Source organism: Mya arenaria, chromosome 6 (assembly GCF_026914265.1).
Source record: "Mya arenaria isolate MELC-2E11 chromosome 6, ASM2691426v1".
NCBI classification, from domain to species: domain Eukaryota; kingdom Metazoa; phylum Mollusca; class Bivalvia; order Myida; family Myidae; genus Mya; species Mya arenaria.
In genome coordinates, this window is record NC_069127.1 from 45,059,566 (window position 1) to 45,191,262 (window position 131,697).

General features: G+C 36.2%; 1 protein-coding gene across 1 annotated transcript; it reads left to right on the forward strand.

Annotated features, from left to right (window-relative positions):
* Nucleotides 1-43,356: 43,356 nt before the first annotated feature.
* Nucleotides 43,357-120,953, forward strand: LOC128238149 (pre-mRNA-splicing regulator WTAP-like). Its single transcript, XM_052953731.1, has 6 exons — nt 43,357-43,534; nt 57,922-57,957; nt 69,187-69,242; nt 84,737-84,798; nt 103,448-103,566; nt 119,753-120,953. Exons 2-6 carry the CDS (start codon nt 57,928-57,930, stop codon nt 119,966-119,968), a joined length of 483 nt encoding a protein of 160 aa, XP_052809691.1. The 5' UTR covers nt 43,357-43,534; nt 57,922-57,927; the 3' UTR covers nt 119,969-120,953.
* The last annotated feature ends 10,744 nt before the right edge of the window (nt 120,954-131,697 follow it).

Genomic DNA, 131,697 nt, shown 5'->3' on the forward strand with positions numbered 1-131,697 from the left:
TTTGGCCTTCGGTCAATGTGTGAGAGTGCAGCTTTAAAGGTTGTAAAACGCTAATATTTTTCGCATTTTCTCCTTCGTTCAGTAACATTTATACTTGTATGGTTTTGAAACCATTCAGGGGCATGGAAACCATATAGCGAAGAGCACCCGCCATGCCCGTCATCATTAAAAATTAGTCCCCCCGTGTTTGGTCTTCGTCCCCTGTTGTTTTGCGTTGCAATTTGTATTCGATCAAACTACGTAGTCCTGAACCATCAGGAACGAAACATTTTCGTCACTCTATACATAAGAAAGATTTATATCCAAAGTATCTCAACAAATTACTCATTTTATGAAAAATAATTTTGGCCTTCGGTCAATGTGTGAGAGTGCAGCTTTTAAGGTTGTAAATCGCTACTATTTTCCGCAATTTCTTGTGCATTTATAAACATTGTTTAAATGTCATTAGATAATTCAAGCCACAACGCGGAGAGCACCGGCCATATCCGTGATCATTGAATATTTGTTCCCTGCGCTTTGGCGTCGTCCCCGTTGTTTGAAGTTGCAATTTGAATGCTATCCAACTACGGTGTCCTGCGCCATCTGGAACGACACATCTTTGTCACTCTATGAGACGGTCATGTTAGACAAGAACGGTTTATGTAGATAGGATCTCATTAAATGGCTTATTTCAAGAAAAATAACTTTTACAATCGTCAATGTGTGATAGTGCAGCTTTAAAGGTTGTAAAACGCTAATATTTTTCGCATTTTCTCCTTCGTTCAGTAACATTTATACTTTTATGGCTTTGTTCGAAGCCATTCATGGGCATGGAAACCATATCGGGAAGAGCACCCGCCATGCCCGTCATCATTGAATATCAGTCCCCCCGTGTTTGGTCTTCGTCCCCTGTTGATTTGCGTTGCAATTTAAATTCGATCAAACTACGTAGTCCTGAACCATCCGGAACGAAACCTTTTCGTCACTCTATACATAAGAAAGATTTATATCCAAAGAATCTCAACAAATTGCCCTTTGATGAAAAATAATTTTGGCCTTCGGTCAATGTGTGAGAGTGCAGCTTTAAAGGTTGTAAAACGCTAATATTTTGCACATTTTGTCCTTCGTTCAGTAACATTTATACTTTTTATGGCTTTGTTCGAAGCCATTCAGGGGCATGGAAAGCATATCGCGGAGAGCACCCGCCATGCCCGCCAGCATTGAATATCAGTCCCCCCGTGTTTGATCTTCGTCCCGTCAAACTACGTAGTCCTGGTTCATAAGAAAGATTTTAATGCAAATTATCTCAACAAATTGCCCATTTGATGAAAAATAATTTTGGCCTTCGGTCAATGTGTGTGAGTGCAGCTTTAAAGGTTGTAAAACGCTTACATTTTTCGCATTTTCTCGTCCATTTAGTAACATTGTTTATGTTTCTTGAGATAATTCAAGCCACATCGCGGAGAGCACCCGATATATCCGTGATCATTGAATATTTGTTCCCAGCATTTTGGCGTCGTCCCCGTTGTTTTAAGTTGTAATTTGAACTCTATTCAACTACGGTGTCCTGCGCCATCCGGAACGACACATCTTTGTCACTCTATGAGACGGTCATGTTAGACAAGAACGGTTTTTGTAGAAAGGATCTCCACAAATGGCTCATTTCAAGAAAAATAATTTTTGCAATCGTCAATGTGTGAGAGTGCAGCTTTAAAAGTTGTGAAACTCTAATATTTTTCGCATTTTCTGCTTCGTTCAGTAACATTTATACTTGTATGGCTTTGTCCGAAACCATTCATGGGCATGGAAACCATATCGCAGAGAGCACCCGCAATGCCCGTCATCATTAAATATTAGTCCCCCCGTGTTTGGTCTTCGTCTCCTGTTGATTTGCGTTGCAATTTAAATTCGATCAAACTACCGGAACGAAACATTTTCGTTACTCTATACATAAGAAAGAATTATATCCAAAGTATCTCAACAAATTACTCATTTCATGAAAAATAATTTTGGCTTTCGGTTAATGTGTGAGAGTGCAGCTTTAAAGGTTGTAAAACGCAAATATTTTTCGCATTTTCTTGTCCATTTAGTTGATAATTCAAGCCATATCGCGGAGCGCACCCGATCTATCCGTCATCACTGAATATCGATCAAACTTTACTTATAAGAAAGAATTATATCCAAAGTATCTCAACAATTACTCATTTCATGAAAAATAATTTTGGCTTTCGGTTAATGTGTGAGAGTGCAGCTTTAAAGGTTGTAAAACGCAAATATTTTTCGCATTTTTTGTCCATTTAGTTGATAATTCAAGCCATATCGCGGAGCGCACCCGATATATCCGTCATCACTGAATATATGTCCCCCCAGTTTGGGCGTCGTGCCCGTTGATTTGCGTTACAATTTGAATTCTAGCCAACTACGTTGTTCTGCGCCACGCGGAACGACACTTCTTCGTCACTCTATAAGACGGTCATGTTAGACAAGAACGGTTTATGTAGAAAGGATCTCCACAAATGGCTTATTTCAAGAAAAATAATTTTTGCAATCGTCAATGTGTGAGAGTGCAGCTTTAAAGGTTGTGAAACTCATATATTTTTCGCATTTTCTCCTTCGTTCAGTAACATTTATCGTCAATGTGTGAGAGTGCAGCTTTAAAGGTTGTAAAACGCTAATATTTTTCGCATTTTGTTTTCCATTTAGATGATAATTTAAGCAACAACGCGGAGAGCACCCGCCATATCCGTGATCATTGAAAAGTTTTCACTGCGTTTTGGCGTCGTCACCGTTGTTTTGAGTTGCAATTTGAATTCTAGCCAACAACGGTGTCCTGCGCCATCCGGAACGACACAACTTTGTCACTATATGAGACGGTCATGTTAGACAAGAACGGTTTTTGTAGAAAGGATCTCCACAAATGGCTCATTTCAAGAAAAATAATTTTTGCAATCTCCAATGGGTGAGAGTGCAGCTTTAAAAGTTGTGAAACTCTAATATTTTTCGCATTTTCTTGTCCATTTAGTTGATAATTCAAGCCATATCGCAGAGCGCACCCGATATATCACTCATTTCATGAAAAATAATTTTGGCTTTCGGTTAATGTGTGAGAGTGCAGCTTTAAAGGTTGTAAAACGCAAATATTTTTCGCATTTTCTTGTCCATTTAGTTGATAATTCAAGCCATATCGCGGAGCGCACCCGATATATCAGTCATCACTGAATATCGATCAAACTTTACTTATAAGAAAGAATTATATCCAAAGTATCTCAACAAATTACTCATTTCATGAAAAATAATTTTGGCTTTCGGTTAATGTGTGAGAGTGCAGCTTTAAAGGTTGTAAAATGCAAATATTTTTCGCATTTTCTTGTCCATTTAGTTGATAATTCAAGCCATATCGCGGAGCGCACCCGATATATCCGACATCACTGAATATCTGTCCCCCGCGTTTGGGCGTCGTGCCCGTTGATTTGCGTTACAATTTGAATTCTAGCCAACTACGTTGTTCTGCGCTACGCGGAACGACACTTCTTCGTCACTCTATGAGACGGTCATGTTAGACAAGAACGGTCATCATTAAATATTAGTCCCCCCGTGTTTGGTCTTCGTCTCCTGTTGATTTGCGTTGCAATTTAAATTCGATCAAACTACCGGAACGAAACATTTTCGTCACTCTATACATAAGAAAGAATTATATCCAAAGTATCTCAACAAATTACTCATTTCATGAAAAATAATTTTGGCTTTCGGTTAATGTGTGAGAGTGCAGCTTTAAAGGTTGTAAAACGCAAATATTTTTCGCATTTTCTTGTCCATTTAGTTGATAATTCAAGCCATATCGCGGAGCGCACCCGATATATCCGTCATCACTGAATATCTGTCCCCCGCGTTTGGGCGTCGTGCCCGTTGATTTGCGTTACAATTTGAATTCTAGCCAACTACGTTGTTCTGCGCCACGCGGAACGACACTTCTTCGTCACTCTATGAGACGGTCATGTTAGACAAGAACGGTTTATGTAGAAAGGATCTCCACAAATGGCTTATTTCAAGAAAAATAATTTTTGCAATCGTCAATGTGTGAGAGTGCAGCTTTAAAGGTTGTGAAACTCATATATTTTTCGCATTTTCTCTTTCGTTCAGTAACATTTATACTTGTATGGTTTTGAAACCATTCAGGGGCATGGAAACCATATCGCGAAGAGCATCCGCTATGCCCGTCGTCATTAATTATTAGTCCACCCGTGTTTGGTCTTCTTCACCTGTTGATTTGCGTTGCAATTTAAATTCGATCAAACTACGTAGTCCTGAACCATCCGGAACGAAACCTTTTCGTCACTCTATACATAAGAAAGATTTATATCCAAAGAATCTCAACAAATTACTCATTTCATGAAAAATAATTTTGGCCTTCGGTCAATGTGTGAGAGTGCAGCTTTAAAGGTTGTAAAACGCTAATATTTTTCGCATTTTCTCCTTCGTTCAGTAACATTTATACTTGTATGGTTTTGAAACCATTCAGGGGCATGGAAACCATATAGCGAAGAGCACCCGCCATGCCCGTCATCATTAAAAATTAGTCCCCCCGTGTTTGGTCTTCGTCCCCTGTTGTTTTGCGTTGCAATTTCTATTCGATCAAACTACGTAGTCCTGAACCATCAGGAACGAAACATTTTCGTCACTCTATACATAAGAAAGATTTATATCCAAAGTATCTCAACAAATTACTCATTTTATGAAAAATAATTTTGGCCTTCGGTCAATGTGTGAGAGTGCAGCTTTTAAGGTTGTAAATCGCTACTATTTTCCGCAATTTCTTGTGCATTTATAAACATTGTTTAAATGTCATTAGATAATTCAAGCCACAACGCGGAGAGCACCGGCCATATCCGTGATCATTGAATATTTGTTCCCTGCGCTTTGGCGTCGTCCCCGTTGTTTGAAGTTGCAATTTGAATGCTATCCAACTACGGTGTCCTGCGCCATCCGGAAAGACACATCTTTGTTACTCTATGAGACGGTCATGTTAGACAAGAACGGTTTATGTAGATAGGATCTCATTAAATGGCTTATTTCAAGAAAAATAATTTTTACAATCGTCAATGTGTGAGAGTGCAGCATTAAAGGTTGTAAAACGGTAATATTTTTCGCATTTTCTCCTTCGTTCAGTAACATTTATACTTGTATGGTTTTGAAACCATTCAGGGGCATGGAAACCATATCGCGAAGAGCATCCGCTATGCCCGTCGTCATTAATTATTAGTCCACCCGTGTTTGGTGTTCGTCCCCTGTTGATTTGCGTTGCAATTTAAATTCGATCAAACTACGTAGTCCTGAACCATCCGGAACGAAACCTTTTCGTCACTCTATACATAAGAAAGATTTATATCCAAAGAATCTCAACAAATTACTCATTTCATGAAAAATAATTTTGGCCTTCGGTCAATGTGTGAGAGTGCAGCTTTAAAGGTTGTAAAACGCTAATATTTTTCGCATTTTCTCCTTCGTTCAGTAACATTTATACTTGTATGGTTTTGAAACCATTCAGGGGCATGGAAACCATATAGCGAAGAGCACCCGCCATGCCCGTCATCATTAAAAATTAGTCCCCCCGTGTTTGGTCTTCGTCCCCTGTTGTTTTGCGTTGCAATTTCTATTCGATCAAACTACGTAGTCCTGAACCATCAGGAACGTAACATTTTCGTCACTCTATACATAAGAAAGATTTATATCCAAAGTATCTCAACAAATTACTCATTTTATGAAAAATAATTTTGGCCTTCGGTCAATGTGTGAGAGTGCAGCTTTTAAGGTTGTAAATCGCTACTATTTTCCGCAATTTCTTGTGCATTTATAAACATTGTTTAAATGTCATTAGATAATTCAAGCCACAACGCGGAGAGCACCGGCCATATCCGTGATCATTGAATATTTGTTCCCTGCGCTTTGGCGTCGTCCCCGTTGTTTGAAGTTGCAATTTGAATGCTATCCAACTACGGTGTCCTGCGCCATCCGGAACGAAACATCTTTGTCAGTCTATGAGACGGTCATGTTAGAAAAGAACGGTTTATGTAGATAGGATCTCCACAAATGGCTCATTTCAAGAAAAATAATTTTTGCAATCGTCAATGTGTGAGAGTGCAGCTTTAAAGGTTGTAAAACGCTAATATTTTTCGCATTTTGTTGTCCATTTAGATGATAATTTAAGCAACAACGCGGAGAGCACCCGCCATATCCGTGATCATTGAAAAGTTTTCACTGCGTTTTGGCGTCGTCACCGTTGTTTTGAGTTGCAATTTGAATTCTAGCCAACTACGTTGTTCTGCGCCACGCGGAACGACACTTCTTCGTCACTCTATGAGACGGTCATGTTAGACAAGAACGGTCATCATTAAATATTAGTCCCCCCGTGTTTGGTCTTCGTCTCCTGTTGATTTGCGTTGCAATTTAAATTCGATCAAACTACCGGAACGAAACATTTTCGTCACTCTATACATAAGAAAGAATTATATCCAAAGTATCTCAACAAATTACTCATTTCATGAAAAATAATTTTGGCTTTCGGTTAATGTGTGAGAGTGCAGCTTTAAAGGTTGTAAAACGCAAATATTTTTCGCATTTTCTTGTCCATTTAGTTGATAATTCAAGCCATATCGCGGAGCGCACCCGATATATCCGTCATCACTGAATATCTGTCCCCCGCGTTTGGGCGTCGTGCCCGTTGATTTGCGTTACAATTTGAATTCTAGCCAACTACGTTGTTCTGCGCCACGCGGAACGACACTTCTTCGTCACTCTATGAGACGGTCATGTTAGACAAGAACGGTTTATGTAGAAAGGATCTCCACAAATGGCTTATTTCAAGAAAAATAATTTTTGCAATCGTCAATGTGTGAGAGTGCAGCTTTAAAGGTTGTGAAACTCATATATTTTTCGCATTTTCTCTTTCGTTCAGTAACATTTATACTTGTATGGTTTTGAAACCATTCAGGGGCATGGAAACCATATCGCGAAGAGCATCCGCTATGCCCGTCGTCATTAATTATTAGTCCACCCGTGTTTGGTCTTCGTCCCCTGTTGATTTGCGTTGCAATTTAAATTCGATCAAACTACGTAGTCCTGAACCATCCGGAACGAAAACTTTTCGTCACTCTATACATAAGAAAGATTTATATCCAAAGAATCTCAACAAATTACTCATTTCATGAAAAATAATTTTGGCCTTCGGTCAATGTGTGAGAGTGCAGCTTTAAAGGTTGTAAAACGCTAATATTTTTCGCATTTTCTCCTTCGTTCAGTAACATTTATACTTGTATGGTTTTGAAACCATTCAGGGGCATGGAAACCATATAGCGAAGAGCACCCGCCATGCCCGTCATCATTAAAAATTAGTCCCCCCGTGTTTGGTCTTCGTCCCCTGTTGTTTTGCGTTGCAATTTCTATTCGATCAAACTACGTAGTCCTGAACCATCAGGAACGAAACATTTTCGTCACTCTATACATAAGAAAGATTTATATCCAAAGTATCTCAACAAATTACTCATTTTATGAAAAATAATTTTGGCCTTCGGTCAATGTGTGAGAGTGCAGCTTTTAAGGTTGTAAATCGCTACTATTTTCCGCAATTTCTTGTGCATTTATAAACATTGTTTAAATGTCATTAGATAATTCAAGCCACAACGCGGAGAGCACCGGCCATATCCGTGATCATTGAATATTTGTTCCCTGCGCTTTGGCGTCGTCCCCGTTGTTTGAAGTTGCAATTTGAATGCTATCCAACTACGGTGTCCTGCGCCATCCGGAAAGACACATCTTTGTCACTCTATGAGACGGTCATGTTAGACAAGAACGGTTTATGTAGATAGGATCTCATTAAATGGCTTATTTCAAGAAAAATAATTTTTACAATCGTCAATGTGTGAGAGTGCAGCATTAAAGGTTGTAAAACGCTAATATTTTTCGCATTTTCTCCTTCGTTCAGTAACATTTATACTTGTATGGTTTTGAAACCATTCAGGAGCATGGAAACCATATCGCGAAGAGCATCCGCTATGCCCGTCGTCATTAATTATTAGTCCACCCGTGTTTGGTCTTCGTCCCCTGTTGATTTGCGTTGCAATTTAAATTCGATCAAACTACGTAGTCCTGAACCATCCGGAACGAAACCTTTTCGTCACTCTATACATAAGAAAGATTTATATCCAAAAAATCTCAACAAATTACTCATTTCATGAAAAATAATTTTGGCCTTCGGTCAATGTGTGAGAGTGCAGCTTTAAAGGTTGTAAAACGCTAATATTTTTCGCATTTTCTCCTTCGTTCAGTAACATTTATACTTGTATGGTTTTGAAACCATTCAGGGGCATGGAAACCATATAGCGAAGAGCACCCGCCATGCCCGTCATCATTAAAAATTAGTCCCCCCGTGTTTGGTCTTCGTCCCCTGTTGTTTTGCGTTGCAATTTCTATTCGATCAAACTACGTAGTCCTGAACCATCAGGAACGAAACATTTTCGTCACTCTATACATAAGAAAGATTTATATCCAAAGTATCTCAACAAATTACTCATTTTATGAAAAATAATTTTGGCCTTCGGTCAATGTGTGAGAGTGCAGCTTTTAAGGTTGTAAATCGCTACTATTTTCCGCAATTTCTTGTGCATTTATAAACATTGTTTAAATGTCATTAGATAATTCAAGCCACAACGCGGAGAGCACCGGCCATATCCGTGATCATTGAATATTTGTTCCCTGCGCTTTGGCGTCGTCCCCGTTGTTTGAAGTTGCAATTTGAATGCTATCCAACTACGGTGTCCTGCGCCATCCGGAAAGACACATCTTTGTTACTCTATGAGACGGTCATGTTAGACAAGAACGGTTTATGTAGATAGGATCTCATTAAATGGCTTATTTCAAGAAAAATAATTTTTACAATCGTCAATGTGTGAGAGTGCAGCATTAAAGGTTGTAAAACGGTAATATTTTTCGCATTTTCTCCTTCGTTCAGTAACATTTATACTTGTATGGTTTTGAAACCATTCAGGGGCATGGAAACCATATCGCGAAGAGCATCCGCTATGCCCGTCGTCATTAATTATTAGTCCACCCGTGTTTGGTGTTCGTCCCCTGTTGATTTGCGTTGCAATTTAAATTCGATCAAACTACGTAGTCCTGAACCATCCGGAACGAAACCTTTTCGTCACTCTATACATAAGAAAGATTTATATCCAAAGAATCTCAACAAATTACTCATTTCATGAAAAATAATTTTGGCCTTCGGTCAATGTGTGAGAGTGCAGCTTTAAAGGTTGTAAAACGCTAATATTTTTCGCATTTTCTCCTTCGTTCAGTAACATTTATACTTGTATGGTTTTGAAACCATTCAGGGGCATGGAAACCATATAGCGAAGAGCACCCGCCATGCCCGTCATCATTAAAAATTAGTCCCCCCGTGTTTGGTCTTCGTCCCCTGTTGTTTTGCGTTGCAATTTCTATTCGATCAAACTACGTAGTCCTGAACCATCAGGAACGTAACATTTTCGTCACTCTATACATAAGAAAGATTTATATCCAAAGTATCTCAACAAATTACTCATTTTATGAAAAATAATTTTGGCCTTCGGTCAATGTGTGAGAGTGCAGCTTTTAAGGTTGTAAATCGCTACTATTTTCCGCAATTTCTTGTGCATTTATAAACATTGTTTAAATGTCATTAGATAATTCAAGCCACAACGCGGAGAGCACCGGCCATATCCGTGATCATTGAATATTTGTTCCCTGCGCTTTGGCGTCGTCCCCGTTGTTTGAAGTTGCAATTTGAATGCTATCCAACTACGGTGTCCTGCGCCATCCGGAACGAAACATCTTTGTCAGTCTATGAGACGGTCATGTTAGAAAAGAACGGTTTATGTAGATAGGATCTCCACAAATGGCTCATTTCAAGAAAAATAATTTTTGCAATCGTCAATGTGTGAGAGTGCAGCTTTAAAGGTTGTAAAACGCTAATATTTTTCGCATTTTGTTGTCCATTTAGATGATAATTTAAGCAACAACGCGGAGAGCACCCGCCATATCCGTGATCATTGAAAAGTTTTCACTGCGTTTTGGCGTCGTCACCGTTGTTTTGAGTTGCAATTTGAATTCTAGCCAACTACGTTGTTCTGCGCCACGCGGAACGACACTTCTTCGTCACTCTATGAGACGGTCATGTTAGACAAGAACGGTCATCATTAAATATTAGTCCCCCCGTGTTTGGTCTTCGTCTCCTGTTGATTTGCGTTGCAATTTAAATTCGATCAAACTACCGGAACGAAACATTTTCGTCACTCTATACATAAGAAAGAATTATATCCAAAGTATCTCAACAAATTACTCATTTCATGAAAAATAATTTTGGCTTTCGGTTAATGTGTGAGAGTGCAGCTTTAAAGGTTGTAAAACGCAAATATTTTTCGCATTTTCTTGTCCATTTAGTTGATAATTCAAGCCATATCGCGGAGCGCACCCGATATATCCGTCATCACTGAATATCTGTCCCCCGCGTTTGGGCGTCGTGCCCGTTGATTTGCGTTACAATTTGAATTCTAGCCAACTACGTTGTTCTGCGCCACGCGGAACGACACTTCTTCGTCACTCTATGAGACGGTCATGTTAGACAAGAACGGTTTATGTAGAAAGGATCTCCACAAATGGCTTATTTCAAGAAAAATAATTTTTGCAATCGTCAATGTGTGAGAGTGCAGCTTTAAAGGTTGTGAAACTCATATATTTTTCGCATTTTCTCTTTCGTTCAGTAACATTTATACTTGTATGGTTTTGAAACCATTCAGGGGCATGGAAACCATATCGCGAAGAGCATCCGCTATGCCCGTCGTCATTAATTATTAGTCCACCCGTGTTTGGTCTTCGTCCCCTGTTGATTTGCGTTGCAATTTAAATTCGATCAAACTACGTAGTCCTGAACCATCCGGAACGAAAACTTTTCGTCACTCTATACATAAGAAAGATTTATATCCAAAGAATCTCAACAAATTACTCATTTCATGAAAAATAATTTTGGCCTTCGGTCAATGTGTGAGAGTGCAGCTTTAAAGGTTGTAAAACGCTAATATTTTTCGCATTTTCTCCTTCGTTCAGTAACATTTATACTTGTATGGTTTTGAAACCATTCAGGGGCATGGAAACCATATAGCGAAGAGCACCCGCCATGCCCGTCATCATTAAAAATTAGTCCCCCCGTGTTTGGTCTTCGTCCCCTGTTGTTTTGCGTTGCAATTTCTATTCGATCAAACTACGTAGTCCTGAACCATCAGGAACGAAACATTTTCGTCACTCTATACATAAGAAAGATTTATATCCAAAGTATCTCAACAAATTACTCATTTTATGAAAAATAATTTTGGCCTTCGGTCAATGTGTGAGAGTGCAGCTTTTAAGGTTGTAAATCGCTACTATTTTCCGCAATTTCTTGTGCATTTATAAACATTGTTTAAATGTCATTAGATAATTCAAGCCACAACGCGGAGAGCACCGGCCATATCCGTGATCATTGAATATTTGTTCCCTGCGCTTTGGCGTCGTCCCCGTTGTTTGAAGTTGCAATTTGAATGCTATCCAACTACGGTGTCCTGCGCCATCCGGAAAGACACATCTTTGTCACTCTATGAGACGGTCATGTTAGACAAGAACGGTTTATGTAGATAGGATCTCATTAAATGGCTTATTTCAAGAAAAATAATTTTTACAATCGTCAATGTGTGAGAGTGCAGCATTAAAGGTTGTAAAACGCTAATATTTTTCGCATTTTCTCCTTCGTTCAGTAACATTTATACTTGTATGGTTTTGAAACCATTCAGGAGCATGGAAACCATATCGCGAAGAGCATCCGCTATGCCCGTCGTCATTAATTATTAGTCCACCCGTGTTTGGTCTTCGTCCCCTGTTGATTTGCGTTGCAATTTAAATTCGATCAAACTACGTAGTCCTGAACCATCCGGAACGAAACCTTTTCGTCACTCTATACATAAGAAAGATTTATATCCAAAAAATCTCAACAAATTACTCATTTCATGAAAAATAATTTTGGCCTTCGGTCAATGTGTGAGAGTGCAGCTTTAAAGGTTGTAAAACGCTAATATTTTTCGCATTTTCTCCTTCGTTCAGTAACATTTATACTTGTATGGTTTTGAAACCATTCAGGGGCATGGAAACCATATAGCGAAGAGCACCCGCCATGCCCGTCATCATTAAAAATTAGTCCCCCCGTGTTTGGTCTTCGTCCCCTGTTGTTTTGCGTTGCAATTTCTATTCGATCAAACTACGTAGTCCTGAACCATCAGGAACGAAACATTTTCGTCACTCTATACATAAGAAAGATTTATATCCAAAGTATCTCAACAAATTACTCATTTTATGAAAAATAATTTTGGCCTTCGGTCAATGTGTGAGAGTGCAGCTTTTAAGGTTGTAAATCGCTACTATTTTCCGCAATTTCTTGTGCATTTATAAACATTGTTTAAATGTCATTAGATAATTCAAGCCACAACGCGGAGAGCACCGGCCATATCCGTGATCATTGAATATTTGTTCCCTGCGCTTTGGCGTCGTCCCCGTTGTTTGAAGTTGCAATTTGAATGCTATCCAACTACGGTGTCCTGCGCCATCCGGAACGACACATCTTTGTCACTCTATGAGACGGTCATGTTAGACAAGAACGGTTTATGTAGATAGGATCTCATTAAATGGCTTATTTCAAGAAAAATAATTTTTACAATCGTCAATGTGTGATAGTGCAGCTTTAAAGGTTGTAAAACGCTAATATTTTTCGCATTTTCTCCTTCGTTCAGTAACATTTATACTTTTATGGCTTTGTTCGAAGCCATTCATGGGCATGGAAACCATATCGGGAAGAGCACCCGCCATGCCCGTCATCATTGAATATCAGTCCCCCCGTGTTTGGTCTTCGTCCCCTGTTGATTTGCGTTGCAATTTAAATTCGATCAAACTACGTAGTCCTGAACCATCCAGAACGAAACCTTTTCGTCACTCTATATATAAGAAAGATTTATATCCAAAGAATCTCAACAAATTGCCCTTTGATGAAAAATAATTTTGGCCTTCGGTCAATGTGTGAGAGTGCAGCTTTAAAGGTTGTAAAACGCTAATATTTTGCGCATTTTCTCCTTCGTTTAGTAACATTTATACTTTTTATGGCTTTGTTCGAAGCCATTCAGGGGCATGGAAAGCATATCGCGGAGAGCACCCGCCATGCCCGCCAGCATTGAATATCAGTCCCCCCGTGTTTGATCTTCGTCCCGTCAAACTACGTAGTCCTGGTTCATAAGAAAGATTTTAATGCAAATTATCTCAACAAATTGCCCATTTGATGAAAAATAATTTTGGCCTTCGGTCAATGTGTGTGAGTGCAGCTTTAAAGGTTGTAAAACGCTTACATTTTTCGCATTTTCTCGTCCATTTAGTAACATTGTTTATGTTTCTTGAGATAATTCAAGCCACATCGCGGAGAGCACCCGATATATCCGTGATCATTGAATATTTGTTCCCAGCATTTTGGCGTCGTCCCCGTTGTTTTAAGTTGCAATTTGAACTCTATTCAACTACGGTGTCCTGCGCCATCCGGAACGACACATCTTTGTCACTCTATGAGACGGTCATGTAAGACAAGAACGGTTTTTGTAGAAAGGATCTCCACAAATGGCTCATTTCAAGAAAAATAATTTTTGCAATCGTCAATGTGTGAGAGTGCAGCTTTAAAAGTTGTGAAACTCTAATATTTTTCGCATTTTCTGCTTCGTTCAGTAACATTTATACTTGTATGGCTTTGTCCGAAACCATTCATGGGCATGGAAACCATATCGCAGAGAGCACCCGCCATGCCCGTCATCATTAAATATTAGTCCCCCCGTGTTTGGTCTTCGTCTCCTGTTGATTTGCGTTGCAATTTAAATTCGATCAAACTACCGGAACGAAACATTTTCGTTACTCGATACATAAGAAAGAATTATATCCAAAGTATCTCAACAAATTACTCATTTCATGAAAAATAATTTTGGCTTTCGGTTAATGTGTGAGAGTGCAGCTTTAAAGGTTGTAAAACGCAAATATTTTTCGCATTTCCTTGTCCATTTAGTTGATAATTCAAGCCATATCGCGGAGCGCACCCGATATATCCGTCATCACTGAATATCGATCAAACTTTACTTATAAGAAAGAATTATATCCAAAGTATCTCAACAATTACTAATTTCATGAAAAATAATTTTGGCTTTCGGTTAATGTGTGAGAGTGCAGCTTTAAAGGTTGTAAAACGCAAATATTTTTCGCATTTTTTGTCCATTTAGTTGATAATTCAAGCCATATCGCGGAGCGCACCCGATATATCCGTCATCACTGAATATATGTCCCCCCCCCCCCGTTGATTTGCGTTACAATTTGAATTCTAGCCAACTACGTTGTTCTGCGCCACGCGGAACGACACTTCTTCGTCACTCTATAAGACGGTCATGTTAGACAAGAACGGTTTATGTAGAAAGGATCTCCACAAATGGCTTATTTCAAGAAAAATAATTTTTGCAATCGTCAATGTGTGAGAGTGCAGCTTTAAAGGTTGTGAAACTCATATATTTTTCGCATTTTCTCCTTCGTTCAGTAACATTTATACTTGTATGGTTTTGAAACCATTCAGGGGCATGGAAACCATATAGCGAAGAGCACCCGCCATGCCCGTCATCATTAAAAATTAGTCCCCCCGTGTTTGGTCTTCGTCCCCTGTTGTTTTGCGTTGCAATTTGTATTCGATCAAACTACGTAGTCCTGAACCATCAGGAACGAAACATTTTCGTCACTCTATACATAAGAAAGATTTATATCCAAAGAATCTCAACAAATTACTCATTTTATGAAAAATAATTTAGGCCTTCGGTCAATGTGTGAGAGTGCAGCTTTTAAGGTTGTAAATCGCTACTATTTTCCGCAATTTCTTGTGCATTTATAAACATTGTTTAAATGTCATTAGATAATTCAAGCCACAACGCGGAGAGCACCGGCCATATCCGTGATCATTGAATATTTGTTCCCTGCGCTTTGGCGTCGTCCCCGTTGTTTGAAGTTGCAATTTGAATGCTATCCAACTACGGTGTCCTGCGCCATCCGGAACGACACATCTTTGTCACTCTATGAGACGGTCATGTTAGACAAGAACGGTTTATGTAGATAGGATCTCATTAAATGGCTTATTTCAAGAAAAATAATTTTTACAATCGTCAATGTGTGAGAGTGCAGCTTTAAAGGTTGTAAAACGCTAATATTTTTCGCATTTTCTCCTTCGTTCAGTAACATTTATACTTGTATGGTTTTGAAACCATTCAGGGGCATGGAAACCATATCGCGAAGAGCATCCGCTATGCCCGTCGTCATTAATTATTAGTCCACCCGTGTTTGGTCTTCGTCCCCTGTTGATTTGCGTTGCAATTTAAATTCGATCAAACTACGTAGTCCTGAACCATCCGGAACGAAACCTTTTCGTCACTCTATACATAAGAAAGATTTATATCCAAAGAATCTCAACAAATTACTCATTTCATGAAAAATAATTTTGGCCTTCGGTCAATGTGTGAGAGTGCAGCTTTAAAGGTTGTAAAACGCTAATATTTTTCGCATTTTCTCCTTCGTTCAGTAACATTTATACTTGTATGGTTTTGAAACCATTCAGGGGCATGGAAACCATATAGCGAAGAGCACCCGCCATGCCCGTCATCATTAAAAATTAGTCCCCCCGTGTTTGGTCTTCGTCCCCTGTTGTTTTGCGTTGCAATTTCTATTCGATCAAACTACGTAGTCCTGAACCATCAGGAACGAAACATTTTCGTCACTCTATACATAAGAAAGATTTATATCCAAAGTATCTCAACAAATTACTCATTTTATGAAAAATAATTTTGGCCTTCGGTCAATGTGTGAGAGTGCAGCTTTTAAGGTTGTAAATCGCTACTATTTTCCGCAATTTCTTGTGCATTTATAAACATTGTTTAAATGTCATTAGATAATTCAAGCCACAACGCGGAGAGCACCGGCCATATCCGTGATCATTGAATATTTGTTCCCTGCGCTTTGGCGTCGTCCCCGTTGTTTGAAGTTGCAATTTGAATGCTATCCAACTACGGTGTCCTGCGCCATCCGGAACGACACATCTTTGTCACTCTATGAGACGGTCATGTTAGACAAGAACGGTTTATGTAGATAGGATCTCATTAAATGGCTTATTTCAAGAAAAATAATTTTTACAATCGTCAATGTGTGATAGTGGAGCTTTAAAGGTTGTAAAACGCTAATATTTTTCGCATTTTCTCCTTCGTTCAGTAACATTTATACTTTTATGGCTTTGTTCGAAGCCATTCATGGGCATGGAAACCATATCGGGAAGAGCACCCGCCATGCCCGTCATCATTGAATATCAGTCCCCCCGTGTTTGGTCTTCGTCCCCTGTTGATTTGCGTTGCAATTTAAATTCGATCAAACTACGTAGTCCTGAACCATCCGGAACGAAACCTTTTCGTCACTCTATACATAAGAAAGATTTATATCCAAAGAATCTCAACAAATTGCCCTTTGATGAAAAATAATTTTGGCCTTCGGTCAATGTGTGAGAGTGCAGCTTTAAAGGTTGTAAAACGCTAATATTTTGCGCATTTTCTCCTTCGTTCAGTAACATTTATACTTTTTATGGCTTTGTTCGAAGCCATTCAGGGGCATGGAAAGCATATCGCGGAGAGCACCCGCCATGCCCGCCAGCATTGAATATCAGTCCCCCCGTGTTTGATCTTCGTCCCGTCAAACTACGTAGTCCTGGTTCATAAGAAAGATTTTAATGCAAATTATCTCAACAAATTGCCCATTTGATGAAAAATAATTTTGGCCTTCGGTCAATGTGTGTGAGTGCAGCTTTAAAGGTTGTAAAACGCTTACATTTTTCGCATTTTCTCGTCCATTTAGTAACATTGTTTATGTTTCTTGAGATAATTCAAGCCACATCGCGGAGAGCACCCGATATATCCGTGATCATTGAATATTTGTTCCCAGCATTTTGGCGTCGTCCCCGTTGTTTTAAGTTGCAATTTGAACTCTATTCAACTACGGTGTCCTGCGCCATCCGGAACGACACATCTTTGTCACTCTATGAGACGGTCATGTTAGACAAGAACGGTTTTTGTAGAAAGGATCTCCACAAATGGCTCATTTCAAGAAAAATAATTTTTGCAATCGTCAATGTGTGAGAGTGCAGCTTTAAAAGTTGTGAAACTCTAATATTTTTCGCATTTTCTGCTTCGTTCAGTAACATTTATACTTGTATGGCTTTGTCCGAAACCATTCATGGGCATGGAAACCATATCGCAGAGAGCACCCGCCATGCCCGTCATCATTAAATATTAGTCCCCCCGTGTTTGGTCTTCGTCTCCTGTTGATTTGCGTTGCAATTTAAATTCGATCAAACTACCGGAACGAAACATTTTCGTTACTCTATACATAAGAAAGAATTATATCCAAAGTATCTCAACAAATTACTCATTTCATGAAAAATAATTTTGGCTTTCGGTTAATGTGTGAGAGTGCAGCTTTAAAGGTTGTAAAACGCAAATATTTTTCGCATTTTCTTGTCCATTTAGTTGATAATTCAAGCCATATCGCGGAGCGCACCCGATATATCCGTCATCACTGAATATCGATCAAACTTTACTTATAAGAAAGAATTATATCCAAAGTATCTCAACAATTACTAATTTCATGAAAAATAATTTTGGCTTTCGGTTAATGTGTGAGAGTGCAGCTTTAAAGGTTGTAAAACGCAAATATTTTTCGCATTTTTTGTCCATTTAGTTGATAATTCAAGCCATATCGCGGAGCGCACCCGATATATCCGTCATCACTGAATATCTGTCCCCCGCGTTTGGGCGTCGTGCCCGTTGATTTGCGTTACAATTTGAATTCTAGCCAACTACGTTGTTCTGCGCCACGCGGAACGACACTTCTTCGTCACTCTATAAGACGGTCATGTTAGACAAGAACGGTTTATGTAGAAAGGATCTCCACAAATGGCTTATTTCAAGAAAAATAATTTTTGCAATCGTCAATGTGTGAGAGTGCAGCTTTAAAGGTTGTGAAACTCATATATTTTTCGCATTTTCTCTTTCGTTCAGTAACATTTATACTTGTATGGTTTTGAAACCATTCAGGGGCATGGAAACCATATCGCGAAGAGCATCCGCTATGCCCGTCGTCATTAAATATTAGTCCACCCGTGTTTGGTCTTCGTCCCCTGTTGATTTGCGTTGCAATTTAAATTCGATCAAACTACGTAGTCCTGAACCATCCGGAACGAAACCTTTTCGTCACTCTATACATAAGAAAGATTTATATCCAAAGAATCTCAACAAATTACTCATTTTATGAAAAATAATTTTGGACTTCGGTCAATGTGTGAGAGTGCAGTTTGAAAGGTTGTAAAACGCTAATATTTTTCGCATTTTCTCCTTCGTTCAGTAACATTTATACTTGTATGGTTTTGAAACCATTCAGGGGCATGGAAACCATATAGCGAAGAGCACCCGCCATGCCCGTCATCATTAAAAATTAGTCCCCCCGTGTTTGGTCTTCGTCCCCTGTTGTTTTGCGTTGCAATTTCTATTCGATCAAACTACGTAGTCCTGAACCATCAGGAACGAAACATTTTCGTCACTCTATACATAAGAAAGATTTATATCCAAAGTATCTCAACAAATTACTCATTTTATGAAAAATAATTTTGGCCTTCGGTCAATGTGTGAGAGTGCAGCTTTTAAGGTTGTAAAACGCTACTATTTTCCGCAATTTCTTGTGCATTTATAAACATTGTTTAAATGTCATTAGATAATTCAAGCCACAACGCGGAGAGCACCGGCCATATCCGTGATCATTGAATATTTGTTCCCTGCGCTTTGGCGTCGTCCCCGTTCTTTGAAGTTGCGATTTGAATTCTATCCATCTACGGTGTCCTGCGCCATCCGGAACGACACATCTTTGTCACTCTATGAGACGGTTGTAAAACGCTAATATTGTTCGCATTTTCTCCTTCGTTCAGTAACATTTATACTTTTTATGGCTTTGTTCGAAGCCATTCAGGGGCATGGAAAGCATATCGCGGAGAGCACCCGCCATGCCCGTCAGTCCCCCGTGTTTGATCTTCGTCCCGTCAAACTACGTATTCCTGGTTCATAAGAAAGATTTTTATGCAAATAATCTCAACAAATTGCTCATTTGATGAAAAATAATATTGGCCTTCGGTCAATGTGTGAGAGTGCAGCTTTAAAGGTTGTAAAACGCTTACATTTTTCGCATTTTCTTGTCCATTTAGTAACATTGTTTATGTTTCTTGAGATAATTCAATCCACATCGCGGAGAGCACCCGATATATCCGTGATCTTTGAATATTTGTTCCCAGCATTTTGGCGTCGTCACCGTTGTTTTAAGTTGCAATTTGAACTCTATTCAACTACGGTGTCCTGCGCCACCCGGAACGACACATCTTTGTCACTCTATGAGACGGTCATGTTAGAAAAGAACGGTTTATGTAGATAGGATCTCCACAAATGGCTCATTTCAAGAAAAATAATTTTTGCAATCGTCAATGTGTGAGAGTGCAGCTTTAAAGGTTGTAAAACGCTAATATTTTTCGCATTTTCTCCTTCGTTCAGTAACATTTATACTTTTATGGCTTTGTTCGAAGCCATTCAGGGGCATGGAAACCATATCGGGAAGAGAACCCGCCATGCCCGTCATCATTGAATATCAGTCCCTCCGTGTTTGGTCTCCTCCCCTGTTGATTTGCGTTGCAATTTAAATTCGATCAAACTACGTTGTCCTGAACCATCCAGAACGAAGTATTTTCGTCACTTATACATAAGAAAGATTTATATGCTAAGTACCTCAACAAATTGCCCATTTGATGAAAAATAATTTTGGCCTTCGGTCAATGTGTGAGAGTGCAGCTTTAAAGGTTGTAAAACGCTAATATTTTTCGCATTTTCTCCTTCGTTCAGTAACATTTATACTTTTTATGGCTTTGTTCGAAGCCAATCAGGGGCATGGAAAGCATATCGCGGAGAGCACCCGCCATGCCCGTCAGCATTGAATATCAGTCCACCCGTGTTTGATCTTCGTCCCGTCAAACTACGTAGTCCTGGTTCATAAGAAAGATTTTTATGCAAATTATCTCAACAAATTGCTCATTTGATGAAAAATAATTTTGGCCTTCGGTCAATGTGTGAGAGTGCAGCTTTTAAGGTTGTAAAACGCTTACATTTTTCGCATTTTTCTTGTCCATTTAGTAACATTGTTTATGTTTCTTGAGATAATTCAAGCCACATCGCGGAGAGCACCCGATATATCCGTGATCATTGAATATTTGTTCCCAGCATTTTGGCGTCGTCCCCGTTGTTTTAAGTTGCAATTTGAACTATTTTCAACTACGGTGTCCTGCGCCATCCGGAACGACACATCTTTGTCACTCTATGAGACGGTCATGTTAGAAAAGAACGGTTTATGTAGATAGGATCTCCACAAATGGCTCATTTCAAGAAAATAATTTTTGCAATCGTCAATGTGTGAGAGTGCAGCTTTAAAGGTTGTAAAACGCTAATATTTTTCGCATTTTGTTGTCCATTTAGATGATAATTTAAGCAACATCGCGGAGAGCACCGGCCATATCCGTGATCATTGAATATTTGTTCACTGCGTTTTGGCGTCGTCACCGTTATTTTGAGTTGCAATTTGAATTCTAGCCAACTACGGTGTCCTGCGCCAGTTGCAATTTGAATTCTATCCAACTACGGTGTCCTGCGCCATCCGGAACGACACATCTTTGTCACTCTATGAGACGGTCATGTTAGAAAAGAACGGTTTATGTAGATAGGATCTCCACAAATGGCTCATTTCAAGAAAAATAATTTTTGCAATCTCCCATGTGTGAGAGTGCAGCTTTAAAAGTTGTGAAACTCTAATATTTTTCGCATTTTCTCCTTCGTTCAGTAACATTTATATTTGTATGGCTTTGTCTGAAACCATTCAGGGGCATGGAAACCATATCGCAGAGAGCACCCGCCATGCCCGTCATCATTAAATATTAGTCCCCCCGTGTTTGGTCTTCGTCTCCTGTTGATTTGCGTTGCAATTTAAATTCGATCAAACTAACGGAACGAAAAATTTTCGTCACTCTATACATAAGAAAGAATTATATCCAAAGTATCTCAACAAATTACTCATTTCATGAAAAATAATTTTGGCTTTCGGTTAATGTGTGAGAGTGCAGCTTTAAAGGTTGTAAAACGCAAATATTTTTCGCATTTTCTTGTCCATTTAGTTGATAATTCAAGCCATATCGCGGAGCGCACCCGATATTTCAGTCATCACTGAATATCGATCAAACTTTACTTATAAGAAAGAATTATATCCAAAGTATCTCAACAATTACTCATTTCATGAAAAATAATTTTGGCTTTCGGTTAATGTGTGAGAGTGCAGCTTTAAAGGTTGTAAAACGCAAATATTTTTCGCATTTTCTTGTCCATTTAGTTGATAATTCAAGCCATATCGCGGAGAGCACCCGATATATCCGTCATCACTGAATATCTGTCCCCCGCGTTTGGGCGTCGTGCCCGTTGATTTGCGTTATAATTTGAATTCTAGACAACTACGTTGTTCTGCGCCACGCGAAACGACACTTCTTCGTCACTCTATGAGACGGTCATGTTAGACAAGAACGGTTTATGTAGAAAGGATCTCCACAAATGGCTTATTTCAAGAAAAATAATTTTTGCAATCGTCAATGTGTGAGAGTGCAGTTTTTAAGGTTGTGAAACTCATATATTTTTCGCATTTTCTCTTTCGTTCAGTAACATTTATACTTGTATGGTTTTGAAACCATTCAGGGGCATGGAAACCATATCGCGAAGAGCATCCGCTATGCCCGTCGTCATTAAATATTAGTCCACCCGTGTTTGGTCTCCGTCCCCTGTTGATTTGCGTTGTAATTTAAATTCGATCAAACTACGTAGTCCTGAACCATCCAGAACGAAACATTTTCGTCACTCTATACATAAGAAAGATTTATATCCAAAGAATCTCAACAAATTACTCATTTCATGAAAAATAATTTTGGCCTTCGGTCTATGTGTGAGAGTGCAGCTTTTAAGGTTGTAAAACGCTAATATTTTTCGCAATTTCTTGTGCATTTATAAACATTGTTTAAATGTCATTAGATAATTCAAGCCACAACGCGGAGAGCACCGGCCAAATCCGTGATCATTGAATATTTGTTCCCTGCGCTTTTGGTGTCGTCCCCGTTGTTTGAAGTTGCAATTTGAATTCTATCCAACTACGGTGTCCTGCGCCATCCGGAACGACACATCTTTGTCACTCTATGAGACGGTCATGTTAGACAAGAACGGTTTATGTAGATAGGATCTCATTAAATGGCTTATTTCAAGAAAAATAATTTTTGCAATCGTCAATGTGTGAGAGTGCAGCTTTAAAGGTTGTAAAACGCTAATATTTTTCGCATTTTCTCCTTCGTTCAGTAACATTTATACTTTTATGGCTTTGTTCGAAGGCATTCAGGGGCATGGAAACCATATCGGGAAGAGCACCCGCCATGCCCGTCATCATTGAGTATCAGTCCCCCCGTGTTTGGTCTTCCTCCCCTGTTGATTTGCGTTGCAATTTAAATTCGATCAAACTACGTTGTCCTGAACCATCCAGAACGAAGTATTTTCGTCACTCTATACATAAGAAAGATTTATATGCTAAGTATCTCAACAAATTGCCCATTTGATGAAAAATAATTTTGGCCGATTTATGTAGATAGGATCTCCACAAATGGCTCATTTCAAGAACAATAATTTTTGCAATCGTCAATGTGTGAGAGTGCAGCTTTAAAGGTTGTAAAACGCAAATTTTTTTCGCATTTTGTTGTCCATTTAGATGATAATTTAAGCAACATCGCGGAGAGCACCGGCCATATCCGTGATCATTGAATATTTGTTCACTGCGTTTTGGCGTCTTCACCGTTGTTTTGAGTTGCAATTTGAATTCTAGCCAACTACGGTGTCCTGCGCCAGTTGAAATTTGAATTCTATCCAACTACGGTGTCCTGCGCCATCCGGAACGACACAACTTTGTCACTATATGAGACGGTCATGTTAGACAAGAACGGTTTTTGTAGAAAGGATCTCCACAAATGGCTCATTTCAAGAAAAATAATATTTGCAATCTCCAATGTGTGAGAGTGCAGCTTTAAAAGTTGTGAAACTCTAATATTTTTCGCATTTTCTCCTTCGTTCAGTAACATTTATACTTGTATGGCTTTGTCCGAAACCATTCAGGGGCATGGAAACCATATCGCAGAGAGCACCCGCCATGCCCGTCATCATTAAATATTAGTCCCCCCGTGTTTGGTCTTCGTCTCCTGTTGATTTGCGTTGCAATTTAAATTCGATCAAACTACGTTGTCCTGAACCATCCAGAACGAAGTATTTTCGTCACTCTATACATAAGAAAGATTTATATGCTAAGTATCTCAACAAATTGCCCATTTGATGAAAAATAATTGTGGCCGGTTTATGTAGATAGGATCTCCACAAATGGCTCATTTCAAGAAAAATAATTTTTGCAATCGTCAATGTGTGAGAGTGCATCTTTAAAGGTTGTAAAACGCTAATATTTTTCGCATTTTCTCCTTCGTTCAGTAACATTTATACTTGTATGGTTTTGAAACCATTCAGGGGCATGGAAACCATATAGCGAAGAGCATCCGCCATGCCCGTCATCATTAAAAATTAGTCCCCCCGTGCTTGGTCTTCGTCCCCTGTTGTTTTGCGTTGCAATTTGTATTTGATCAAACTACGTAGTCCTGAACCATCAGGAACGAAACATTTTCGTCACTCTATACATGAGAAAGATTTATATCCAAAGTATCTCAACAAATTACTCATTTTATGAAAAATAATTTTGGCCTTCGGTCAATGTGTGAGAGTGCATCTTTTAAGGTTGTAAAACGCTAATATTTTCCGCAATTTCTTGTGCATTTATAAACATTGTTTAAATGTCATTAGATAATTCAAGCCACAACGCGGAGAGCACCGGCCATATCCGTGATCATTGAATATTTGTTCCCTGCGCTTTGGCGTCGTCCCCGTTGTTTGAAGTTGCAATTTGAATTCTATCCAACTACGGTGTCCTTTGCCATCCGGAACGACACATCTTTGTCACTCTATGAGACGGTCATGTTAGACAAGAACGGTTTATGTAGATAGGATCTCATTAAATGGCTTATTTCAAGAAAAATAATTTTTGCAATCGTCAATGTGTGAGAGTGCAGCTTTAAAGGTTGTAAAACGCTAATACTTTTCGTATTTTCTCCTTCGTTCAGTAACATTTATACTTTTATGGCTTTGTTCGAAGGCATTCAGGGGCATGGAAACCATATCGGGAAGAGCACCCGCCATGCCCGTCATCATTGAATATCAGTCCCCCCGTGTTTGGTCTTCCTCCCCTGTTGATTTGCGTTTCAATTTAAATTCGATCAAACTACGTTGTCCTGAACCATCCAGAACGAAGTATTTTCGTCACTCTATACATAAGAAAGATTTATATGCTAAGTATCTCAACAAATTGCCCATTTGATGAAAAATAATTTTGGCCTTCGGTCAATGTGTGAGAGTGCAGCTTTAAAGGTTGTAAAACGCTAATATTTTTCGCATTTTCTCCTTCGTTCAGTAACATTTATACTTTTTATGGCTTTGTTCGAAGCCATTCAGGGGCATGGAAAGCATATCGCGGAGAGCACCCGCCATGCCCGTCAGTCCCCCGTGTTTGATCTTCGTCCCGTCAAACTACGTATTCCTAGTTCATAAGAAAGATTTTTATGCAAATAATCTCAACAAATTGCTCATTTGATGAAAAATAATATTGGCCTTCGGTAAATGTGTGAGAGTGCAGCTTTAAAGGTTGTAAAACGCTTACATTTTTCGCATTTTCTTGTCCATTTAGTAACATTGTTTATGTTTCTTGAGATAATTCAAGCCACATCGCGGAGAGCACCCGATATATCCGTGATCATTGAATATTTGTTCCCAGCATTTTGGCGTCGTCCCCGTTGTTTTAAGTTGCAATTTGAACTCTATTCAACTACGGTGTCCTGCGCCACCCGGAACGACACATCTTTGTCACTCTATGAGACGGTCATGTTAGAAAAGAACGGTTTATGTAGATAGGATCTCCACAAATGGCTCATTTCAAGAAAAATAATTTTTGCAATCGTCAATGTGTGAGAGTGCAGCTTTAAAGGTTGTAAAACGCTAATATTTTTCGCATTTTGTTGTCCATTTAGATGATAATTTAAGCAACATCGCGGAGAGCACCGGCCATATCCGTGATCATTGAATATTTGTTCACTGCGTTTTGGCGTCGTCCCCGTTGTTTTGAGTTGCAATTTGAATTCTAGCCAACTACGGTGTCCTGCGCCATCCGGAACGACACAACTTTTTCATTATATGAGACGGTCATATTAGACAAGAACGGTTTTTGTAGAAAGGATCTCCACAAATGGCTCATTTCAAGAAAAATAATTTTTTGCAATCTCCAATGTGTGAGAGTGCAGCTTTAAAAGTTGTGAAACTCTAATATTTTTCGCATTTTCTCCTTCGTTCAGTAACATTTATACTTGTATGGCTTTGTCCGAAACCATTCAGGGGCATGGAAACCATATCGCAGAGAGTACCCGCCATGCCCGTCATCATTAAATATTAGTCCCCCCGTGTTTGGTCTTCGTCTCCTGTTGATTTGCGTTGCAATTTAAATTCGATCAAACTACCGGAACGAAACATTTTCGTCACTCTATACATAAGAAAGAATTATATCCAAAGTATCTCAACAAATTACTCATTTCATGAAAAATAATTTTGGCTTTCGGTTAATGTGTGAGAGTGCAGCTTTAAAGGTTGTAAAACGCTAATATTTTCGCATTTTGTTGTCCATTTAGATGATAATTCAAGCCACAACGCGGAGAGCACCGGCCATATCCGTGATCATTGAATATTTGTTCCCAGCATTTTGGCGTCGTCCCCGTTGTTTGAAGTTGCAATTTGAATTCTATCCAACCACGGTGTCCTGCGCCATCCGGAACGACACATCTTTGTCACTCTATGAGACGGTCATGTTAGACAAGAACTGTTTATGTAGATAGGATCTCATTAAATGGCTTATTTCAAGAAAAAAAAATTTGCAACCGTCAATGTGTGAGAGTGCAGCTTTAAAGGTTGTAAAACGCTAATATTTTTCGCATTTTCTCCTTCGTTCAGTAACATTTATACTGTTATGGCTTTGTTGGAAGCCATTCAGGGGCATGGAAACCATATCGGGAAGAGCACCCGCCATGCCCGTCATCATTGAATATCAGTCCCCCCGTGTTTGGTCTTCCTCCCCTGTTGATTTGCGTTGCAATTTAAATTCGATCAAACTACGTTGTCCTGAACCATCCAGAACGAAGTATTTTCGTCACTCTATACATAAGAAAGATTTATATGCTAAGTATCTCAACAAATTGCCCATTTGATGAAAAATAATTTTGGCCTTCGGTCAATGTGTGAGAGTGCAGATTTAAAGGTTGTAAAACGCTAATATTTTGCGCATTTTCTCCTTCGTTCAGTAACATTTATACTTTTTATGTCTTTGTTCAAAGCCATTCAGGGGCATGGAAAGCATATCGCGGAGAGCACCCGCCATGCCCGTCAGTCCCCCGTGTTTGATCTTCGTCCCGTCAAACTACGTATTCCTAGTTCATAAGAAAGATTTTTATGCAAATAATCTCAACAAATTGCTCATTTGATGAAAAATAATATTGGCCTTCGGTAAATGTGTGAGAGTGCAGCTTTAAAGGTTGTAAAACGCTTACATTTTTCGCATTTTCTTGTCCATTTAGTAACATTGTTTATGTTTCTTGAGATAATTCAAGCCACATCGCGGAGAGCACCCGATATATCCGTGATCATTGAATATTTGTTCCCAGCATTTTGGCGTCGTCCCCGTTGTTTTAAGTTGCAATTTGAACTCTATTCAACTACGGTGTCCTGCGCCACCCGGAACGACACATCTTTGTCACTCTATGAGACGGTCATGTTAGAAAAGAACGGTTTATGTAGATAGGATCTCCACAAATGGCTCATTTCAAGAAAAATAATTTTTGCAATCGTCAATGTGTGAGAGTGCAGCTTTAAAGGTTGTAAAACGCTAATATTTTGCGCATTTTCTCCTTCGTTCAGTAACATTTATACTTTTTATGGCTTTGTTCGAAGCCATTCAGGGGCATGGAAAGCATATCGCGGAGAGCACCCGCCATGCCCGTCAGCATTGAATATCAGTCCACCCGTGTTTGATCTTCGTCCCGTCAAACTACGTAGTCCTGGTTCATAAGAAAGATTTTTATGCAAATTATCTCAACAAATTGCTCATTTGATGAAAAATAATTTTGGCCTTCGGTCAATGTGTGAGAGTGCAGCTTTAAAGGTTGTAAAACGCTTACATTTTTCGCATTTTCTTGTCCATTTAGTAACATTGTTTATGTTTCTTGAGATAATTCAAGCCACATCGCGGAGAGCACCCGATATATCCGTGATCATTGAATATTTGTTCCCAGCATTTTGGCGTCGTCCCCGTTGTTTTAAGTTGCAATTTGAACTCTATTCAACTACGGTGTCCTGCGCCATCCGGAACGACACATCTTTGTCACTCTATGAGACGGTCATGTTAGAAAAGAACGGTCTATGTAGATAGGATCTCCACAAATGGCTCATTTCAAGAAAAATAATTTTTGCAATCGTCAATGTGTGAGAGTGCAGCTTTAAAGGTTGTAAAACGCTAATATTTTTCGCATTTTGTTGTCCATTTAGATGATAATTTAAGCAACATCGCGGAGAGCACCGGCCATATCCGTGATCATTGAATATTTGTTCACTGCGTTTTGGCGTCGTCACAGTTGTTTTGAGTTGCAATTTGAATTCTAGCCAACTACGGTGTCCTGCGCCATCCGGAACGACACAACTTTGTCATTATATGAGACGGTCATGTTAGACAAGAACGGTTTTTTGTAGAAAGGATCTCCACAAATGGCTCATTTCAAGAAAAATATTTTTTGCAATCTCCAATGTGTGAGAGTGCAGCTTTAAAAGTTGTGAAACTCTAATATTTTTCGCATTTTCTCCTTCGTTCAGTAACATTTATAAGTGTATGGCTTTGTCCGAAACCATTCAGGGGCATGGAAGTCATATCGCAGAGAGCACCCGCCATGCCCGTCATATTAAATATTAGTCCCCCCGTGTTTGGTCTTCGTCTCCTGTTGATTTGCGTTGCAATTTAAATTCGATCAAACTACCGGAACGAAACATTTTCGTCACTCTATACATAAGAAAGAATTATATCCAAAGTATCTCAACAAATTACTCATTTCATGAAAAATGATTTTGGCTTTCGGTTAATGTGTGAGAGTGAAGCTTTAAAGGTTGTAAAACGCTAATATTTTCCGCATTTTCTTGTGCATTTATAAACATTGTTTAAATGTCATTAGATAATTCAAGCCACAACGCGGAGAGCACCGGCCATATCCGTGATCATTGAATATTTGTTCCCTGCGCTTTGGCGTCGTCCCCGTTGTTTGAAGTTGCAATTTGAATTCTATCCAACTACGGTGTCCTGCGCCATCCGGAACGACACATCTTTGTCACTCTATGAGACGGTCATGTTAGACAAGAACGGTTTATGTAGATAGGATCTCATTAAATGGCTTATTTCAAGAAAAAATAATTTTTGCAATCGTCAATGTGTGAGAGTGCAGCTTTTAAGGTTGTAAAACGCTAATATTTTCCGCAATTTCTTGTGCATTTATAAACATTGTTTAAATGTCATAAGATAATTCAAGCCACAACGCGGAGAGCACCGGCCATATCCGTGATCATTGAATATTTGTTCCCTGCACTTTGGCGTCGTCCCCGTTGTTTGAAGTTGCAATTTGAATTCTATCCAACTACGGTGTCCTGCGCCATCCGGAACGACACATCTTTGTCACTCTATGAGACGGTCATGTTAGACAAGAACGGTTTATGTAGATAGGATCTCATTAAATGGCTTATTTCAAGAACAATAATTTTTGCAATCGTCAATGTGTGAGAGTGCAGCTTTTAAGGTTGTAAAACGCTAATATTTTTCGCATTTTCTCCTTCGTTCAGTAACATTTATACTTTTATGGCTTTGTTCGAAGCCATTCAGGGGCATGGAAACCATATCGGGAAGAGCACCCGCCATGCCCGTCATCATTGAATATCAGTCCCCCAGTGTTTGGTCTTCCTTCCCTGTTGATTTGCGTTGCAATTTAAATTCGATCAAACTACGTTGTCCTGAACCATCCGGAACGAAACCTTTTCGTCACCCTATACATAAGACGATTTATATCCAAAGAATCTCAACAAATTACCCATTTGATGAAAAATAATTTTGGCCTTCGGTCAATGTGTGAGAGTGCAGCTTTAAAGGTTGTAAAACGCTAATATTTTTCGCATTTTCTCCTTCGTTCAGTAACATTTATACTTGTATGGTTTTGAAACCATTCAGGGGCATGGAAACCATATAGAGAAGAGCACCCGCCATGCACGTCATCATTAAAAATTAGTCCCCCCGTGTTTGGTCTTCGTCCCCTGTTGTTTTGCGTTGCAATTTCTATTCGATCAAACTACGTAGTCCTTAACCATCAGGAACGAAACATTTTCGTCACTCTATTCATAAGAAAGATTTATATCCAAAGTATCTCAACAAATTACTCATTTTATGAAAAATAATTTTGGCCTTCGGTCAATGTGTGAGAGTGCATCTTTCAAGGTTGTAAAACGCTAATATTTTCCGCATTTTCTTGTGCATTTATAAACATTGTTTAAATGTCATTAGATAATTCAAGCCACAACGCGGAGAGCACCGGCCATATCCGTGATCATTGAATATTTGTTCCCTGCGCTTTGGCGTCGTCCCCGTTGTTTGAAGTTGCAATTTGAATTCTATCCAACTACGGTGTCCTGCGCCATCCGGAACGACACATCTTTGTCACTCTATGAGACGGCATGTTAGACAAGAACGGTTTATGTAGATAGGGTCTCATTAAATGGCTTATTTCAAGAAAAATAATTTTTGCAATCGTCAATGTGTGAGAGTGCAGCTTTTAAGGTTGTAAAACGCTAATATTTTTCGCATTTTCTCCTTTGTTCAGTAACATTTATACTTTTATGGCTTTGTTCGAAGCCATTCAGAGGCATGGAAACCATATCGGGAAGAGCACCCGCCATGCCCGTCATCATTGAATATCAGTCCCCCAGTGTTTGGTCTTCCTTCCCCGTTGATTTGCGTTGCAATTTAAATTCGATCAAACTACGTTGTCCTGAACCATCCAGAACGAAGTATTTTCGTCACTCTATACATAAGAAAGATTTATATGCTAAGTATCTCAACAAATTGCCCATTTGATGAAAAATAATTTTGGCCTTCGGTCAATGTGTGAGAGTGCAGCTTTAAAGGTTGTAAAACGCTAATATTTTGCGCATTTTCTCCTTCGTTCAGTAACATTTATACTTTTTATGGCTTTGTTCGAAGCCAAATAGGGGCATGGAAAGCATATCGCGGAGAGCACCCGCCATGCCCGTCAGCATTGAATATCAGTCCCCCCGTGTTTGATCTTCGTCCCGTCAAACTACGTAGTCCTGGTTCATAAGAAAGATTTTAATGCAAATTATCTCAACAAATTGCTCATTTGATGAAAAAGAGTTTTTGGCCTTCGGTCAATGTGTGAGAGTGCAGCTTTAAAGGTTGTAAAACGCTTACATTTTTCGCATTTTCTTGTCCATTTAGTAACATTGTTTATGTTTCTTGAGATAATTCAAGCCACATCGCGGAGAGCACCCGATATATCCGTGATCATTGAATATTTGTTCCCAGCATTTTGGCGTCGTCCCCGTTGTTTTAAGTTGCAATTTGAACTCTATTCAACTACGGTGTCCTGCGCCATCCGGAACGACACATCTTTGTCACTCTATGAGACGGTCATGTTAGAAAAGAACGGTTTATGTAGATAGGATCTCCACAAATGTCTCATTTCAAGAAAAATAATTTTTGCAATCGTCAATGTGTGAGAGTGCAGCTTTAAAGGTTGTAAAACGCTAATATTTTTCGCATTTTGTTGTCCATTTAGATGATAATTTAAGCAACATCGCGGAGAGCACCGGCCATATCCGTGATCATTGAATATTTGTTCACTGCGTTTTGGCGTCGTCATCGTTGTTTTGAGTTGCAATTTGAATTCTATCCAACTACGGTGTCCTGCGCCATCCGGAACGACACAACTTTGTCACTATATGAGACGGTCATGTTAGACAAGAACGGTTTTTGTAGAAAGGATCTCCACAAATGGCTCATTTCAAGAAAAATAATTTTTGCAATCTCCAATGTGTGAGAGTGCAGCTTTAAAAGTTGTGAAACTCTAATATTTTTTGCATTTTCTCCTTCGTTCAGTAACATTTATACTTGTATGGCTTTGTTCGAAACCATTCAGGGGCATGGAAACCATATCGCAGAGAGCACCCGCCATGCCCGTCATCATTAAATATTAGTCCCCCCGTGTTTGGTCTTCGTCTCCTGTTGATTTGCGTTGCAATTTAAATTCGATCAAACTACCGGAACGAAACATTTTCGTCACTCTATACATAAGAAAGAATTATATCCAAAGTATCTCAACAAATTACTCATTTCATGAAAAATAATTTTTGGCTTTCGGTTAATGTGTGAGAGTGCAGCTTAAAAGGTTGTAAAAGGCAAATATTTTTCGCATTTTCTTGTCCATTTAGTTGATAATTCAAGCCATATCGCGGAGCGCACCCGATATATCCGTCATCACTGAATATCTGTCCCCCGCGTTTGGGCGTCGTGCCCGTTGATTTGCGTTACAATTTGAATTCAAGCCAACCACGTTGTTCTGCGCCACGCGGAACGACACTTCTTCGTCACTCTATGAGACGGTCATGTTAGACAAGAACGGTTTATGTAGAAAGGATCTCCACAAATGGCTTATTTCAAGAAAAATAATTTTTGCAATCGTCAATGTGTGAGAGTGCAGCTTTAAAGGTTGTAAAACTCATATATTTTTCGCATTTTCTCTTTCGTTCAGTAACATTTATACTTGTATGGTTTTGAAACCATTCAGGGGCATGGAAACCATATCGCGAAGAGCATCCGCCATGCCCGTCGTCATTAAATATTAGTCCACCCGTGTTTGGTCTTCGTCCCCTGTTGATTTGCGTTGCAATTTAAATTCGATCAAACTACGTAGTCCTGAACCATCCGGAACGAAACCTTTTCGTCACTCTATACATAAGACGATTTATATCCAAAGAATCTCAACAAATTACTCATTTCATGAAAAATAATTTTGGCCTTCGGTCAATGTGTGAGAGTGCAGCTTTAAAGGTTGTAAAACGCTAATATTTTTCGCATTTTCTCCTTCGTTCAGTAACATTTATACTTTTTATGGCTTTGTTCGAAGCCAAATAGGGGCATGGAAAGCATATCGCGGAGAGCACCCGCCATGCCCGTCAGCATTGAATATCAGTCCCCCCGTGTTTGATCTTCGTCCCGTCAAACTACGTAGTCCTGGTTCATAAGAAAGATTTTAATGCAAATTATCTCAACAAATTGCTCATTTGATGAAAAAGAGTTTTTGGCCTTCGGTCAATGTGTGAGAGTGCAGCTTTAAAGGTTGTAAAACGCTTACATTTTTCGCATTTTCTTGTCCATTTAGTAACATTGTTTATGTTTCTTGAGATAATTCAAGCCACATCGCGGAGAGCACCCGATATATCCGTGATCATTGAATATTTGTTCCCAGCATTTTGGCGTCGTCCCCGTTGTTTTAAGTTGCAATTTGAACTCTATTCAACTACGGTGTCCTGCGCCATCCGGAACGACACATCTTTGTCACTCTATTGAATTATCTAAAGAAACTTAAACAAGGTTTGTGGCTTGAATTAGCCACATCGCGGGAGCACCGGTCATGTCGGTGATCATTGAATATTTGTTCACTGCGTTTTGGCGTCTTCCCCGTTGTTTTGAGTTGCAATTTGAATTCTATCCAACTACGGTGTCCTGCGCCATCCGGAACGACACAACTTTGTCACTATATGAGACGGTCATGTTAAACAAGAACGGATTATGTAGAAAGGATCTCCACAAATGGCTCTTTTCAAGAAAAATATTTTTTGCAATCGTCAATGTGTGAGAGTGCAGCTTTAAAGATTGTAAAACGCTAATATTTTGCGCATATTTTTCGTAACATTCTGTTTCCAATCTTTCGAAATGTGAAGGAATTTTCATTTGAATTTCGACCTAAAGCTGCACTCTCCCACAAAATGGAAAATTGACTTAAAGAAATTAAACCATTTAAGCCATAAAACATTAATTTCCGAACGGAAATATGTAAATCTACGACTTTAATTTTTGTCAGCAATATCACATTATTTAATTTCGTATAAATTTGCTGTTTCTTACGAAAAAAAAGAAGTTGTAAAAATGGTATATCTGTGAGAGTGCAGCTTTAAAGTGCAGATTTTTTCCAAATATTGATGTTTTATCAGATCGTAGATTTTCATATCTGCGTTCGAAAGTTAATGTTTTATAGCTTACACCGTTTCTTACGATTTTAGAAAAGTACATTAAACATCATTTTTTGTACTAAAATATTAAAATCTTCGACCTGATTTTTTGTCAGCAGTCTTGTATGTTTGTTTTTTTCGTTTTTCCCAAACTGTGCTCGTTCCACGACAAAACAATAAACAAAGGTGTCAAAACGTTCAATCTGTGAGAGTGAATCTTTAAGGCATTTACGAATGTTATCCTCATCACATGAAATAATATGGAAACCATCTGTTCATTTAATAAAGAATTCCTTATAAAACAAGCTGAAAATTTATATGCTTTCAACCACTGCCTTTGATTTCAACTTTCGAAAAACATACATGTTGAGATTTTTTACCCTCAACCCACATGCATTTAACTATTGATTAAAAATAATACGTGTTTGTTTTTTTATATTCTATTTTTCACTAGAAAACCATGGTGATATGCTGTAAGTTACACAATTCGTCGGAATAACAGATACGAATCAATCAAAATGTGTTTGCACAAAATCTTTAGTTAATGTTATATTTTTAACTTTTTATATCTTTTCTTTAATGAAACAAGAACCATCACATCTTATCGTGACAATATTTTACATTCAAGGCCAAACGATGCATACAAAAATGAATCAGGCTATCATTGAAAACATGTTTGTTTAACAGACCGTGGGTTGGACAGATTTTCAGCTGTTGGGACCAAATATGATCATAATATATAAAAACAGTTGAAGAAAAAATTACACAAAGTGGAAAATTAACCTACATAATAAATTAGAAAAATGAGAATGCAAGGATTTCGACTTAAAGGTGCGCTCTCACAGAAACTGGAAAATTATGATGTCTCCATATCATTTCATAACATTCTGCATCCAAACGTCCGAAATGTGAAGGAATTTTCATTCGGATTTCGACTTAAAGCTGCTCTCTCACAGAAAGTGGAAAATTAGCCTACATATAATATAATAAGAAAAATATGTATGCAAACAAAGTTATTTTTTGATGGACTACAGGCAGAAACTACAAGGCTAGTCAATCTTTGTATTGAGTTTCTATCTTGTATATCTTTTGTTTTTTTATGGACGACAGATAGGAAACTGCATTTGGATTTCGACTTAAAGCTGCTCTCTCACAAAAAGTGGTAAATTTACCTAATGAATAAGAAAAATATGTATGCAAAAAGAGTTATTCTTTTTGATGGACGACAGATAAGAAACTGCAAGGCTAGTCAGTCTTTGTATTTAGTTCCTGTGTTGTATATATATCCGGTGCAATTGATATAATATGAAAAACTGATTAGCATTTAATACTGTGTTTAAGCCGTAACCAAGACTTTAACGAAATATGATTTCTCAATATCTTTTCGTAACATTCTGCATCCAAACTTCCGAAATGTGAAGGAATTTTCATTCGGTTCTCGACTTTAAGCTGCTCTCTCACAGAATGTATAAAATTAACATATATAATGAATAAGAAAAATATGTATGCAAACTATGTTATTTTTTGATGGACGACAGATGGGAAACTGCAAGGCTGGTCAATCTTTGTATTTAGTTCCTATCTTGTATGTCTTTTCGGTGCCATTGATATAACATAAAAAACAACTGATCAGCACTTAATGCTGTGTTTTAGCCAAGACTTAAACGAAATATGATGTCTCCATATCATTTCGTAACATTCTGCATCCAAACGTCCGAAATGTGAAGGAATTTTCATTCGGATCTCGACTTTAAGCTGCTCTCTGACAGAATGTATAAAATTAACATACATAATGAATAAGAAAAATATGTATGCAAACAATGTTACTTTTTTGATGGACGACAGATAGGAAACTGCAAGGCTGGTCAATCTTTGTATTTAGTCTTATCTTGTATGTCTTTTGTTTTTTAATGGAGGACGGATAGGAAACTGCAAGGCTGGTCAATCTTTGTATTTAGTTCCTATCTTTTATGTCTCTTGGGTGCCATTGATATAACATAAAAACTGATCAGCACTTAATGCTGTGTTTTAGCCGCAATTGTTGTGCCGTGCGTTTTTATATCTATTAACGAGTAGATTGGAGCACCAATGGGGAATAGTTTTTCTTAACTATAAACCCGTTACTTTTGGCACAACGGGGAATTAGCTTTTAAAGTCCAAAACAAAATCCTTTTCACGACAACAAGTTCTTTTCACGATTTTATTATGTTGTTCTTTCATTAACAAATACTTGATGTAATAACACAGTGTGTGTAGTCCAAAAATTAACACCAAATATATTGTACAACAGCGACAACGCTATAGTTTGCTGGACTGTGGTAAAACCACCTTCGAGCTCAGACAAATTTCAAGAGTCCGTTTTCTATGAAGAACTACATTTTTTCTCCTCTCTTTTTTTCTAATTATAAATATGTTACCTTATATTGTGCAGCCCGGTCAAGCCTACCATAAATTAAACCAATAGAAAAACAGGAAATACTTCATAAAGACTGTCAGCTCAGCTCAAACTAATTACTTCTGATTTCAAATAGTTCTTAATCAAAACATATGTCAAGGTGCTAAATTAGATACAAAGGAACAATAAAACAGTTAGCTTAAGTCAATATGGCTTCGAATGACACCTCCTTTGATTGGCAATAAGCAACATCCTAAATCGTTGGCGTTTGCCAACCTGTTACAAACACAGTTGCATATTTCAAATAACAGGTGTAAAAACATCTAACAAATAATTTGTAAATAACCCAACGCTGAATTTATGAAAATGGTTTCAATTAACAAAACAATTTTATCCAAAGTATGACATGACGTACAGCATAACACAATCAAGACTTAAACGAAATATGATGTCTCCATATCATTTGGTAACATTCTTTATCCAAACTTCCGAAATATGAAGGAATTTTCATTTGGATTTCTACTTAAAGCTGCACTCTCACAAAAAGTGGAAAATTTACCTAATGAATAAGAAAAATATGTATGCAAACATTGTTAATTTTTGATGGACGACAGATAGGAAACTGCAAGGCTAGTCAGTCGATGTATTTAGTTCCTATATAACTTCAAATACATGAGGATGGGGGTTACGACGTTTATCAAGTGAACAAGTGACGTTTACATATACAAAATGACACCAGACACCATAAGATAGATATAGAAATGTTTGTTTCCTCGCCCAATCTGGGCACAAGCTTTTTTGACCCTCGGCACTTTTTTCACTTTTATCTATGTGCCCTTCACCCATTCCCATTGTTCAAATAAAATTTGAAACTCTCACATATTTGCATGCAGATAGTCTTTCAGCGCATTCGCGCTTTGATTTCTTAATTTCGTCCTCAATTACACACTTTCGTTTACAGAGCTATTTATAAACATTGCATATGCACCTATCGATATGCCCTAATTTTTGTTTCCATAGCAACGTACGCGTGTTAAGGATAACATTCTACAACCATTTTTCGAACGAAACACTTACGAAATATTATTGGAATCAAGCACCGCATTTAGTATACATTAAGGAAAACATACAGTCTCAGCTTCATACATATACTGCGGGCCTATGTTCTAGAGCCAAAGCCACTTGAAACGCCTCAGTTAAACTATCCATTTCAGAATGCCGTATTTCGAAGTCGTTACTTTTATGATAATGTATTCATATGAAATATTAACTTCAATGAAACGGAAGATTCTAATATTTCAATATGCAAATACAGGATGCAAATACCCTTAAAATAGTTATTAAATCATATTTTAGACGTTGTGTCCATGGTGAGGGACCTCAGTGCGAGTGTACTCACCATGACAAAGCGTTCCAAAAAAACATCGGAAAATGGTACATACAGAACCCATATCGAATGCAACATTGGTGGTGCTAAATACCTCATTCAACGAGACCTTGAAGTTCATCTATCGTCCCACCCAGGGGAGAAAATGTATAAATGTATCTGTGGTACAGGATACGCTTCACGTTTCGGCCTGAGCTATTGAAGGGTCCAAAAGTGCGCAAATAAGTAATTGAGTGAACTGTTATTTTTAAATTGATTTGTTGTTTTATTACTTAATACATTTAAGAAAGGCTAGGATTTGAAATGAAACACTTTATCACAAAAACATAGTTCAATTGTTATTTACAGTACGCGCTTTTGCCATTGTCAAATTTCCTTCAGCATATATTTAAAACGTTACTTTAAATTTATCAAACTTGGTTTTATAATTCTTTTTCCGGTATCAAGAAGTCAACAAATTCATTTTGCAACGATAAGCGATATGCTTGTCATATTTTTATATATTAAATATCTTAAAAGTTCATACAATCTTTATCATTCACAAGTTATGAAGGTTCGCAGATTTCGGATTGAGACATATGTCATGGAAACGAGCTCAGATGTACAAGATGTTTTCGATAAAACAAATGTATACGTCGCATGCATGTTCAGAAGGAAGTTATACTGTTTATGTATAGTATTTTTTAACAATTCTTGAATGAAATAATGAACTATTGGTGTAAATATAAGGAATGAATTGAGGGGTTGATTATCGGTAATAAGAACGCAATTGGGCTGGTCAAAGTACGCGTGGAGTCTAGCTACTATATAATGAGCGATCAAGGATACTTTTTTTATTATTTTGACATTTCTTATGTATCGCTGTAACGAGTCTGCCATAGAAAAACAATCGTCAAAAGACTTGTTGACGGTCAATTAGGTGGACTAGCGTGGAGTCATTCGGTGACAATAACTTTCTAAAGATTTGTTGAATGAGTTTCAATTTATGACTCATAATGAAAATATATACATAATAATGTACAAGAATGAACATCAGAAAATTGCATTGTCAACTTTCAAATCGTGATGATCTTTGAAATTTTGGAAAACATTGGAAAAACACAATGTCCCACCAAAAACATAGGAAAAACACAAAATGCCCCGCAAATAAACCACTGGAAACACGTAATCAACGAGCCAAACTAATTGATTTAAAAAAAGAAGCCCACATAAAAACACGAGAAAACTTTCAGCAAAATATCATGAAAAAACGTAACCCATCTAGCACTTAAACATTGGGCCGATAGCAAGCCGATATCACAAGCCATATCGGCTCAACGTCGGATTTTAAGACGGACATACATCGTACTTACATATGTTTGCAACACGTTTTGATGTCGGCCCGATATTGAGTTGAAGTCTTAAAACTGCTACATAACCGACTGATCACCGCTTTTTTCCCGCTTTTACCGCGATATTTTTTTTTATTATTCCGTTTTAACGGCATCAAACATTTAAAACGGAATAAATCGACCGGTATAAACAATGTCTTAAACGAATATTTCATTGAATGTGCCGAACACCTAACACGACCGCTGCAGATATTGTTTAATAGGATACTTGACTCTGGAAAATTTCCAAGTGTATGGTCAAAGGGAATTATCGTGCCAGCGCTTAAGAAACCACCCTCAGATGATGTGAATCACTATAGAGGCGTGACACTAATTAGCTGTTTCGGAAAGCTGTTTAAAAATGTTTTAAATAACAGGCTCAAAGACTGGGCATTGAAATATGAGAAGCTAACGGACGCACAATTTGGTTTTAAAGCTAACCATAGCACTACTGACGCGATCTTTGTACTTCATAACCTCGTCCAAATGTATCTAGATAAAAAGAAAAAGGTCTACGCTGCTTTCGTCGACTATTCCAAGTGTTTTGACCTGATCTACAGATGTGGGCTATGGTTTAAACTAATTAAAGAAGGGATAGATGGAAAGATACTAAAAATTCTTAGATCAATGTATAATGATGTTAAGTCATGTGTTAAACATACGAACAGGCTATCAGACTTTTTTGAGAATGGCATCGGCTTATTTCAAGGGGAGATGACTTCGCCGATATTGTTTAACCTATTTCGTGAATGACATTGAGACAATGTTACACGAGAATATGAACTCAGGATTAACGCTAGACCAGCTGTCAATATTCTTGATAATGTTTGCCGACGACTGTGTTTTATTAAGCGAAACAGCCAAAGGATTACAAAGTCACATTGACATGTTATATCGATACTGTGAACAATGGAAGCTATATCAACAAAACCAAAGTAATGGTGTTCCGCAAGGCTGGTCAGATACGACGAAGTGATATATTTACGTATATCGGTGAAAACATAGAAGTAGTGGACAATTACAACTACTTAGGGTTTGTTATGAACTCTAGGGGATCCTTTCGTAAAGGTATCGATAATATTGCGAGTAGGGCATTGAAATCAATTATGTCACTACGGAATATGACATTGACTTATATTTACCAATTAATATCACATTTGATTTATTTGATTCTTATGTTTCCTCGATACTTAATTATTGTTCAGAATTGTGGGGATAATCTACAGCCGATAGCCTAGAGAGACTGCATCGTAAATTCCTAAAAAAAGACACTTAATGTGAAAATGAGCACAAATAACCGAGTTTTATACGGTGAAACGGGACGTTTCCCTTTAATTGTTATCAGGAAAGTCAGAATGGTAAAATATTGGTTTAAACTTATGAATTGTTACACCTCAAACCATATACTGTACACTATGTATAACACGTTGTTACTTAGATGTGATCAATGCAAAAATAATTGGGTGAGAAATGTTAAGGAGATGACTTAACAATTGACTGGATTTAGTGATGTGTGGACATTCAGAGACTCTGTGGTCAATGTGCTCCTTTTCATCGAACAATTTAAACTCAGATTAAAGGACCTCTACATAAGGCAATGGCGAGAAGGAGTTCAAGCGCCGTCTGCATTGTCACTGTTTAGTGCACTAAAACCAAACTTTGATATGTCTCGATATCTGTTAGTTATAGATAATGTTAAACATCGACAAGAGCTATGTAAACTTAAATTGTCTTCACACAAACTATTCGTAGAACAAGGACGATATACGAACATTGCAAGAAATGATCGGAAGTGCAATATTTGTGGAAATAAGACATAGAAGACAAATTTCATTTCGTTCTTATATGCCCAACATATAGGGAAATTCGTGAAAAATATATTCCTTTGTATTATCGTAGAAGACCGAATATGTTAAAATTTGTAAACATGCTGAATACAACGAAAAAACACTTACTACACAAAATAGCAACTCATTTGATAAAGGCAAATAAAGTAAGAAACTCTGCTATCAACATCCCTGTGAGACATGTTATATTTTGTATTATACACTCTCATGTCAATTAACTTATTATTTTGTTTTCTGTGCTTGGTATCATTATCTATGTTATTGTTTGACTGTATACCATTTACATACATGTATATTTGAAAAATTGTGTGATTGATAATAAGCTGTACATGCTTACATCCGAATAAACTTTATGTTATGTTATTATTAATGTGTGTACATTACCATTTCAGTGATAGAAAGTTGAAACAAACGTTGAAACAACTTTCACGTATCAACGTTAATACAAAGTTCAGGTCATACTTCGATCGGCGCAACACTGAACACCAAACAGTTAATGCACATTTTCATATTATTAATTATTTTTTGAAGTTCAAAAGTTATTATACTATTATATTACAACAACAAGATGTCATAAATAGTGTAAATACATTTGAAATGTAATATGTGTTATATAAATACAACGTATAAGTTTCTGGAATTTTAAAATATGGTGTCCTATGTATACTAGTTACTTAAATATATAAAATCCATAATATAATAAAATTATACACAACCTTCGACCCGCAGTCGGAAAGATATAGAAGGAACAACCCTTTTTACATGCTTTTCAAGATAGATTTAATTCAGTTTCCTTTGTTGATATTCAATACACAGCGAACTGTCATGTTTTAATATTAATTCTTAAAGTACAATCAAAACACATATTCGGAACTCCTCGGCCATTTTATCGAAAACAACCTCGGATGTATGCCGGTACATCAGTAGTTCGTGAATTTTTGAATTATATCATTTATGAAATATAGTGTTTTAGAATTGTTTTTATTGATCCAAGTTTAAATTGATTGTCAGTGAAGTATATTATTGCAAACATAATTAAGATTTCCAAGAGTTAAGTCATAAAGTTTAACTGCTAAATAAAATTAATACGCGATCTACTTGCAGCGGACTTAAACGTTGCTCTTTTTGAGTATGTAAACCGTCCAAATACATCCGAGGTTGTTTTCGAAAAAAATGGCCGAGGAGTTCCGAATGTCAAAACACACAAACACATTCAGGTCCACCAAAACATGAGAAAATCGAAAGTCGCACAAAAAGACACGGGAACATAACATTTTCAGAAAAAAATAGACCATATACATCACAGATTGACCATTTTTACAACTTTTTTATTTTTTGTCTTGGAAAGAGCATTTTTTGCGTAAATATCTGCAAACCATTGATATAAGACTGCTGACAAAAGATCAGATCGCAGATGTTCATATTTCAGTTAAAAAAATAATGTTTTATGGCTTAAACCGTTGCTAACGGTTTAAGAAAAATCGGCATAAAACATCAATTTTCGAAGTTAAATATAAAAATCTGCAATCTAATTGTTTGTCAGCAGTCTTATATCACTGGTTTCCATGGATTTTCGCAAAAATTGGCTCGTTCCAAGACAAAAATTAATAAAGTTGTCAAAATGTTCAATCTGTGAGAGTGCAGCTTAAAGACATAGTCTTACAGAGAAATCGCGAGTTCAGTTACCCAACAAAAACACGGGAACATTTTGGGAAAATAAAATAAAACAAAACAAAAAAGAGAACAAATCCCTAAAGAACAACAACATAATGATAATTCACATTAATGTTTGATTTTTTTCCAAATCCACAACCAATCCTCCCAAATTAAAACCAAAAACGTATCGTCCTACAGTAAAAGACTTAACAAACATAACTCTAAACAAACACGACAGAAACAAAAACTCCTACGTAAAATAAACGCAAAATAGACATAAAAAAACCTTTAAAATAGATAATACAAACGAAAACGCACAAATAAACCTAGAACTTGAGATGAAGTGAAAATTAGCGTGATATTCGATCAATTCACTGTAGAAATAAGACCGTAGGTAAACACACCAAAATAACAAAACAACAAACATGTTGAACGGCAATCTAGACTTTTTTCTGTTGAACCCAACCAGGTCAAATCTCATTGAAATAGGGGCGAAGCAAACGAGCTCGTCTTAATCATTTCGATTTTATATCATATGATCTAACTGACTAAGATTATATAACGTTTCCAGCTTCTATGACGTCATGCGTGTCGGTAAGTTTTGAATACGTGATTTTAACGATTAAGCAAGGCATTATTCAAGGCCGGTATACGATTTCTTTGGCTAGAAATGTAGGTTATTACCATCCACATTACATGAAGTGACATTGACATTCTACATTTCTGTTCAACATCCGGGTCTTGTCAACTAGGGGCAAATAACTGTGATCTTGTGCAATATTATATTGTGGTATCTAACCTATATCGTTTCTTTTAATATGACTTGTTTTAAATCATATATGGGACTCAATATAAAATAATAGTAATTTGAAATTCTTTTCATCGTTGTTATCAATAGTTTTCGAGTTGCAATTAAAAAAGAGTATTTTACCTGGTTGACTGGTTGCTGTAAAGGACGATGTGCCTATTCGAAATTCTGTAATCCAGTCAACATTTCGCACGGTGGAAAACCAAATCGTTTGAAAAATGTAGTGATTTACAAACCAAGAAGTTAAAAAGGGTTGTCACAAGAGTCCAATAGGTGTTTTAACTGAAGTGTGTCCAAATTAAAGTACCTCACTTTGGTAAGGGATTGCTATTCTTGTATTATAACCGCTATTTTGTTCTTTAATAGCTTCATATTGTAACCGCATAGACTGTTGACACCCCTTCGTTTAATCTTAATCAACTGCGAAACTCAAATGCCTCGGAGATATGCTCGATTTCGGATACATTGCTATGAGCCTCTATAAATAAAAACATTGTACCTAGAAACAACAAAGAAGTCCTAAAAATGCTTAATTTACACATTAATTTTGTTAAGCTTAGGTTCTGCAATTTCTTTGAAAAATAAAAGCCACTTCAGTGTTTGAAACAAATTCCATGACGAAATATATATGCCAAGTTTTGCAAATACCATCACTATTCGTGTCTTTTTCACCAGCAATTGTGATACACCGTTACAGTAGTCCAAATAACTGTACGTTGACGGATTTTTTTTAGATTTTTGATATGGCAAATCCTTCACGTACAAATTGTTTAGTATCAAAAGTGGGTAGTTGTTCCGATCAGGATTCCGGGTTAAAGCATATAGCGTCTATAAAATATCATAAAAACAAGAAATATTACCAGATAATGTTATTTTATATTAGTTCCGTACACAAAAAAATAAATATCCAACTTATAATTATGAGTTTGACGGCTTTTCTTCATTTCATTCTGTCAAAACATAACGATATATACATGAAGGGCACCTGCAAGGCTTCAGGGCACAGTTTTAAATCGCTCGGAACATTTCGGCCATGGCCGAGTTGTTACGAATGTATAACGAGGTCTTTCTCGAAGCTTTGTCGGAGGAGGCCGAGTTCTTACGATTGTAACAAGTTGTTCCCCTTCGCATAATTGTTGTCAGTGTCAGTCAACTTTCGTTTTATTGGAAAGGTAAACAACTTGTTTTAATGCATGAAATGCTTGTTTAGTGCAAAATAACATTTCACTTACATGGTAAAATATGAATATAACTCTTTATGATCAATTTCAACCATAAATTACTTCACTTAAAAGAATTTCAATATTTTTAAAACACCCCCGTTTTTTGCACATTCCCGTTTAGACGTTAGGGATTGGAAGAATCCCGTATAACACGTCTATTATTTTAGACTAACCGCTACAGATACGGGTTGTAATTGGCATAATTTTATATGGTTTACATTGAGCCAATTACGATATACTGGTTGACAGTACCTTTCCTAACATGTCACAAATCAAGAACACCTGTTAAAACACACATTTGTTCACCATGATCGATTATTCAATGATCTAGATCAATACAGAGGCTTGCTTTGGTCATAAAATCCAATTTATCAAAATCCGCTTTCCTTGGCGTTTTCACCCGTTCACCCTCCGAGGCTGATCAGTGTACCGTATAATTACAATCATCGCGTTACTTGGGGTGAAAACACTGCGAAACTCTGAGAAAACTGATAAGAATCCAGTCTTTGACGTAACACACTTGACCATCGACCATGTCGAGCTGTTTTCCGCTCGGTCAACTGAAAAAATCAAGTAACTAGCACGCCCTGTCGAGTGATTTTTCCCGAAAAATAATTATCCAAAATGTTTTACCTATCGGTATCCATATCTGTTACAACAGGCTACCTAGATGCTTATTGAAATAAGCTTAATGGACGTTTGCACTATGACTGGTTTACTGCTATTCGCATCAGATCGATAAACGCTTATTCAAAATGTAACATTTTGATTACTTGTTGAGGGACGCTTGAAAAATTGAGAATGGGATACAGTCTATTCCTGTAGCTGTCATTTCTTCACACTGAACGATGTCACTTCTACGTTATTTCGAAGGAGCTACCCCGAAAAGAAAGGCTTCTGCTGACAAGCCTGATGCTAAAAAGGAGGTAACTAAGGTTTACGAACAGGCAAGAAAACGAAAGTTCCAGACATTTTGGACTGTGAACAGGCCATGGCTTTGTTACAGTGAGGGTATTATGACGACTTGGAAACACACGACTGAATGATTTGATGGCTATCAAGATCATGTCTCCAACCATCGAGAAGTTCGACAATGAAGCAGCCATTGCTGAATGGATGGTAGGTTAAATAAAGCAAGAATTGATATAGTCATTAAAAAGTATATGAAACTATATGAATTCAAAAGCATGACAAACAATAATTGAATAATCTACATGTTTAATACAATGTACATGTTCACAATTTCAGACCTCTACTCCATCTAGCTAGAAGAGACGAGTAGGAGAGCGCATAAAGCAGCCTGCCAGACCCAAGTAGGTCATCACCCTTGCAGACTCTGATCTCAACTAGGCAGATGAGATGGACCAGGCAGACGAGGTGACAGACACAAGCTCTCAAAGTACCAGTGAAATCCAGGTATCACAATTAAACACAAGATCTCAGTTACAATAGAACTGTTTTTACTGAATTTTACAATAATTATTAAATACTATTTTCGGTTGAACAGTTATTTTGACAAATAAATTTTATGCCATTTCATGCATTACTTTTAGGCAACTACGACATCGCTGGTGCCAGAGAAGATGATGTATGATGGAGACGATAGTGACGGAAAAGCGACTGCAAGATGTCAGAAGACCTTGTGTTTTCATTGTTGATGGAATACAGTAGAGATTAAAATGAGAAAACAGTTTATTGGTGTTATAGCTTTATTGCCTTACACATATATTAAAATATCTCTGTCAAAAAGTTATTTTGGTTCGGGCTAGTGAAACTTGATTCTGGCTAGTGCTTTTTCCAGGCTACTAGCCCGACTGGGCTAGTGCATGAAAAAAATTAGTGCCAAGACTGAGAATCTCCTGCCGTACATGTATCTGATTTTATGTAATTTATTTAAATACTTTCTTTTATTGTGTTGTTTCAATAATTTTCAGGCTTACTTGCACATAATACGACTGGTAATCCTTTGATGGCGCAAAATGCAATATTTGTCGTTGTTTATTTTTGACCCAGTTCTAATTATATCTTTGTATATGACTTTTGTCCCAGTTGCTTAAAGTAATTTAAACATTCTGTTTGCTACATTTATTTCTCTTTTTTACATTTAAACTTCCAGTTTGATAACACAAATGCAATTTTCGCAATAACAAACATGCAAAAACCAAAAGAAGTCTAAATTTAGCCACGATACGTCACTCTGAAATTTGCATATCACTTGACTTTCACATTCCAAAAAATACTAGATTGCGTTTCATACTAGTAATTTCTAGTAATTAACTAAGTAAGAAGTAATGGTTTCAATATTTTTTAAACACAATATTCAAACTAACACCATAACTTTCGTAAAATAGTTCAACTGAAAGCTGAATTGTATTAATTTAGAGAAGGAAATAGATTATGATAATATCTTCATACAGATGTAGATTAAATTGGTGATTTTTAAACCACAGAACATGAGTTACCTTCATTCTTTTATAACGTTATAATTAACAATGCAATTGAAATATTATCTGCAATGGTAAAAACAACTGATATGTATCACAAAAGAAATAGTGACAGGAAAAATAATCACTCTTACATGGTACTCAACACCTGAATTACTCTTTTCCAATTAAGTTCTCAAAAACACGATAAGAATATGACGTAATAATGGTAAACAAACATACACATGGTGTTATATCAGAAATACGTGGATATCAACAGGCAATTAGTTGAAAGGTAAATTAATAACCGAACGAGATATAAATGAATTGTTTTATTGAGTAAGTCTTCTTTCTGTCTTTACAATGAAAAGCTGACAAATGTGCAGGTAATTGATTTTAATAAACGATGTAACTGCAAATGTAATTATTTATTTTCAATAGTAGCAAGGTAGTAGCAAAGCATACAACTTGGAGTTCTGCTTTGAGGCCAATAAAACAACACGATTACCAGTGATAAAGGCAATAAAATGCTTGGCAGAAAACAAGCAAATCAGACAAACTCGGCAGATTTATCGGCAGTTGTCCACGACAAATTAAAAAAACCTCTGAGTGACTGAGGAAAGTGGTAGTTCCTCGTGGAGTGTACTGTAGCACACAGGGGAATGATGTCAGAAGGCGCATGCGCATCTTTGAGGCCATGCAGTTATGTTGACCCACGGGTGTAGAAATTAATTTAAGTAGCAGGAAAAATCCCAAAAGAAGGCGGGGGGGGGTGTCTGGGTGTCCTCCCCCAGTCAAGGTCAAGGGGCTTGTGGGATGAATTTAAGCCTTTTTAAACCAAAATTTCTTGTGTTCTGGTGCATGTTTATTTTGTTACAAGGAAACGGGGAAACTATATGAAAATGTACTTGAATATGATACTGAATCTGAGAACTACCCCACTGAATCTGAGTACTTCACTCCACCAGTGAGGGCTAACTAATAAACCAAATAACAGTCAAATTCAGATTCAGGATAATATTATAACATTCCAGACCACATGCCTTGCAATTTGCTAGCAATTCCCTCCCAATGGTATACTGTGAAATCATTTATATTCGTTGGCATGAAATATCATGGTTTGCCGAAAAATTACATTTTTGTTGGTACTTGAATTCGTGGTTTTTCATTTTTGAAAAAAAAATAATCAAAACTGCGATCGTCTTACATCGTCTGCATTATCTCCACGCGCTGGCCCGTGGTTTCTGTCTTCTACGTCATCCGGTTTATGACACTTGCTAAAAGGGTATGACATGCCAATTAGTGCATATATCCATGTCAATTATCGATTTAATTGAAAATTAAGGTCATAAGAGAAGATGTACCCTGATCCTAAATACAGATAGCAGATAGGCGCCATTGAATGCCAATTAAGAATTTTGCAAACTGAAAACACCGAGAAGGTCCTCATATGGGTGCTTTTCAAAATAATGAGGCAAAAGTGGGGTTGAAAATTCAAACCCAGTTTTCATGATTGTCACCTATTTTACATGAAAGTAAATCCTTCAAATTACACGGAAATAACTTTGGGAAATTATCAGGAAATACAAATAAAAAAATATTTTGACCTTAAATCCAAACATTGCAAACATTTCTTACAATATGGGTGATCTATAAAAGTGTCTTATGACAAGAACCTAGCATAAATCAGATGCTTTTTCTAAATTTTATAATCAGTAATTGGTACCTCTGTGTAGTCATGTGCATAATAATTCAGTTGTTTAAGAAAAATAAAAAAAATCAACACATTTTGTCTAAATTTGAAACCAAAAATAAATTGTTACCTCAAAGTTTTTGCTGTAATTAAAACTAGAATCAAATAAGGGAAAAATCTACATTTACTTCACCTTATGCATCTTTATAGACCACATACCAAATTTCAAGAATGTATTGTAATTTACAATTGCCAAATTTTCATTTCAAAATTGAACTATTTTTCGGTGCACATGGGACACAAATTGAAAGCCAATATAATATGCATTTATATTCACTTTTATGTTACACAAACATTATTTGTGATCAACTTAAGACATTTCTGTGTATATGTTAGAGTGTATTCCTCAAAATTTCTTCAGTATCACATTTTTCACAACAATTTCCTCAAAATTCAACAGCATGTAATGAATTATGATGCAAATGGAAAATAATGGCAAAGAGAACAACTTACAGCAAACAGTCACATATATATAAATTTATTACTTCAAATTGAGTCCAAAAATAAGAAAATATCATCAATGGTAATATAAAGTACTAGAATTCATACATGTTTAGTACTTTGTTATGTAATGGAAAGGGTGCACAGGGGACAAATCATAATGCAAGTAATATTTTTTAATTATGTAATTATTTTTGTAACTTAACTTTTCCTGGTAAACATTTTTACAATAAGAGGAACTGTACTTTCAGTAAAGCTTGAAACAATACTGTAAATGTATGAAAGATTACATTAGAGCCTACAAAACTAAATTTCTAATCAATGGAATAAAATATGTCCACAGAGTGGAATAAAGTTTTTGGTCTCAATGCACCTGTTACCATTAAACACTTTGTGAACATGTCTAAATTAAAAGATGCCTCTTTGCCTTTGGCTTCCTACTCAATAGAACAGTATCTGTTTTATTAGGCATTATTCAAGAATTAAATTCAAGAAAATTCTCAACTTTTGGTTTCCACAAGGATTTAAGTTCACCTGGCTTTGACATGGTTTTACTTTGGTCCATTTTTAGGCGCTCAAATTGCCAAAGACTTATCTTGCAACTCCACATATTCTTAGCATTGCTTATAAGTGTATACTAGATGCCTTTTTAATATTTTCCTAATTTAGTTGGTGTGCCTACTTTTCTTATGACTATGACTGACAGACATCACCAATTGTGTAATTTTCTACGACATGATTTATTTTAAGACCTTCACTTCGGTTTACCAGACGGTTAGTTGTGGAGGCCCATGCCATGAAATCCCTCTGAAAGGGTTGTTTTGCATGTTGTGCTTTTTCTGAACTGATGCTGCTTCAACTGTGTGTGTTCATCCCTTCTCATTTTAACCTTTCACCTTTTATTATGTCTGTCATTTTCTGGACTTTTATTGTTTCCTCATTTCTCTTAATTTTATTTCTTCTCTGCCTCTGCTTGTTTAGTTTCACCTTTTCTTTTATTTGTAAACCATATAAAGGATCTATTTGTCCTCTTTCTTAGGGTTTGAGCAATACCTGGCAAATTCTACTCTTTTTCTCTGAGTATCTTGATCTCTGTCATACATTTTCTGCAACTTTTGATCTTTCCTAAGTCATTCTCTGCCCTTCCTAGACTTCATTGTGTTAATGTTTTCAACAGTCTTTTCTTCATTTATTTTCATATTTTCTATGTGATCTCTGGAAAAGGAAGCTTAACTACAAGCCTTTCCATTAGTGTACTTATTTCCTGTACAGAATTATAATCTGGTATATCGATATGTGCTATCCATATAAAAAAATGTCCCCTGTGCACTGAATTGAACCATATAATACCTTGCACATATAAAAGCATTACATGAATAATTTCAATTTGATTCAATGTTTTTTAATTGTTATGATAAATCAAAATAGAATATTTAAACAAAATATGTTATCTTGTGTGCCTCAATATTGAAACTGTATTTAAATTAATTTGATAAACCTTTAAAAGTAAACATTTAATGGCTTTATAATTAAATAATAAAGTAACAGTATTTATAACACACTTACAATCAAGTTGCTAAACTATTAAGTGATGCCTAAATATAACATACACACTTCTAAGAATGTGGAAATAGCACCATATTTGTCAGTTATGACATTTTATTGAAATCTGCTAAAACAGGGTGCACAGGGGACATTACTTTAAACCATGCAGATGCTTCAAATCTCTGTATGTGAGAGGCTGAAAACTGTTTTTGCATTTGTTGTAACTTTCTTTTTTGGGAAATACAGCAGAATATCATTTTATTGAAGAAATTATAGAAATCTGACAACTAACAACCGAAAAGGTGCACAGGGGACATTTTGGAGTAATAAGACATGCATCTGAGTTACAGACAAAATAATGTATGAAATAATAAAACTATGTCATTTATATAAAGCTGACAGGTTAAAGTTATTAAAATAACATAGTAATGTAATATAAATAGTGCTTAACCCTTTAGCACATAGACAAGTGGCCAGATTACACCTCCCAGTCAATAGCCATCTTACTGATAAGCAGTCCTTATCTGCATAGGCACTTTTCTGGATATTTGAAAATGAGAAAATGAATACAGCAGTATGACCTTAAAATCAATGTTACTCCAAATAATTGTGTCCAAATCTTTTTTATGTGAATTCATTTTTTATAGATAATTAAATTATCTAATAAATGGTGTCAATGATGAAATATTAAATTATTTTATTTCAGCTGTGAATGTATTTTCAAGATGGATTTGTAACATTTCTTTGAAATGTCATAATTGCATTAAATCAAAGGGTAATAAAATGCTGGGATCGATCTAATTTTTATTACCCCTATCATAAAAAAGACCCATCTGGATTAAAAAGCCGACAATTTATGTTCTTGTGTATTAAATACACAGACATATGTCAGGAATATCCGGTGTCATCCAGCTGAGAGATCCAGTCCAAGGTGTCTGTTTAACTTTATTACCCCCTCATAAAATTGTTTACAAAAAAAGAAAGCCGATAAATGATTTTCCGGTATGAATAAAAAGATCTAGATCAAACAAAACGCTTGCACATGACCTATTTTACAGCCAAAACTATGATGGACATTATATAAGCTTCACAGAAAATTTACCCATCATTTACTAATTGTTTCTTTTGTTTGTAAACAAAATATTACCTTTAAGTAAATATAATCTCAATTGATTTTAATGGTAAACTGAACTGACGTAATATATTTAATGATTTACGCATCAATGAATTTGGGGGAAATTCCATACAGTACTTAGCTCGTGGTCTTATTACGTCACAATGGGATATCACACCTGCGATTGGGAGTATAAACACCTTCTCAATTTAGCAGACGATATTTTCAAGGGAAAATCAATACACAAAAGGTTAAACTTTAATTTTATAAACATCCGGGATATTGTTTACAAAAAGAAAGATGCAAAATTGAAATATTGAAATGACCCTATTGAAATATGCGGGCCATGCGTTTACATCCAGTAATGGATACGGTCGGCCAAATGCGTATACATCTGGTAATGAGCTATGTCGGCCTATCTCGTATACATGCGCTAAAGGGTTAAATGGAATGGTAGTGTTCTCAATGTGAATTGAATATTCTATCTTCTTTTTTAAATGAATGGGGGTCCGCCATATGACATTAAAATTTGGTTAAGTAAATACATATTTTTTTATTTGAAGTATGTTTTTTAAAATGAGAAAGGGTTCAGTTACATAAAAAACAATACAATTGTCAAATTCCAATATGCACCAGCGATTGTTTAATTGCAACGACATCTTTCTTACATTAACTTTCAGTTTCACTTTCACGTTTTTCTTTTTCTCGGAAGTAAACAAAAACATTCAACTTTGACCATGTGAGCTTTTTAGACCATGTGAGCTATGAAAAATGTTTATTTTTCTGTTATACATGAACAACTTATAAGATATATTTTAAATTGACACGAAATATAATAAAACAACTTAAAATAAATGAACAAAATATGTCTTAGCATTGTTGTTTTTCAAAACCATCATACTTAGTGAAAAAGCTATCAGTTAATTTGCATAGTGGGCTGAGTTAATATTACGTCATTGAGTTTGAGCGCTGCTAATGGACACGGTTACCGATCAGATTCCAGATCGATAATCACTTGTCACTTCGGATGTTAATTGCTCTCGCGGTTTAAACAAACATTCAGATCATGCATTGAGGCTCCTTTCAGATGATACCGACTCTCACACTGAAATTCTTAATAACTTAATATTGACAAAGGTCAGATTTTCATAGCCAATCGGGCTATCGGATTTAATTTTTTCATAGCCTACATTCAAAATACTTATAATTTAAATTGCATGCTTGAAAAAAACAGCGGAATAAATAGCATTGCAGTTATCTTGGATGTAAAATACACGTGTCTTGATGAATATGAAGAAACTTGTTAGGGACCTCTTTTTGCACAAAAATGATGGTTTTTAGCTCGACTATTCGAAGAATATGGAGAGTTATACTACTCACCCGAGCGTCGGCGTCACACCTTGGTTAAGGTTTTGCATATATAATGTACATGATTTTAATATGTGCATCTACACTTTTGTAGTGTTTTTAATAGTCACTGAAACTTGCACTGGCAAAACCAAAGACATCTGGCTCATTGTTTGTGTCTAAAATGTTGATTAACATCATTTTGGATATATAATAATATAATGAGATAAACAACACATCTGAGGAAATTTAATGTCTGATACAAGGAAGAAACAAGGTATGTAACTCGAACTTACCATGTTTTACGTTGGAGTCCAGTTTTTTTAAGTTTCTTAATCAACATACAAACAATCAATTTTAAAAAAGGTGACATGAAAAGAGGAGTCAATGCCCTTTAAAATGGTATGCAATATGTTGGTATATCTTTATTGCCTTTGACAAACAAGCCAAATCCAATGTCACATTCTCGTCTTTTTCTGTAGTCGGAAACTGTACAGCAAATTCCAATTTTCAGTGTGTCCCCGTGTAAACACGTCTACTCACAGAAATATTTAAGTGATTTTATGCTTTGATATAAAGAAAATACAATTCTTTTCCGATATCACAAAATGACAAACGCCACGATTTTATGAACAACAGTATCAGTCTTCAAACTAAATCCACTTTAAAATTTCGTAAAAGGCAGCCATATTCTTTACAAGCGCTTAGATGATGATAATAAGCAAGTTTCATTTTCATTATGGCATATAATATGCATGTGATATCACAAAGCAATGAAACATATTTCAGTAAACATTATAAGCAATAAACTGTGGCATCCGCCATCTTGGAAATTGTGCGCGATAATTTTTTGCTGTTGTGAAATTAGCGTTAGGTTAAATAACACTAAATTTTATTTTCTATCAGAGATCGAAGAAACAGGCGGCAGATTTTTTTTTATATAAAGTTAGGAATTTGAATCTTTTTCTTATTTGGGTTTTGCAATATTTAGGTATGGCGCTCCCGTAAAATGAAAAATAAAAAAAACTCTGGCCTTAATGCAAATAATTGGCCTTTATTATTTGACTTAGAAATTCTGGTTAAGGTTTTGCGTGCAAGCACACATAGGTTTATATCTCATCGACAACTTCATGAGGTTTTGCATTGAGACATGGCACAATGGTACTCAACCATCCAACCTACTTAATTAACCAAGTAAGATAACTCATGTTAGCATTTAATCCAAGTAATTGCTCTTTATTACTTGACTTAAAAATTCTGGTTATGGTTTTGCATGCAAGCACACATCAATTAATATCTCAGGAACTACTTGAGGTATTGCATTGAGACTTGATACAATGGTACTCAACAATCTAACCTACTTAATTAACCAAGGAAGATAACTCAAGTTTGCATTTAATGTATATAATATCCCTTTATTATTCAACTAAGATATTCTGGTTAAGGTTTTGCGTGCTAGCACATATGGGTTAATATCTCAAGAACTACTTGAGGTATTGCATTAAGATTTATACAATGGTACTCAACAATCCAACCTACTTAATTAACCAAGTAAGATAACTCTTGTTTGCAAAATTATATTAAATAATGGCCCCTTTTTTAGACATAGAAATTCTGGTTAAGGTTTTGCTTGTTACCACTTTTAAGTCAATACCTCAGCGAATACATCATGTATTGCATTGAAACTTTACACACATGCTCCCAACCATTTAACCTTCTTCTTTTATCAAGTAAGATAACTCTATCTTTCGTATTATATAATTTTTGCCCCTTTATTATGCAACTAAATTCTGGTTAAGGTCTTGCATGTTAGCACACATAGGATAATATCTCAGAAAAACTTAAAACATGTAAACAAAAATCACCAACAAAGAGTGTAGTTATGTTACACAAAACAACAAATTACTTCTAGAATCAAATGATAAATAGACAAAAGGTATTTAAACTGTGAATGTATTAACTAACAAGCCTTTTCTTAAACCTATGCATGACCATGCAAAATGGTTGAATTGATGTCTTTTTGTAGACAGTTAAAAAAATATTATCTTATGAGCATGCAATTAATGAAAATTGCCTGGCCAATTCCGTTGCCGTACTGGTAAAATGAACTTTTGTCTTCGTCATTGACTTATGATTCAATGCCGTCATGTAAATTTATTTTTGAAAACGAGTATTAAAAAGGTCATACTTATACCGATCTGTCAGCTAGTAAGTCATATAACTCTGCCTACCGACGCTACAGGGTACCTTGATGTACGGGTTAGTCAACGGTTTTTAACACTGGAGTTGGGAGTGATAGATAGATAGATAGATAGATAGATTAGATTAGATTAGATTAGATTAGATTAGATTAGATTAGATTAGATAGATTAGATAGATAGATAGATAGATAGATAGATAGATAGATAGATAGATAGATAGATAGATAGATAGATAGATAGATAGATAGATAGATAGATAGATAGATTAGATTAGATTAGATTAGATTAGATTAGATTAGATAGATAGATAGATAGATAGATAGATAGATAGATAGATAGATAGATAGATAGATAGATAGATAGATAGATAGATAGATAGACAGATAGACAGATAGACAGACAGATAGACAGACAGACAGACATGTTTGTAGATCTACCAGAACCAGCTACTTCTGCCTTACAAATATTGCAAACGGTCTTGATATCGTTTTAATTTATGTCGAGCTATATTTTTCGAATATTCATACTTATAGTAAATTTACGGAATTGTTTCCTTTTGAACCGATATGCAACAATAACGATGACCGAATTTGAAGTAAAACATTGGTTCAAATTGATTTATCTGTATATTGAGCCAGCACTAATGTTCATGAAACTTAGTCAGAAGTTTATATTGATTAGCTCTAGGCCAAGTTTGAATCTGGGTCATGTGCAGTCAAAAACTAGGTCACCAGGTCAAATAATAGGAAAAGCATGTTAACACTCTAGAGGCCACATTTATGACCATATGTTCATGGAACTTGATCAGAATGTTATTCTTAATGCTCTTGCTTGTATCAGGTAGGCAATACAGGGCCTTCAGGGCCCTCTTGTCTTTTTATTTTTGGCTATTTCATCATACAGAGTACAGCCCCTTTAATTGTTGCATCTCACAGTTCATAGGATATAATCACTTAGTTATTTTTTAAATACTTTGACTATTCAAATTTAAGGAAATCAACTTAAGTTATGAATTGGCATAAAGATGTTTTATGAATACTGCTCCAGACCTTTTCAAATTGTGATTTCTTTTAAATGTGAAATTCAAGTTATCTATTCAAATAATGGAAGAATGACATTCAGTTATAAACAAACACAAATATCAGCATTTGGGGTCCCTAGGGTCAAGGTCAAGGTCACTGTTACTAAAAATAGAAAAACAGTTGAAACTGAATAACTTTAGTTAGGGTTGACATATATTGACCAAACTTGGTCAATAGGAAGAGTTTATGGATACCTTTCATGGGATTGTGTTTGGGGTCCCTAGGGTCAAGGTCACTGTTACTAAAAATAGAAAAACGGTTGAAACTGAATAACTAAAGTTAGGGTTGACATATCCTGACACAACTTGGTATTAAGGAAGAGTTTATGGATACCTTTCAATTGATTGCATTTGGGGTCACTGTTACTAAAAATAGAAAAACAGACACAGGCTGAAGTTCTTCTGTCAATTATTAAAAACCTGGTTTCGTCACATTGCGGCGTTTCTTGTTTACCTTTATTCCAAATAAACCTTTGATTAATCAAGTTCAGTACAGTCAAACCTGGTTGAACGGTCACCTGCTTTAAAGGGTCACCTGCCTTATCGGGCCACTCAAAATTCCCCCCATGCGTTTATACTATATAAAGTACGTGCATTAAGTAGCCAACTGTCTAACACGGCCGTGGCCACTAATATTTGTCCCTGTGAAGCCATAAAAACACTAATGATGGCCACTAATCCCTTGTCACTGACACTTCCGCAAGTAATGTTTGCCAATACACAGCTTTAATTGATACTGAAGTTGACGGAAAAGAACGACAGTCTCGGATATTTCCGTTGTCCAATCAAAATGCCTATAACATCACATGATTACCATGCGTGTTTACTTATTGAGAGATCATGTTTATAACACGTCGTCGTTTCAATCAGAATTGACACACTTAATGAAAATATTTTAATAATTATGAAGATAATTGTCAAATACCGACAAAGAACGCCGGATATGATAATGATGAATTTACAGTTTGCACTGTCACTTGATGGTGTGAAACGAGTTACGATGTAAATTCATTTTTGTATTAATTTTCAAAGTGCTCGGCTTTATACTTCTACGAAAATATACTTACATTGTATTCCTGATATTCTTTTCAATTTTGGTTATGGCTGACAATAAAATAAATCAGAAGTGTTTGACTCTAAAAGAAGTTGTCGAGTGTATTCAATTATTAGAAACGGCCGTAGTGCAAGAAGAACTTGTTTTTTTCTATATTTGCATTCAGCCTTCTTTAATGGTACTGATGATACTGATTGTGGGGTGAGGTGGTGGTTAAGATACATAATTGACCTCTGTTTGAACAAAGCCAAAGTGTCAGAAAAGTCCAACCTGGACTAAGTGGCCACCTGTAGTAAGCAGCCACTTTTACCTATTCCCAAAGGTGGCCACTTAATACAGGTTTGACTGTTATTGCTTTGATAGAAGAGATGTCTTTAGATTATAACACCGAATATATAATTATTGTCTCATCATTGCTAGAACAACAGAGGCCATACATGAGTGGGAAAATTATGTACTTAGGTTTCTGGAATTATTTATGTCCAAGCACTCCAACTTGAACCAAATTATTATATTTTCAGAAGGCAATGGCAGACGGTTCTCCATCACCTAAAAAGGTATGTATTGTAGGTACCCTAGTTGCCTCTGAATCAATTGTTTGTTTCAGCTTGTATTTATGAGCAGGATTTTCCCTGATACAGAATACCAATGTCCCTGCCTTCAGTTTTAGCTTGACTATTCGAAGGATAAAGAGGGCTTTATTACTCGCCCCAGCATCCGTGTCGGCGTCTGGTTCAAGTTTTCACTTATAACTCTAATACCCTTCATTCAATTCACTTACCGTAAATGACTGGTTATAAGACGCCCTTTTTTCCCTCAGATTTCAATGTAAAAAATGCCTGCGTCTTAGGCCAAATAAAAAAATAGGTCTGTTTCAGGTTACCCGACTGACCCTATTTTTTCCCACCGACCCTAACCTATTTTTCCTTAAAAAAAATGTGATTTGGGTACGATAAGCATTCGTTACGAAATGTATGTACGTAAAGTTGACAATATTAGAGTTGGATTTCTGAATGTATTTACCGTACTTCACCTTAGAGTTCGGACACCTTAAAATAATTAATTTTTCGCTCTCCGAATTCATAGAAAATAACCATTTTTACATGTTTATCTACATGCAAGGTAAACCTGCCTTTTTTCTTTATGTCTGCATTTTACCACTTATTAATTTATCCGTAGTTATCAATGATTATTACGCCTATAAGTGTAACTCCTTCATCAAGTTAATAAAAATCCCATTCAACACCATTTTTAAACTTTTTTATACATGCATTGAAATGAATAAACACCTTTTATTGGCTTCAGATCAAACAGTCACATTGTGTGACGTCACATAACTCTCAGTTATACCCACGAGGATCTCGTGGAGAGCATGGGTATTGCTATGCAGGATTAATGTTTCTGAGTAGTGTTTTCGATTGTAACTTAAGTATTGCATTTCTAACTTTAATTCATCACATTAAATAGTTACCTGTATCATTGAATGTGTTGATTTTTTTTGTTCTATTGATGTTACAATGAGCATTATTGTACAATTATTGCTTCATAAAGTCTATATTAAAAGTGTGGTACAAGTTTCAAAGTTTATTGGCGGATCGTTTTCCAAACATGTCATGTCTGTGTTTTCTTAATCTCTTGATTGCCCTTGTTGTTTCTTTAATCCTCCATTAAATATATCACACATCCTTTTCAACAGGCCATAAATCGTTTAATATGGGTAGTAACTAACTAACTTATCACAGTGATGTATACGGTTAGGTAATCTAGCCAGGCATTGTAAAGATAAAGATCAATAATATTTGTCTGTGAGACTTAGTAACTGTAAAAGTTACAATCGATGTCCTTTGGGTGTCCGAAAATTAGATACCTAAAATAAATTATTTTTGAAAATGGATGTCCAAATTTTTAGATTGTCCGAACTCGTAAGGTGAATTACGGGTAGTTTGTGCTTGTGTGGCAGGTATATTTCAATTCTTGAAATATATTTTCTTGTCAGATACAAATGAGTCAGATACTGACTTTCGGATTGATATGTCAGACTTCAGTTTGCAATTTTGGCAATAAAACCTGCATGTTACTTGTTCTTCAAACCTGAACCCCCAGGTCCTCTTGACAGCATTGAGGTTTCCTTGGCTGATGGCTTATATGGTAAATTTGCTGTCCCACTCTTCATGTAATTATGTTACAGGGAGGTTAGCATTCTACAGAGGGTGATTGAAAGCAAAAGGGTGCATAAAGAAAAGTAAAACCGTTCCTGGAAAGTCTTAAATAATAGCAGAGTGGTGTACCATAATTTAGTTGAAATCCAACCATCATTGTCAAAGTATTTACCAGACAAATAAAGAATGTTTCCTTTGAAGGACGGAACATGTTTAAAAACTACTGATAAACCTGAAAATTGATTACTTTTATTTTTGTTACTTTCTGAGTCAACAGTTATTGAAATCAATATATCAAAAAAATAAATAAATAATAATAAACAAAATAAAAAAATATTCCGACCTACCTACCCTATTTTTTTTGGCAGCGTTACCTGAAACACACCTATTTTTTTATTTGGCCTTACAAACAGTAACAAGCATTTGACATTTTTTCTGAGGTGGATTTCAGCCCCAAATTGGCTCTTCAGAGAAATTAGCTAAATAACTTCAGCAAACACATTATAAACTACCTTTTTGGATGTGTTAATGTGTAGTAAACATAAAAAATATCTACATTAAAGTTTTGGAAGCCAGAACTACAGAGAAATAAATGGTGAAAAAACTAATTTGTTTAGATTTATGTAGAAAGGGATGTAACTCGTGTCATCTCGATCGAGTTTATACGGCTTAAAACGGCAGTTGAAGATTGTGATACGGTGTAACGTTAAACGATTATTATTTAAAATTTTCATTATTGTACAAATAAAATTAGGCCTTTTTTTAATTATTTGTTTTACTAACGGCCAGAGATGTTAAGTGTCAGAGGAGGAGGAAAAAAAAAAAAATTACATTTCTGGAATTTTATTTTTTGGTCGGTGGAAAAAAACACACAGAAAAGCAAAAGCTATGATGTATCCTTGATGATTTTCTATTTGAATGTCATGTCAATATATATGTAAGTGTGTGCACATTTGTTTTTGTTTTGTCTGACAAGTTCACTTCATATTTTCATTAATCACTCTTTATACTTTGTTAAGGCCACTCCTTTTTTATTTTTGGTTACAAGAATTTTCAGAAAAAATGTCCACCAGGTGGTCGAAAAAAAAAAAAGGGAAAAAAGTCACAAAACATACTGTTGAAGGGCGAAAATCAGAGAACAACATAAACATTGAAAAATTATATCATTTACTTGACATTCTAAATTTTAAAACTGCTATTAATGCATGTTTTAATACACTCAAAGTTCTAATTAAACACACAGTTTAAATCTTACATACTGTGCATATAAAACATCAATGAAATTGACTATAAAACATGTTTACATGTATAAACTACACTTTTTTCAAAGATACATTGAATACCACTCAGCAAGACATTTGTTTAGCTTTAAGGGTATGCAGCATTTTTATTGTTAAAGCAAAAGTAAATGCAGAACACTTAATAACTGACTGATATTAAATTGAAAAAAAGAAGGCGAATTTTACGCATTAAAATACACAAAAATTGCACTGTATTAAAACAATACATTTCATTTTCTAAACATTGTTTCATTTAATTCAATGTTGGAAAATGTCAATGAAGTGAAATAATTACCTATTTTGTAAATAAGGAAGTAACATTTTAAGAAGACATTTGAGCTTTAATATTATGAAAACAATTCCTGAAAAACTCCAAACCAAACTAGACCTTAATTTGAGTTTTAATTACCCTTACCATGCGGGGTCCTACTTTTGTGTAACCCGGTCCATGCTAAGTCCGGATATTTTCGGACCGGGATATTTACCATGGGATGTTCACCAAATCCATTTCAAATTAAAATCTTGCAGCAAATTACCACATCAGTACATAAAAATCACATATCAAAATAATAAATCTAGCATGTGACTTAACTTTATGTACCAATGATAGTAAACTGACCGTGAAATCCATAATTATGTGTGGATATTTTCATCTTCTCCCAACTCTGCCATTTTGTGTATACATGAGTTCACAGGGCATCTATACTTGCTTGTTTATTTTTCATTTCAAAAAGCATTCCTTGGTTACAACAACAAATCTCATTTATAGTGAAATATCAAGTTCATAACAAATTAAACGTACTAATTCAAAAAAGTTTTCTGTGTTGTTTTATCTAAATGTTTTGCACAGTAATGTCATTGACACATGTGTTCAACTCTTTCATTGTTTTTACTTTACTTTAAACCCAAACATGAATAAATATGTAATCTAGAATAAACACAAGCTTTAAATTGACTCAATAACAAGTATTTCCAAACCAGTCTGTGATTTAAAATCCATAAACACCACCGATTGAACTTGTGAAACTAGGTCACCGGTGTCAACTTAGAAATTTTACTTTCGATTTCACCACTACTAATTCGATGGCAGCCGCTGACACTTTTATTTTTATCTATAAACAACAGTATTTTCATGACCTAAATTGGCGGGGAAAAACAAAAATCACCTGTTATTGTTAGTGTATGCTGTTAAATTTGCCAATGTTTTTACTATTGTTATTTTAACATTTGCATATTTTGATAAATTATTTCATACATAGAATGACTGCTATTGTCAATTCTGCCATTGCCAACGGCGCTGCCATAACAGTTGGATGGCTCACATGCTATCACTATAAATACTGCTACGGAACAACAAACCAGTCGAGATCTACTGCTTTCGTACTCTTATCTTTCATTTTTAGCTCCACTGGCCGAAGGCCATGGAGCTTATGTCGTCACAGATTGTCCGTCGTGAGTGCGTGCGTGCGTGCGTAAACTTTTACTTTAAACGACATCTCCTCTGAAACTGATAAGCGGATTTTGACAAAACTTCACAGGAATGTTCCTTTGGTGGTCCTTTACCAAAATTGCTCAAATGGTTCCGGTCCATTGCACAATATGGCCGCCAGAGCTAAAAATAGCAAAATCTTTAAACGACATCTCCTCTGAAACGGTTTGGCAGATTTTGATGAAACTTGACAGTAATGTTCCTTGGGTGGTCCTTTATTAAAATTGCTCAAATGGTTCTGGTCCATTGCACAATATGGCCGCCACAGCTAAAAATAGCAAAATCTTTAAACGACATCTCCTCTGAAACGGATAGGCAGATTTTGATGAAACTTGACAGAATTGTTCCTTGGGTGGTCCTTAACCAAAATTGCTCAAATGGTTCCGGTCCGCTGCACAACATGGCTGCCAGGGCAAAAAAATAGAAAAACCTTTAAAGAACATCTTCTCAGAAACCGATGATCAGATTTTGATGAAACTTAACAGAAATGTTCCTTGGATGGTCCTTTATCAAATTTGCTTCAATGGTTTCGGTCCACTGCACAAGATGGCCCCCAGAGGTAAAAATAGAAAAACCTTTAAACGACTTCTCCTCAGAAACCGATGATCGTATTGCAATGAAACTTGACAGAAATGTTACTTGGGTAGTCCTTAACCCTTTAGCGCATGTATACGAGATAGGCCGACATAGCTCATTACCAGATGTATACGCATTTGGCCGACCGTATCCATTACTGGATGTAAACGCATGGCCCGCATATTTCAATAGGGTCATTTCAATATTTCAATTTTGCATCTTTCTTTTTGTAAACAATATCCCGGATGTTTATAAAATTAAAGTTTAACCTTTTGTGTATTGATTTTTCCTTGAAAATATCGTCTGCTAAATTGAGAAGGTGTTTATACTCCCAATCGCAGGTGTGATATCCCATTGTGACGTAATAAGACCACGAGCTAAGTACTGTATGGAATTTCCCCCAAATTCATTGACGCGTAAATCATTAAATATATTACGTCAGTTCAGTTTACCATTAAAATCAATTGTGATTATATTTACTTAAAGGTAATATTTTGTTTACAAACAAAAGAAACAATTAGTAAACGAGAAAATGATGGGTAAATTTTCTGTGAAGCTTATATAATGTCCATCATAGTTTTGGCTGTAAAATAGGTCATGTGCAAGCGTTTTGTTTGATCTAGATCTTTTTATTCATACCGGAAAATCATTTATCGGCTTTCTTTTTTTGTAAACAATTTTATGAGGGGGTAATAAAGTTTAACAGACACCTTGGACTGGATCTCTCAGCTGGATGACACCGGATGTTCCTGACATATTTCTGTGTATTAATACACAAGAACATAAATTGTCGGCTTTTTAATCCAGATGGGTCTTTTTTATGATAGGGGTAATAAAAATTAGACCGATACCAGCATTTTATTACCCTTTGATTTAATGCAATTATGACATTTCAAAGAAATGTTACAAATCCATCTTGAAAATACATTCACAGCTGAAATAAAATAATTTAATATTTCATCATTGACACCATTTATTAAATAATTTAATTATCTATAAAAAATGAATTCACATAAAAAAGATTTGGACACAATTATTTGGAGTAACATTGATTTTAAGGTCATACTGCTGTATTCATTTTCTCATTTTCAAATATCCAGAAAAGTACCTATGCAGATAAGGACTGCTTATCAGTAAGATGGCTATTGACTGGGAGGTGTAATCTGGCCACTTGTCTATGTGCTAAAGGGTTAACCAAAATAGCCCAAACAGTTCTGGTCTGCTGCACAACATGGGCACCAGAGCTAAGAATAGAAAAAAACGTTAAACTACATCTTCTCAGAAACCGATTATCAGATTTTGATGAAACTTTACATAAATGTTCATCGGGATGCCCTTTAACCAAAATTGCCCAAATGGTTCCGGTCCGCTGCACAACATGGCTGCGAGAGTTAAAAATAGAAAAACCTTTAAGGACTTCTCGTCCGCAGTCTTCACGAAAAACATTTTAACCTACTAGCCAGTTGGACTAGCATAATGGCATATTTTACTAGTCCGAATGACAATCTAGTAGTCCGACTATTTTGCCACATTATAAAACTGTATGCTTGAGGTAAATACCTATTTCAATTGAGCAGCTTGCAGTTTGAGTAAACATTTCTTTATTATGATGCTCATGCAGTGATAGGGAGTGACATCCTTCTGTTGGGAATAGTGCTCCTTGTTTTTCAGAACCTATGGGTACTATGTAAAAACAAAAGGCATCTTGCTTGAATAGACTGTAATAATATCAACATGGTTAGAAAAGAAATGCCATGCTTTAATAGCTTTGATTACATTTTACTATTGAATTACCTCCCTTTAATAGAAAAAAAATAATGTCTTAATTTTTCACGTATAGCATCTTTAAATAATTTTTAAACAATAATAATTTATGAGTAAACATATAAGCATAAAGTTCTCACAAAAAGATCAATTTAAAAACCTTACATTTATACATAGGAAAGTATATATAGACTGAACATTAATTTTCGTTTAAGTGACATTCTGAAAGTTTATGAAACAGCTATTTTTAGTAACTTAAATGGCCGAAAAGTGTAAGTGAAACACCAAGTCGATTCTATCTCGTCAGTTCTTGTTCAGGTTAGATATTTGCTTCATAATCTATTCAGATTAAATGTTAACCGATGATCAGATTTTGATGAAACTTGACAGAAATGTTCCTTGGGTGGTCATTAACCAAAATTTGTTAAATGGTTCCAGTCCACTGCACACCATGGCTGCCAGAGCTAAAAAATAAAAAAAACTTTATACGACTTGTCGTCGAAACCGATGACCTTTTTTCGATAAAACTTGACAGAAATGTTTGTTTGGTGCTCCTTTACTCAAATTGCCCAAATCATTTCGGTCCACTGCACAACATGGCAGCCAGAGCTATTAAAGTAAAAAATTTTTTTAAATAACTTCTCCTCAAAAATTGATGATTGTATTTCTATGAAACTTGACGAAAATGTTCGTTAGGTGGTCTTTGCTTGAACCTTTTGGCCAGTGGAGCACAGGCACTGATGTGCCTCTTGTTCTTTAGTTTCGCACCAAATCATTATGGTCAGAAAAATAATAAGTGAAATTCATTTTTATTTTTTTTGTACTTTTCGGAAAATTAGACCCGCCTGTTTTGTAAACCAATTTATATAAAAGTAGTGGCCTAATGCATGTTGTAATAGACAAGTGACATAAAAAAAAATCAATTATTTTCGGTAGACCAAAGCTTGTCCGAGTGATAACTCAACAATCCTTGGACCCATTGTCATAAAACTTGACATGTAGGTTAGGCCTGCCCAGTAGATGACCCATATTGATTTTAGGGGTCATCGGGTCAAAGGTCAAGGTCACAGTGACCTTCAATGGTAAAAAGATTTGAAAGCTTGTCGTGTGATAGCTGAACAATGCCTAAACCTTTGGTCATCAAAGTTGAAATGGAGGCTGGGCCTGACCAGTAAATGACCCCTATTGATTTTAGGGGGTCATTGAGCCAAAGGTCAAGGGCACAGTGACCTTGAATGATAAAAGGTTGTCCGAGTGATAACTCTATAACGCCTGCACCCATGGCCCTCAAACTTGATTTGGAGGTTTGGCCTGACCAGTAGATGACCCTTATTGATTTTAGGGTCAAAGGTCAAGGTCAGAGTGACCTTGAAAGCAAACTCGACAATTCCTTGACCTATTGACATCAAACTTGACATGAAGGTTGGGCCTGACCAGTAGATGACCCCTCTTGACTTTGGGGGTCATCAGGCCAAGGTCAAGGTCAGAGTAACCTTTAACGCAAAAAGTAAACAAATCTTCTCCCAGTAATATCTCAACAGTGCCTGAACCTATGATCAACAAACTTGACATGGTAGTTAGGCATGACAAGGAGATGACCCTTATTGATTTTAGGAGTCATTGGGTCAAAGTTCAAGTTCACAGTGACCTTGAGTGCGAAAATGTTAAGAGTGATAACTCGACAATGCCTGCACCCATAGCCCTTAAACTGGACTAGGAGGTTGGGACTGACCAGTAGATGACCCCTTTTGTTTTTAGGGGTCATCGGGCCAAAGGTCAAGGTCACAGTAACCTTGAATGGTAAAAAATTGTCCGTGTGATAACTCAACAATGCCTGCACCCATGGACCTTAAACTTGATTTGGAGGTAAGGCCTGGCCAGTAGATGGCTGCTATTGATTTAAGGGGTCATTGGGCCAAAGGTCAAGGTCACAGCGACCTTTAATCGTAAAAGGTTGTCCATGTGATAACTCGACAATACCTGCACCCATGGCCCTCAAACTTGACTTGAAGGTTGGTCCTGACCAGTAGATGACCCCTATAGTTTTGGGGGGTCATTGGGCAAAAGGTCAAGGTCACAGTGTCAGCAAGTACAGTTCCACAAAGTTGAGGCAAAATTGGTCATGATGTACCCCTTGATGAAATATAGACCTCTTAAAAAAGTGGGTCACATGGGGTTTTGTCAAAAACTTGGTCAGTAGGTCAAATCTTAGAAAAATCTTTGGAACATATTAAAAATCTTTGGAACATATTAAAAATCTTTGGCATTATACATGGTCAAATATTCATAAAACTTAATCAGAACGTTTTCCTTGATGAAATCTTGGACTTATTTGAAACTGGGTCACATATGATCAAAAAATTAGGTCACAAGGTCAAATCTTTCAATAATCTTGTCCGAAACTATTTTATGGTGGTGATTGGTCTGATTAAGTTCAAACATGGTCAGAATGTTCTTTTGGGTTAAATTTCGACTGCGTTTTCAAAGTGTGTCATAAGGGTAAAAAACTAAGTCACTAGTTCATATCTTACAGAAATCTTGGGAACACTCTAGAGGCAATACATCTGCTCTAATTTCCATGAAACTCAATCAGAATGCCTCAATGAAATTTTTGAATAAATGCTTGCACCACGGAACTTCATACTTGGTATGCTAGTTGGTCATGACTAGTTGATGAACCCTATTGATTTTGAGATCAAAGGTCAAAGGTCAAGGTCACCATGACCTTGAGGTGAAGAAATGGTTTCCGCTCAATAATTAAAGAATGCTTGCACCCAGGAGCTTCATACTTCGAATGCTATTCAATGTTGGTTCGTCTCCAGTCCAAAATTACAAATTTCATGTCCATCATTTATTATGCCCCCGAAGGTGGGCATATTAAAATCGCACCGTCTGTCCGTCCGTCCTTCCGTCCGTCTGTGTGTCCGGCTCAATAACTCGTGTCCGGGCTGTAACTTTCCCTTGTATAGACAGATTTTAGAATAACTTGCCACATGTGTTCGGGATACCAAGACCACATGTCGCATGCAAGAACCGTGTCCCTACCTCTTAGGTCAAGGTCACACTTTGGTGTTTATTCACAATGGAATGCTGCATATAAGGACATAGAATATAGGTTGTCGTGTCCGGGCTGTAACTTTCCCATGTATGGACAGATTTTAAAATAACTTGCCACATGTGTTCGGCATACCAAGACGACGTGTCGCGCGCAAGAACCGTGTCCCTACCTCTAAGGTCAAGGTCACACTTAGGTGTTTATTCAATATGGAATGCTGCATATAAGGACATAGAGTATAGGTTGTCGTGTCCGGACTGTTAATTTCCTTTGTATGGACAGATTTTATAATAACTTGCTACATGTGTTCCACATACGAAGACGACGTGTCCTGTGCAAGACCCATGTCCCTACCTCTAAGGTGAAAGATACACTTAGTGTTTATTCACAATGGAATGCGGAATATAAGGACATAAGAATGTAGGTTGTCAAGTATGGGTAGAATTTTTTATGTTCAGAGGCAATTTAAAATAACTTGATATGTATTTGTTTGATCTTTAACTTTTCATGTACTGACCTTGTTCATAGGTCAATGTCACATTCGGGGGCATTCGTCACACACTGTGACAGCTCTTGTTTTTTCTCTGATATGACCACACAATAGGGGAGACAAGCGCTTTTTCAAAAAAGCGAAACGAAAGAAAGGAATCTCACTCCAGGGGAACTACGGCAAACAAAAGTTTACAGCTCTTGGTTGGTTCTTTTTGTATGTGTCCGTAAGCAAATGCTTGTGAACACAATACAGCCTTCAGTTTTGATTTTATATTAATCAAACTTATACAATAGTTTAATATCTTTGAGAGCTCGGCTCCTTTTGTTCAACAGCAAGATTTGCTCATGTTTGACTGGAAAATGGCCCTTGAAATTGGCAATATTTCTTTTCAATAGAGGCTCCATATTCAGATTGCATTTTATATGTTACAAGACGAATGGGGGCACCCATTAACTAACATGAAATGTTCCAAGTGAATTATCGGTATGTTGCCTATTACCCATATGTACATGCTCTGGATATTAGTGCTGTCGACAGAAGTGCTGGTTATTAGTTGTAGAACTTAGCCTGTTGACTAAGAAAAAAGTGTTTGAGACGGTTGTGTTGTTGATTAGTTGTAGAGCTTTGCCTGTTGACTGAGAAAAATGCATTTGGTATCTACTTGCAGTGCTCTTGTTATATGAAATGTTAGCATGAAAACAGTCTGCTTGAAAGGAATTTTTGAAGCTATTTAATCATTTGTACTTGTTATTAAAGTAATCAATTCATACATGTTAGATAAACCTGTAGACCTAAAATGAGTTGAAAAATAATGGCCCAATGGCCTATAGTATAAGAATGACTTCAAGATCACTAGAATTTAACCATTCATGGAACCATGGAATTTCTTGCTGACTGTTTCAATTCATTAGCTTAATCATAGAAAAAAATTGACATAAATTTTATTTATAGTATTTGATATATTTTTCAGGTTCATCCTGACAATCCAGACCTAGAAAGTCTAAGCAAGGCTGACCTGATAGTTAGGTAATATATATATATATATATATATATATATGTTATGTTATCTGTATGTATACAAATATTTAATATTCTCTTCCCATGTTAAATGGAAGGAGACATTCATGTTGATTTTTGGCTGTCTGGAAGAGTTTTCAGACTACTCCTGTCAATGTTCTAGTCAAGGTTTGGACAGGTCTTGAAAGTACTTAAATGTGATGACTAACCTTGACAAGTGTTTAAATTTTATCCTGACCAAATTCGCTTGGTTATTTTCAGATCAGGGTAATAATTTAATTATCTCCCTTGACCAAGCAGTGTTAATGCATTCATAATACATTGATGAAAGAGATATTTTACTACTTTTAGCCTGTGTTATAAAAGGTGTAAATTTATATGAAAATTTCTGCATTCACCATGGCGCTTAAAATGTTACTACTAAATTTAAGTTCTACAATTATACATGTTTACTCTACCGCGCTACGTAAAACATACCGCTTTTCACACCCCTCTACTGCTTTACCGCTTTCCGGTCGAAAATTACTGCTCTTAAAAGCTTTTTTAAAAACCTCAAATTTCTATCAAATTGGCCTTAAAATTTGTTTTAAAGGCTTAGTTAAAGGAATTTTGGCATGATAATCGCCTGCTGTGCATCTCCTGCTAATTCCACTGGTGTCACAGAAGGATCCAATTTCCTGTGTATTCGTATATTGGCTCAGGGCCATTTAGGGTCGATTTTTATAATAAAACATTGAAAACTGCACAGCAGGATACTCAGATTGGAGATCTGATAAGATAATTAGGCAATAAGATTAAGATCAATTAACAGAGGTTGTGTACAAATACACGGTTTTGGGGGGGTTGGGGGGGGGGGGGGTCACTTATAGAAGGCTTAAACTAGACCTTAAAAAACCTCAAAATTCTATTAACCATACTTAAATACCACAATAATCAGTCACTTTAAAGAACATGTTGCAATAAACAACTTGTCAAATCACTTAACACTTCGGCCGAGATCGTTACTTAGTTACCAGTATGGTACAAAAGACTACTAATCAGCATACATGTAAACTCTACCGGCAGTAGGTAAAATATACCGCTTTTGACACCCCAATACCGCTTTCCCGTCGAAATCTACGGCTATTGAAAGCTCTTTTAAAAACCTCAGAATTTGATCAAATTGGCCTAAAATTTTCTTTTAAAAACCTCAAAATTCTATCAACCATGCGAAAATACCCTTTTTATCTGTCACTTTAAAGAACATGGTGCGATAAATAACTTGTAAAATCGCTTAACACTTCGGCCGAGATCGTTGCTAAGTTACCAGTACGGTACAAAAGACCACCAATCGGCATTCTTTGTTCATTGGCATCCTACTATTCAGCATTTTTGTAAATATCAAAAACATTATAAAACTGTCAAAACATTAAAGAAATCAACATTTCCAAGGTGTTATTAATTATCTTCAGTGTATAATTAGCAGCTCTACTGAATTTAAACTAGTTTTATAAGGCAGTGGTAATATTCCTTCTATTTCTTAATCAAAAACACTTGACATTTGAAAGGACTCTGAACCATGACGTATTTTATGCATATTTTCCGAAAATCTAAAAATAGTTACAAATATCAAGATTTTGTTTACATTGTTTCTGTCATTGTTTTTGACTGAAAATCAAAGGAATAAGAAATTCTAGCGCTTTTGAACCATATATACTGCTTGAGAGATCTAAATCTACCTCTCTGTCATTGCCAAGAGTTCACATGTCTGCTACAATGATGGGTTTTCCTGAGAGACCACTTGTCAGATTTGTTGAATTCTAGTTATGAATGGCCCTTCAGTTTTCAAAATGTCTCCATCTCTTGTGTTTGATATTACATGTTTTACTATCTGATTAAGTTCAATAATGAAATATATTGATGCCACCTATAATTCATAAAAATTATTATGCCCCCCTTCGAAGAAGAGGGGTATATTGCTTTGCACATGTCGGTCGGTCGGTAGACCAAAGCTTGTCCGAGTGATAACTCAACATATGGTCATGAAACTTGACATGAAGGTTCAGTCATCATCTGAACATGATTCAAAACTGTACCTACTGTTCTCACACTTGGAATGGTCATAATCTTAAACTGCCTCAAAGGCATGCAATGTCAATGACAAATCTGCTATCATTTTGCATAATGTTTGACAAACATCTCTTATTGTTTTGGCATTTGTCATTAAAAAAATAAGAGCTCTCCAAGCAGGAAACATATTTTGCATAATGTTTGACAAACATCTCTTGTTGTTTTAGCATTTGTCATTAAAAAATAAGAGCTTTCCAAGCAGGAAACATATATTCTATTAGGCCTAAAAAAAATATGTCTGTTTCCTGTAACATGCTGAAAAAAGATGGGTCGGTAGGTAGGGATTTTTTTTCTTTTCTTTTTTAGCTCACCTGTCACGTAGTGACAAGGTGAGCTTTTGTGATCACTCTTCGTCCGTCGTCCGTCCGTCCGTCCGTTCACAATTGCTTGTGAACACAATAGAGGTCACAATTTTGACCTAATCTTTATGAAACTTGGTCAGACTGATCATCTCTATAAAATCTAGGTCAAGTTCGATATTGGGTCATACGCAGTCAATAACTAGGTCACTAGGTCAATTATTAGAAAAACCTTGTGAACAAAATAGAGGTCACAATTTTAGCCTTATCTTAATGAAACTTGGTCAGAATGATCACCTTAACATAAGCTAGGTCAAGTTCCATATTGGGTCAACCCAGGTCAAATACTAGGTCACTAGGTCAATTAGTAGAAAAACCTTGTGAACACAATAGAGGTCACAATTTTAGGCTTAACTCAATTCAACTTGGTCAGAATGATCATCTCTAGAAAAATATAGGTCAAGTTTGATATTGGGTCATTCGCGGTCAATAACTAGGTCACTAGGTCAATTAGTATAAAAACCTTGTGAACACAATAGAGGTCACAACTTAAGCCTAATCTAAATGTAACTTAGTCAGAATGATCATCTCTATAAAATCTAGGTCAAGTTCGATATTGGGTCATTTACCGTCAATAACTAGGTCAATAGGTCAATTAGTAGAAAAACCTTGTGAACACAATAGAGGTCACAATTTTAGCCTAATGTTAATGCAACTTGGTCAGAATGATCATCTCTATAAAATCTGGGTCATGTTCGATATTGGGTCATCCGCAGTCAATAACTAGGTCACTAGGTCAGATATTAGAAAAACCTTATGAACACAATAGAGGTCACAATTTTAGCCTAATCTTTATGAAACTTGGTCAGACTGATCATCTTTATAAAATCTAGGTCAAGTTCCACATTGGGTCATTAGCAAAGCTACAGGTGAGCGATACAGGGCCATCATGGCCCTCTTGTTTAAAATGTCAGATTGATCCAATATACATGTTTATTTCAGGTAAATTATTTTAAGCCATTGTACATGTATTTCAGTTGTAGAATGCATCCTTTTGAAGGGCAAGCCATGGGTTCGACTCCCAGCGGTGGCAACATTATGTGCAATTTTGAGCAAGTTCAGTATGTTTACCAGGGAAGCAGTTCATCTTTACACTTTGCAAATATAACCCAGTGAAAAAGTGAATCAAATAACATTTAGACAATTTATTTTTGGCAAATGTTTTAAACAAAACTTTCAAAATGCATACTTTTTGTAGTAATAAAACATGATATTACTGCACAAACTATTTTAAAATAGACTGTGTAATAATATCAAGTTGTATTACAATTAAATGTACATGACAACTATTATGAAATAAAATGCTGTTACAACAAGAACTGGCAAAAATCTCCAAAAAACATATATAAATCAATACTTCGAATGATAAATAACTAGAACAAATGACTAAACCATTTAACTCTTAGAGCGCTGTCAGAATTGTACAGGTCTTTGTGACCAGTGTAGACCCATGGTACAGTACCTTCATTACATAGTTTCCACAAATCATTTTTTTTTTTAACAATTTCCAGTGTTTTGAAAAGATCTGCTATATTAGATCCACTGTTCATTCTGTAAAAATCTCAAGCACGAAGAAAAATAATCAATATAATTTAATTTTTAATAGAATACCTTGTCTTATTTCCTTTTTTGGACTTGACTGGACTACGGTGGTTAAAAACTTCCCAGAGGCAAAATATGTTCTGACTCTGACGAACGCATTATTTAGTTAATGCATCTTCGTTATGTAACCCAATGCATCCTTCCAATATGCACCAGCGATTGTTTAGTTGCAACAACATCTTTCTTACTTTAACTTTCAGTTTCACTTTCACGTTTATCCTATTTTCCGGAAGTAAACAAATACATTCAACGTTCCTTTTGCCAATATAGTAACATAGTATTTTTCATAAATGGCATAACCATAACCATACAATACTGTTTTGTTATAGAAGTTAACTATAACACTGACAACGATCTACACAGCTCTCCTTTCACTTTCATTAAAGTTGACAGGAAGTTACGTGCACTGTTTCCCCGCGCTTTTTAGACCATGTGGTACGAAAAATGTTTATTTTTCTGTTAGCTCATTAAATACTTATTGGAATTATTTTTTTAATTAACCGGGGATATAATGAAACAACTTAAAATAAATGAACAAAATATATCTTAGCATTGTTGTTTTTCAAAACCATAGCACTTAGCGAAAAAGTTGAAGGTATCCGTTAATGTGCATTATTGGTGGAGTTTATATTACGTCATTGAGTTTGAGTGCTGCTAATTGACATGGTTACCGATCAGATTCCAGATCCATAATCACTTGTCACTTCGGGCGTTAATTGCTCTTGTGGGTTAAACAAACATTCAGATCATGCACTGAGGCTCCTTTCAGATGATACCGACTCGCACCGAAATATCCCGGGTCAAAACTGACGCATACAACGAATGTATGATGCGTCAACTTCGGGTCATTTACAATTTCTGTTCTTCAAAACCCGGGAGCTCGGGTCAATTGAAAGCCCTGCAGTTTAATTACACTTTTTGCCATCGTATTAACTTGTCAAAACAGAAACATTTGTATCTGTGCAACGAGTTCGGACACTACTTAATTATTAAAATTATTGTTGTCATCACAGGCCAGAGATCGCTAACAATCTGACTTTGTGAATTTTGGGGCATAAAAAAATTGTGGTCGGCGGTAAAAAATTACGGTCGGTCAGGTTACAGGAAACAGACATATTTTTTTTTTAGGCCTTACAGATTTCTAGTTATTGTGTATGTGTGTTCAAGCAGATCACGGAATACTAACATTTATCCTGTCACTTGGAAAGAAATCAGTCCAATAACAAGGTGCCGTGTAAATTTTAGTTTATTAGGTTAGTTGACCACGTGATGTTTATCTTTAGTACAGTCAGTTGGTCATGTGACCGCGAAAAGGGACTTTTTCTATCCTAAAACGTCAGAGGGAAAGCACAAATAATTGTTCAGTATCTTATCAATAGTCCGCCAACAACCGACCTCAACAATCACTCGCCTATAAATCCCATCAATCTGCATAATAATGACACTTGCAAAATAACCAGAAAATCTACATGTGACGTGAAAATCTTACCCCAACCGCAAATTCTGGAACGATAGTTAATTCCATTTCTGTGGTGAGTGACAATCTCACTTACAACAGAAATGAATTATCTCTTTCCTGGTGCAGGTCTAAACATCCAACACCATCACCATGAATTAAATCCACCTGTGGCGATTGTTTGTAAAAACTCGTGATCTTGAACCATGACCTGTGTACTGTACTATGTGAATTGCGGAATAATTGTTACATCATCAAATAATGATTGGTGACTGATTGCTGGTTTTTTTTCCGGCAATATTCTAGCCGGTATTCGGTCATGTTCCCAATGGCAAAAAGTATCTTTTTTTCCCAATTTCCGAATAAAAATTCCCTATCTGGAGTTCTAAAATTTCAAAGGACAATGAAAATATAAACAAAACAGTTATTTTCCTTACATGCAAGCGCCTATTCGCAGAGACATACAATGATGCAATATCCACGTCATGATAAAAGGTGGATTTTCATTGGTTGAACTATATTTTTTATCCAATCAAAAAGCATGTAACAAATTTAAGAGTTCTTCACATTCTGTTCATGTGTCATTGACAACAAAAGGATTTATAATTTGAAGTTGACAGTAAATTATTCGGTGCAGAAGGGTATTAAAATAACTAATAGACAATGCTGTTCTTTGTCATGCCTCACCTACATGTTTACATACATGACATTGGCCTTCATTGCCAATATCGGAAAATGAGAGAACTGAGAAGTGAAACTGAAAGTAGTCAACTGGGTGAAATGACCAAGTATTTATTTATTATAATGATGGTGTATTTACTTTTTGATGAATGCTGAAGAAAACAATTGTTAGTGATATTTTACAAAATTCATTCATTTGTTTTTATACGCCCATCTTACGATGGCCGTATTATGGGAACACCCATGGTGGGCGGGCGGCGGGCGGGCGGCTCCACAATGTTGTCCGCTCTCTAACTTGAACATTTCTCATCCAATTTCCACCAAACTTCATGAAAGTGTTTGTTAGTGAAATATCTAGGTCAAGTTCGATAACCAGCCAAATCGCTTTAGGCACTCCAGAGTTTTGGCCCCCTGAATTTGTCAAAATTGGCCATTTTAGCTTTCTCCACTCTCTAACTTGATCATTTCTCATCCAATTTCCACCAAAGGTCATGAAAGTGTTTGTTGGTGAAATATCTCGGTCAAGTTCAATAACCAGCCAAATCGCTTTAGGCACTCCAGAGTTATGGCCCCCTGAATTTGTCAAAATTGTCCATTTTAGCTTTGTCCGCTCTCTAACTTGAACATTTCTCATCCAATTTCCACCAAACTTCATGAAAGTGTTTGTTGGTGAAATATCTAGGTCAAGTTCGATAACCAGCCTAATCGCTTTAGGCACTCCAGAGTTATGGCCCCCTGAATTTATCAAAATTGGCCATTTTAGCTTTGTCTACTCTCAAACTTGAACAGTTTTTATCCGAATTTCACCAAACTTGCTACTATAAATGTTTGTTGGTTTATATGCTGGCAAAGTTCTATAACCAGCCAGGCTCTTCAGGATTATGGCCCTTGAATTGGTCAAAATTTGCCATTTTTGCTTTGTCCACTGTCTAATTTGAACAGTTATCATCTGATCTTCACCAAACTTGCTGAAAATATTTGTTGGTAAAATAAATCGGTCAAGTATGATAATCAGCCAAATGCCCCGAAGCACTCCAAGAAATTATTGATGGGCGTATTTTGTGAGTGTCACTCTTGTTTGATCAATTGCAAACAAGTCTTGACTATTTGGAAATTGGAAGAAATTAAAAATATTGATATATTCATTTCATTCTCTCTATGAGTCTGAAAGTCATCAAGTTTAATAGACAGCAGATTTTGTATCAAATTTAAGGGGAAGGTAAGCCCTTCTAAGAGAAGGTAAATTGTCTTTGAAATTTTTAAGAACTTGTTAATCAAAAAATTGACTATTTCAAAGAGTAAAAACAAGGGATTAAACGATGTAAGGTGCTAACGGAGTCAGCGCATATTATGTTGAAAATACCAATGTTATTCATTATAGTATTATATAAATTATATCCTTTGTAATTATTTATGAAGAATTTCCCAATTTTGCCAAAATTGACACGAAAATTCCCAATCTCACGGGTATAGGTCATATTCCCAAAATACGGAAAAAAACCCCTGGATCGATGTTTTAAATTGATATTGACATATCAAAATGCAATGACTTTGACTATAAGCGTATTGAAAAAAAGTTGAACAGGTTTGAGAACTTTTTTAGGAGCGATTTAAACATCAGGGATGGTAAAATTCCGGATTAATCTGGAATTCCGGATTTAAGGTCTCACGGATCGATTTTGAGATTAATGTAAATCCGTTGAGTTTTTTCTAGGGGGGGTGGGGGGGGGGGGGGGAGGGGGACAGGGAGCGATTCTAGCTCAGATCGAACAATATGGGTACAAAAGGTGAGTTTTCCGGAAGTGTAAAGCCGGAAATTATCGAACCTATTTACGTCTTGGCAGTCGAGCTATATGATTGGTTAGGCTATCATCGGGTGATTACGGAAATTACCGATGGGACTAGAAGACAGTATCCGAATATGACAGACGACGAAGACGAATAAACGAGTATTGGAAAAAAAAACGACCACCACCAACTTCTAAAAACATTGATTCGTCGATTTAAAGGTATATTTGCTATTTATTTTTAAGAGAAATTCCCGTAACGTTTCTTTTTAAGTTAATAGAATGTGATCAAACTGAGAATGGCTTTTGCGCATGTAGCAATATTTCGGACATCGCGATTCGGATTGTGTCATAATAATCGATTTTTATTTTACAAATTTTATTTGGCCGATTGAAGTTTATGCTGTTAAACCGTTTCTTTATTGTTCCCATAATGTTTGAAGCATTGTTCTCAATAAGAAGTGGCTGTTGACTATACATAATGGAAGGTTCAAATGAAAATTAAAAAAAAATGAATACATATTTTGTAGTAGTATAATATATATTAAGTAGGAGCAGTCAGTTTATTTTCTATTTGAGACAGTTTAACAAAAGTTCCTGAGGACCCAGTTTGAGTGAGATTTAATTACTAAAGTTGTAATTTGAATTTCCAGGTATGTTGATGGTTCCAAAAGTCAGGGATGAACAGACAGCTCGGCCAGTGCATCCAGTTGTTCCTGTCAGTGACTGACAATTCAATACAGAGGCCATGATACTTGGATTTATGGCTGAACATGACCTTCCATACTCCCTGGCACCACATGTAGTGAGTCTTACTTAAGACACTTGCCAAAGATACAAAAGCTCTAAGTGAATTAAAACTTCAAAGGTGTACAGCATCATATAAGATGACTTATGGAGAGGCAAGCCATTTCAATGATGAACTTGTGGAGGAGTTAAGTGAAACTCGGTTTTGTTTGAACTTAGACGGGTCAACAAACACAAACAATGAGAAAACTGTTGCAGCTATTTTTCTGCTAGAAAGAAATAGTGTTGAGACATTTGGCCTCCCAAAAAATCACAAGGGCTGATTCTGAATCAATTTTCAAGGAGTTTGAAAGACTGTTTGAAAGACTTGAACTGACGTGGGACAATCTGGACAATCTAATTTGTGTGCTACTGGACTCATGTAACACCATGAGGGGAAATTGTTTTGGCTTTGAGACCAGAATACGTCAACTTGTCCCTCACCTCATAGACATTGATGGCGACACAGTCCAACATGACCACAACGGCTCACTGCCAAAGCATTTACACTCCCGTTTGGATATTACTTGGAATAATAATTAATAATATTATATTCTCATCAAATGTGCAGATAATGGAATAAATACTCTTTATGATATATAAAAATTGAATAAATAACACTTTTACAATAAACATTTGCAAGCTTGATTGATATGTTGTTCATTATTATAAATCAAACATCCCACAGTGTAGACTGTTCATACACAGGCATTTGATCATAGCCAGTTGAGTTTTATGGGAAGTGGACAACTGAACCAAAATGTCAGGTACATGTCTTATGCCTGTGACTTCAGGTAAAAAAGTAAATTTAACTTTGTTTGAAGACAAAGGTGTTTAACTTCACTGCTAAGATTCCTGATAATTGTTCTGATTGCGGATGTCTCCTGTTGAACATAATTATATCTACCAAACCGAAAGGTGTACTCCTTGAACACTATTCTAAGGCAAAAAAGGGTATGAGAAACCCTGAAATACTGAAAGCTTCGGGGGGCTTTGCCCCCCCTTGTCCCCCCACCGCCTTTAGCGGCCCCCTGAACCCCACGCAGACATTTTCAGGATTGGCAACTTGGCTCTGTTATCATCCCTGAAACATGGATACCGAATGTGCTGACATCACCTGGGAAAAAACAGTTGTCCCCCTTATTTTTAAAGATACTTATTAATTTTAAGGTTATTTATAGTGTTTAAATAAACAAAGTAACAGGATAAATAGAATACTAGGTTAGTGCCGTGGATGGAGAAAATTTATCTGGCTCGGCTGTGGAATTTAAATTCCTCCACCTTGCCAGATAAACTTCCTCCATCTACGGCACTAACCTAGTATTCTCTATATAAAGGAACAGAAGTTTGGCAATATTTATCAAGCTACACCTGGATTTCTGGTATCCATTATAACACACATATATGTAATTGAATCTGATCTAGACTTTCTCAATGTTTGCAAAAAAATGAAAAGTGTACACTATGAAAGAACCAAAATTTGATGTTTAATGTGGCTATTAACCCTTTAGCTGCTAAGGGCGTCACAAGTCGTTCACCGATAATCCCATTCACAGTGCTAAGTGCATCATATGTCGTTCTCATTAGTGACTCTGTTTACATCCTTTCCGCGATATAAATAGAACGACATGCGCAGTGAATCATATCCGTAAAAATGGCTTCCGACTCAGAAGACGACGTTTACAATGACTGATTTGTTCGCAATTTATTAGATAGTGACGATGACTCAGATGATTCTTTCGATGGATTTGACCCTGTTCGACCACGACAAAACTACAACATTCTTCTAGAGATGCCATTGTGGCCAGAAAACAACGTGGAGATCGAGGCTGATAGGGAAGCAGGGTGGACTGGAAATGAAACCTTTCCAACTGTGATGCCATTCAATGGTGGTGGGACGATAAACATTGAGATGGACTCGCATAATCCCCTTGACTATATGAAATTGTTCATTGACAACTAATTTTTAGCTCTACTGGCCAACGGCCAGAAGAGCTTATGCGATGGTAATGTGTACGTAGTATGTGCATCCGTGCGTCTGTGCGGTCGTGCGTCTGTAAACAATTGCTTGTGAACACGATACAGTCTTCAGTTTTGATTGTATCTCGATGAAACTTGTACAGTATCTAGATATCCATTAGAGCTCGGTTCCTTTCGAAAACCAGCCAGATCCGCCCATGCATGCCTAGATTATGGCCCTTGATAGTATAAAAAAATGCTATTGTGTAAACAATTGGTTGTGAACACAATACAGTCTTCAGTTTTGATTATATCTCGATGAAACTTGTACAGTATCTAGATATCCATTAGAGCTTGGTTCCTTTCGAAAACCAGCCAGATCCGCCCATGCATGCCTAGATTATGGCCCTTGATAGTATAAAAAAATGCTATTGTGTAAACAATTGGTTGTGAACACGATACAGTCTTCAGTTTTGATTATATCTCGATGAAACTTGTACAGTATCTAGATATCCATTAGAGCTTGGTTCCTTTCGAAAACCAGCAAGATCCGCCCATGAATGCCTAGATTATGGGCCATGAAAGTTTTAAAGAAATGCTTTCTATTTTTAGCCAGGTCTGCATGAGCGAATTCTATTTTTAGCCAAGTTTACATTTATATGTTAATTCAAGTCTAGAGTTAAGGGAGACAATTTGCAAGTCTAGGATTTTGAGAGACAATTTGCTTTTTGCTTCTGCAGTTGATTTTGTGAATTACTCTGCCTTGTTCTTTTTGAAAGCCCAAAGGCCATTTTTTAGCTTTAAGTTCTGTAGTTTGCGCATTCATCTTAACAAAATTGGTTGTGAATGTTTAAGTTATGCACCTGGTGTCATTACTGGCCACACCCAGGGTTCACAGGTTTGGTAAACATAAATCTGGAAAGGTTTGAAAATCTTTTTGTGTGTTCGTGCATCCATCTCAGCACAATTGATTGTGAATGATTGATCAATGTTGTCCTAGGATGCCCTTGACTTTGACCTTTTGACCAACTTTTTTTAACTTTTAAAACTACAAAAATTTTTACTATGAGTACAGTTTTGAAAGCATTTTTTTTTGTCAGATGACTTACTTGGCACATATTAAAATAGTTCATGCAACTAATCTGCTTACAATACTTTCTGGGCTCAGATGTTGAACGTGCTACGTTTTCAGGTAACCCAAACACAAAACATAAACTATATGTCTGTTGCCTTTTACCCATACATACATGCTCTGGATTGATATGACCACAAAAGCCATGCCAGTAGAGCATAGGCCCTTTTGGGCCTCTTGTTTGAAGTCATGTGTAATGAGACCAATGCGCATGCAACAAACCAGATGGCAAACGAGGAACTGGCAACCCACAGTCGAATGAGGAAATGGGAGGACACAGGGCTTCCGTTAAAGGAAGTTTGGAAGTATATTACTCCCTAGAAATGGGTTAAAACTTCCAAATTGATTCCTTAGAAGTACAAAAACTTCCACATTTTTTAAGTAAACTTCCAAAGTTGAAAGCTTGGAAGTTCAAAATATCAAAACCTGGGAGGACGTCACCCTTAGTGAAATAAAGGTCTTTTTCGCGCTGGTCATCGCCATGGGACTAGTCTACACGTCGGACCTAGATGATTATTGGACTACAGATTATGTCACAGAAACTCCATTCTTCTCCAGATCTATGTCAAGGGACAGGTTTGTGCCATAAAATTTTATACATGTCTTTTTGATTCCAGATAATACAATTACGAGCTAAAAAAAACACAAGTCATATGTTTTATCAAAGTCCTTTTGTTGGTTTATCATTGTAAATAGTTTCAACAATTATTTAAAAGGTCAAGTAATAAGACAAACACACATGACAAAATATATTTCTGTAAAAGAAATGTACAAATATAAGCACAGGTACCACCAGCTGCAATGAATGTCTGCCATCCGCAATATCCGTCTATCTGAAAGAAAGTGTAAAGATATGAAATAACAGAATATTTTATTACCTTACAATCAATGAATGTTATTTTCTGTTTACAGATTCCTGAATATCCTGTCCAACTTTCATATTTCAACTGATGAAGATCGGACTGATAAGCTGAGACAGATCAGCCCCATAATTATCCGGACGTTGCAGCGCTTCTCTGAAGTGTACACCCCTGACGAAAACCTCATCTTTGGTGAGGCAACTTGTCCTTGGAAGGGTCGATTGAATATAAAGGTGTATAATAAGAACAACCTGCCAAGTTTGGTGTAAAGCTGTACACTGTTTGTGAAGCAGGTAGTGGATACTGCTTGGGTTACGACATTTACGCAGGACGCCAAGAAAATCAACATGCCCCGGACTACTATGAGGCCTTGACAGGAGAGACTCAGCACCTGACCAAAACTACATGCATTGTTATGAACTTGATGTCCAGGTGTGGGTTGCTGCATAAAGGCCATAAAGTATACATGGACAACTATAACACGTCCCCTGAACTCTTTCAGGAACTTGAACACATATGCGTGTGGAACCGAGTTGGTACACCCTTGGCCATCAAGAGTAAGCTTAAATTGAATGAAGGTGAAGTTCAATTAGGAAAAAAATGACTGATAATGTGTAAGGTTACATTTCAATACCTCCGGCTGGAGTCAATGGACGTAATTGCAGAGAAAATGTGTCAATAAAAGCATTCAAAACTTTTAAATTATATAAAAGTGTTTAGTTTAACAATATTCTTTATATCAAATCATATGGTGATGACAATGAACAGCTACATCAAAAATTGTCAACAAAAATAAGCTTTAAGATTTCTTCAAAAAAAATGTCACACCTGACATTTACCTGTACTGTAAAATGTCCATTTCAATGTATTTTTATGTGTTATCTGTGTAAATTATTATGTTGTTTTGTTATCCCCCGCCGAATCAAAGATTTCGGGAGGAGGATAATGTTTTGGCGTTGTCCGTCCGTCATTCCGTTCGTCCGTCCTCCCGTCCATCCAACCGTCCGGTACCATATCTTGGTAGGCATTGATCAGAAAATGTTTAAACGTGTTCAGAATGTTTCCCTTGATCATATCTCGACCTATTTTAAAAGTGGGTCACATGGTGTCAAAAACTAGGTCACTAGGTCAAATCTTAGAAAATCTTTGGAACATACTAGAGGCGTTGTACATGGTCAAATATTCATGAAACTTTACCAGAATGTTTTCCTTAATGAACTCTTGGTCATAAATAAAACTGGGTCAAATATGATCAAAAATTAGGTCATTAGGTCAAATCTTGGAAAAATCTTGTCCAGAACCATATCATGGTAATGATTGGTCAATTTATGTTCAAAATTGGTCATGATGTACCCCTTGGAGAAATATGGACCACTAAAAAAAGTGGGTCACATGGGGTCAAAAACTTGGTCAGTAGGTCAAATCTAAGAAAAATCTTTGGAACATACTAAAAGCATTATACATGGTCAAATATTTATAAAACTTAATCAAAATGTTTTCCTTGATGAAATTTTGGACTTATTTAAAACTTGGTCGGAAAATGTTCAAAGTTGGTAATGATGTACCCCTTGATGAAATATGGACTGCTTGTCACTAGGTCAAATTTTAGAAAAATCTTATATTCATGAAACTTGATCAGACTGTTTTCCTTGATGAACTCTTTGACATGTTTTAAACTGGGTCACATGTGATTAGAAATTAGGTCACTAGGTCAAATCTTTCAAAAATCTGTCCGAAACTATTTCATGGTGGTGATTGGTCTGATTAAGTTCAAACATTGTCAAAATGTTCTCTTAGGTTGAATTTCGACTGCATTTTAATAGTGGGTTTATGGGTCAAAAACTAGGTCACTAGGTCATATCTTACAGAAATCTTTGGAACACTCTTAGAGGCAATACGTCTGCTCTATTTTCTATGAAACTTAATCAGAATGCCTCAATGAAATCTTGGAATAATTTGAAACTAGTAGGTCATGTGGGGTCAAAAATGAGGTCACTGAGTCAAATCTTAAAAAAACCTTGTGGACACTCGAGAGGCTGTATTTTTTGCATATATCTGGACCAATCTTCATGAAACCTGATCAGAATGTTTGCCTTGATGAAATCTTAGATTAGTTTGGAACTGGGTAGCATGGAGTCATAAACTAGGTTTCTTTGTCAATTCTAAATGCTATATATATATATACAATATTTTATTTTTTTTCAAACTCATATATATATATTTCATCAACAATTGATTTCCATTCCTTGACTTAGCCCAATCAAGCAGGGGATATCAATTCAACGAATTTGCTTGTTTTTTCTTTAAATGTACAAATAGATAAATAAAATCTAAGAAATTGCTCAATAAAATTGTAGAACATTTGAAAACTTTTATTTTCTTGCCAATTAACTCACCTGAACAGGTAAAAAATTCTCAAAGTGTGTCGTCGAAAATGTCATGGTTGGAAAGAGTGATCTTTCGTGATTACACACATATAAGTCTTATGACTGTGTCTCTATTACTTCAATAGTTAGCCTTCATTACCAATTATGGTCAATTACTAAGAATTCCTGGTTATTTAATCAGCACTAATAAGCCATATTAGGCATTAATTACATAGCGGCTTAAGGGTTAAGTATGTGATGGTATAGATATGTCTTGACATCATTTCCTGAAAATAGGGAGATGCTCCCAAAAGCAGTAACATTTAGCTTCAAAATCATTGTTTCATGAAACCCTTGTTGTAAATGTTTCAATTTCCAGTGTCATATATCATGTTTTTTATTGCAGGTTAAAGGAACAAGAGCAGTATATAAAACAGTTGGAAAGTAAAAAACCCAAACTTGACAAAGGTAATTTTTTTATTTATTTAATAGTAATAGTATGTATGAAATTTTAGCAGCGGTGGAATTAAGCCCAAGCCCACACTCCTGATCCAGGCATGTGTTCATCTTGTCCTTGAACACAAGATAGTTTGTCATTTAAAAAAGAGCAATTTTTAGCTCAACTATTCAAAGAATAAGGAGAGCTATACTACTCACCCAAGCATCAGCGTTGGCGTCACACCTTGGTGAAGGTTTTGCGTGCAAGCACACAAAGGTTAAGATCTCGGCAACTACTTGAGGTATTGCATTGAGACTTTATCATGGGTAAAAGTTTTCCGTAAGTTAATACGGAATTCCGTATTTTCGGTCTTTCGTGGTAAAATTCTGTCGGCGATATCAGCCGAACGTTTCCAAAAATAGTCGGTTTTTTTTCGTAAAAAAGCATTGTCATTCCAATGTTCTCCGAATAACCTTGCCAGTTTTCGCGCCAACAAAAACTGGGATGGCGGAAAAAGCCAGTTTTCGCCGAATATTTACAGTCAGTATCCTTTACGACTTTTACGACATACCGCAAATTGGAGGCAAAAATAAACAATGAAATAAATTGAAATACTGCTGTCAAAATTGAACAATGAAGTTTGTACCCCCAGGGTATAATACTTAAGGGCTTGAACAGCCTGCAAAAAACAAATGGAGGTGGCAATGGCTGTCAAAAGTCGATTCGAAGGGTGTGAAATGGTTCGATTGGTAACTTAATAAAAATACAAAACACTATTCAATATAAATCTTTAATTGTATTTTGTTTTTCATTTTTTAACTTTTATTGAATGAGTTCCAGAGTTAAATGAATTCTTGATTAATGAGCAAGAATTAAAGTATTGAGGTATGTTTCTGTCAGGGGCCTTATGTACATGTATCACGGATGATAAAATTTTGGATGTATTTTCACGGATCAATTTTGAGATTAATGTAAATCCGTTCAGTTTATTTCTAGGGGGGAGGGGTACAGGGAGCGAATCGAGCTCAGTTCAAACAATATGGGTACGAAAGGTGAGTTTTCCGGAAGTGTAAAGCCGGAAATTAACGAACCTATTTACGTCTTGGCAATCGAGCTCTATGATTGGTTAAGATAGCATCCGGTGATTACGGAAATTACCGATGGGACTAGAAGACAGTATCCGGATATGACAGACAACGAAGACGAATAAACAGGTATTGGAAAATTGGGAAAAAAAACGACCACCACCAACTTCTAAAAACATCGATTCTTCAATTTTAAGGGTATATTTGCCATTTATTTTTAAGAGAAATTCCCGAAACATTTCTTTTTACGTTCATAGAAAGTGATCAAACTGATAATGAATTTTGCGCATGTAGCATTATTTCGGACATCCTGATTCTGATTGTGTCATAATCGATTTTTATTTTACAAATTTTATTTGGCCGATTGAAGTTTACGCTGTAAACCGTTTCTTTATTATGCTCATAATGTTTGAAGCATTGTTCTCAATTAGAAGTGGCTGTTGACCATAATGGGAGGTTCAAATGAAAATTAGTTTGGTTCAAATTTAAAAAAAAATGAATAAATATTTTGTAGTAGTAATACATATTACGTAGAGGCAGTCATTTTATTTTCTATTTGAGACAGTTCAACAAAACTTTTTGAGGACCCAGTTTGAGTGAGATTTAAATTCTATAGTTGTAATTTGTATTTCCAGGTATGTTGATGGTTACAAAAGTCAGGGATGAACAGACACCTCAGCCAGTGCATCCAGTTGTTCCTGTCAATGACTGACAATTCAATCCAGAGGTCATGATACTTGGATTTATGACTGAACATGCTCCCTGGCACCACAGTAGTGTGTCTTACTTAAGACACTTGCCAAAGATACAAAAGCTCTCAGCGAATTAAAACTTCAAAGGTGTACAGCATCATACAAGATGACTTATGGAGTGGCTAGCCATTTCAATGATGAACATGTGGAGGAGTTAATGGATCTTGGTTTTGTTTCAACTAAGACAAGTCAACAAACACAATGAGAAAACTGTTGCAGCTATTTTTCTGCTATAGAGAAAGAAATAGTGTTGAGACATTTGGCCTCCTTAAAATTCACAAGGGCTGATTCTGAATCAATTTTCATAGAATTTGAAAGCCTGTTAGAGAGGCTTGAACAGCCGTGGGACAATCTAGTTTGTGTGCTACTGGACTCGTGTAACACCAGGAGGGGAAAAATCTGGCTTAGGGACCAGAATACATCAAAGTCCAGGGCTTTTTCTATAGTACCTACGGGTCTAACTATCGGACCCATTCCCAAAGCAAAATATAAGATATTTTTCCCAATCTCCAGAAAAAAAATCCCAATAAAAAAAAAAAAAAAAAAAAAAAATGAATAATTTTTTTATTTTTTTTTTTTATTTTTATTTTTTTTTTTTTTTTTCGCTGTACTGGTTCATTTTCAACATCCTAATAAATTATGTGATGTAAAGTTTTTTTGATAATTGACCTCTGAAATAATTGATTTTCATCACATTCAGAGATCAGTATGAAATATGATCTGTCATGATTTATTGCAAAAGATATTTACACCCCAAAGATTGATATTTTTGGGGTCTTTTAAGGGGAAAATTAACTATTATTAAATCATTTCCTAAATCGCAGGAGACTAGACAGCTTTTTCTCCCACCTCAGATAAGTAGATCCAATAATTTAACCATGCTAGAAATACTTATCTTGCCCACGGGCGAAGATAAATTGCCTGTATGGAACTCCTTTAAATGGTCACCACATTGTAATTACCTCCCTGGTTGAAGACTGTCGTCTGTAGCATCATGGAAACCTTGTCTTGTGGCAATATTTAGAATGCTTATTTAGATACTTACATTCTTTTAACTGTAAAATTTCCCAATTTCGGCATTTTCACGACTCAAAATTTCCCAAAATGATTAGGGTCTTTTTCCCAATACGGGCAGAAAAAGCCCTGAAGTCCACCATGTCCACAACAGCTACGCTGCCAAAGCATTTGAGTCCTGTTTGGATATTACTTGGAATAATATATATATATATAATAATTGATAACATTATATTCTCATCAAATGTGCAGAAAATGGAATAAATACTGTTTACTGTGAAATCATTAATGTTCGTGGGGCATTAATGTTCGTGGTTTTCGTGGGTTGGGTGATCCACGAATTCAAGATCCCATGAAATATAAAGCCTTTATTCACTTTTTCAATTGCCTTGTTACGTACATACTCTAGTATACTATTTACAGAGGTCGCAGTATACAGTGTTAAAACCTGTCTCACTGTATAACTTACGATTATTATTCTGTTAATATAATATAACTGCCTTTAACAAATAATGAACCAAATCAATTAAATGTGTTTTATGCAGCAAATGACAGTTGTTTAAAAGTGTGCTGTTAATAAAAATCTCCAAGTTTACAAGATGTGCGTGATGAGTGTCTGTACTCGATTTTTTTATTTAACGAAATAATTAATTGATTACTATTACATTGAAGGTTACTAAGCACCGAACGTGACAATATACGCACATTTTCGGTGTTTTCACAGTTTGCAAAATTCTTAATTGGCATTCAATGGCTTCTGCTATCTGTATTTATGACCAGGGTACATCTTCTTTTATTACCTTTATTCCCCATTAAATCGATAAGTGACATGGGTATATGCACTAATTGGCATGTCGTACCACATTAGCGAGTGTCATAAACCGAGTGACAAAGAAGATGGAAATCACGGGCCAGCGCATGGATATTGTGCAGACGATCTAGGATTTTTTTTCATCAAACCACGAAATTTCATGCTCACGAACATTAATGATTTCACAGTATATGATACATAAAAATTGAATAATTAACACTTTTACAATAAACATTTGCAAGCATGATAATCGATATATTGTTCATTATAATTCAAACATCCCACAGTGTAGACTGTTCATACACAGGCATTTCATCATAGCCAGTTGAGTTTTATGGGAAGTGGACAACTGAACCAAAATGTCAGGTACATGTCTAATGCCTGTGACTTCAGGTAAAAAAAGGTAAATTTAGCTTTGTTTAAAGACAAAGGTGTTAAACTTCACTGCTAAGATTCCTGATAATTGTTCTGATTGTGGATGTCTTGTGTTGAACATAATTATATGTACCAAACCGAAAGGTGTACTCCTTGAACACTATTATAAGGCAAAAAAGGGTACTAGAATCCCTGAAATACGGAAAGCTTCGGGGGGGCTTTGTCCCCCTTGTCCCCCCACCAGGGCTTTGCCCTGGACCCATCGGAGCCCTTAAGCAGGCCCCTGAACCCCAGGCAGACATTTTCAGGATTGGCATCCTGGCTCTGTTAGCATCCCTGATGTATGTTGACAAAAGCTGCCAGAAATATTATATATATACAACACAGATTTGATTGATTAAAAGACAGGAAAAGCTTTGAAATGTGTTTTAAAATGCTTAATTCCTGGAGCTTCAGAGGGCCTCCGGCCCCCTGGACCCCTGGCCAGGGCTTTGCCCTGGACCCACCAGGTGCCCTGCGGCCTGGCCCCCAGCTGAATTTTTCAATACTTGCAAAATTTGCAACTTTCACCCATGCTTTATACAGTCAGGGATGTGATTTGTCCGCGGATTCGCGGAATTCCATGGATCTAATGGCGCCAGGGAGCCACCCTCCCCCCCCAAAAAAAATCCATTTTTTTCAGCTGATTTAAAAAGTTTCTAGAGTGCTTTTGGTTGTAAGAATTGCTATTCCAGTTAGCTTCAAATTTAAAGTCAGAAGAACCCTCAAAAGATCTTATAAAAAGCCAGTTTTTCTTTTACGGCAGTGTGCTTTTTGATCCCAGAACCCATGGCCGAAATGGTTTCAGCCCTACAGTTGCCAGATCAATCACATCCCTGACAGTGGTACTCAACCTTCCAACCTTCTTAATTAACCAAATTAGATACCGTATTATGCATAGGACACTCTTTTTTACCCAGATAATCGTCTTAAAAAATTGCCTGCGGCCTTTTTATGCTATTAGGATTTTATTCGTTTTAAACAAGTCCATTTCAGGCCGAAAATGTCGGACAGGAGACGAACGCAGTAATGGTAAATACCGATACTGTGTCCACCAAAGAGAACAACTGACGTAGATAAAATGACGCAAATTAACACACGCAGAAACATATTTAATGCTTACTTTAAAATGATTTATTGAGAAATAAATTGAAACCAAAACATGAGTATTTACTTTTTAACAAAGGGGTGCTACTCACAAAAATTAGATGTGAGTCAGCGCTTTAACTGGATTGAGTTATAATGGCAACGGAAAATAGGGATATGAGGTAAATAATATCAATTAAACGTTGTTCACGATTATAGCGTTTCGATATTCTACAAAAAAAATTGTTGTATGTTACTGTTTTAAAATAATAATAAAGGAATGTGCATACCGCAAAGTAGCATTATTGTCACTATCAAATCTTTCAAATGTGCGAAGGTGTGAAAACACTCGCTGTCTATCATTAGAAAAACATACGATAAACAATAGAACGAACTATTACCAATATAAAACAATAATAATATCCCAAATACACAAGACAGTTATCGAAATATGCCTTATATACTATTTTTATGCTCACCTGAGCACGAAGTGCTCAAGGTGAGCTATTGTGATCGCCCTGTGTCTGTCGTCATCCATCGTCAACAATTTGACTGTTAACCCTTTAGCGCATGTATACGAGATAGGCCGACATAGCTCATTAGCAGATGTATACGCATCTGGCCGACCGTATCCATTACTGAATGTAAATGCATGGCCCGCATATTTCAATAGGGTCATTTCAATATTTCAATTTTGCATCTTTCTTTTTGTAAACAATATCCCGGATGTTTATAAAATTAAAGTTTAACCTTTTGTGTATTGATTTTCCCATAAAAATATCGTCTGCTAAATTGAGAAGGTGTTTATACTCCCAATCGCAGGTGTGATATCCCATTGTGACGTAATAAGACCACGAGCTGAGTACTGTATGGAATTTCCCCCAAATTCATTGATGCGTTAATCATTAAATATATTACGTTAGTTCAGTTTACCATTAAAATCAATTGAGATTATATTTACTTAAAGGTAATATTTTGTTTACAAACAAAAGAAACAATTAGTAAATGAGAAAATGATGGGTAAATTTTCTGTGAAGCTGATATAATGTCCATCATAGTTTTGGCTGTAAAATAGGTCATGTGCAAGCGTTTTGTTTGATCTAGATCTTTTATTCATACCGGAAAATCATTTATCGGCTTTCTTTTTATGCCCCCGAAGGTGGGCATATTAAAATCGCACCGTCCGTCCGTCCGTCCGGGTCTGTAACTTTCCCTTGTATGGACAGATTTTAAAATAACTTGCCACGTGTGTTCTACATACCAAGACGACGTGTGGCGTGCAAGACTCGTGTCCCTACCTCAAAGGTCAAGGTCACACTTAGTGTTAATTCACAATGGAGTGCTGCATATAATGACATAGAGTATAGGTTGTCGTGTCCGGGCTGTAACTTTCTCTTGTATGGACAGATTTTAAAATAACGTGCCACATGTGTACCACATACCAAGACGACGTGTCGCGTGCAAGACCCGTGTCCCTACCTCAAAGGTCAAGGTCACACTTAGTGTTTATTCACAATAGAGTGCTGCATATAAGCATAGAGTATAGGTTGTCGTGTCCGGGCTGTAACTTTCCATCGTATGGACAGATTTTAAAATTACTTGCCACTTGTGTTCCACTTACCAAGACGACGTGTCGCGTGCAAGACCAGTGTCCCTACATCAAAGGTCAAGGTCACACTTAGTGTTTATTCACAATGGAGTGCTGCATATAAGGACATAGAGTATAGGTTGTCGTGTCCGGGCTGTAACTTTCTCTTGTATGGACAGATTTTAAAATAACGTGCCACATGTGTACCACATTACAAGACGACGTGTCGCCTGCAAGACCCGTGTCCCTACCTCAAAGGTCAAGGTCACACTTAGTGTTTATTCACAATAGAGTGCTGCATATAAGCATAGAGTATAGGTTGTCGTGTCCGGGCTGTAACTTTCCCTCGTATGAACAGATTTTAAAATAACTTGCCACATGTGTTCCACATACCAAGACGAAAGTGTTTATTCACAATGGAGTGCTGCATATAAAGACATAGAGTATAGGTTGTCGTGTCCGGGCTGTAACTTTCTCTTGTATGGTCAGATTTTAAAATAACTTGCCACATGTGTTCCACATACCAAGATGACGTGTCGCCTGCAAGACCCGTGTCCCTACCACAAAGGTCAAGGTCACACTTAGTGTTTATTCACAATGGAGTGCTGCATATAAAGACATAGAGTATAGTTTGTCATGTCCGGGCTGTAACTTTCCCTTGTATGGACAGATTTTAAAATAACTTGCCAAATGTGTTCCACATACCAAGACGACATGTCGCGTGCAAAACCCGTGTCCCTACCTCAAAGGTCAAGGTCACACTTAGTGTTTATTCACAATTGAGTGCTGCATATAAGGACATAGAGTATAGGTTGTTGTGTCCGGGCTGTAACTTTCTCTTGTATGGTCAGATTTTAAAATAACTTGCCACATGTGTTCCACATACCAAGACGATGTGTCGCCTGCAAGACCCGTGTCCCTACCTCAAAGGTCAAGGTCACACTTAGTGTTTATTCACAATGGAGTGTTGCATATAAGGACATAGAGTATAGGTTGTCGTGTCCGGGCTGTAACTTTCTCTTGTATGGACAGATTTTAAAATAACTTGCCACATGTGTTCCACATACCAAGACGACGTGTCGTGTGCAAGACCCGTGCCCTACCTCAAAGGTCAAGGTCACACATAGTGTTTATTCACAATGGAGTGCTGCATATAAGGACATAGAGTATAGGTTGTCATGTCAGGGCTGTAACTTTCCCTTGTATGGACAGATTTTAAAATAACTTGCCACATGTGTTCCACATACCAAGACGACGTGTCGCCTGCAAGACCCGTTTCCCTACCTCAAAGGTCAAGGTCACACTTAGTGTTTATTCATAATGGAGTGCTGCATACAAGGACATAGAGTATAGTTTGTCGTGTCCGGGCTGTAACTTTCCCTTGTATGGACAGATTTTAAAATAACTTGCTACATGTGTTCCACATACGAAGACGACGTGTCCTGTGCAAGACCCATGTCCCTACCTCTAAGGTGAAAGATACACTAAGTTTTTATTCACAAGGGAATTCTGAATATAAGGACATAACAGTGTAGGTTGTCAAGTATGGGTGGTATTTTTTATGTTCAGAGGAAATTTATAATAACTTGCCATATGTATTTGACACATAAAGGCAAGATCAACTTTTCATGTACTGACCTTGTTCGTAGGTCAATGTCACATTCGGGGGCATTCGTCACATACTGTGACAGCTCTTGTTTGTTAACAATTTTATGAGGGGGTAATAAAGTTAAACAGACACCTTGGACTGGATCTCTCAGCTGGATGACACCGGATATTCCTGACATATTTCTGTGTATTATACACAAGAACATAAATTGTCGGCTTTTTAATCCAGATGGGTCTTTTTATGCCCCCGAAGGTGGGCATATTAAAATCGCACCGTCCGTCCGGCCGGCCGGCTCTGTAACTTTCCCTTGTATGGACAGATTTTAAAATCACTTGCTACATGTGTTCCACATATGAAGACGACGTGTCTTGTGCAAGACCCATGTCCCTTCCTCTAAGGTGAAAGATAGTGTTTATTCACAAGGGAATTCTGAATATAAGGACATAACAGTGTAGGTTGTCAAGTATGGGTGGTATTTTTTTATGTTCAGAGGCAATTTAAAATAACTTGCCATATGTATTTGACACGTGAAGGCAAGATCAACTTTTCATGTACTGACCTTGTTCGTAGGTCAATGTCACATTCGGGGGCATTCGTCACATACTGTGACAGCTCTTGTTTATGATAGGGGTAATAAAATTTAGATCGATCTCAGCATTTTATAACCCTTTGATTTAATGCAATTATGACATTTCAAAGAAACGTTACAATTCCATCTTGGAAATACATTCACAGCTGAAATAAAATAATTTAATATTTCATCATTGACACCATTTATTAGATAATTTAATTATCTATAAAAAAAATGCATTCACATAAAAAAGATTTGGACACAATTATTTGGAGTAACATTGATTTTAAGGTCATACTGCTGTATTCATTTTCACATTTTCAAATATCCTGAAAAGTACAGAGAAGGACTGCTTATCAGTAAGTTGGCTATTGACTGGGAGGTGTAATCTGGCCACTTGTCTATGTGCTAAAGGGTTAACACTCTAGAGGTCACAATTTTGGCACAATCATAATGAAACTTGGTCAGAATGTTACCCTCAATAAAATCTTGGACGAGTACGATATTGGGTCATCTGAGGTTAAAAACTAGGTCACCAGGTCAACTTAAAGAAAAAGCTTGTTAACAATCTAGAGGTCACATTTATGACTGTATCTTCAGGAAACCAGGTCAGAATGTTAATATTAATGATCTCTAGGTCAAGTTCGAATCTGGGTCATGTGCGGTCAAAAACTAGGTCACCAGGTCAAATTGAAGGAAAAGCTTGATAACAATCTAGAGGTCACATTTATAAATGTTTCTTCATGAAAGTTGGTCAGAATGTTTATATTTATAATCTCTAAGTCAAGTTTAAATCTGGGTCATGTGCGGTCAAAAACTAGGTCAATAGGTCAAATCATAGGAAAAGCTTGTAAGCACTCTAGAGGTCACATTTATAACTGTATGTTTATGAAACTAAGTCAGAATGTTTATATTGATTGCTCTAGGCCAAGTTCGAATCTGGGTCATGTGCGGTCAAAAACTAGGTCACCAGGTCAAATTTAAGGAAAAGCTTTTTAACACTCTAGTGGTCACATTTATAACTGTATCTTCATGAAAGTTGGTCAGAATGTTAATATTATTAATCTCTAAGTCAAGTTGAAATCTGGGTCATGTGCGGTCAAAAACTAGGTCAATAGGTCAAATCACAGGAAAAGCTTGTTAGCACTTTAGAGGTCACATTTATAACTATATGTTTATGAAACTTTGTCAGAATGTTTATATTGATTAGCTCTAGGCCAAGTTTGAATCTTGGTCATGTGCAGTCAAAAACCAGGTCACTAGGTCAAATTTAAGGAAAAGCTTGTTAACACTCTAGAAGTCACATTTATGACTGTTTGTTCATGAAACTTGATCAGAATGTTATTCTTGATGGTCTTTAGGTAGAGTTTGAAACTGGGTAATCAGAGGTCAAAAACCAGGCCACTAGGTCAAATCATAGAAAAACTTTATAAACACTGTGGAAGTTACAATCTCTCTTTGATCACCATGAAACTATGTCAGAATGTTTGTGTTTATGAAGTCTATGTCAAGTTTTAAACTGGGTAACCTGAGTTCAAAAACTAGGTCACGAAGTCAAATCATAGAAAACATTGTTAAAACACAGTTGCGGCCATATTTTCTACTTGATCTATATAAAACCTGGTCAAAATGTACTTATTACAGCAAGGTAAGGTTTGCAACTGGGTCATCCGTGATAACACTTATTTCACACTTGAATTGGATCAGGTGAGCAATACAGGGCCTTCAGGGCCCTCTTGTTTTTATTGTTTTTACCTTTAGATATGTTATAAATTTTTTACCAACCTTAATTTTTCGGCTCCAATTTCAACATTTTTCTTGTGTCCTATCTTATATATAAGTGGTTTTACCCGTTATTTGCCTGCGTCCTATTTATGCTAGCGTCCTATACATAGTATAATGCGGTAACTCTAGTTTGCATTTAATGCAAATAATTGCCCTTTATTATTTTTGCGTGTAAGCACACATAGGTTAATATCTCAGCAACTACTTGAGGTATTGCATTGAGACTTTATACAATGGTACTTAACCATCAGCTTACTTAATTAACCAAGTTAGATAACTCTTGTTTGCATTGAATTCAAATAATTGCCCTAATCAAGTAAGATAACTCTTATCTTTCATAATATATAATTTTTGCCCCTATATTATGGGACTTAGAAATTCTGGTAAAGGTCTTGCATGTTAGCACACATAGGATAATATCTCAGCAACTACTTTATGTATTGCATTGAGACTTTATACAATGGTATTCAATCACCCATTCTAATTGAATAACCGAGTTAGGTTACTATATTTTGAAAATAATGGCCCTTTATTATTAGACTTAAAAATTATGGATAAAATTTTGCATGTAACCACGTTTATATTGATATCTCAGCATATTATGTATTGCATTGAAATCTAATCTAACAGTGATCAATGCATTTTTCGCCAAAACTTTTCAATCCTTACACTGAAGCAGCGGAATAGTCGAGCGTGCTGTCTGTGTGACAGCTCTTGTTGATAAATCATTTACATCCATCAGCAACAACAAAATTGACAATTAGAACAGTGCTTGAAATAAGCACAAGCCAGTATCCCTGCACATTTGTGAAATGTTTTCTTGGCTTGCTCAAATTCTATGTTTTATAAAGCAGAGCTTGCTAAGGCTTAAAAAAAAATACATTTGGTTCGGTTTACCCGACCCTACCTACGGAATAGGCGCTGACCCTACCGTTTTTATAGTCGGTTTGAAAAAAATAATGAAAAACTAAAAAAAATAAAAATAAATATTGTTTTTTCTTTTTTAGCTCTACTGGCCAAAGGCCAGAAGAGCTTATGCGATGGTAATGTGTACGTAGTATGTGCATCCGTGCGGTCGTGCGTTCGTGCGTCTGTAAACAATTGGTTGTGAACACGATACAATCTTCAGTTTTGATTGTATCTCGATGAAACTTGTACAGTATCTAGATATCCATTAGAGCTCGGTTCCTTTCGAAAACCAGCCAGATCCGCCCATAAATGCCTAGATTATGGGCCATGAAAGTTTTAAAGAAATGCTTTCTATTTTTAGCCAGGTCTGCATGAGCGAATTCTATTTTTAGCCAAGTTAACATGTACATGTAAATTCAAGTCTAGAGTTAAGGGAGACAATTTGCAAGTCTAGGATTTTGAGAGACAATTTGCTTTTTGCTTCTGCAGTTGATTTTGTGAATTACTCTGCCTTGTTCTTTTTGAAAGCCCAAAGGCCATTTTTTAGCTTTAAGTTCTGTAGTTTGTGCATTCATCTTAACAAAATTGGTTGTGAATATTTAAGTTATGCACCTGGTGTCATTACTGGCCACACCCAGGGTTCACAGTTTTGGTAAACATAAATCTGGAAAGGTTTGAAAATCTTTTTGTGTGTTCGTGCATCCATCTCAGCACAATTGATTGTGAATGTTTGTTCAAATTGATCAATGTTGTCCTGGATGCCGTTGACTTTGACCTTTTGACCATCTTTTTTTAACTTTTAAAACTACAGAAATTTTTACTATGAGTACAGTTTTGAAAGCATTTTTTTTTTGTCAGATGACTTTTACTTGGCACATATTAAAATAGTTCATGCAACTAATCTGCTTACAATACTTTCTGGGCTCAGATGTTGAACGTGCTACGTTTTCAGGTAACCCAAACACAAAACATAAACTATATGTCTGTTGCCTTTTACCCATACATACATGTACATGCTGTAGATTGATATGACCACAAAAGCCATGCCAGTAGAGCATAGGCCCTTTTGGGCCTCTTGTTTTAATTGCTTTTCAATATGTAGTTTAAATCCTTAAATGCTTATACAGAAGATAACTTTAACTCCATTCGCCAATGATGAAAATAACATTCTTATATAAAGCCTAATAAAAAAAAAAAAAAAAAATATATATGTATATATATAGTGTTTTAGCCAAGAATTAAAAAGGGCAGGGTGGGCAAAAAAAGGGCAGGGTGGGCAAAAATAGGGGCATGGTGCTTTTTGAAATGGGAAAACAATGCGCAGAATATTAGCTTTGTATTGTTGTATAATGACCATGTATCTTATCAAAGTACATGCATGTTCATGCACACATTGTAGTAATATCCCTACAGAGTACTCTTAATTCTTCTTTCTTGTTCCTTTTCACTTCAGACACATTCTTTGCCATCACCAGGGCTCTCACAAGGCTGTTTTTTTTGCGGGGGAGAACTCACTTCTCCCAACAGTCAAATTAGGGAGAAGTGGGGAGACTTTAAGGAGAAGAGATACTTATCTTAAAACCTGATATAAATATTGTGCCATGCCACAAAACTTTAAATTCATAGTCGAGCGCGCTGTCTCTGTGACAGCTCTTAATTCATTAATATAACATTTAAGCATTGCCTAAAATAAAATGTGACAAAATGTTTATGGACATGAATTTTTTTTGGTGGGGGGGGGGGGGGCAAATAGAAGCCAAATCATCCATGTACCCGTCCATTTATCATTCCTTCAGGCCGCCCATCCCACATTTTGTTAGGGCTATTTCTCAGCAACATCTGGCTTCTCTTCACTGAAAGGATGTGATGCTTCACTAACAAGAGGAGACACGCATATTTCTGTCTCCCCCATTCATGGGAAGCCATATTGTTCTTGCCCTGTCTATCAGACAGTCAGTCCTTCCGTCAGTAGGTCACACTTTGTTTCCGCTCATTGACTTGAGAATGCTAAGAGCTAGGAACCTACATACTTGGTATGCAGATTGGTTATGACAACTGGATGATCGGTATTGATTTTGAGATCAGAAAGTCTAAGGTCATGTTCGTGATGACCTTGAGGTGAAAAAACAGTTTCCGCTCAATAACTGAAGATCCTGGGTATGCAAGTTGGTCATGACTTGGAGATGACCCCTATAAATTTTGAGATCAGTAGGTCAAAGATCCAGGTGATCGTCAGGTTAAAAATGATAAGTTGGAGGTGACCAGAAGCCGAAAAATGGTTTCTGCTCAATAACTAAAGAACACTATCTTGCGCCCAGGAACTTCATACCATGCCAGCTGAGGGTTTTCGCTAGGCCTTTATGACTTGTTTAGTCTGACGTGCCTTCCAGCGAGGAGGCTTATTACCGACACGCATTCATTGCATCGATATGCCTTAATCCCCACAGTGACTAGCCTTATCAAAACAGTATTCAATATTGACAACAAAGCTTCGACTTTCATACAAGTTGACCGATAGTAAGAAGGCGTGTCGGGAATATTTTGCTTGATGCATCATCCAATTGCTTTCGCGGCTCGCCCCAACTCCTCCCATAATAAATTGGCATTAGGTGTGAAATTTAATGGATCTTCATCTTTCCAATCAATAACATTATTGGCCTTCGTTTAAAAATAAACAATGATGAGTTAATTGATGGACATACTCCATTTGTAATTTAACGCGAAAATTTCACGCCCCACACAGCAACAAAATTCCGTCAAGTTGAAATTTTGGCCAAGGTTTGCATCTTAAAAATACAAGCAAATCTTAAATAGTTCTCAGGTGTAGAAGAAGAAAATAGCATAGTCATTTATAGACTGAGAAATATTTTCATATCTTTTCTGTCAAAAACATTATTTAGAAATTAACATGGTTATCTTGTTTGTTCATCAGTTTTTACCTGTGGTGACCTATCTGATAACCCTGTGGAATTCATGTGATTCCTCACCCTGACATTGCAAATGTGTATCAGAAATCAAGCATGACAAATTAAGTTGAATTTTTGATAGTCTCCTATCTGAATGAATGAGTGTTTGATTTATTACTTTATTGCACGTTATTATTATTTTGCGATTTCACATGATCCCTGATTTTTATGTACAAGGACAGCAGATTCGAGGGAGGCCACGTTTTACTCATTTCAGTGGGTACGTCGCTGGTGTCGTAACTACTCACTACCATGTGAAATTGTTTATTACAAACACTACATGGAATACATAAAAATATGAAGAACGAGAACTTTATAGTTGGACTATATTGCGGATTACTTTAGCAAAATGTATAGTTGGACTATATAGAAGATTAGTTTTGCTAAGAACGCAGGAAATCGCACCATTTGCATTAAAATTATAAAAAAAATCTCAATGTAAAACCCCATTTGTTAGTCCCGACAAGCCTTCAGAAAATCCTGGCAGAAACACTGTGCCAGTTGGTCATGACTAGTAGATGACCTATTGATTTTGAGATCAGAAGGTCAAAGGTGAAGGTCGTGGTGACCTTGAGGGAAAAAAAAGGTTTGTGCTCAATAACTGAAGATCCTTTGGGTCCAAAAACTTATCTTTATACTTAATATAAGTTGGTTTTGACTGGTAGATGAGATCAGTAGACCCAAGGTCAATGTTGTGGGGACCTTCAGGTGAAGGACGATATGTTGGCGGTAATCTTAAGCTGAAAAATGGTTTCTGCTCAATAACTAAAGAATGCTTGCACCAAGGAACTTCATTCTATACATTAAAGTTGGTCATGACCCCTATTGAATATGAGTTGAGAAGGTCATTAGGTCAAGGTTGCGGTAACTTTGAGGTGAAAAATTCTGCTCAATTTACTTAAGGTTCTTTGGGTCAGGAACTTCATACTTAATATGCAGATTTGTCATGACTAATAGATGACCCCTATTGATTTTGAGATCAGAAGGTCAAAGGTGAAGGTCGCAGTGACCGTGATGTGAAAAAACTTAAGAACATTTTGGCCTAGGATAGTCATACTTCGTATGCAAGTTAGTCATGATAAGTAGATGATCCTCAATTATTTTGAGGGCAGTAGGTCAAGGTTGTGACCTTTAGGTGAAATTGTTTATTACAAACACTACATGGAATACATAAAAATATGAAGAACAAGAACTTTATAGTTGGACTATATTGCGGATTACTTTAGCAAAAGGTATAGTTGGACTATATAGAAGATTAGTTTTGCTAAGAACGCAGGAAATCGCACCATTTGCATTAAAATTATAAAAAAAAATCTCAATGTAAAACCCCATTTGTTAGTCCCGACAAGCCTTCAGAAAATCCTGGCAGAAACCCTGTGCCAGTTGGTCATGACTAGTAGATGACCTATTGATTTTGAGATCAGAAGGTCAAAGGTGAAGGTCGCGGTGACCTTGAGGGAAAAAAAAGGTTTGTGCTCAATAACTGAAGATCCTTTGGGTCCAAAAACTTATCTTTATACTTAATATAAGTTGGTTTTGACTGGTAGATGAGATCAGTAGACCCAAGGTCAATGTTGTGGGGACCTTCAGGTGAAGGACGATATGTTGGCGGTAATCTTAAGCTGAAAAATGGTTTCTGCTCAATAACTAAAGAATGCTTGCACCAAGGAACTTCATTCTATACATTAAAGTTGGTCATGACCCCTATTGAATATGAGTTGAGAAGGTCATTAGGTCAAGGTTGCGGTAACTTTGAGGTGAAAAATTCTGCTCAATTTACTTAAGGTTCTTTGGGTCAGGAACTTCATACTTCATATGCAGATTTGTCATGACTAATAGATGACCCCTATTGATTTTGAGATCAGAAGGTCAAAGGTGAAGGTCGCAGTGACCGTGATGTGAAAAAACTTAAGAACATTTTGGCCTAGGATAGTCATACTTCGTATGCAAGTTAGTCATGATAAGTAGATGAACCTCAATTATTTTGAGGGCAGTAGGTCAAGGTTGTGACCTTTAGGTGAAAAACAAATAGTTGGTCAACAGTCTGTAAGTCATACTTCATTTCTGCTTAATAACTAAAGAATACTTGGTACCAAGAACTTCATACCTGGACTCAGGAACTTCAAACTTAGTATGCAGGTTGATCATGACCAGTAGATGACCCCTATTGATTTTGAGATCATTAGGTTAAGGGTCAAAGTCCTAGTGACATGGAGGTGAAAATAATTCCGCTCAATAACTTAAGATCCTTTGGTTCCAGGAAGTTCATACTTGGAGATCAGGTTGGCCTTGATATTAATCTAAAAAATGGCTTTTGCTAAATAGCTGAAGAAGGCTTGCACCCAGGAACTCCATACTTGGTATATTGATGGGACAATCTCCAAGGTCACTGTTTGTGCGTCTCCTGTCCAAAAGTACAAATTTCATGTCCATCATTGATCATTTCTTAGATACGACCATGATGGGGGAGATGAGCGTTTTTAAAAAAAACTTTTTTGAATCTTACATACATGACGGTTTGTTAGTCCAGTGATGTCATGAATAAAAAAAAATTGGGAATTCCATTTTATGCCCCCGAAGGTGGGCATATTAAAATCGCACCGTCCGTCCTTCCGTCCGTCTGTGTGTCTGGCTCAATAACTCGTGTCTGGGCTGTAACTTTCCCTTGTATGGACAGATTTTAAAATAACTTGCCACTTGTGTTCAGCATAACAAGACGACATGTCGGGTGCAAGAACCGTGTCCCTACCTCCAAGGTCAAGGTCACACTTACGTGTTTATTCACAATGGAATGCTGCATATAAGGACATAGAATATAGGTTGTCGTGTCCGGGCTGTAACTTTCCCTTGTATGGACAGATTTTAAAATAACTTGCTACATGTGTTAGGCATACCAAGACGACGTGTCGCGCGAAAGAACCGTGTCCCTACCTCTTAGGTCAAGGTCACACTTAGGTGTTTATTCACAATGGAATGCTGCATATAAGGACATAGAGTATAGGTTGTCGTGTCCGGACTGTAACTTTCCCTTGTATAGACAGATTTTAAAATAACTTTCCACATGTGTTTGACATACCAAGACGACGTGTCGCGTGCAAGAACCGTGTCCCTACCTCTAAGGTCAAGGTCACACTTAGGTGTTTATTCACAATGGAATGCTGCATATAAGGACATAGAGTATAGGTTGTCGTGTCCAGGCTGTAACTTTCCCTTGTATGGATAAAATTTAAAATAACTTGCCACATGTGTTCGACATACCAAGATGACGTGTCGCGTGCTAGAACCGTGTCCCTACCTCAAAGGTCAAGGTCACACTTAGGTGTTTATTCACAATGGAGTGCTGCATATAAGGATACAGAGTATTGGTTGTTATTTAACCTTTTCTTGTATGGACAGATTTGAAAATAACTTGCCACATGTGTTCGACATACCAAGACAACATGTCACGTGCAACACCCATGTCCCTACTTCTAAGGTGAAAGATGCACTTAGTGTTTATTCACAATGGAATGCTGAATATAAGGACATAAGAATGTAGGTTGTCAAGTATGGGTGGTATTTTTTATGATCAGAGGCAATTTAAAATAACTTGCCATATGTTTTTGTTTGATCTTTAACTTTTCATGTACTGACCTTGTTCATAGGTCAATGTCACATTCGGGGGCATTCGTCACATACTGTGACAGCTCTTGTTTAAATTTGTTGTGTCATATGGACATCACATTAACATAAATTATGCCTGGATTCTATTGACAGCATGTTGCAGACAAAAAAGCATATATATTGCCTAGAAATCTTCAGTTGGGATAATGTATGCTGATGATTTTTAAGTGGTAAACAGATTTAGCTCAATTATATCTTGAGTAATAAAAGCAATCTCATAGGAAGCATTTGAGGTTGTCAGGAACAAAGGTGAAATTCACTGCTTGTATTAAATTTTAGAAACCCTAAACTTATATTTGCCAAATTTCATGATAACCCAAATTCTAAAACTTCTAGTTTTGTTGCATTGGAATAACCCTGGAAGAATATATCGGCATGTTTAAAATGTTGTGTGTTTTGCACCATCTCTGGATCTTATTGTACAGGTGATGATGATGTGGACTGGACTGAGCGATTGAAGCAGCATCAACGAGACGCTGCCCGCCGGGAAAACACACTCGTACACCGACTGACCACAAAAGAGCAGGAACTCCAGGACATGCTAGTATGACATTATTCTCCTATGTTCTAGTATGATATAAACATCTCCCTACACATATATGTTGAGTTTGGGGTGTCTGTTTTTAGCTCACCTGAGCACAAAGTGCTTAAGGTAAGCTATTGTGATCGGTCTATGTCCGGCGTCTGTCATTCGGCGTCCGGCGTTCGGCGTCAACAATTGGTTATAATCATCTTCTTCTCCTAAACCGCTTGGACAATTTTGATGAAACTTCATAGGAATGATCCTTTGTGCTTTTCAAAATTGTTCAAAGAAATGAATTCCATGCAGAACTCTGGTTGCCATGGCAACCTAAAGGAAAATGTCAACAATTGGTTATAATCATCATCTTCTCCTAAACCCCTTGGACAATTTTAATGAAATTTCATAGGATTGATCCTTGGTTGGTGCTTTTTCAAAATTGTTCAAAGAAATAAATTCCATGCAGAACTATGGTTGCCATGGTAACCTAAAGGAAATGTCAACAAACGGTAATAATTATCATCTTCTCCTAAACCCCTTGGACAATTTTAATGAAATAGGAATAATCCTTGATTGGTGCTCTATTGGAATGATCCTTGATTGGTGCTTTTTCAAAATTGTTCAAAGAAATTAATTCCATGCAGAACTCTGGTTGCCATGGCAACCTAAAGGAAAAGCGTCAACAATTGGTTATAATCATCATCTTCTCCTTAACCCCTTGGACAATTTTAATGAAACTTTATAGGATTGATCCTTGGTTGGTGCAATTTTCAAAATTGTTCAAAGAAATGAATTCTATGCAGAACTCTGGTTGCCATGGCAACCTAAAGGAAAAATTACAAAACTTTTTTTTGCAAATACTATGAAGCCTAGTGCTTAAATATTAGGTGTGTAACATTGTTGATTGATTATCTACCATGTTTATTCAAATTATGCCCCTGGAGAAAAATTGGCCTCAACCATGGGTTACAAGTTCATTATAAATAAATTTTGTTAAAATCTGATAGTTATGTAAAGTTTACTCTTGAAGCAAGGGCAGCAAGTCTTGTTATATGGTCTCCCTTTTTGTTGGAAATTCCACTTCTTTCTATTTTTAGTAACAAGATTTTAAATTTTATTAAGTCTTCAACATAGTCACTTCTGAGGTAATTATTGTTCTTTTTTTAGGTTCATAGATTCAAATAACAGCCCTTTTTTCAGAATTTGGGGAAGCATGGCGGGGCCTTTTGAAAGGGGAAATTTGAGTCGCGAACTGACAAATAAAGTAGATGTAAAAAAAACCCAGAAAAACAACAACTGAAATACACACTACAATCTATTTTGGGTCATCCATTAAACATTATATTAGTAATCTGATACACTAAATACAGTATTAAACTTGGATAAAAATGAACTAACTGGAAAATACCGTAAATGACTGGTTTATAAGTCACACTTTTTTCCCTCAGATTTTGATCTTGAAAAAATACCTGCGTCTTAAAAACATTAACACGCTTTTGACATTTTTTTCGGAGGTGGATTTCAGGCGGAAATTGACTCTTCAGAGAAATAAATGGTGAAAAAATAAGTTTGTTTAGGTTTATGTAGAAAGGGATGTCACTCGCATCATCTAGATTGAGTTTATACAGGTTAAAATGGCAGTTGAAGATCGGGATACGGTGTATTGTAAAACGTTTATTTTTTTAATGTTTAATTATTGTACAAAATATTTATTCAATATTATTTTGTATAAAACAATAATTATACATGCATATAAAAAGAATAGCTGTGCACTGTCGAAATGTTTTTTGTTAGCGGTGTGTTAAGGTGTGAAAAACTCGCACTGCCTTTAAAGCCCTTTAACATACCAAAAGTACAAACTGTTGCGATGATAGTCTTGTTTTTTCGCACTTTGCCACGTTCTTTATTCTTTCCTGTAGGTTTTGACATTTTCAGAACAAACATGTTCAAAATAAGGTTTTTGCTTTACAAAACTTTTCATTCTTGACCTGTTATCGTTTATGATACACTGTCTGCAAGAATATTTTTCTTTGTATTAGTATTGAATGGTTTAAAATAACCATCCATCTTATATCCACTATCATCTTATAACCAGTCATTTACGGTATATTTTGCTATTTTTCTTTTTCAAATGGTCCCATATTCACATTCGTAACTGACGCAGAGCCTATTTTTCTGGCTTTTGAAAATTATAAGATTTAGGCCTCACCAAAATAGTAACTTGTTCATCGGATTTCCCACACCTATTTTTTCAGAAAGACCAAAAAATATAAATTATTTTGCGCCTGCACCATCTAAAAAAAAGGAGCCTTCTCAGCGTAAGTGGAAGAGCGCCATAGCCTTCTGCAGTCTAAATTTACTGCTCTCAAACCTAAACCCGCGTTTTACGCCGGCTACATGAAAACAAATTTTACTTACTGATTCTTAAAAATATGTGAACAAATGACAATTTTGCAGCCAATTAAAGGTTGATTAAAGTTTGGACAAATGTGTTTGTTTCAATATGGCTCCCTCTGAAATGAAACATATATCTTGTGGGCAATAAGTGCTGAATTTCATCATGAAAGATTGTGACCACAGTGATTTGGTGGGAATGAGCTTAATTTTGACCTTTACAAAATTTAGTGACATTTAACCTAAAATATTTATTGTTTTCTTCAGATTCATCAAAGGGGTCACTCCTACCAACTATCTAGCATAAATAACTATGAATTACTGCACTTTTACAAAGTCAGAAAATCTCGAATTGTCTAAATAGAGTAAAGTGAAACAACTCCAATTTCATCGAAATGTGACAGCTAAGAAAAACATGCCTACAAAAGCACCCAAACGAAAAGTTGCAACAAAAACATGCAGCCAACATGCAGATAAACCTTCAATCTTTCAATTGCAACCACTATTCTCACCTGAACATGCATCTAGTTGGAGAAATTTGATCAAGTTTCTGAAATTATCCCTAAAAAATCTCAACACAAACTTGCGATTCACAACTTTTAAAAAACAGTCTATTTTTTTTTATAATATTGTATTTCGATAATACATCAACCTTATTCCTATTTCATTTATTGCCTTTCAATTATACACGAACACAAAAGCCTTTACTTGTGAAATAATGTGTAAATTAAAATAATATAAAATACATGTTGTGGTTACATTACACTATTACTTCTTCATTGCCGAATTTGGGGAAGAAGTAATAGTGTAATGTAGTCACAACATGTATGCTATTTTTTTTAAATTCACATATTATTTCACAAGTAAAGGCTTTTGTATTCGTTGGTTAAGGTTTTGCGTGCAAGCACACATAGGTTAATATCTCAGCTACTACTTGAGGTATTGCATTGAGACTCTATACAATGGTACTCAAACATCCAACCTACTGAATTAACCAAGTTAGAAAACTCCAGTTTGCATTTAATGCAAATAAAGGCCTTTATTATTTGACTTAGAAATTCTGGTTAAGGTTATGTGTGTAAGCACACATAGGTTAATATCTCAGCTACTACTTGAGGTATTGCATTGAGACTCTATACAATGGTACTTAACCATCCAACCTACTTCATTAACCAAGTTAGATAACTGTAGTTTGCATTTAATGCAAAATAATTGACCCATTTTATTCGACTTAGAAATACTGGTTAAGGTTTTGCATGTCACCACATTTAAGTCAATATCTCAGCAAATATATCATGTATTGCATAAAGCCATTGAAACTTTAGATATGTATTCCCAACTATCTAACCTACTAAATTAATGAAGTAAGATAATGCCTTTTTGAATATAATGCAAATTATGGGCCATTATTATTTGACTTCTTCCTTGAACAAGACAACTCTTACTCTCTTGGATGTATTGAGGACGTCTCAAACTTAATCAAACTTGTATTAACAAAGAACAGTTTTCAATTCAACGATGCAAACTACCTACAGATTTTAGGAACAGCTATGGGCACGAAAATGGTCACCGTGCTTTGCATCTTTGTTTATGGGAAAGTTTGAACAAGAGTTTCTTAAAAATTGTTTCAAAAAACCGTTACTATGGTTGCATTTTCTTGATGACATTTTCTTCATATGGGAACATTCTGAAGATGAATTAACGGCCTTTCTTCACGATATCAACAAAGTCCACCAAAATATTAAATTTACAAATAATGTCTCTAAAACATGTGTTTCATTCTTGGAACATGACAATATTCATTTTTAAAAAATGAAATAAGAAAACACAGGAAACACAAGAAGCAAGGAAAAATCAGAAAAATAGCCAAGTTAAGAAGAATCTTTTAGAAAACCCCAGAGCTTGTGCCAAGACAATATTTAGCTTTTATTGAATAATGCAACTGCTAACAGATGATCAAAGTTGGTTGACAAAGATGATGTTGTGGATGAAACACTTGAAGTAAGCAAAGTTGGCAATCCAAAAGTATGAGAACAAAAATGTCAAAAGTAAGTTGGCATCTGCAAACAAGAAAAATAGTCAGGCAAGAAGAATGTCATGTTTAAATAGATACAAGAAGAGGAAAGATACTCAATTGAAAAGTACACTGTCAAAACCAGCGGCTTGGGAAGATAAGCTGTACACCTTGAAAGCTGCATTCAAGAATCATGCCCAACAAAAAAGACACCATGCATATAAATTGAAGTCATGTACCAGTACCTAAACGCCATTTGCCAAGTTCAAAACTGATGTCTAAAACAGCAGATAAATGTGTCTAAAAAGGCAGCCCAGGCAAATTTACTGACCATAGAGAGCTGTCTGACATATCAATATGACAATTTCCTTTTGACACTATACCTGGGACTGTGAGAATTGGGGTGTGGACTATATTCATAATCTGTATGAGCCATAACTTTCAATTTGTACCAGATCATTTTGTGGCTGATAATTCAACAGTATGCAGAAAGAAGAAGTCTCTACAGTGACACAGATGTGACATTACTTTATTTATATTGTAGCCACAACTTAGTTACTTGAGGGCACAACTTAGTACCATGTGGCCATGACTTATTAAATCGTGGCCACAACATAGTAATTAATAGTAGTTACTTAGTTGTGGTCACAAGTAACTAAATTGTTGCCACATTTTAATAAGTTACGGCCTCAATTAAGTTACTAAGTTGTGGCCTCAAGTTACTAAGTTGGTGACACCATTTACTAAGTTGTGGCCACAATATATTTAAAGTGTTGCGAATGTCACCTCAGTGCCACTGTATAAGTCTGACTTAATGTAGCAAAGGTAAAATAAATATTCAACAGTAGATGTGCAATAAATTTATATTATTACCGGGTATATTAATCATCATATATGATAGAAGGACAGATATTTTATGAACATGTTGTGAAATATGACTTTCTACTGAACATGGTTGTCTTAAAAATGAATGGCTCAGATATTCAAATTAGATTAATGCAGTGAGCTACCTTCAATGGGATGTACACCTGATCAAATTTCCAAGCATGATATACAAGAAAACTATCACTGCCAACACTTATGTCTCAGTTTTGGGTTAAAATTGAAATTTGATACATAGTAACCTGAACATGAAATATTTCGTCAGGAGTGTAACAATTTGAAACAGTTGTATTTAGTTACTTACACTGAATACCATTAGTTAAATGAAATAAAAGGATTACTGTTGTAGTGCTTTACTGTTATTTCAATTGAGTTTTACAATTTTTTACAAGTTGAGCAAGAATTAAGTAACAGTAGACTTTTTGTATGGTTTTGAAAAACTTTTCTCAAATTATGTAGAATCGCAATGAGTCAATGCTAAATTTGTTTTATAATGTTTCACTGGCTATCAATTACTTTGTAATTGCATGTCTTTTGATTTATACTGAGAAATTTTAAGTGAAATCTATTTAATGGTTGTAATCTACATATGTCAGGAGTGTAACAATTTCTTAAAATATTGTTTCTGTTTTTATTTTTGCTGCGTGAAGTGAAATCATAATGCCTCCTATGATGTCTTTGTTGATGTTACTTGTTATTGTTTGAATTCTATGAAAATGTATTTTTTTTTTAGTTTAATTGCACAATTTAAATAGAAAATAAAAAAAAAACCTTTGAATATTACATTTCATTGGTAAAAAAAGTACAAAAAATCAAATTCTCTAGAAATTTGGAGCGACTGAGTAAATTCAACATTCTATTAATGTATGCTGACATAAGAGCTACTAAAAGAATAATTGGGAGACATGTTAACTCAGGTTATTTCAAGAAAAAATGACATTGAAAGTGTTCATGTATCGTGTGTTTTTATTCCATGTTTAGTTAGATAAAAGTTTGATAAAAATGTTAATATGAGTTGTTTTCTCTATACAAAACCAATTTTGTACACTACAAAGATTGTTCATCAAAACTAGGCATACAGCCTTGTATTTAATGCTGATTTAAATTTAGACCATTTTTCAACTTTTCTAACCATTTTTTTAAATAGCCCTTTTGTGTGTACTTTTAATCCATCATTACCAAACATTGGAAAAATTATCAACCAATATTGGGGACTACTCAGATATTCAAAAAGTATAACTGTCCAAGATCTCATTAACTACAAACCAATTGTTGCATATAAGCGGCCTAAAAATATTCAAGATATACTTGTGAATTCTAAACTTACAAATGTTGTCACTAACGGGTTCTTTACTAAATGTAATAGATCCAGATGTTCACATTGTTGTACTATTTTTAAAAATGACAAATTTTCAAGTACATATTTTTGAACAAATTTAAGATAAATCATGAATTGTCCTGTTCTTCTACAGGTGTTATATATGTTATCAATTGCAAAAAATGTAAAAAGCAATACGTTGGTCAGACACAACAAAAATGTAGTCAGAGAATGAACAGTCATAAGTTTGATATAAAGCATTTTCCAGATTCATATACAAATGTGTCTGAACATTTTAATGCTCCTGACCACAGTATCAATGATTTTTCTTTTAAGCCAATTGATAAAATTGGAAACGATTATTAAAGGAGAGTAAATAGATGTACATTCTTGGCACAGTCATTCCTAATGGTATGAATTCTAAAATATTACTTTAATTCTTCTTACAGAATTAAAAAAAATCACAAAATTAATCTGGTTTATAACTGTTTTTAACCTATTTAATGTTGCATAGTTTATACTTGTTTATTGGTGTTTGTTTATGCATTTATATTGCATTTTACCAGTTCATTATATACATACAACCTGGCGAAGGCCGAATGGCCGAAACTTTGTTTCATAAATAAATAATTTGTGTTGAAGTTGGACTTCTTTAATTATCACCGTATTATTTGACTTTAATAGAGATTCTGGTTTAGGTTTTACATGTTAGCACACATAGGATAATATATCAGCAACTACTTGAGGAATTGCATTGAGACTTTATACAATGGTACTCAAATATCCAATCTATTTAAATTACCAAGTAAGATAACTCTAGTTTGCATTAAATTCAAATAATGGCCCCTTTTTTATTCCACATAGATATTCTGGTTAAGTTTTTTATGTAACCACTATTAAGTTAATACCTCAGCAAATACATCATATAGTGCATTGAAACTTTACACACAGGCTCCCGACCATTTAACCTTCTTATTTCAGTTTTTTTTTACCTTATATAGAAGGGGCTGTTTAATGGCCCCTTCCCCTCGGAAAATAAGCCTAGTTTTCCCCCTAAAAATGAAAATTCCCCTCCGATAAAATTCATTATTTCATTGCCGAATTGCGAAGAATTGTTTTTTCATCTGTGAGGGGAGGTAAGTCATGCTGAACTTAATTGATTAAACTTATAATTATACACAGTGGTCTCCCTTGATGGTTTACGACATACCGTATTCGAGAAATGTCACATAACTGGAAGTATTTCAACAAAAAATGATGCAAAAAAAAATATTCAGAAAAATGATTCTTTCTTCACCGACTGTAAGTCCGCACTCAGCAGGTACATCTTGTCAATCCACTAGCACACAAAATGTGACCGAGTCCAAACTTTCTGAACCGGATCATTCTGTTTCGGATGATGTGGAACCCCAGTCCCAGCAAGATCCTGAATATTCTGTTGAGCCTAGTGGCCCTGAAATTTCGGAACCACGGAGCAAATATGTCCAACTGTCTGGAAGTTATGATTGTGAAAGCGAGCTTGAAGTACATGAAATCTCCCCACCGAATAAAAAACTAGAAGAAGTGCTAAGGGTAATTTAGTGGAGGAGTTTAAGAACAGGAAAAAAAGAGAGAGATGGACTTGTAATGTAACAATTAAATATAATAAGATGTATGATAGTAAAATAAAAATAAAAAGTTAAACATGCACATTTTCCCCCTTTTTACTAAAACTTCTCCCACCTCAGTTAAACAAAATTAATTAAAAATGTATTTTTTGGTGGAACTCTTTTGTGCTTAGTGAAAATAATTGCGTATGGATATGCGATAGCACGTGGTTGTCATGGATATGAGCGCAGTGATCCAGTTAATGTTAATAATCAAGTCGGTCTTTTTAAATAGTTCTAAGGAAAATGAAGCATTATTTCTTGAATGGTGCGTGAAAACTGTTTTATGGTGACATTTGAAGCGAGAAATAATTAATAAGCGTTCTAAATACTCCATAAGACAAGGTTTCCTTGATGCTACTGACGACAGTCTTCAACAAGGAAGGTTATTATAATGTGGTGACCGTTAAAAAGGAGTTCCATACGGGCATTTTATCTTCGCCCATGGGCAAGATAAGAATATCTAGCATGGTTAAATTATTGGATCTACTTATCTGAGGTGGGAGAAAACTCTTATCTTTCATATTATATAATTAGGACACTTTTATTGGAGGTAATTTTTAATGTGTGATTGACCCAAGAATGTTTGTGTATTTCAATTTCTACAATTTTTACTTACTTAACCGTTTTGGACTGAAATCATTTAAAATGAGAAAATTTTGGACCAATTTTTTCGACACTTTTTGAAATGAAATCGGTTTGGCTTGGTCAAAATCGGTCCAGACCAGCAAATTGCCGGTTTTTAGAAGCCCTGGTTGCAAATAATGGCCCTTTTTTATTAGACATAAAAATTCTGGTTAAAATTTTGCATGTAGCCACATTTATGTTAATATATCAGCACATCATGTATTGCATTGAAATCTAACAGTGATCCATGCATGTTTCGCCAAAACTTTTCAATCCTTACACTGAAAAGCGGCGTAATAGTCGCGTGCGCTGTCTCTGTGACAGCTCTTGTAGTATATATGTTTATGTTTCCTTTTTCTCCAAATTTGAACAAATATCAACAATAAAAGAGGAAAATATACCTGTTTAAATAGGTAGGCATTAAATTCTGAGAAAGCCTGATATAAACTTGGCGCTGGCTGGAATTTTCTGTGACATATTTGGCGCTGAAAGGGTTAAAGTACAGTGTAGGTTTTTTTGTGAATTCTCTACCAAAACTAAAATTGCTACGTGAATTGTGTATTCATTGCAAGAGTGATAGCTGTAGTTTATATTCGCAAATTGCAAATGCCTATATTTCATTTTGTGAGTTATTTTTCAAGTCACCTTGTCGAGTCATTTCCATGGCATGAGATAAGACAAGTTTTTTGAAAGATAATTATTTTTAGCCAGGTATTTGAAAGTAAAAGTTGGAAAACGTTGGTTATTAGATTTGGGTATGTCATCTGGCAGGCAGGTGGCTGTGACATGATGATTGGCGCTCTTGTGTCCTGGCTTAGCCATGCAAAGGTTTGTTTTTTTTAAAAACTTTGCAAAATTGTTTAACATCTAGAAAACTGTGGTTTTGAATGATTTCATTTATTAAATAGTTTAAAGCAATACATTTGCTTGATCTCAAATAGCACTTTTTTTTTTTTTTTTTATCTCATTCAGATGTTATCCTTGTACTGTTTACAATATCAATGTTTAGTTCATAAATGAATAAAATGTGAATAAAACTGACTAAATAAAATTTGTTCACTCTTTGCTCGATCCTCTTTTGCTAAATGCAAAACAAATATTTTTATTTTTATTTTGCTCGCTTGTCCTATTATTTTTTTGAAAAAATCTGATGAACAAGTTATCAATTTGGTGAGGCCTTACAGAAATGAAATTTACCAAATGTAGCAGTGCTTGGCACTAACAGTAACCAGGTGACCCGAGACACCCAATAATATGACAAGATTACCACAGCTTATTGGCGAGAGAATCTGCCAGATCACCAAATTAAAACACTGCCACTGTGACAATTTCATATTTTTTGCCAAAGTAAAAAAAAACAAAAATAAATGCAAAACTGCCATAACTGATAAATTGCACATGTATATATCAGTGAAACACTGCCTAGTGGGATATCATTAAATGTACTGAAGTCCGGTCTCAGTGTTGTTGTCCTCTACAGGCATTGGAAAATTAAGTACATATAGAGAAGCCAGTCTGCATCGAAAAAAGCCTTGTTTGGGTATTTAAGTGATTATCTGATGTGTTGGGTATTTGTCAGCATTTAATCTTATGTATGATAGATAAAAAATGACATTATTTAAAAAAAAAATTGAAACATAGTAACACCGAGAATTCTGTCACACAATTTCACGATGTGAATTTTGTCACTGATTTCTCTGGATGTGGTGATTCATAAGGGAGCTTCAGAGCCATCCCCCCCCATACCCACAACAATAACTAAAATGTTCAAACACTTTTTTGTAAGTAAAATTGCAGGACACCCTGTAATTCTTATAGAACACCAATTTTTGGGGGTAGTAGTAAAACTGTTAATAATTGACCTTCAACGTTTACTGCAATACATCGTACAGCTAATAGTAAAAGCTGGTAAACACATATACAGAGCTACAGATAAGGGTCATAATGGGCGTAAATACACTTTAAAAATCACCAATTACAACCTAAAATCAAACAGCTGTTCATACCGGTTTTTTTAAAAAAAGAATAGGGCGTAACATTCTTCCCAGTATATTTGACCCTTTTACGCTAGCCATTTTGACTAAGTATTTTCTGCCCATTTTATGAAGTCGTTTTTACTTAATGTTAAACCGGTTTATTGAAATCGATTCACTATGTGTAAATGTAAGGGGACGCCAGGGGACGTAACCACTGCGTAGCATTTTTTTTTTAGTTGATTCTATTCTGTGTAAATCAACTTACACAAAATTGGAATGTTGCTCAGCAAATTAAACAGGACTTGTAATTTGCTGATCAACATTTCAATTTTGTGTTAATTCTTATATATGTGCTTTAAAAGTTCATTAAATAAAATAAGTCATTCATACTTGTAATATAAAGCTGCACTCTCACAGATTTAGAGTTTTTCCAACTTTTTAATTTTTTGTCTTAGAATTAGCAATGTTTTGCGTAAATATCTGCAAACCAGTGATGAAAGACTGTTGACAAAAGATCAGATCGCAGATTCTCATATTTCCATTTCAAATTTATTGTTTTATGGTTTAACCCTTTAGCACATAGACAAGTGGCCAGATTACACCTCCCAGTCAATAGCCATCTTACTGATAAGCAGTCCTTATCTGTATAGGTACTTTTCAGGATATTCGAAAATGAGCAAATGAATACAGCAGTATGACCTTAAAATCAATATTACTCCAAATAATTGTTTCCAAATCTTTTTTATGTGAATACATTTTTTATAGGTAATTAATTTATCTAATAAATGGTGTCAATGATGAAATATAAAATTCTTTTATTTCATCTGTGAATGCATTTCCAAGATTGAATTGTAACATTTCTTTGAAATGTCATAATTGCATTAAATCAAAGGGTAATAATATGCTGGGATAGATCTAAATTTTATTACCCCTATCATAAAAAAGACACATTTGGATTAAAAAGCCGACAATTGATGTTCTTGTGTATGATACACAGAAATGTGGCAGGAATATCCGGTGTCATCCAGCTGAGAGCTCCAGTCCAGAGTGTCTGTTTAGTTTTATTACCCCCTCATAAAATTCTTTACAAAAAGAAAGCGATAAATGTTTTCCAAGTAATGAATAAAAAGATCTAAATCATCAAAGCTTGCACAAATGTTGTTTACTTGACCTGTTTTACGACGGAACCATGCTGGCCATTGATTAGCTCAGCAGAAAATTTACTCATCATTTTCTCAGCTACTTATTGTTTCTATTGTTTGTAACACAAAATATTATCTACAAATAATTATTATCTTTATTGATTTCAATGGTAAATTAAACTGACAATAATTTCATTGATTTATGCATCAATGTTTTTGGGGAAATTCCATACTGTACAGTACTGCCATTCCTCCAGGTTTTATTATGTCACAGTAGGATCTCACACCTGTGATTGGCAGTATAAATAATGACCTTCAAGTTTTAGCAGACGACATTTTCGAGGGAAAATCAATACACAAAAGGTTAATCTTCAGCTTTATAAACATCCGGGATATTGTTTACAAAAAGAAAGATGCAATATTGAAGTATTGAAACGACCCTATTGAAATATGCGGGAGATGCGTTTACATCCAGTAGTGTATAGGGTCGGCCAGATGCGTTTACATCTGCTAATGAGCTATGTCGGCCTATCTCGTATACATGCACTAAAGGGTTAAAGAAAAATGCATAAAACATCAATTTTGAAGAGGAAATATGAAAATCTGCGATCTGATTTTATTTCATCAGTCTTTTATTGCTGGTTTTTAGATATTTATGCAAAAAACTGTTCATTCCAAGACAAAATGTAAAAAAGTTGTCAAAACATTCAACCTGTGAGAGTGCAGCTTTAATGTACCAGTACACTTTAGAAATCACCATTACACTTTAATGAATGACCCATTAAAGGGTGTACCATACACTTTACTAGATTGCATAAGGATGTAAAATACACTTTAAGTAAAAAGTTAATCTGTAGCTTTGCATATATGTCAAGGTTTATTATCCTTCGCCGAATCGAAGATTTCGGGAGGGGGATATTGTTTTGGCGTTGTCCGTCCGTCCTTCCGTCCGTCCGTCTGGTACCATACCTTGGTAGGCATTGATCAGAAAATGTTCAAACTTCAAGGACACACTAAGTGATGCAGTTTTTAAATGAAACATGTCTCCAAGACAGGTCAGAATGTTCCACTTGATCAAATCTCGACAAAGTGGGTCACTTGGGGTCAAAAACTAGGTCACTAGGTCAACTAGGGGCATTATACATGGTCAAATATTCATTAAACTTAATCAGAATGTTTTCCTTGATGAACTCTTGGTCGTAAATAAAACTGGGTCACATATGATTAAAAATTAGGTCATTAGGTCAAATCTTAGAATTTTTTTGTCCAGAACCATATCATGGTAATCATTGGTCAAGTTATTTTCAAAATTGGTCATGATGTACCCCTTGAAGAAATATTTATCACTTTAAAAAGTGGGTCACACGGGGTCAAAAACTAGGCCACTTGGTCAAATCTTAAAAAAATATTTGGAACATATTAGAGGCATTACACATGGTCAAATATCCATGAAATTTAATCAGAATGTTTTCCTTGATGGACATCTTGGTCATAAATAAAACTGGGTCACATATGATCAAAAATTTCGTCAGTAGGTCAAATCTTAGAAAGATCTTGTCCAGAACCATATCATGGTAATGATTGGTCAAGTTATGTTAAAAAATGGTCATGATGTACACCTTGAGGAAATATAGACCACTTTAAAAAGTGGGTCACATGGGGTCAAAAACTTGGTCAGTAGGTCAAATCTTAGAAAAATCTTTGAAACATATTAGAGGCATTATACATGGTCAAATATTCATAAACCTTAATTAGAATGTTTTCCTTGATGAAATCTTGGACTTATTTGAAACCTTGTCATATATGATTGAACATTAGGTCATAAAGTCAAAATTTTCAAAAATCTTGTCCGAAACTATTTTATGGTGGTGATTGGTCTGATTAAGTTCAAACATTGTCAGAATGTTCTTTTGGGTAAAATTTCGACAGCGTTTTAAAAATGTGTCATATTGGTCAAAAACTAAGTCACTAGGTCATATCTTACAAAAATCTTGGGAACACTCTAGAGGCAATACATCTGCTTTGATTTCCATGAAACTCAATCAGAATGCCTCAATGAAATCTTGGAATAATTTGAAACTAGTAGGTCACGTGGGGGTAAAAAATGAGGAGGTCACTGGGTCAAATCTTAAAAAAACCTTGTGGACACTCTAGAGGCTATATTTTTTGCAATATATCTGGACCAATCTTCATGAAACTTGGTCAGAATGTTTGCTTTGATGAAATCTTAGATTAGTTTGGAACTGGGTAACATGGAGTCATAAACTAGGTTTCTTGGTCATTTCTAAATGTTACATTAAATACAATATTTTTATGCCCCCGAAGGTGGGCATATTAAAATCGCACCGTCCGTCCGTCTGTCCTTTCTCTTGTATGGACAGATTTGAAAATAACTTGCCACATGTGTTTGACATACCAAGGTGACGTGTCGCGTGCATGACCCGTGTCCCTACCTCTAAGGTCAAGGTTACACTTTAGTGTTTATTCTCAATGGAATGCTGCATATAAGGACATAGAGTATAGGTTGTCGTGTCCGGGCTGTAACTTTCTCTTGTAGGGACAGATTTTGAAATGACCTGCCACATGTGTTTGACATACCAAGACGAAGTGTCGCGTGTAAGACCCTTTTTCCATATCTCCAAGGTCAAGCTCACACTTAGTGTTTATTCACAATGGAATGCTGCATATATAAGGACATAGAGTATAGGTTGTTGTGTCCGGGCTGTAACTTTCTCTTGTAGGGACAGATTTTGAAATGACCTACCACATGTGTTTGACATACCAAGACGATGTGTCACGTGTAAGACCCATGTCCCTACCTCTAAGGTCAAGGTCACACCCAGTGTTTATTCACAATGGAATGCTGCATATAAGGACATAGAGTATAGGTTGTCGTGTCCCGGCTGTAACTTTTTCTTGTATGGACAGATTTTAAAATAACTTTCCACATGTGTTTGACATACCAAGATGACGTGTTGCGTGCAAGACCCATGTCCCAACCTCTAAGGTGAAAGATACACTTAGTGTTTATTCACAATGGAATGCTGAATATATGGACATAAGAGTGTAGGTTGTCAAGTATGGGTGGTATTTTTTATGTTCAGTGGCAATTTAAAATAACTTATTAATTTTTTATGTACTGACCTCACATTCAGGGGCATTACTGTGACAGCTCTTGTTTTTTATTTCAGACAGTTGCAATCAAACTCAAACTCACTTATATATATATATATTTCATCAACAATTGATTTCCATTCCTTGACTTAGCCCAATCAGGCTGCGGATATCAATTCAACGAATTTGCTTGTTTTTTTTAAAAAGATGATATTTCTTAAATGATTTCTGCTACTTAAACTTGTATCCTGACCATGCGTTATAGAATTCTCAAAAAAACTTAACATAAAGGTTCACTTTGATGAGGTGGCATGAGGTGATCTCAAAGGTCAAGGTCACACTAAGAGTTCAGAAGTCAAGATGAGTATTGTTCATAGGACAGGTCTGGACTAAACCTTGTCCGGGCTGTATCTTTACCATGCATTATTTGATTTTTAAAAATCCTGCCATAAGGGTTTATTATGATGAGGCGTGTCGCAGGCTCTGTCTGTGTGCGTGTGAGTCTGTCTGGCCTGAGTTTTTTAGTTGGGCTATTGTGATAACCTTCAGGTGTTGTCATCAGCATCATGCAAAAATTAAAAAAAGTTCAATAATTCAATCAAAATTTTAAACTTAGTACACATGTTGCCAGACACAACAACACATGTCTAGCAAGGTGTCATACTTGGCCCATAACTATGAATTTTCATGTTATGCCCATTCAACATAAGGAAACCTGTGCAAAAATGTTTCAGATAATTAAATGAATCTTGGTACACGAAAGAAGAAATATCTCCTGCACTTATTAGATGATAGTTGCAGGGCTTCTAAATGTTCAGTATTCATCCTGAAATCAGACTTTAGAGCTTTTAACATCAGACTATTGTACAGTTGTTAAGATTGATTTTTGCACGGCTATTTGCATAAAAAAACAGGAGGAAATACCTTGAAATGAATATAAACACTACCCAGACATGGGCACGTTTGTACTCTAACAGAATGCTGGCTGTTTTTCAGGAATGACAATTATCCGCTGTTTGAATCCCTGTAGTTTTATTCTACTTCCAAAAATGATGCACTTTTGGATGTTACAAAGTTACTTCTTCAAATTGTTTCAGACGCAGATTGCAGAGATTAAGCAAGCAGAGGGCACAACTCAACTGAAGTCTATGCTTCTAGACCCAGCAGTCAACATTGTGTTTCAGAAAATGACGAAAGAAATGGATGATGCACAAGAAAAACTGAAACAAACCCAAAACGAACTAAGTGCATGGAAGTTCACCCCTGACAGGTGCATATCTCCCTTCCCTGCTACGGTAACTTTTGTAACTTAGACTGCTCGAGAATTGCGAAGCTCGTGGGCGACACAGTGCCTGGAGCTCAGGGAAGGCGGCGTGAGGCGTCCCAGTGATCCACTGGACGCAAGTTGACTCTCAATATGAGACTCACTGTCACGTCACTGTTCTCATCAAGGGGCATGATGACGCTAGGGATAACCGTGTGAAAATATTTTTTATTTTGTTGGCAGAAAAGTAACATTCAGAACATTTCTAAACATATCTTTTGTGAGAGCAGGACGGTGACTGGTTGATGTTGTGACTTGTTTTAATTCTTTTATCTTCCCTACTTTTAAATTTAACCAAATCTTGTTCGGATGACAATGATCACATTTGTACATGAAAACATGACACTTAAAATCAGAACTTTGAAGACATTCATTTATGTCCTTGCTTTTGATGCAAAGATTAATAGCAGAAATGACACTATTCCAACATATAATGGAGAAAGACCAATTTTGACAAAATGGTATTGATGTGTAGCTACAAAAATAACATGGAAACGGGTAAATACATTTTGTTTTTTAAGTTTTTAACTTAAAATATTTTGTTTTACAACTTGTTTTGATTGTTAGAAAGATCATGCATTTAAAAACTAAGAAATGCACGTCAAATATTTGTAATCCAGGGCCTTCAATCTGCACACTTAGGGGCAAACTTTGATGCCATTCCCCTCTTCAGAAATGTTATCTTATTCCCCCACGAGAGTTGAAACTTCCTTCTAAATGTCCTGAAATATGATAATCATAATTTAAGACCTATCTTTACATATTATGATAAACAGATACATGTGTGTAAAAAAGAGTGGAATTTTTTAAATAAAGTTTGTCTTATTATTGATTTTAGTCAAATATTTCCCATATTGCTCAGAATTGACTGTCTCTTTCCCCAAAATGTAGAGTGGAGGCTCTGTAATTAGAATTTATATCTTCACATAGTTTTCCAGCATTTTCCTCTGGTACAAATAAAAAAATCTTTAAAATAGATTCTTCTATTTTACCTTGCAAATTCACAATCTACACCTAGTACAACATGACTGTACTATTGTTGCCAGTCCCTTTAAAAGGATGAATGCACTGTGTTGGCAACTTAAGCCATAAAAACTCTTAGACTAGTGCTGAAGTTTGGATGTTTCAATAATTAGGCATGGACATGCTTGATAGGTCTGTCTTAAATTAATCCACCAGTGTACTCTATAGTCCAACACTGCAGGCAGCACATTTGTGTAAATAAGAAGTTTCTACTTTCCATTGTAAATTAATATAAGGTATTATACTGTGTATAGGATGCACTTTTTTATCCCAGAATTTTGAAAAAATAATTGCCTGCGTCCTATCTTTACTATTAGGTTTTCTTCTTTTTTCCAGTCCATTTCAGGCCCAATTTTTTTTTCAACAGTGATGAAGGGTAAGTACATTGTCCACCAAAGATACAAGCTGACGTAGGTAAATTCATGTAAGTAAACACATGTAAACAATTGGAATTTTTTGTTGTGCTAATGATCGATTATAATTGACAATTGATCGGAAAGGCCTACGTCGGCGACAATCGATAGTGAAATTTGAATAATCAATTATGGAAACAAGGGACGTAACCGCAACCGACTTTGTAACCAGTAAAATAAATGTCATGAAAATATGTTTTGTTTCTGGTTAATGCTAGGTAATGATAAAAGGTCAAGGTGGATATATGTTAATTTATCTAGTCATATTCCTCTCAGGTCAGTAAATCAATACAGTACCTTATTACAAATTTTCTTTGTAATTTAGCTGCTAAAGAATTGGTTCCCAACTTCTCATGTTTGTGGTTAAAAAGTGATTTTATGACATGAAAACGTTTACTTCTTACCATGTAATTTAGTGTTTTTTTTTCAGTTTTCTTTTAAAACATATAGAATTTTAACCGCTTGATGTACTTGTAACTGACTGATTATTAAAAAGAGATTGATATATTTCTCTGTGTTTATTTCACACATGTATACACTACTAAATGTAAGACAAAAATAAAGCCTGTGGTCTCATGTTCTGTAATAGTAACTTGTAAACACTAAAGGAAAGTTGCGTTCTGAATAAATAATGTAATTTATACATATAAATGTACACACATTGTAAGGGGACATTGGTTTTTAAAACAGATGCATGTACTGTGTGTGTTGACCAAAGATAATTAAATAATGATTAAATCGATTAATTAATCGATCATTGATCGGTTTCATAAACCAATTATCGATAGTTATTTTTCTGCCCGATTCCCAACACTAATCGGAATGATTACTTTAAAATGATTTAATGAGATTTAATGAAAAATAAATGGAAAACAAATATCCCGGTAGATTGTTTACTTTTTGTGTCGCCTGAAAAGGTGGCATAAAAGGCGGCATATAGGGGTTTCTTTTGTTGGCGGCATCAGTGGTGGCGGCGGGGGCGGTTGTGTCCAGGGCATATTTCTTAAACTATTAGTGGTATCAACTTGAAGTTTCATATATAGATAGATCTCATTGAGCACAAGTTCAGAGATCAAGAACTGTTACTCTTGCTTCCATATTTTCGGAGTAATTGCCCTTTGTTAATTTTCATGCTTATAGTTTTGTCCGGGGCATATCTTGTAGAATATAAGAGTTATCAACTTGACACTTCATATGTAGATAGATCTCATGGAAGGCAAGTGCAGTGCAGAATAACAGTAACTCTTAATTTCTTAGTTTTAGAGTCATTGCCCTTTGTTAATTTTCATGCTTAAAGTTTTGTCCGGGGCATATCTTGAAGAATATAAGAGTTATCGACTTGGAACTTCACACGTAGATAGATCTCATGGAGGGCAAGTGCAGTAGATAAGAACTGTAACTCTTGCATCTATATGTTTAGAGTAATTGCACTGTGATTATCAACCTGAAACTTAATAGGTAGATAAATCTCATTTTCGTTGTTAATTTTTGTCCGGCTTAACGCTGTTACCTTCAGTTTAAATGCCACCTGCCTTGAAAGTTAAATGGCAACATCAATGTCTATAAATGTATAAAATGCCAATCTTACAGCTATAATGTTGACAGTAAATAATTCATCAGGCGACACATCCGACTAGCAGAGTTCTAGTTTAATATCAAAGGGATGTTACTCACATAACACTGTGAATATTATGAGTTATAACAGCAGTTGTATTTCGGGATACAAGGAAAATATAAATAAAACGTTGCTCATGATATTGATAAACTTTGTAGTGTGTTTCTGTTTTAAAATGATAAGAAAGGAAAGTGCATACTGCAAAGTAGCATTATTGTCACTGTCAAAGCATTTCAAATGTGCTAAGATGTGAAAAACACTCTGCCTTGTACAACTGTTTTCTCGAAGGGTTATTGTTTACGATCCACAATCAGAAAGAATACTTACAAATAGTAATTCACAGTACTTTTTGTTCTGTCTCTTATGCAACTGTTACTTTCCATGCTCATTTACATGAAATAAACAAAAAAGCACATATGATTTTGCTTTTAAATATCACATTTTTTATATTTACCTTTGCCATTTTCATGATACAAAAATAAATAGTTAAAACAAATATGGTGGCTGCCGATTTTTCAGCTCCAATTTTGACATGTTTCCACTGCTACCTTTTATGCCCCCTTTTGAAAAAAGTGGGGTATATTGTTTTGCACATGTCGGTCGGTCGGTCTGTCTGTCGGTCGGTCGGAATACCAAATGGTTTCCGATCAATAACTTGAGAACGCTTTGACCGAGGGACCTCATACTTGGTATGTGTATTGGTCATCACCAGCAGATGAACCCTATTGATTTTGAGGTCAGTGGGTCAAAGGTCAAGGTCAGTGTGACCTTTACATGAAAAACGGTTTCCGATCAATAACTTGAGAACGCTTTGACCCAGGAACCTCATACTTGGTAGGTGTATTGGTCATGACCAGCAGATGAACCCTATTGATTTTGAGGTCAGTGGGTCAAAGGTCAAGGTCAGTGTGACCTTAACATGAAAAACGGTTTCCGATCAATAACTTGAGAACGCTTTGACCCAGGGACCTCATACTAGGTAGGCTTATTGGTCATGACCAGCAGATGAACCCTATTGATTTTGAGGTCAGTGGGTCAAAGGTCAAGGTCAGTGTGACCTTTACATGAAAAACGGTTTCCGATCAATAACTTGAGAACGCTTTGACCCAGGAACCTCATACTTGGTAGGTGTATTGGTCATGACCAGCAGATGAACCCTATTGATTTTGAGGTCAGTGGGTCAAAGGTCAAGGTCAGTGTGACCTTAACATGAAAAACGGTTTCCGATCAATAACTTGAGAACGCTTTGACCCAGGGACCTCATACTAGGTAGGCTTATTGGTCATGACCAGCAGATGAACCCTATTGATTTTGAGGTCAGTGGGTCAAAGGTCAAGGTCAGTGTGACTGTAAGCTGAAAAAAGGTTTTCTGATTGTCCATATTTTATTTAAGTGTCCAAATCCTACTAACAATTTGGCTCCCAAGGGGGCATAAATGTTTCACTAACATCTCTTGTTTTCTTTTCTTTTTTACTATTTTTTATGCCTGCATCCTATCTATTCTAGCGTCCTATACACAGTATAATATGGTACCAATATTTTTATGGGACGCACTAGAAATGTTTTCAACAATTACATTTTGGTTTGAGGGCATGCAATCAATGAATGGGTTGACGTTTAATCCATTTGAGACACTATTTTCTCAGAAAAAAAGATATGTAAGGGAGCTCATTATCTGCTATATTTTATAGAGCAATTGATTGTGAATGTGATACAGTCTTCAGTTTTTACTTAATCAAACTTATGCACTAATTAGATATCCATAAGAGCTTGGTTCCTTTTTTAAACCAGCCAGATTCATGCATGACTGGATTATGGCCCTTGAATTTTATGCTACAGCCTAGCGAAAGTTTTGTCTAAGGGAGACAATTTTTTACAGAAAGTTGTGTATTATTGCAGTAGTTCTTTCTTTGTGAGACATGATTCACTGATTACTTCCCTTTGATATGAAAAGTAATACTTTTGTTGATTTTTGCCACTAATCTTACTTTTTCCCGAAATTCTTATTCCGCCAGAAGTGTCATATCCTTGATAATAACGCCCAAATTATTAAGAGTTCAGTGTTATTTCATATGATTTGTAAATATAAAATTGATTAAATACAAACAATTAAACTAAGGACACTTCTTTTATTATAGGCCTATCATTTTCCTTTTCATGTGTATAATACGCAGAAATATGGCAGGAATATCCGGTGTCATCCAGCTGAGAGATCCAGTCAAGGGTGTCTGTTTAACTTTATTACCCCCTCATAAAAATGTTTACAAAAAGAAATCTGATAAATGTTTATCCGGTATGAATAAAAAGATCTAGATTATCGAAACGCTTGCACAAATGTGTTTACCTGACCTATTGTACTATCTATCAGTTCCACAGAAAATTGACTCATCATTTTCTCAGCTACTTATTGATTCTAAACAAAATATTATCTTTAAATAATTATAATCTTTATTGATTTTAATGGTAAATTGAACTGACATAATATATTTAATGATTTAGGCATCAATGAATTTGGGGGATTTTCCATTCAGTACTCAGCTTGTGGTCTTATTACGTCTCAATGGGATATCACACCTGCAATTGTGAGTATAAATACCTTCTAGGAACTTGGTCCCGAACATTTTTCCTTCTATTTTCATATAAAATATACCTACGATGCGTCAAAACCTAAATATGTCAAGGAGTTGAGCAATATAGTCGGTCCCAAGTATACAAATCTTGCACAAAACCTTATGGCTCCTTCAAGGTCATTATTTCACACTTTTTCCAGAACGTGTGTTCCAAAATAAACAAAAAATTGCTAGGTGTTAAAATTTTGTTGTAAAAATTGCAATGACAGATGAAAGGCAATTTGATAAGGTGTGAAAACCCGTTTGTCAATGTTTACGCATGACCGATAGTAGTTGATATGGGCATTTGAGAAGTTAATTGTGAGAAATGTAAATGAGTAATAAAAATATGAATAAACACTACCATATCGATCCAACATCGGAATCTCTGAAAATAATTCCTTCTTGTCACTTTGTTTTGCAATATGTTGATTTTGTAAAAATAAACATTTCTATTTTATCATTTATTGATCTTTCTTTTATATTTTACATTTAGTATACGACAGCCTTTGAACATATGAGTGATTTCCACAACACAACATATAATCGATGTCTTAGTAAACAGTCGGTTTGACGACTTCAAACTTATAATACACTGAAAGATATTTCATAACGGTCTGGAAAATTGAAATTCGGATCGTTCGAAACATCGTTTCCCTCAAGGTTTTAGCTTGGTCCCCTGCATCCTGGAGCAAACGCAGTTTTACTGTAACGTAATACTTATGATAATAGTGTTCCCCCTAGGTGTCACCATGCTTCCCCATTGACTGCTTAAATATGCCATACTGCCCTTTCATCTTCCAATATGCCTTTTGTCATGTCATATGACAGCTTATTGTGTATTTGTGTAATGAGCAGACGACCTGTGTATTCACAATTGGTCATTTTCTATTCCAATAATTCGTTAGAGTAACAGCCAATTAGTGAAACAACACCTGGAGTGGAGCTATTGAATGTCAGCCAATCAGAATATACATTGACAACTTTTTCTTGAAACGATGAAAGTTCGTAAAATGCTATAGAAAATGCGAAGGGATGGCGAAAAATTATGTCTTTTTTTTAACCTTTTAAAATAATTGTTAATTGTATTAAACAAACCATACTCGCCATTTTAAACATTGTTGATTTGAAGCAGACGGTCACTACAGTTTTGTAAACATAGTCCTGAAAAAAATGTTTTTTAAAAGTTTATTTGTAAAATATTCATGATGAAAATTTCTTTTTAACGCACAAAAATATTTTGATGGATTATTTACCTATGATGTCTATGATCATGTCAAAATTGGGTGAAACCGCCATTTTGTTGGAATGATTTTCAGAGTTATATTGTCAATGTGCTTTTTAGCTCACCAGAACACGAAGTGCTAAAGGTGAGCTATTGTGATCGGTCTTTGTCCGTTGTCTGTCCGTGAGTCAGTCCGTCTGTCTGTTGACAATTGCTTAAAAAATATCTCTGAAACTACCCGGCCAAATTCAATGAAACTTCACAGGAAGCTTCCTTGGGTGCCCTCTACAAAAATACAACAATGGGTCACGATTGATTAACAACAACAACAACAACAAAATGGCCAACTTCCTGTTTTGCTTTAAAAAAACATCTCTGAAACTACCTGTTCAAATTCAATGAAACTATACAGGAAGCTTTTTTGGGTGACCCTCTTCCAAAATACAACAAGGGGTTACGATTGATCAACAATAACAACAACAACAACAGCAACAACAACAAAATGGCCGACTTCCTGTTTTGCTTTAAAAAAACATCTCTTTTGAAACTACCACTCCAAATTCAATGAAACTTTACAGGAAGCTTCCTTGGGTGACCCTCTACAAAAATACAACAAGGGGTCATGATTGATCAACAACAACAACAACAAAATTGCCAACTTCCTGTTTTGCTTTAAAAAAACATCTCCTCTAAAACTATCAGTTCAAATTCAATGAAATTTTACAGGAAGCTTCCTTGGGTAACCTTCTACAAATAAACAACAAGGGGTCATGATTGATTAACAGCAACAACAAAATGGCCGACTTACTGTTTTGCTTTAAAAAAAATCTCTGAAACTACCAGGCCAAATTCAATGAAAATTTACAGGTAGTTTCAATGCATGACCCTTTACAAATATAAAACAAGGCATCGTCATCAGTAAAGATGTGTTTAAATTGCAACATTTTTATTAATGCTTTATCACAGAGTTGTGGCCCTTTGCTTAGGTGAATGTTTAGGGCGATCATGACACTCTTGTTTTGATAAGTAATTTTTTCAGCAAGGGCAGTCATTTTTATTGTCATTTGATTCTAAAACATCAGCGATTTAAGCATTATCTTACCAAAGACAATTAAATAACAGCCAGGCTGAATGTAAGATTCGTACCCAATCCCGATGGTACCAAACTAAGATTTGTGCGTCTGTAAACGATTTCTTGTTAACACCATACAGTCTATAGTTTTGATTGTATCTCGATGAAACTTGTACAGTATTTAGATATCAATTAGAGCTTGGTTCCTTTCGTAAATCAACCAGATCCGCCCATACATGCCTAGATAATGGGCCTTGAAAGTATAAAAAAAAAGTATGTACTTCTGTAAACAGTTAATTTGAACATGATACAGTCTTCAGTTTTGATTGTATCTTGATGAAACTTGTACAGTATTTAGATATCTATTAAAGCTTGGTTCCCAGATCTGCCCATGCATGCCTATATTATGGGTCTTGAAAGTATAAAAAAATGCTATTTTTAGCTAAGTCTATTTTTAGCCAAGTTTACATGTAAAGTCACAATTGCATGTAAATTTTTGTTCAAATTATGTCCCTGGGGTCATAACTGGCCATGCCCAGTGTTCACAGGTTTGGTAAACTTAAATTGGGAAATGTTAAAAACCTTTTTGTCTGAAACAGCTGTGCAGTTACTTGCTATTTTGAACAAGGCTTTATTTAGCAGTCCACTACCATGGTTGTTTAAATTATGCCACTTGGTTCAAAACTGGCACTGCCCCATGGGTCACAAGTTTCCTAAAGACTTATTTAAGAAATATTTTCAAAATCTTCATGTTTCAAACCACAAGGCTGATTTTTGTTGTGGAGCATCATATGATGACTGTCAAAACATTTGAAATTATGCCCCTTGGGCAAAAGCTGGCCCCACCTTTTTAGCTTGACTATTCGAAGAATAAGGAGAGCCATCCTAGTCACCCGAAAATTCCCTGTCAATGACTTGCAGAAACAATTAAACAAATAATAATCTAGAATAACTAGAGATGAGCTGTATTGTTGGAATGTGAATAGCTTTACCAGTATTTTGGGAAAGTTTGGATCAAGAGTTCAATGCATGAATAAAATGTCCTTGTAGCTAATTTTGTTTTTTTAGCTCGACAATTCGAAGAATAAGGAGAGCTATCCTAGTCACCCGAGCGTCGGCATAACCACTTATGTTAAAGTTTGCATACAACCTCAAATATTTTCAAAGTCCATTGACATATGGCTTTGAAACTTTGCACTCTTGTTTACCATCATGTCCCTAACCTGTACAAATAAGGAGGTAACTCTATCAAGCATTTTGACAAAATTATGCCCCTTTTTCTAATTAGAATTTACTTGAAGTTTGTGTACCACCTCAAATATATTCAAAGTTCATTGACATCTGGCTTTTGCTTTATTAAATGTAACTTAGAACCTTTTTCGCATTCATCACTTGATATGGGGCCCCTAAGGGTCAAGTTGGAGGTCACTGTTACTCAATATTGAAAAACAGTTTAAACTAAATCTCACAGTGATGACTGAATTTGTTCAATCAATCATTGAAAAACCTGGTTTTGTAGCATTGCAGTTTTTCTTGTCCTTTTCAGGATGGTTTAATAGAAATACAACTAAACCTAGTATAACCCAGAAAAATAATTATTTTGGAGTGACTCTGTGGTCGGTTGTTTTGTCAGTTGTTTGGTCAGTGTATTGCAATTTTCCTTGTATTTATAACAACAGCATAACTTAACTTGAAAACTACTGGATGGAATTTAATTAAAACTTAATAGAATGATATAAAATAGTGGGAAGAAGTGCAGTGTACAGGAACCATAACTATTTTTAAAGTACAGTCGAAACTCGATGGCTCGATATTCTAGTGACCGGCCAAAATACTTCGAGCCTCGAGAATATGGAGCCAAGCGGGATTGCTTATAGAATGTTATTTTTTATTATTTGTTACAAAAAGTCTTGTTTACCTAGTTTGTTATTGGTTTCGCTATCTTCGCAAGAAAAGACATAGTTACACATCGCACAGTTTGTAACATAACTTATTCGATACTTAGAAAATACCATTTGATTTTTATGCCCCGAAGGTGGGCATATTAAAATCGCACCGTCCGTCCGTCCGTCCGTCCGGCTCTGTAACTTTCCCTTGTATGGACAGATTTTAAAATAACTTGCCACATGTGTTCCACATACCAAGACGACGTGTGGCATGCAAGACTCGTGTCCCTACCTCAAAGGTCAAGGTCACACCTAGTGTTTATTCACAATGGAGTGCTGCATATAAGGACATAGAGTATAGGTTGTCATGTCCCGGCTGTAACTTTCTCTTGAATGGACAGATTTTAAAATAACTTGCCACATGTGTACCACATACCAAGACGACGTGTCGCGTGCAAGACCCCTGTCCGTACCTCAAAGGTCAAGGTCACACTTAGTGTTTATTCACCATAGAGTGCTGCATATAAGCATAGAGTATAGGTTGTCGTGTCCGGGCTGTAACTTTCCCTTGTATGGACAGATTTTAAAATAACTTGCCACATGTGTACCACATACCAAGACGACGTGTTGCGTGCAAGACCCGTGTCCCTACCTCAAAGGTCAAGGTCACACTTAGTGTTTATTCACAATGGAGTGCTGCATATAAGGACATACAAATGTAGAGTATAGGTTGTCGTGTCCGGGCTGTAACTTTCCCTTGTATGGACAGATTTTAAAATAACTTGCCACATGTGTTCCACAAGACCCGTGTCCCTACCTCAAAGGTCAAGGTCACACTTAGTGTTTATTCACAATGGAGTGCTGCATATAAGGACATAGAGTATAGGTTGACGTGTCCGGGCTGTAACTTTCCCTTGTATGGACAGATTTTAAAATAACTTGCCACATGTGTTCCATATACCAAGATGACATGTCGCGTGCAAAACCCATGTCCCTACCTCAAAGGTCAAGGCATAGAGTATAGGTTGTGGTGTCCGGGCTGTAACTTTCCCTTGTATGGACAGATTTTAAAATAACTTGCCACATGTGTTCCACATACCAAGACGACGTGTCGCGTGCAAGACCCGTGTCCCTACCTCAAAGGTCAAGGTCACACTTAGTGTTTATTCACAATGGAATGCTGCATATAAGGACATAGAGTATAGGTTGTCGTGTCCGGGCTGTAACTTTCTCTTGTATGGACAGATTTTAAAATAACTTGCCACATGTGTTCCACATACCAAGACGACGTGTCGCGTTCAAGACCCGTGTCCCTACCTCAAAGGTCAAGGTCACACATAGTGTTTATTCACAATGGAGTGCTGCATATAAGGACATAGAGTATAGGTTGTCGTGTCCGGGCTGTAACTTTCCCTTGTATGGACAGATCTTAAAATAACTTGCCACATGTGTTCCACATACCAAGACAACGTGTCGCATGCAAGACCCGTGTCCCTACCTCAAAGGTCAAGGTCACACTTAGTGTTTATTCACAATGGAGTGCTGCATATAAGGACATAGAGTATAGGTTGTCGTGTCCGGGCTGTAACTTTCTCTTGTATGGACAGATTTTAAAATAACTTGCCACATGTGTTCCACATACCAAGACGACGTGTCGCGTGCAAGACCAGTGTCCCTACCTCAAAGGTCAAGGTCACACATAGTGTTTATTCACAATGGAGTGCTGCATATAAGGACATAGAGTATAGATTGTCGTGTCCATGCTGTAACTTTCCCTGTATTGACAGATTTTAAAATAACTTGCCACATGTGTTCCACATACCAAGACGACGTGTCGCATGCAAGACCGTGTCCCTACCTCAAAGGTCAAGGTCA

Excerpts from the sequence above, each read along its gene's own strand:
- LOC128238149 (XM_052953731.1), top strand. The coding sequence starts at position 57,928 with ATGGCAGACGGTTCTCCATCACCTAAAAAG. Across the intron at positions 57,958-69,186 it reads GTTCTCCATCACCTAAAAAG|GTTCATCCTGACAATCCAGA; the intron begins GTATGTATTGTA and ends TATATTTTTCAG. Across the intron at positions 84,799-103,447 it reads AAAACCCAAACTTGACAAAG|GTGATGATGATGTGGACTGG; the intron begins GTAATTTTTTTA and ends CTTATTGTACAG.